We start from the raw sequence: 144,179 nt of genomic DNA on the forward strand, positions 1-144,179 counted from the left end.
TGTTTCAGTGTGGTACCACACTACTACGGGATCCAAACCAGAAAAAACCCAGGATCTGTTCAACAAGTATGTGAATTGTGCGAAAGTATGAGTCTGATGAGGTCAAATCCCAGACCAATCCCAGACTTAACTTGCGTTATCCTCTAAAATATTGATCGGAACCAGGTTTAATCGACTGTTTTAGCGTGGTACCACATTACTACGTGATACAATCCAGGAACAGCCCAGGATCTAGCCATCAAGTATGAGAAATATGCGAAAGAATGAGCCTGATGAGAGCAAATCTCAGACCTAACCTAGACCTAACATGAATTATTCTCTAAAATATTCATCGAAACCAGGTTTAATCGACTGTTTCAGTGTGGTACCACATTACTATGTGATCCAAACCAGAAAATAACCCAGGATCTGTTCAACGAGTATGTGAAGTGTGCGAAAGTATGAGTCTGATGAGGTCAAATCCCAGACCTATCCCAAACCTAACTATGCGTTATCCTCTAAAATATTGATCAAAACCACGTTTAATGGACTGTTTCAGTGTGGTACCACATTAGTACGTGATCCATACCAGAAAAAACCCAGCATCCGTTCAACAAGTATGTGAAGAATGCGAAAGTATGAGTCTGAAGGGTGAAAATCCCAGACCTAACCTAGACCTAACATGCGTTATCCTCTAAAATATTGATCCAAACCAGGTTTAATGGACTGTTTCAGTGTGGTACCACACTACTACGTGATCCAAACCAGAGAAAACCCAGGATCTGTTCAACAAGTATGTGAAAAACGCGAAAGTATGAGCCTGATGAGGGCAAATCCCAGACCTATCCCAGACCTAACTTGCGTTGTCCTCTAAGATATTGATGGAAACCAGGTTGAATCGACTGTTTCAGTGTGGCACCACACGACTACGTGATCCAAACCAGAAAAAACCCAGGATCCGTTCAACAAGTATGTGAAGAATGCGAAAGTATGAGTCTGATGAGTGAAAATCCCAGGGCTAACCTAGACCTAACATGCGTTATCCTCTAAACAATTCATCCAAACCAGGTTTAATGGACTGTTTCAGTGTGGTACCACACTACTACGTGATACAGACCAGAAAAAACCCAGGATCTGTTCAACAAGTATGTGAAAAACGCGAAAGTATGAGCCTGATGAGGGCGAATCCCAGACCTATGCCAGACCTAACTTGCGTTATCCTCTAAAATATTTATCAAGACCAGGTTTAATTGAATGTTTCAGTGTGGTACCACATTACTACCTAAACCAAACCAGAAAAAACCCAGGATCCGTTCAACAAGTATGTGAAGAATGCGAAAGTATGAGTCTCATGAGCGAAAATCCCAGACCTAACCTAGACCTAACATGCGTTATCCTCTAAAATATTGATCCAAACCAGATTTAATGGACTATTTCAGTGTGGTACCACACTACTACGTGATCCAAACCAGAAAAAACCTAGGATCTGTTCAACAAGTATGTGAAAAACGCGAAAGTATGAGCCTGATGAGGGCAAAACCAAGACCAATCCCAGACCTAACTTGCGTTGTCCTCTAAGATATTGATGGAAACCAGGTTTAATTGACTGTTTCAGTGTTGTACTTCATTACTACGTGATGCAATCCAGAAAAAGCCCAGGATCTAGCCATCAAGTATGAGAAATATGCGAAAGAACGAGCCTGATGAGAGCAAATCCCAGACCTAACCTAGACCTAACATGAATTATTCTCTAAAATATTGATCGAAACCAGGTTTAATCGACTGTTTCAGTGTGGTACCACATTACTATGTGATCCAAACCAGAAAATAACCCAGGATCTGTTCAACGAGTATGTGAAGTGTGCGAAAGTATGAGTCTGATGAGGTCAAATCCCAGACCTATCCCAAACCTAACTATGCGTCATCCTCTAAAATATTGATCAAAACCAGGTTGAATCGACTGTTTCAGTGTGGCACCACATTACTACGTGATCCAAAGCAGAAAAAACCCTCGATCAGGTCAACATGTATGTTAAAACTGCGAAAGTATGGCCCTGCTGAGGGCAAATCCCAGGCCTAACCTAGACCTAACTTGCGTTATCCTCTAAAATATTGATCGAAACCAGGTTTAATTCGCTGTTTCAGCGTGGTACCACATTACTACGTCATACAATCCAGAAACAGCCCAGGATCTAGCCATCAAGTATGAGAAATATGCGAAAGAATGAGCCTGATGAGAGCAAATCCCAGACCTAACCTAGACCTAACATGAATTATTCTCTAAAATATTGTTCGACACCAGGTTTAATCGACTGTTTCAGTGTGGTACCACATTACTACGTGATCCAAACCAGTAAAAACCCAGGATCCGTTTAATAAGTATGTGAGGAATGCGAATGAATGAGTCTGATGAGTGAAAATCCCAGGCCTAACCTAGACCTAGCATGCGTTATCCTCAAAAATATTGATCGAAACCTGGTTTAATCGACTGTTTCAGTGTGGTACCATATTACTATGTAATCCAAACCAGAAAATAACCCAGGATCTGTTCAACAAGTATGTGAAAAACGCGAAAGTATGAGCCTGATCAGGGCAAATCCCAGACCAATCCCAGACCTAACTTGCGTTGTCCTCTAAGATATTGATGGAAACCAGGTTTAATTGACTGTTTCAGTGTTGTACTTCATTACTACCTGATGCAATCCAGAAAAAGCCCAGGATCTAGCCATCAAGTATGAGAAATATGCGAAAGAATGAGCCTGATGAGAGCAAATCTCAGACCTAACCTAGACCTAACATGAATTATTCTCTAAAATATTCATCGAAACCAGGTTTAATCGACTGTTTCAGTGTGGTACCACACTACTGTGTGATACAAACCAGAAAAACCCCAGGATCTGTTCAAGAAGTATGTGAAAAACGCGAAACTGTGAGCCTGATGAGGGCAAATCTTAGACCTAACCTTGACCTAACATGCGTAATTCTCTAAAATTTTTATCCAGACCAGGTTTCATAGAATGTTTCAGTGTGGTACCACTTTACTACGTGATCCAATCCAGAAATAGCCCAGGATCTAGCCATGAAGTATGAGAAATATGCGAAAGTATGAGCCTAATGAGAGCAAATCCCAGACCCAACCTAGACCTAACATGCGTTATCCTCTAAAATATTGAGCGAAACCAGGTTTGATGGACTGTTTCAGTGTGGTACTACACTACTACGTGATCCAAACCAGAAAAAACCCAGGATCAGTTCAACAAGTATGAGAGGAATGCGAAAGTATGAGCCTGATGAGGGCGAATCCCAGACCTATGCCAGACCTAACTTGCGTTATCCTCTAAAATATTGATCGAAACCAGGTTTAATTGACTGTGTCAGCGTGGTACCACATTACTACGTGATACAATCCAGAAGCAGCCCAGGATCTAGCCATGAAGTATGAGAGATATGCGAAAGTATGAGCCTGCTGAGGGCAAATCCTAGACCTAACCCAAACCTAACAGGCGTTATCCTCTAAAATATTTATCAAGACCAGGTTTAATTGATTGTTTCAGTGTGGTCCCACACTACAACGTGATCCAAACCAGAAAAAACCCAGGATCAGTTCAACAAGTATGTGAAGAATGCGAAAGTATGAGTCTGATGAGTGAAAATCCCAGGCCTGACCTAGACCTAACATGCGTTATCCTCTAAAATATTGAGCGAAACCAGGTTTAATGGACTGTTTCAGTGTGGTACCACACTACTACGGGATCCAAACCAGAAAAAACCCAGGATCTGTTCAACAAGTACGTGAACGGTGCGAAAGTATGAGTCTGATGAGGTCAAATCCCAGACCAATCCCAGACTTAACTTGCGTTATCCTCTAAAATATTGATCGGAACCAGGTTTAATCGACTGTTTCAGCGTGGTACCACATTACTACGTGATACAATACAGAAATAGCCCAGGATCTAGCCATGATGTATGAGACAGATGCGAAAGTATGAGCATGATGAGGGCAAATTCTAGACCTGACCCAGACCTAACATGCGTTATCCTCTAAAATATTTATCAAGCCCAGGATTAATTGACTGTTTCAGTGTGGCCCCACATTACTACGTGATCCAAACCAGAAAAAACCCAGGATCCGTTCTACAAGTATGTGAAGAATGCGAAAGTATGAGTCTGATGAGTGAAAATCCCAGGCCTAACCTATACCTAACATGCGTTATCCTCAAAAATATTGATCGAAACCTGGTTTAATCGACTGTTTCAGTGTGGTACCACGTTACTATGTGATCCAAACCAGAAAGTAACCCAGGATCTGTTCAACGAGTATGTGAAGTGTGCGAAAGTATAAGTCTGATGAGGTCAAATCCCAGACCAATCCCTGACATAACTTGCGTTATCCTCTAAAATATTGATCGAAACCAGGTTTAATCGACTGTTTCAGTGTGGTACCACACTACTACGTGATCCAAACCACAAAAAACCCAGGATCTGTTCGACAAGTATGTGAAAAACGCGAAACTGTGAGCCTGATGAGGGCAAATCCTAGACCTAACCCAAACCTAACATGCGTTATCCTCTAAAATATTTATCAAGACCAGGTTTAATTGAATGTTTCAGTGTGGTACCACTTTACTACGTGATCCAAAGCAGAAAAAACCCTCGATCAGGTCAACATGTATGTTAAAACTGCGAAAGTATGGCCCTGATGAGGGCAAATCCCAGGCCTAACCTAGACCTAACTTGCGTTATCCTCTAAAATATTGATCGAAACCAGGTTTAATTCGCTGTTTCAGCGTGGTACCACATTACTACGTCATACAATCCAGAAACAGCCCAGGATCTAGCCATCAAGTATGAGAAATATGCGAAAGAATGAGCCTGATGAGAGCAAATCCCAGACCTATCCCAGACCTAACTTGCGTTATCCTCTAAAATATTGATCGAAACCAGGTTTAATCGACTGTTTCAGTGTGGAACCACATTACTACGTGATTCAAACCAGAAAAAAACCCAGGATCTTGTCAACGAGTATGTGAAGTGTGCGAAAGTATGAGCCTGACGAGGGCAAATCCTAGACCTAACCCAGGCCTAACATGCGTTATCCTCTAAAATATTTATCAAGACCAGGTATAATTGAATGTTTCAGTGTGGTACCACATTACTACGTGAACTAAACCAGAAAAAAACCCAGGATCTGATCAACGAGTATGTGAAGTGTGCGAAAGTATGAGTCTGATGAGGGCAAATCACAGACCTATCCCAGACCTAACTTGCGATATCCTCTAAAATATTGATCGAAACCAGGTTTAATTGACAGTTTTAGTGTGGTACCACTTTACTACGTGATCCAAAGCAGAAAAAACCCTCGATCAGGTCAGCATGCATGTTAAAACTGCGAAAGTATGAGCCTGATGATGGCAAATCCCACACCTATCCCAGACCTAACATGCGTTATCCTCTAAAATATTTATCAAGACCAGGTTTAATTGAATGTTTCAGTGTGGTACCACATTACTACGTGATGCAATCCAGAAAAAGCCTAGGATCTAGGCATCAAGTATAAGAAATATGCGAAAGAATGAGCCTGATGAGGGCAAATCCTAGACCTAACCCAGACCTAACATGCGTTATCCTCTAAAATATTGATCGCAACCAGGTTTAATGGACTGTTTCTGTGTGGTACCACACTACTACGTGATCCAAACCAGAAAAAACCCAGGATCTGTTCAACGAGTATGTGAAGAATGCGAAAGTATGGGTCTGATGAGTGAAAATCCCAGACCTAACCTAGACCTAACATGCGTTATCCTCTAAAATATTGATCCAAACCAGGTTTAATGGACTGTTTCAGTGTGGAACCACACTACTACGTGATCCAAACCAGAAAAAACCCAGGATCTGTTCAACAAGGATGTGAAAAACGCGAAAGTATGAGCCTGATGAGGGCAAATCCCTGACCTATCCCAGACCTAACTTGCGTTGTCCTCTAAGATACTGATGGAAACCAGGTTTAATTGACTGTTTCAGTGTTGTACTTCATTACTACGTGATGCAATCCAGAAAAAGCCCAGGATCTAGCCATCAAGTTTGAGAAATATGCGAAAGAATGAGCCTGATGAGAGCAAATCCCAGATCTAAACTAGACCTAACATGAATTATTCTCTTAAATATTGATCGAAACCAGGTGTAATTGATTGTTTCAGTGTGGTCCCACATTACTACGTGATCCAAACCAGAAAAAACCTAGGATCCGTTCAACAAGTATGTGAAGAATGCGAAAGTATGAGTCTGATGAGTGAAAATACCAGACCTAACCTAGACCTAACATGCGTTATCCTCAAAAATACTGATCGGAACCTGGTTTAATCGACTGTTTCAGTGTGGTACCACATTACTATGTGATCCAAACCAGAAAGTAACCCAGGATCTGTTCAACGAGTATGTGAAGTGTGCGAAAGTATGAGTCTGATGAGGGCAAATCCCAGACCTATACCAGACCTAACTTGCGTTATCCTCAAAAATATTGATCGAAACCTGGTTTAATCGACTGTTTCACTGTGGTCCCACATTACTACGTGATGCAATCTAGAAAAAGCCCAGGATCTAGCCATCAAGTATGAGAAATATGCGAAAGAATGAGCCTGATGACAGCAAATCCCAGACCTAACCTAGACCTAACATGCGTTATCCTCTAAAATATTGAGCGAAACCAGGTTTAATGGACTGTTTCAGTATGGTACCACATTACTACGTGATCCAAACCAGAAACAACCCAGGATCTGTTCAACAAGTATGTGAAAAACGCGAAAATGTGAGCCTGATGAGGGCAAATCTTAGACCTAACCTTGACCTAACATGCGTTATCCTCTAAACTATTTATCCAGACCAGGTTTCATTTAATGTTTCGGTGTGGTACCACTTTACTACGTGATCCAATCCAGAAATAGCCCAGGATCTAGCCATGAAGTATGAGAAATATGCGAAAGTAAGAGCCTGATGAGGGCAAATCCTAGACCTATCCCAGACCTAACTTGCGTTATCCTCTAAAATATTGATCGAAATCAGGTTTAATTGACTGTTTCAGCGTGGTACCACATTACTACGTGATACAATCCAGAAACAGCCCAGGATCTAGCCATGAAGTATGAGCAATATGCGAAAGTATGAGCCTGATGAGGGCAAATCCTAGACCTAACCCAGACCTAACATGCGTTATCCTCTAAAATATTTATCAAGACCAGGTTTAATTGATTGTTTCAGTGTGGTCCCACATTACTACATGATCCAAAACAGAAAAAACCCAGGATCTGTTCTACATGTATGAGAAATATGCGAAAGAATGAGCCTGATGAGAGCAAATCCCAGAACTAACCTAGACCTAACATGAATTATTCTCTAAACTATTGATCGAAACCAGGTTTAATTGACTGTTTCAGTGTGGTCCCACATTACTACGTGATCCAAACCAGAAAAAACCCAGGATCCGTTCAACAAGTATGTGAAGAATGCGAAAGTATGAGTCTGATGAGTGAAAATCCCAGGCCTAACCTAGACCTAACATGAATTATTCTCTAAAATATTGATCAAAACCAGATTTAATTGACTGTTTCAGTGTGGTCCCACATTACTACGTGATCCAAACCAGAAAAAACCCTCGATCAGGTCAACATGCATGTTAAAACTGCGAAAGTATGAGCCTGACGAGGGCAAATCACAGACCTAACCCAGACCTAACATGCGTTATCCTCTAAAATATTTATCAAGACCAGGTTTAATTTAATGTTTCAGTGTGATACCACATTACTACGTGATCCAAACCAGAAAAAACCCTGGATCTGTTCAACAAGTATGTGAAAAACGCGAGACTGTGAGCCTGATGAGGGCAAATCTTAGACCTAACCTTGACCTAACATGCGTTATCCTCTAAAATATTTATCCAGACCAGGTTTCATTGAATGTTTCAGTGTGGTACCACTTTACTACGTGATCCAATCCAGAAATAGCCCAGGATCTAGCCATGAAGTATGAGAAATATGCGAAAGTATGAGCCCGATGAGGGCAAATCCTAGACCTAACCCAGTCGTAACATGCGTTATTCTCTAAAATATTTATCAAGACCAGTTTTAATTGAATGTTTCAGTGTGGTACCACATTACTACGTGATCCAAACCAGGAAAAACCCAGGGTCAGTTCAACAAGAATGTGAAAAACGCGAAAGTATGAGCCTGATTAGGGCGAATCCCAGACCTATCCCAGACCTAACTTGCGTTATCCTCTAAAATATTGATCGAAACCAGGTTTAATTGACTGTTTCAGCGTGGTACCACATTACTACCTGATACAATCCAGAAACAGCCCAGGATCTAGCCATGAAGTATGAGAAATATGCGAAAGTATGAGCCTGATGAGTGCAAATCCTAGACCTAACCCAAACCTAACATGCGTTATCCTCTAAAATATTTATCAAGGCCAGGTTTAATTGAATGTTTCAGTGTGGTACCACATTACTACGTGAAACAAACCAGAAAAAAACAAGGATCAGTTCAACAAGTATGTGAAGAATGCGAAAGTATGAGTCTGATGAGTGAAAACCCCAGGGCTAACCTAGACCTAACATGAATTGTTCTCTAAAATAGTGATCGAAACCAGGTTTAATTGACTGTTTCAGTGTGGTCCCACATTACTACGTGATCCAAACCAGAAAAAACCCAGGATCCGTTCAACAAGTATGTGAAGAATGCGAAAGTATGAGTCTGATGAGGGCAAATTCTAGACATGACCCAGACCTAACATGCGTTATCCTCTAAAATATTTATCAAGACCAGGTTTAATTGAATGTTTCAGTGTGGTACCACATTACTACGTGATCCAATCCAGAAAAAGCCCAGGATCAGTTCAACAAGTACGTGAAAAACGCGAATGTATGAGCCTGATTAGGGCGAATCCCAGACCTATCCCAGACCTAACTTGCGTTATCCTCTAAAATATTGAGCGAAACCAGGTTTAATGGACTGTTTCAGTGTGGTACCACATTACTACGTGATACAATCCAGAAACAGCCCAGGATCTAGCCATGAAGTATGAGAAATATGCGAAAGGATGAGCCTGATGAGTGCAAATCCTAGACCTAACCCAAACCTAACATACGTTATCCTCTAAAATATTTATCAAGACCAGGTTTAATTGAATGTTTCAGTGTGGTACCACATTACTACGTGATCCAAACCAGAAAAAACCGAGGATCCGTACAACAGGTATGTGAAGAATGCGAAAGTATGAGTCTGATCAGTGAAAATCTCAGGCCTTACCTAGACCTAACTTGCGTTGTCTTCTAAAATATTGATGGAAACCTGGTTTCATTGACTGTTTCAGTGTGGTACCACATTACTACGTGAACCAAACCAGAAAATAACCCAGGATCTGTTCAACAAGTATGTGAAGACTGCGAAAGTATGAGTCTGATGAGGGCAAATCCCAGACATAACCCAGACCTAACATGCGTTATCCTCTAAAATATTTATCAAGACCAGGTTTAATTGAATGTTTCAGTGTGGTACCACATTACTACGTGATCCAATCCAGAAAAAGCCCAGGATCAGTTCAACAAGTACGTGAAAAACGCGAATGTATGAGCCTGATTAGGGCGAATCCCAGACCTATCCCAGACCTAACTTGCGTTATCCTCTAAAATATTGAGCGAAACCATGTTTAATGGACTGTTTCAGTGTGGTACCACATTACTACGTGATACAATCCTGAAACAGCCCAGGATCTAGCCATGAAGTATGAGAAATATGCGAAAGGATGAGCCTGATGAGTGCAAATCCTAGACCTAACCCAAACCTAACATGCGTTATCCTCTAAAATATTTATCAAGACCAGGTTTCATTGAATGTTTCAGTGTGGTACCACATTACTACGTGATCCAAACCAGAAAAAACCGAGGATCCGTACAACAGGTATGCGAAGAATGCGAAAGTATGAGTCTGAGCAGTGAAAATCTCAGGCGTTACCTAGACCTAACTTGCGTTGTCTTCTAAAATATTGATGGAAACCTGGTTTCATTGACTGTTTCAGTGTGGTACTACATTACTACATGATGCAATCTAGAAAAAGCCCAGGATCTAGCCATCAAGTATGAGAAATATGCGAAAGAATGAGCCTGATGACAGCAAATCCCAGACCTAACCTAGACCTAACATGCGTTATCCTCTAAAATATTGAGCGAAACCTGGTTTAATGGACAGTTTCAGTATGGTACCACAGTACTACGTAAACCAAACCAGAAAAAACCCAGGATCTGTTCAAAAAGTATGTGAAAAATTCGAAAATGTGAGCCTGATGAGGGCAAATCTTAGACCTAACCTTAACCTAACATGCGTTATCCTCTAAAATATTTATCCAGACCAGGTTTCATTGAATGTTTCAGTGTGGTACCACTCTACTACGTGATCCAATCCAGAAATAGCCCAGGATCTAGCCATGAAGTATGAGAAATATGCGAAAGTAAGAGCCTGATGAGGGCAAATCCTAGACCTATCCCAGACCTAACTTGCGTTATCCTCTAAAATATTGATCGAAATCAGGTTTAATTGACTGTTTCAGCGTGGTGCCACATTACTACGTGATACAATCCAGAAACAGCCCAGGATCTAGCCATGAAGTCTGAGCAATATGCGAAAGTATGAGCCTGATGAGGGCAAATCCTGGACCTAACCCAGACCTAACATGCGTTATCCTCTAAAATATTTATCAAGACCAGGTTTAATTGAATGTTTCAGTGTGGTACCGCATTACTACGTGATGCAATCCAGAAATAGCCCAGGATCTAGCCATGAAGTATGAGAAATATGCGAAAGTATGAGCCTGATGAGGGCAGATCCTAGACCTAACCCAGACCTAACATGCGTTATCCTCTAAAATATTTATCAAGACCATGTTTAATTGAATGTTTCAGTGTGGTACCACATTACTACGTGATGCAATCCAGAAAAAGCCCAGTACCAAGCCATCAAGTTTGAGAAATATGCGAAAGAATGAGCCTGATGAGGGCAAATACTAGACCTAACCCAGACCTAACATGCGTTATCCTCTAAAATATTGATCGCAACCAGGTTTAATGGACTCTCTCAGTGTGGTACCACACTACTACGTGATCCAAACCAGAAAAAACCCAGGATCTGTTCAACAAGTATGTGAAAAACGCGAAAGTATGAGTCTGATGAGGTCAAATCCCAGACCTATCCCAGACTTAACTTGTGTTATCCTCTAAAATAATGATCGAAACCAGGTTTCATTGAATGTTTCAGTGTGGTACCACTTTACTACGTGATGCAATCCAGAAAAAGCCCAGGATCTAGCCATGAAGTATGTGAAATATGCGAAAGTATGAGCCTGATGAGGGCAAATCCTAGAACTAACCCAAACCTAACATGCGTTATCCTCTAAAATATTTATCAAGACCAGGTTTAATTGAACGTTTCAGTGTGGTACCACATTACTACGAGAACCAAACCAGAAAAAACCCAGGATCCGTTCAACAAGTATGTGAAGACTGCGAAAGTATGAGTCTGATGAGGTCAAATCCCAGACCTATCCCAGACTTAACTTGCGTTATCATCTAAAATATTGATCGAAACCAGGTTTAATCGACTGTTTCAGCGTGGTACCACATTACTACGTGGTACAATCCAGAAACAGCCCAGGATCTAGCCATGAAGTATGAGAAATATGCGAAAGTATGAGCCTGATGAGGGCAAATCCTAGACCTAACCCAAACCTAACATGCGTTATCCTCTAAAATATTTATCAAGACCAGGTGTAATTGAATGATTCAGTGTGGTACCACATTACTACGTGAACCAAACCAGAAAAATCCCAGGATCCGTTCAACAAGTATGTTAAAACTGCGACAGTATGACCCTGATAAGGGCAAATCCCAGGCCTAACCTAGACCTAACATGCGTTGTCCTCTAAAATATTGATGGAAACAAGGTTTAATTGACTGTTTCAGTGTTGTACTTCATTACTACGTGATGCAATCCAGAAAAAGCCCAGGATCTAGCCATGAAGTATGAGAAATATGCGAAAGTAAGAGCCTGATGAGGGTAAATCCTAGACCTATCCCAGACCTAACTTGCGTTATCCTCTAAAATATTGATCGAAATCAGGTTTAATTGACAGTTTCAGCGTGGTACCACATTACTACGTGATACAATCCAGAAACAGCCCAGGATCTAGCCATGAAGTCTGAGCAATATGCGAAAGTATGAGCCTGATGAGGGCAAATCCTAGACCTAACCCAGACCTAACATGCGTTATCCTCTAAAATATTTATCAAGACCAGGTTTAATTGATTGTTTCAGTGTGGTCCCACATTACTACGTGATACAAAACAGAAAAAACCCAGGATCTGTTCTACATGTATGAGAAATATGTGAAAGAATGAGCCCGATGAGAGCAAATCCCAGACCTAACCTAGACCTAACATGAACTATTTTCTAAAATATTGATCGAAACCAGGTTTAATTGACTGTTTCAGTGTGGTCCCACATTGCTACGTGATCCAAACCAGAAAAAACCCAGGATCCGTTCAAAAAGTATCTGAAGAATGCGAAAGTATGTGTCTGATCAGTGAAAATCCCAGGCCTAACCTAGACCTAACATGCGTTATCCTCAAAAATATTGATCGAAACCTGGTTTAATCGACTGTTTCAGTGTGGTACCACATTACTATGTGATCCAAACCAGAAAATAACCCAGGATCTGTTCAACGAGTATGTGAAGGGTGCGAAGGTATGAGTCTGATGAGGTCAAATCCCAGACCTATCCCAGACCTAACTTGCGTTATCCTCCAAAATATTGATCGAAACGAGGTTTAATCGACTGTTTCAGTGTGGTACCACATTACTACGTGATCCAAACCAGAAAAAACCCAGGATCAGTTCAACAAGTACGTGAAAAACGCGAATGTATGAGCCTGATTAGGGCGAATCCCAGACCTATCCCAGACCTAACTTGCGTTATCCTCTAAAATATTGAGCGAAACCATGTTTAATGGACTGTTTCAGTGTGGTACCACGTTACTACGTGATACAATCCTGAAACAGCCCAGGATCTAGCCATGAAGTATGAGAAATATGCGAAAGGATGAGCCTGATGAGTGCAAATCCTAGACCTAACCCAAACCTAACATGCGTTATCCTCTAAAATATTTATCAAGACCAGGTTTAATTGAATGTTTCAGTGTGGTACCACATTACTACGTGATCCAATCCAGAAAAAGCCCAGGATCAGTTCAACAAGTACGTGAAAAACGCGAATGTATGAGCCTGATTAGGGCGAATCCCAGACCTATCCCAGACCTAACTTGCGTTATCCTCTAAAATATTGAGCGAAACCAGGTTTAATGGACTGTTTCAGTGTGGTACCACATTACTACGTGATACAATCCAGAAACAGCCCAGGATCTAGCCATGAAGTATGAGAAATATGCGAAAGGATGAGCCTGATGAGTGCAAATCCTAGACCTAACCCAAACCTAACATACGTTATCCTCTAAAATATTTATCAAGACCAGGTTTAATTGAATGTTTCAGTGTGGTACCACATTACTACGTGATCCAAACCAGAAAAAACCGAGGAGCCGTGCAACAGGTATGTGAAGAATGCGAAAGTATGAGTCTGATCAGTGAAAATCTCAGGCCTTACCTAGACCTAACTTGCGTTGTCTTCTAAAATATTGATGGAAACCTGGTTTCATTGACTGTTTCAGTGTGGTACCACATTACTACGTGAACCAAACCAGAAAATAACCCAGGATCTGTTCAACAAGTATGTGAAGACTGCGAAAGTATGAGTCTGATGAGGGCAAATCCCAGACATAACCCAGACCTAACATGCGTTATCCTCTAAAATATTTATCAAGACCAGGTTTAATTGAATGTTTCAGTGTGGCACCACATTACTACGTGATCCAATCCAGAAAAAGCCCAGGATCAGTTCAACAAGTACGTGAAAAACGCGAATGTATGAGCCTGATTAGGGCGAATCCCAGACCTATCCCAGACCTAACTTGCGTTATCCTCTAAAATATTGAGCGAAACCATGTTTAATGGACTGTTTCAGTGTGGTACCACATTACTACGTGATACAATCCTGAAACAGCCCAGGATCTAGCCATGAAGTATGAGAAATATGCGAAAGGATGAGCCTGATGAGTGCAAATCCTAGACCTAACCCAAACCTAACGTGCGTTATCCTCTAAAATATTTATCAAGACCAGGTTTAATTGTATGTTTCAGTGTGGTACCACATTACTACGTGATCCAAACCAGAAAAAACCGAGGATCCGTACAACAGGTATGCGAAGAATGCGAAAGTATGAGTCTGAGCAGTGAAAATCTCAGGCCTTACCTAGACATAACTTGCGTTGTCTCCTAAAATATTGATGGAAACCTGGTTTCATTGACTGTTTCAGTGTGGTACTACATTACTACGTGATGCAATCTAGAAAAAGCCCAGGATCTAGCCATCAAGTATGAGAAATATGCGAAAGAATGAGCCTGATGACAGCAAATCCCAGACCTAGCCTAGACCTAACATGCGTTATCCTCTAAAATATTGAGCGAAACCTGGTTTAATGGACAGTTTCAGTATGGTACCACAGTACTACGTAAACCAAACCAGAAAAAACCCAGGATCTGTTCAAAAAGTATGTGAAAAATTCGAAAATGTGAGCCTGATGAGGGCAAATCTTAGACCTAACCTTAACCTAACATGCGTTATCCTCTAAAATATTTATCCAGACCAGGTTTCATTGAATGTTTCAGTGTGGTACCACTTTACTACGTGATCCAATCCAGAAATAGCCCAGGATCTAGCCATGAAGTATGAGAAATATGCGAAAGTAAGAGCCTGATGAGGGCAAATCCTAGACCTATCCCAGACCTAACTTGCGTTATCCTCTAAAATATTGATCGAAATCAGGTTTAATTGACTGTTTCAGCGTGGTGCCACATTACTACGTGATACAATCCAGAAACAGCCCAGGATCTAGCCATGAAGTCTGAGCAATATGCGAAAGTATGAGCCTGATGAGGGCAAATCCTGGACCTAACCCAGACCTAACATGCGTTATCCTCTAAAATATTTATCAAGACCAGGTTTAATTGAATGTTTCAGTGTGGTACCGCATTACTACGTGATGCAATCCAGAAATAGCCCAGGATCTAGCCATGAAGTATGAGAAATATGCGAAAGTATGAGCCTGATGAGGGCAGATCCTAGACCTAACCCAGACCTAACATGCGTTATCCTCTAAAATATTTATCAAGACCATGTTTAATTGAATGTTTCAGTGTGGTACCACATTACTACGTGATGCAATCCAGAAAAAGCCCAGTACCAAGCCATCAAGTTTGAGAAATATGCGAAAGAATGAGCCTGATGAGGGCAAATACTAGACCTAACCCAGACCTAACATGCGTTATCCTCTAAAATATTGATCGCAACCAGGTTTAATGGACTCTCTCAGTGTGGTACCACACTACTACGTGATCCAAACCAGAAAAAACCCAGGATCTGTTCAACAAGTATGTGAAAAACGCGAAAGTATGAGTCTGATGAGGTCAAATCCCAGACCTATCCCAGACTTAACTTGTGTTATCCTCTAAAATAATGATCGAAACCAGGTTTCATTGAATGTTTCAGTGTGGTACCACTTTACTACGTGATGCAATCCAGAAAAAGCCCAGGATCTAGCCATGAAGTATGTGAAATATGCGAAAGTATGAGCCTGATGAGGGCAAATCCTAGAACTAACCCAAACCTAACATGCGTTATCCTCTAAAATATTTATCAAGACCAGGTTTAATTGAACGTTTCAGTGTGGTACCACATTACTACGAGAACCAAACCAGAAAAAACCCAGGATCCGTTCAACAAGTATGTGAAGACTGCGAAAGTATGAGTCTGATGAGGTCAAATCCCAGACCTATCCCAGACTTAACTTGCGTTATCATCTAAAATATTGATCGAAACCAGGTTTAATCGACTGTTTCAGCGTGGTACCACATTACTACGTGGTACAATCCAGAAACAGCCCAGGATCTAGCCATGAAGTATGAGAAATATGCGAAAGTATGAGCCTGATGAGGGCAAATCCTAGACCTAACCCAAACCTAACATGCGTTATCCTCTAAAATATTGATCGAAATCAGGTTTAATTGACAGTTTCAGCGTGGTACCACATTACTACGTGATACAATCCAGAAACAGCCCAGGATCTAGCCATGAAGTCTGAGCAATATGCGAAAGTATGAGCCTGATGAGGGCAAATCCTAGACCTAACCCAGACCTAACATGCGTTATCCTCTAAAATATTTATCAAGACCAGGTTTAATTGATTGTTTCAGTGTGGTCCCACATTACTACGTGATACAAAACAGAAAAAACCCAGGATCTAGCCATGAAGTCTGAGCAATATGCGAAAGTATGAGCCTGATGAGGGCAAATCCTAGACCTATCCCAGACCTAACTTGCGTTATCCTCTAAAATATTGATCGAAATCAGGTTTAATTGACAGTTTCAGCGTGGTACCACATTACTACGTGATACAATCCAGAAACAGCCCAGGATCTAGCCATGAAGTCTGAGCAATATGCGAAAGTATGAGCCTGATGAGGGCAAATCCTAGACCTAACCCAGACCTAACATGCGTTATCCTCTAAAATATTTATCAAGACCAGGTTTAATTGATTGTTTCAGTGTGGTCCCACATTACTACGTGATACAAAACAGAAAAAACCCAGGATCTGTTCTACATGTATGAGAAATATGCGAAAGAATGAGCCCGATGAGAGCAAATCCCAGACCTAACCTAGACCTAACATGAACTATTTTCTAAAATATTGATCGAAACCAGGTTTAATTGACTGTTTCAGTGTGGTCCCACATTGCTACGTGATCCAAACCAGAAAAAACCCAGGATCCGTTCAAAAAGTATGTGAAGAATGCGAAAGTATGTGTCTGATCAGTGAAAATCCCAGGCCTAACCTGTACCTAACATGCGTTATCCTCAAAAATATTGATCGAAACCTGGTTTAATCGACTGTTTCAGTGTGGTACCACATTACTATGTGATCCAAACCAGAAAATAACCCAGGATCTGTTCAACGAGTATGTGAAGGGTGCGAAGGTATGAGTCTGATGAGGTCAAATCCCAGACCTATCCCAGACCTAACTTGCGTTATCCTCCAAAATATTGATCGAAACGAGGTTTAATCGACTGTTTCAGTGTGGTACCACATTACTACGTGATCCAAACCAGAAAAAACCCAGGATCAGTTCAACAAGTACGTGAAAAACGCGAATGTATGAGCCTGATTAGGGCGAATCCCAGACCTATCCCAGACCTAACTTGCGTTATCCTCTAAAATATTGAGCGAAACCATGTTTAATGGACTGTTTCAGTGTGGTACCACATTACTACGTGATACAATCCTGAAACAGCCCAGGATCTAGCCATGAAGTATGAGAAATATGCGAAAGGATGAGCCTGATGAGTGCAAATCCTAGAACTAACCCAAACCTAACATGCGTTATCCTCTAAAATATTTATCAAGACCAGGTTTAATTGAATGTTTCAGTGTGGTACCACATTACTACGTGATCCAAACCAGAAAAAACCGAGGATCCGTACAACAGGTATGCGAAGAATGCGAAAGTATGAGTCTGAGCAGTGAAAATCTCAGGCCTTACCTAGACCTAACTTGCGTTGTCTTCTAAAATATTGATGGAAACCTGGTTTCATTGACTGTTTCAGTGTGGTACTACATTACTACGTGATGCAATCTAGAAAAAGCCCAGGATCTAGCCATCAAGTATGAGAAATATGCGAAAGAATGAGCCTGATGACAGCAAATCCCAGACCTAACCTAGACATAACATGCGTTATCCTCTAAAATATTGAGCGAAACCTGGTTTAATGGACAGTTTCAGTATGGTACCACAGTACTACGTAAACCAAACCAGAAAAAACCCAGGATCTGTTCAAAAAGTATGTGAAAAATTCGAAAATGTGAGCCTGATGAGGGCAAATCTTAGACCTAACCTTAACCTAACATGCGTTATCCTCTAAAATATTTATCCAGACCAGGTTTCATTGAATGTTTCAGTGTGGTACCACTTTACTACGTGATCCAATCCAGAAATAGCCCAGGATCTAGCCATGAAGTATGAGAAATATGCGAAAGTAAGAGCCTGATGAGGGCAAATCCTAGACCTATCCCAGACCTAACTTGCGTTATCCTCTAAAATATTGATCGAAATCAGGTTTAATTGACTGTTTCAGCGTGGTGCCACATTACTACGTGATACAATCCAGAAACAGCCCAGGATCTAGCCATGAAGTTTGAGAAATATGCGAAAGAATGAGCCTGATGAGGGCAAATACTAGACCTAACCCAGACCTAACATGCGTTATCCTCTAAAATATTTATCAAGACCAGGTGTAATTGAATGATTCAGTGTGGTACCACATTACTACGTGAACCAAACCAGAAAAATCCCAGGATCCGTTCAACAAGTATGTTAAAACTGCGACAGTATGACCCTGATAAGGGCAAATCCCAGGCCTAACCTAGACCTAACATGCGTTGTCCTCTAAAATATTGATGGAAACAAGGTTTAATTGACTGTTTCAGTGTTGTACTTCATTACTACGTGATGCAATCCAGAAAAAGCCCAGGGTCTAGCCATCAAGTATGAGAAATATGCGAAAGAATGAGCCTGATGAGAGCAAATCCCAGACCTAACCTAGATCTAACATGAATTATTCTCTAAAATATTGATCGAAACCAGTTTTAATTGACTGTTTCAGTGTTGTACTTCATTACTACGTGACGCAATCCAGAAAAAGCCCAGGATCTAGCCATGAAGTATGAGAAATATGCGAAAGTATGAGCCTGATGAGGGCAAATCCTAGACCTAACCCAGACCTAACATGCGTTATTCTGTAAAATTTTTATCAAGACCAGGTTTAATTGAATGATTCATTGTGGTACCTCATTACTGCGTGATCAAAACCAGAAAAAACCCAGGATCTAGCCATCAAGTATGAGAAATATGCGAAAGAATGAGCCTGACGAGGGCAAATCCCAGACCTAACCTAGACCTAACATGAATTATTCTCTAAAATATTGATCGAAATCAGGTTTACTTGCCTGTTTCAGTGTGGCCCCACATTACCACGTGATCCAAACCAGAGAAAAACCCGGGGTCTGTTCAACAAGTATGTGAAAAGCGCGAAAGTATGAGTCTGATGAGATCAAATCCCAGACCTATCCCAGACTTAAATTGCGTTATCCTCTAAAATATTGATCGAAACCAGGTTTAATCGACTGTTTCAGCGTGGTGCCACATTACTACGTGATACAATCCAGAAACAGCCCAGGATCTAGCCATCAAGTATGAGAAATATGCGAAAGTATGAGCCTGATGAGGGCAAATCCTAGACCTAACCCAAACCTAACATGCGTTATCCTCTAAAATATTTATCAAGACCAGGTTTAATTGAATGTTTCAGTGTGGTACCACATTACTACGTGAACCAAGCCTGAAAAAACCCAGGATCCGTTCAACAAGTATGTTAAAACTGCGACAGTATGACCCTGATGCGGGCAAATCCCAGGCCTAACCTAGACCTAACATGCGTTGTCCTCTAGAATATTGATGGAAACCAGGTTTAATTGACTGTTTCAGTGTTGTACTTCATTACTACGTGATGCAATCCGGAAAAAGCCCAGGATCTAGCCATGAAGTATGAGAAATATGCGAAAGTAAGAGCCTGATGAGGGCAAATCCTAGACCTATCCCAGACGTAACTTGCGTTATCCTCTAAAATATTGATCGAAACCAGGTTTAATTGACTGTTTCAGCGTGGTACCACATTACTACGTGGTACAATCCAGAAACAGCCCAGGATCTAGCCATGAAGTATGAGAAATATGCGAAAGTATGAGCCTGATGAGGGCAAATCCTAGACCTAACCCAAACCTAACATGCGTTATCCTCTAAAATATTTATCAAGACCAGGTGTAATTGAATGATTCAGTGTGGTACCACATTACTACGTGAACCAAACCAGAAAAATCCCAGGATCCGTTCAACAAGTATGTTAAAACTGCGAAAGTATGTGTCTGATGAGTGAAAATCCCAGGCCTAACCTAGACCTAACATGCGTTATCCTCTAAAATACTGATGGAAAGCAGGTTTAATTGACTGTTTCAGTGTTGTACTTCATTACTACGTGATGCAATCCAGAAAAAGCCCAGGATCTAGCAATCAAGTATGAGAAATATGCGAAGGAATGAGCATGATGAGAGCAAATCCCAGACCTGACCCAGACCTAACATGAATTATTCTCTAAAATATTGATCGAAACCAGGTTTAATTCGCTGTTTCAGTGTGGTCCCACATTACTACGTGATCCAAACCAGAAAAAACCCAGGATCCGTTCAACAAGTATGTGAAGAATGCGAAAGTATGAGTCTGATGAGTGAAAATCCCAGGCCTAACCTAGACCTAACATGCGTTATCCTCAAAAATATTGATCGAAACCTGGTTTAATCGTCTGTTTCAGTGTGGTGCCACATTACTATGTGATCCAAACCAGAAAATAACCCAGGATCTGTTCAACGAGTATGTGAAGTGTGCGAAAGTATGAGTCTGATGAGGTCAAATCCCAGACCAATCCCAGACTTAACATGCGTTATCCTCTAAAATATTGATCGAAACCTGGTTTAATCGACTGTTTCAGTGTGGTACCACATTACTACGTGATCCAAACCAGAAAAAACCCAGGATCTGTTCAACAAGTATGTGAAAAACGCTAAACTATGAGCCTGATGAGGGCAAATCCTAGACCTATCCCAGACCTAACTTGCGTTATCCTCTAAAATATTGATCGAAACCAGGTTTAATTGACTGTTTCAGCGTGGTACCACATTACTACGTAATACAATCCAGAAACAGCCCAGGATCTAGCCTTGAAGTATGAGAAATATGCGAAAGTATGAGCCTGATGAGGACAAATCCTAGACCTATCCCAGGCCTAACTTGCGTTATCCTCTAAAATATTGATCGAAACCTGGTTTAATAGACTGTTTTAGTGTGGTACCACTTTACTGCGTGATCCAAAGCAGAAAAAACCCCCGATCAGGTCAACATGCATGTTAAAACTGCGAAAGTATGACCCTGATGAGGGCAAATCCCAGGCCTAACCTAGACCTAACATGCGTTATCTTCTAAGATATTGAGCGAAACCAGGTTTAATGGACTGTTTCAGTGTGGTACCTCACTACTTCGTGATCCAAACCAGAGAAAACCCAGGATCTGTTCAACAAGTATGCGAAAAACGCGAAACTGTGAGCCTGAGGAGGGCAAATCTTAGACCTCACACAGACCTAAGATGCGTTATCCTCTAAAATATTTATCCAGACCAGGTTTCATTGAATGTTTCAGTGTGGTACCACATTACTACGTAATCCAATCCAGAAATAGCCCAGGATCTAGCCATGAAGTATGAGAAATATGCGAAAGTATGAGCCTGATGAGGGCAAATCCTAGACCTAACCCAGACCTAACATGCGTTATCCTCAAAAATATTTATCAAGACCAGGTTTAACTGAATGTTTCAGTATGGTACCACATTACTACGTGATCCATACCAGAAAAATCCCAGGATCTGTTCAACAAGTATGTGAAAAATGCGAAAGCATGAGTCTGATGAGGGCAAATCCCAGGCCTAACCTAGACATAACTTTCGTTATCCTCTAAAATATTGATCGAAACCAGGTTTAGAGGGCTGTTTCAGTGTGGTACCACATTACTGCGCGATCCAAACCAGAAAAAGCCAGGATCTGTTCAACAGGTATGTGAAAAATGCGATAGTATGAGCCTGATGTGGGCAAATCCTAGACCTAACCCAAACCTAACATGCGTTATCCTCAAAAATATTGATCAAGACCAGGTTTAATTGAATGTTTCAGTGTGGTACCACATTACTACGTGATCCAAACCAGAAAAAACCCAGGATCCGTTCAACAAGTATGTGAAAAACGCGAACGTATGGGTCTGATGAGGGCAAATCCCAGACCTATCCCAGACCTAACTTGCGTTGTCCTCTAAGATATTGATGGAAACCAGGTTTAATTGACTGTTTCAGTGTTGTACTTCATTACTACGTGATGCAATCCAGAAAAAGCCCAGGATCTAGCCATCAAGAATGAGAAATATGCGAAAGTATGAGCCTGACGAGAGCAAATCCTAGACCTAACCCAGACCTAACATGCGTTATCCTCTAAAATATTGTCAAGACCTGGTTTAATCGACTGTTTCAGTGTGGTACCACATTACTACGTGAACCATACCAGAAAAAACCCAGGATCCGTTCAACAAGTATCTGAAGAATGCGAAAGTATGAGTCTGATGAGTGAAAATCTCAGGGCTAACCTAGACCTAACATGCATTATCCTCTAAAATATTGATCCAAACCAGGTTTAGTGGACTGTTTCAGTGTGGTACCACATTACTATGTGATCCAAACCAGGAAATACCCAAGATCCGTTCAACAAGTATGTGAAGAATGCGAAAGTATGAGTCTGATGAGTGAAAATCCCAGGCCTAACCTAGACCTAACATGCGTTATCCTCAAAAATATTGATCGAAACCTGGTTTAATCGACTGTTTCAGTGTGGTACCACAATACTACGTGATGCAATCCAGAAAATGCCCAGGATCTAGCCATCAAGTATGAGAAATATGCGAAAGAATGAGCCAGATGAGGGCAAATCCTAGACCTATCCCAGGCCTAACTTGCGTTATCCTCTAAAATATTGATCGATGCCAGGTTTAATTGACTGTTTTAGTGTGGTACCACTTTACTGCGTGATACAAAGCAGAAAAAACCCTCGATCAGGTCAACATGCATGTTAAAACTGCGAAAGTATGACCCTGATGAGAGCAAATCCCAGGCCTAACCTAGACCTAACATGCGTTATCTTCTAAGATATTGATCGAAACCAGGTTTAATGGACTGTTTCAGTGTGGTACCTCACTACTTCGTGATCCAAACCAGAGAAAACCCAGGATCTGTTCAACAAGTATGCGAAAAACGCGAAACTGTGAGCCTGAGGAGGGCAAATCTTAGACCTAACACAGACCTAAGATGCGTAATCCTCTAAAATATTTATCCAGACCAGGTTTCATTGAATGTTTCAGTGTGGTACCACATTACTACGTGATCCATGCCAGAAAAATCCCAGGATCTGTTCAACAAGTATGTGAAAAATGCGAAAGCATGAGTCTGATGAGTGATAATCTCAGGGCTGACCTAGACCTAACATGCATTATCCTCTAAAATATTGATCCAAACCATGCTTAGTGGACTGTTTCAGTGTGGTACCACTTTACTACGTGATCCATAGCAGAAAAAACCCTCGATCAGGTCAACATGTATGTTAGAACTGCGAAAGTATGACCCTGATGAGGGCAAATCCCAGGCCTAACCTAGACCTAACATGAATTGTTCTCTAAAATATTTATCGAAACCAGGTTTAATTGACTGTTTCAGTGTTGTACTTCATTTCTACGTGATGCAATCCAGAAAAAGCCCAGGATCTAGCCATCAAGTATGAGAAATATGCGAAAGAATGAGCCTGATGAGAGCAAATCCCAGACCTAACCCAGACCTAACATGAATTACTCTCTAAAATATTGATCGAAACCAGGTTTAATTGACTGTTTCAGTGTGGTACCACATTACTACGTGATCCAAACCAGTAATAGTCCAGGATCCAGCCATGAAGTATGAGAAATATGCGAAGGAATGAGCCTGATGACGGCAAATCCTAGACCTATCCCAGGCCTAACTGGCGTTATCCTCTAAAATATTGATCGAAACCAGGTTTAATTGACTGTTTTAGTGTGGTACCACTTTACTACGTGATCCAAAGCAGAAAAAACCCTCGATCAGGTCAACATGCATGTTAAAACTGCGAAAGTATGACCCTGATGAGGGCAAATCCCAGGCCTAACCTAGACCTAACATGCGTTATCTTCTAAGATATTGAGCGAAACCAGGTTTAATGGACTGTTTCAGTGTGGTACCTCACTAATTCGTGATCCAAACCAGAGAACACCCAGGATCTGTTCAACAAGTATGTGAAGAATGCGAAAGAATGAGTCTGATGAGTGAAAATCCCAGGCCTTACCTAGACCTAACATGCGTTATCCTCAAGAATATTGACCGAAACCTGGTTTAATCGACTGTTTCAGTGTGGTACCACATTACTATGTGATCCAAACCAGAAAATAGCCCAGGATCTATCCATGAAGTATAATAAATATGCGAAAGTATGAGCCTGATGAGGGCAAATCCTAGACCTAACCCAGACCTAACATGCGTTATCCTCAAAAATATTTATCAAGACCAGGTTTAACTGAATGTTTCAGTGTGGTACCACATTACTACGTGAACCAAACCAGAAAAAACCCAGGATCTGTTAAGCGAGTCTGTGAAGTGTGCGAAAGTATGAGCCTGATGAGGGCGAATCCCAGACCTATCCCAGACCTAACTTGCGTTGTCCTCTAAGATATTGATGGAAACCAGGTTTAATTGACTGTTTCAGTGTTGTACTTCATTACTACGTGATGGAATCCAGAAAAAGCCCAGGATCTAGCCATCAAGTATGAGAAATATGCGAAAGTATGAGCCTGACGAGAGCAAATCCTAGACCTAACCCAGACCTAATATGCGTTATCCTCTAAAATATTTATCAAGACCAGGTTTAATTGATTGTTTCAGTGTGGTACCACATTACTGCGTGATCCATACCAGAAAAAACCCAGGATCCGTTCAACAGGTATGTGAAGAATGCGAAAGAATGAGTCTGATGAGTGAAAATCCCAGGCCTTACCTAGACCTAACATGCGTTATCCTCAAGAATATTGATCGAAACCTGGTTTAATCAACTGTTTCAGTGTGGTACCACATTACTATGTGATCCAAACCAGAAAATAGCCCAGGATCTATCCATGAAGTATAAGAAATATGCGAAAGTATGAGCCTGATGAGGGCAAATCCTAGACCTAACCCAGACCTAACATGCGTTATCCTGAAAAATATTTATCAAGACCAGGTTTAACTGAATGTTTCAGTGTGGTACCACATTACTGCGTGATCCATACCAGAAAAAACCCAGGATCCGTTCAACAGGTATGTGAAGAATGCGAAAGAATGAGTCTGATGAGTGAAAATCCCAGGCCTTACCTAGACCTAACATGCGTTATCCTCAAGAATATTGATCGAAACCTGGTTTAATCAACTGTTTCAGTGTGGTACCACATTACTATGTGATCCAAACCAGAAAATAGCCCAGGATCTATCCATGAAGTATAAGAAATATGCGAAAGTATGAGCCTGATGTGGGCAAATCCCAGACCTATCCCAGACCTAACTTGCATTGTCCTCTAAAATATTGATGGAAACCAGGTTTAATTGACTGTTTCAGTGTGGTACCACATTACTACGTGATCCAATCCAGAAAAAACCCAGGATCTGTTCAACAAGTATGAGAAATATGCGAAAGTATGAGCCTGACGAGAGCAAATCCTAGACCTAACCCAGACCTAACATGCGTTATCCTCTAAAATATTTATCAACACCAGGTTTAATTGATTGCTTCAGTGTGGTCCCACATTACTACGTGATCCAAACCAGAAAAAACCCAGGATCCGTTCAACAGGTATGTGAAGAATGCGAAAGAATGTGTCTGATGAGTGAAAATCTCAGGGCTGACCTAGACCTAACATGCATTATCCTCTAAAATATTGATCCAAACCAGGTTTAGTGGACTGTTCCAGTGTGGTACCACTTTACTACGTGATCCAAAGCAGAAAAAACCCTCGATCAGGTCAACATGTATGTTAGAACTGCGAAAGTATGACCCTGATGAGGGCAAATCCCAGGCCTAACCTAGACCTAACATGAATTGTTCTCTAAAATATTTATCGAAACCAGGTTTAATTGACTGTTTCAGTGTTGTACTTCATTTCTACGTGATGCAATCCAGAAAAAGCCCAGGATCTAGCCATCAAGTATGAGAAATATGCGAAAGAATGAGCCTGATGAGAGCAAATCCCAGACCTAACCCAGACCTAACATGAATTATTCTCTAAAATATTGATCGAAACCAGGTTTAATTGACTGTTTCAGTGTGGTACCACATTACTACGTGATCCAAACCAGTAATAGTCCAGGATCCAGCCATGAAGTATGAGAAATATGCGAAAGTATGAGCCTGATGAGGGCAAATCCTAGACCTAACCCAGACCTAACATGCGTTATCCTCTAAAATATTTATCAAGACCAGGTTTAATTGATTGTATCAGTGTGGTGCCACATTACTACGTGATCCACACCAGAAAAAACCCAAGATCCGTTCAACAAGTATGTGAAGAATGCGAAAGTATGAGTCTGATGAGTGAAAATCCCAGGCCTAACCTAGACCTAACATGCGTTATCCTCAAAAATATTGATCGAAACCTGGTTTAATCGACTGTTTCAGTGTGGTACCACAATACTACGTGATGCAATCCAGAAAAAGCCCAGGATCTGTTCAACAAGTATGCGAAAAACGCGAAAGTATGAGCCTGACGAGAGCAAATCCTAGACCTAACCCAGACCTAACATGCGTTATCCTCTAAAATATTTATCAAGACCAGGTTTAATTGATTGCTTCAGTGTGGTCCCACATTACTACGTGATCCAAACCAGTAATAGTCCAGGATCCAGCCATGAAGCATGAGAAATATGCGAAAGAATGAGCCTGATGAGGGCAAATCCCAGGCCTAACCTAGACCTAACATGCGTTATCTTCTAAGATATTGAGCTAAACCAGGTTTAATGGACTGTTTCAGTGTGGTACCTCACTACTTCGTGATCCAAACCAGAGAAAACCCAGGATCTGTTCAACAAGTATGCGAAAAACGCGAAACTGTGAGCCTGAGGAGGGCAAATCTTAGACCTAACACAGACCTAAGATGCGTTATCCTCTAAAATATTTATCCAGACCAGGTTTAATTGACTGTTTCAGCGTGGTACCACATTACTACGTGATACAATCCAGAAACAGCCCAGGATCTAGCCATGAAGTATGAGAAATATGCGAAAGCATGAGCCTGATGTGGGCAAATCCTAGACCTAACCCAAACCTAACATGCGTTATCCTCTAAAATATTTATCAAGACCAGGTTTATTTGAATGTTTCAGTGTGGTACCACATTACTACGTGATCCAAGCCAGAAAAAACCCAGGATCCGTTCAACTAGTATGTGAAGAATGCGAAAGTATGAGTCTGATGAGGGCAAATCCCAGACCTATCCCAGACCTAACTTGCGTTGTCCTCTAAGATATTGATGGAAACCAGGTTTAATTGACTGTTTCAGTGTTGTACTTCATTACTACGTGATGCAATCCAGAAAAAGCCCAGGATCCGTCCAACAAGTATGTGAAGAATGCGAAAGTATGAGTCTGATGAGTGAAAATCCCAGGCCTAACCTGGACCTAACATGCGTTATCCTCAAAAATATTGATCGAAACCTGGTTTAATCGACTGTTTCAGTGTGGTACCACATTACTACGTGACTCAAACCAGAAAAAACCCAGGATCTGTTCAACAAGTATGTGAAAAACGCGAAAGTATGAGCCTGATGAGGGCAAATCCCAGACCTGTCCCAGACCAAACTTGCGTTATCCTCTAAAATATTGATCGAAACCAGGTTTAATCGACTGTTTCAGTGTGGTACCACATTGCTACGTGATCCAAACCAGAAAAAACCCAGGATCAGTTCAACAAGTATGTGAAGAATGCGAAAGTATGAGCCTGATGGGGGCAAATCCCAGACCTGTCCCAGACCTAACTTGCGTTATCCTCAAAAATATTGATCGAAACCAGGTTTAATTGACTGTTTCAGCGTGGTACCACACTACTACGTGATACAATCCAGAAAAAGCCCAGGATCTAGCCATGAAGCATGAGAAATATGCGAAAGTATGACCCTGATGAGGGCAAATCCCAGGCCTAACCTAGACCTAACATGCGTTGTCCTGTAAAATATTGTTGGAAACCAGGTTTAATTGACTGTTTCAGTGTTGTACTTCATTACTACGTGATGCAATCCAGAAAAAGCCCAGGATCTAGACATCAAGTATGAGAAATATGCGAAAGAATGAGCCTGATGAGAGCAAATCCCAGACCTAACATAGACCTAACATGAATTATTCTCTAAAATATTGATCGAAACCAGGTTTAATCGACTGTTTCAGTGTGGTACCACATTGCTACGTGATCCAAACCAGAAAAAACCCAGGATCAGTTCAACAAGTATGTGAAGAATGCGAAAGTATGAGCCTGATGGGGGCAAATCCCAGACCTGTCCCAGACCTAACTTGCGTTATCCTCTAAAATATTGATCGAAACCAGGTTTAATCGACTGTTTCAGTGTGGTACCACATTGCTACGTGATCCAATCCAGAAAAAACCCAGGATCTGTTCAACAAGTATGAGAAATATGCGAAAGTATGAGCCTGACGAGAGCAAATCCTAGACCTAACCCAGACCTAACATGCGTTATCCTCTAAAATATTTATCAAGACCAGGTTTAATTGATTGCTTCAGTGTGGTCCCACATTACTACGTGATCCAAACCAGAAAAAACCCAGGATCCGTTCAACAGGTATGTGAAGAATGCGAAAGAATGAGTCTGATGAGTGAAAATCCCAGGGCTAACCTAGACCTAACATGCAGTATCCTCTAAAATATTGATCCAAACCAGGTTTGGTGGACTGTTTTAGTGTGGTACCACTTTACTACGTGATCCAAAGCAGAAAAAACCCTCGATCCGTTCAACAGGTATGTGAAGAATGCGAAAGAATGATTCTGATGAGTGAAAGTGCCAGGGCTAACCTAGCCCTAACATGCGTTATCCTCTAAAATATTTATCAAGACCAGGTTTATTTGAATGTTTCAGTGTGGTACCACATTACTACGTGACTCAAACCAGAAAAAACCCAGGATCTGTTCAACAAGTATGTGAAAAACGCGAAAGTATGAGCCTGATGAGGGCAAATCCCAGACCTATCCCAGGCCAAACTTGCGTTATCCTCTAAAATATTGATCGAAACCAGGTTTAATCGACTGTTTCAGTGTGGTGCCACATTGCTACGTGATCCAAACCAGAAAAAACCCAGGATCAGATCAACAAGTATGTGAAAAACGCGAAAGTATGAGCCTGATGAGGGCGAATCCCAGACCTATCCCAGACCTAACTTGCGTTATCCTCTAAAATATTGATCGAAACCAGGTTTAATTGACTGTTTCAGCGTGGTACCACATTACTACGTGAAACAATCCAAAAAAAGCCCAGGATCTAGCCATGAAGTATGAGAAATATGCGAAAGTATGAGCCTGATGAGGGCAAATCCCTGGCCTAACTTATACCTAACATGCGTTATCCTCTAAAATATTGATCCAAACCGGGTTTAATGGATTGCTTCAGTGTGGTACCACTTTACTACGTGATCCAAAGCGGAAAAAACCCTCGATCAGGTCAACGTGTATGTTAAAACTGCGAAAGTATGACCCTGATGAGGGCAAATCCTAGGCCTAACCTAGACCTAACATGCGTTGTCCTCTAAAATATTGATGGAAACCAGGTTTAATTGACTGTTTCAGTGTTGTACTTCATTACTACGTGATGCAATCCAGAAAAAGCCCAGGATCTAGCCATGAAGTATGAGAAATATGCGAAAGTATGAGCCTGATGAGGGCAAATCCTAGACCTAACCCAAACCTAACATGCGTTATCCTCTAAAATATTGATCCAAACCGGGTTTAATGGACTGCTTCAGTGTGGTACCACTTTACTACGTGATCCAAAGCGGAAAAAACCCTCGATCAGGTCAACATGTATGTTAAAACTGCGAAAGTATGACCCTGATGAGGGCAAATCCCAGGCCTAACCTAGACCTAACATGCGTTGTCCTGTAAAATATTGATGGAAACCAGGTTTAATTGACTGTTTCAGTGTTGTACTTCATTACTACGTGATGCGATCCAGAAAAAGCCCAGGATCTAGACATCAAGTATGAGAAATATGCGAAAGAATGAGCCAGATGAGAGCAAATCCCAGACCTAACCTAGACCTAACATGAATTACTCTCTAAAGTATTGATCGAAACCAGCTTTAATTGACTGTGTCAGTGTGGTACCACATTACTACGTGATCCAAACCAGTAAAAACCCAGGATCCGATCAACAAGTATGTGAAGAATGCGAAAGTATGAGTCTGATGAGTGAAAATCCCAGACCTAACCTAGACCTAACATGCGTTATTCTCTAAAATATTGATCCAAACCAGGTTTAATGGACTGTTTCAGTGTGGAACCACTTTACTACGTGATCCAAAGCAGAAAAAACACTCGATCAGGTCAAGAAGTATGTGAAGAATGCGAAAGTATGAGTCTGATCCCCTCAGGGGCTGCCAGCCTTTCAGCTGCAGTACGGGCTTAACGAACCCGGGGTACCCGAGTCATACACACACCGTAAGCCTCCTGTTGGTCGTCACAACGACCCATTCACAATTCCCTATTGGTTTTGTGAATGGTACGTGACGGCAGGAGGAACGGGGGTCTTGGCTTAACCGCCTGGGCCACGAGTATGGCGACTCTATAAAATCGCCCTCCAATCCTAAGCTATGGTGCGCGGCGATGGGATGCATGGTTGGGGGAGAAGGCCCAATCCCAAGCGACCACCTCCGGGAAACCTGCCGAGCCCCCGGAGTATTAGGCTTACCCGGGTAAGGCGGCTCTGCCCGGGTGGACCTTTATTTCCGACCATCTCGTGGGATTTTTATGGACACAGAAAATAAAATGGGGATGGGGCGGGTTTTGTCGGTTGGGGAGGACGGAGACGGGGTTGGGGTTAGGGTGGCGGCGCTCGCGCCTCACTCAGCGCCAGGTCCGGCTTCGTGGAGGGTGGAGGAGACGGCGTCGGTCTCGTCCTTCTCCTCCAGCACGAGCCACATAGGCTCTAAGAGGAAGAGGACGGGGCAGGCCGTCGTCGAGGTGGGCGGGGCGATGAGGCCGTCGGTGAGGCTGAGTTGCCTCAGGGACGAGGTGACCGAGGAGATATCGGAGAGGATCTCCTCGTCCCTGAGGCGGGTGGAGAAAGTCGCCGCTGCCTGCGCCTTTAAGGGGCAGAAAAGCGGTGGCGCGGAGGCCCTGAAGGCCGCGGCGGAGGAAATGAGGGAGGCGGCGCGGGAGCTCAGAGGGCGGAACGCCCGTCTGCAGCTCCTGTTGGAGGAGGAGCGACAGGGGAGGAGGAGGGCAGAGGCGCTGTGGAACAGCGCAGCCCTCCCTCCCATCCTCCCTCCTCCTCCACCGCCGCGTCCCTCGGCGGAGGTAAATAAGCGGAGTGCGGCGGCAGTGGTGCGGGGCACCGCGGGCCCCTCCACCCGCACTCCGCCCGTGAAGAAGTCCCCGTCCTCCTCAGAAGACGATCTTCTGAGGAGGATTGGGGACATGATTGATGGCAAGCTGGCCGCCTTCCGGGAGGAGCTCCTCGCCGGAAGAGCGGTCAGCAGGAAGGCGGTGCCTCCCCGACCTGTTCCGGTACAGTCGGGGAAGGCAAAGAAGGGCGGAGTGAAGGCTCCGCCCAGCGTTGCGGCACCAGGGCCCCGGGTCGCGACCCCCAAGGGGGGTGGTGTACCCGTGGTCGCGGTGTTCGCGTCCTCCACAGCACCCTCCCAAGGGGGGGGGTGGCGTGGAGTGAGGTGGTGGGGCGGAAGGCGAAGCGGGCGGCGAGGAAGGCCTCGCAACCGCGGCTTCCGCCTCCGCCGCCGGCGGCCAAGGTAAAGGCCGCGAAGGTCGGGAAGGCACGACCAGGTCGTCCCCCAAAAACGGCAGCGGTGACGCTGACCGTTGCGCAGGGGGGCGACCTGACCCTCGCGGAGGCGATGCGGCTCGCCAGGGAGAATATCTCCCTGGAAGAGCTGGGCATCGCCTCCGTGAGGGCGAAGAGGGCCGTGACCGGGGGTCTCTTGCTGGAGATCCCCGGTGCAGAAGGCGGCGCGAAGGCGGATCGTCTCGCCCAGAGGCTCCGGGAGCAGCTGGGCGAGCGAGGTGTCCGGGTCGCCCGGCCCACGAAGCGCACAGAGATGCGCGTTTGTGGGCTGGACGACTCGGTCAGCGCACAGGATGTGTCCCGTGCCCTTGCGAGGGCGGGGGACTGTCCTGTGGAGGACCTGCGGATCGGAGAGATCCGCAGGTCGCCCTCCGGGCTCGGGTCGGTGTGGGCCCGGTGCCCCCTCTCCGCCGCCCGTAAGGTGGCGGAATCCGGGAGGGTGTTGGTGGGGTGGGTTTCGGCGCGAGTGGAAATCCTCGCGCCGCGCCCGCTCCAGTGTCACCGCTGCCTCGAATTGGGGCACGTGAGGCAGTGGTGCACCTCGCCGGTGGACCGCAGCGGTCAGTGTTACCGCTGCGGTGCCAAAGAGCACCGTGCGAGCCAGTGCTCGGCGGCCCCCCACTGCCCGCTGTGTGCGGACATGGGGAGACCAGCCGATCACAGGGTGGGGAGCAAGAAGTGCTCCCCCCCCTCCCGGAAGGAGAGGAAGAGGCGGGCTGCACCGGCTCCGGTGCCGAGGGCGGTGGCATCGTCCTCCATGGAGGTGGACGGTGCTACGGGGACGGACGGCCGGGAGGAGGCTGGCGCGGCCATTAATTAATGCCGCCCCGCCTCCTCCTCCAGGCCAACCTCAACCACTGCCGCGCGGCACAGGACTTGATGTCCCAAGTCCTCGCGGAGTGGGGGGTTGGCCTGGCGGTCGCCGCCGAGCCGTACCGCGTCCCTGATCACCCTCATTGGGTGGGCGACGCGGACGGCTTGGTGGCGACGGTATGGGGAGGGGGCGACGGGTCCCCACCGTTCTCCTTGTTGGAGCGCGGTCGGGGATTCGTCGCCGTGGACTGGGGGGGAGTCGCTGTGGTGGGGTGCTACATTTCGCCCCGTAGCGGTCACGCTGCGTTCGAGCTGTACTTGGCCGAGGTCGCGGCATGCGTGCAGCGCTACGCGGCCCGGCCGGTGCTGGTCCTGGGGGATTTTAATGCCAAGTCGGTGGCTTGGGGATCCCCCAGGACCTCCGTTCGCGGCGGGATCCTGGGCGATTGGGCGGCGGGGCTCGACCTCCGGGTATTGAACCGGGGGTCGGAGCACACATGCGTACGGCGATATGGGGGGTCCATCGTGGATGTTGGATTCGCGACCCCCAACGCCGTGCGCATGGTGTCGGGTTGGCACGTGGTCGCGGGGGCAGAGACACTCTCCGATCACCGGTACATCCGGATGGAGGTCTCTGCCGCCGCGAGTGCATCCCGACACGGCCGCCTGCGTGGCACCCCACCACGCCGCTGGGCGCTTCGGCGCCTGGACAAGGACGCCCTGATGGCAGCTGCCCTCGCTGCAACTTGGCCGCAGGGAGCGGCCGAGTTGCCGAGCATAGAGGAGGAGGTCGCCCGGCTCGGAGCATTGGTCGCGGGTATTTGCGACGCGGCGATGCCTCGGGTCGGGCGGGCTTCTCCTCGCCGGGCGGTGTACTGGTGGTCGGACGCGATCGCGGAGTTGCGAGTCGCGACTGTCCGCGCCCGACGCCAGTACACCCGCGCGCGCCGTCGTCAACGTACAGGCGACGGCGTGGCGCGAGCGAGGGCAGCTGATGACCTGTATGGAGCATACCGCGTGGCGCGGGTTGCTCTGCAGGTCGCCATCAAACGGGCCAAGACCCAGGCATGGAAGGAGCTCCTCGAGACCCTTGATGACGATCCATGGGGGCGCCCATATAAGGTGGTGCTGAATAAGCTCCGCCCGTGGGCGCCCCCCGTCACCGAGGGTCTTGACCCCCGGCTGCTGGAGGACGTGGTCAATACACTCTTCCCATTTGGGGAGAGGGGACCGCGTCCTCCGGCGGCGGCGGCTGTCCCAGTGGAGTGGACGGCCGAGCTGGGGGTCACGCAGGAGGAGCTGGCAGCGGCCATCAGACGGCTCGGGGTTCGTAACACGGCCCCGGGTCCGGATGGTGTGCCCGGCCGGGTTTGGGTCTTGACCCAGGGCGTCCTTGGGGCCGACCTCAGGCGGTTGTTCGACCGCTGCCTGAGGGACGGGCGATTCCCCCCCAGTTGGAAGGTGGCGAGGATGGTCCTCCTCCGGAAGGAGGGTCGGCCCGCGGAGTCTCCCTCCGCATACCGGCCCATTTGTCTCCTCGACGAGGTGGGCAAGCTCTTCGAGCGTGTGATTGCTGCCCGCCTCGTCGAGCACCTGTCGCGGGGTGATCCCGGTCTGGCCGACTGCCAGTTCGGTTTCCGGGGGGGCCGATCGACTATCGACGCGATAGGTCGTGTGAGGGCTCTCTCGGAGGCGGCCGTCTCCCGGGGAGGGGTGGCATTGGCAATATCCAAGGATATTGCCAATGCCTTTAACACCCTCCCCTGGGAAGAGATAAGGAGGGGGCTCGAATATCATCGAGTCCCCCCTTGTCTCAGGGCGGTCGTCGGGGATTATCTCCGCGGCAGGTGGATCGAGTATCCGGGCCGGGATGGTGATATGCGGAGGGAGGTGTACTGCGGTGTTCCGCAGGGGTCGGTCCTCGGGCCACTCCTGTGGAACATCGCGTACGACTCGGTGTTGCGGGCCGGCCTCCCCGACGGCGTCAGCACGGTGTGTTATGCGGATGACACACTGGTGCTGGCCGTCGGGGCGCACTGGGGGAGGGCCATGCGTCGCGCGGAGGAGGGGTCGCAACGCGTCGTCGACCGGATCAGGGGGATGGGGATGACGGTGGCGGTCCATAAGACCGAGGTGATTGCGTTTCATTCACCTCGGCAGGATCCGCCACCCCCTCTGATTCGGGTGGGTGGGGCTGACATCGAGGTGAAGCCCCAGATCAGGTATCTGGGGCTGATCCTCGATAGCCACTGGCGTTTCGAGAAGCATTTCCGCTGCCTGGCCCCCCGGTTGGAAAGGATGGTTGCGGCTCTGGGCCGGATCCTGCCCAACCTGGGGGGCCCGGCGGGCCGAGTTCGTCGCCTCTATGTGGCAATGGTCCAGTCGGTGGCCCTATACGGGGCCCCCGTCTGGGCGGACGACCTGGCTGCCTCCCGGCGCAGCATGACTATGCTGCGTCGGGTGCAGAGGCGCATGGCGCTCAGGGTCGTCCGCGGGTATCGGACCATGTCACATGAGGCGGCGACGGTTCTAGCGGGGATGCCGCCCATGGACCTGCTCGCGCGGTCGCACGCGGTGATGTACCGGCACCGCGTCGACCGTCGCGCGGGGGTGGGGGCGGTCCCGGGCGGGCAGGAACCTGCTTGGGGCGATTTGAAGCGCCAGGCCCGGCAGTCCGTGTTGCTCGCGTGGCAGGAGCGGCTGGCTCTGCCAACCGCGGGGCACCGGACTGTCGGGGCTGTTCGGCCGCTCCTGAAGGAGTGGCTGGACAGAGGCCATGGCAGCCTCACCTACCGGCTGGCACAGGTATTTTCCGGGCATGGCAGCTTCGGAAGATACCTGTGCCGGATAGGGAAGGAGCCGACGGCGCGTTGCTGCCACTGCGACGCCGAGCAGGACACGGCGGATCATACCCTGGAGGTATGCCCCGCGTGGGAGGGGGAGCGCCGTGTCCTGGTCGGCGTTGTCAGGCGGGATGTCTCGCTGCCGGGCGTGGTGCGCGCCATGCTCGGCAGCGAGGAGAAGTGGAGGGCCGTGGCCTCCTTCTGCGAGAACGTAATGTTGCAGAAGGAGGCCGCGGGGAGGGAGCGCGAGCTTCAGCGGCGCGCTGAAGCTCGCGCTCGTGCGGTGGCCCGAGGTCGTCGCCCGGTCGCGAGGCGTCGCGGGCGGCCGCCTCGGCGTGGCGGATGACCTAGGCTGGGAGGGGGGTCCTGAGGGGACCCTCCTCCCGCCAGGCGGCGCCGGGTCGGACCGGTTGGGGGTAGGAGTGCCTCCCCCTACTGGTCCAACGCAAGGGGAGGCACCCTCGGCGGTCTGGTGCGGCCATGAACGCCCGGCCGCCGAGGGGTGGAAACGGGGTCGCGGGCGGTTGCGAGTTGGGGCTCGCAGCCGCCACTAAACGCGGCCCCGGGACGGATAGCGGCGGGATGGAGTGGCCCCGTCCCGCCGCTATGAGGCAGTGTGTCTACTGGGGGGACCGATTGTCCCCCCGGGGGATGGGCGCGAAAGCGCGGGCACGGGGAGGATACCGGAAGAATGCTTCGAGCGATTCCCGGTATCCTCCCAAAGCGAGCCGAAGGGTCACCGTGGGGTTTTTAGTGGGTATTTTGGTCCCGCGCCAGTCGTTGTACGGGCGCGGGGAATCCCACACACCCCTCCCACCTCTCCCCAAGGAGGTGGGAGGGAGTCTTTCGAAGATTTTCCCCACGACAAAAAAAAAAAAAAAAAAAAAAAAAAAAAGTATGAGTCTGATGAGGGCTAATCCCAGACCTATCCCAGACCTAACTTGCGTTATCCTCTAAAATAATGATCGAAACCAGGTTCAATTGACTGTTTTAGTTGTGGTACCACTTTACTACGTGATCCAAAGCAGAAAAAACCCTCGATGAGGTCAACATGCATGTTAAAACTGCGAAAGTATGACCCTGATGAGGGCAAATCCCAGGCCTTACCTAGACCTAACATGCGTTGTCCTCTAAAATATTGATGGAAACCAGGTTTAATGGACTGTTTCAGTGTGGTACCACTTTACTACGTGATCCAAAGCAGAAAAAACCCTCGCTCACGTCAACATGTATGTTAAAACTGCGAAAGAATGAGCCTGATGAGAGCAAACACCAGACCTAACCTAGACGTAACATGAATTATTCTCTAAAATATTGATCAAAACCAGGTTTAATCGACTGTTTCAGTGTGGTACCACACTACTACTTGACCCAAACCGGAAAAAACCCATGATCCGTTCAACAAGTATGTGATGAATGCGAAAGTATGAGTCTGATGAGGGCTAATCCCAGACCTATCCCAGACCTAACTTGCGTTATCCTCTAAAATATTTATCAAGACCAGGTTTAATTGATTGTTTCGGTGTGGTCCCACATTACTACGTGATCGAAACCAGCAAAAACCCAGGATCCGTTCAACAAGTATGTGATGAATGCGAAAGTATGAGTCTGATGACTGAAAATCCCAGACCTAACCTAGACCTAACATGCGTTATCCTCTAAAATATTGAACGAAACCAGGTTTAATTGACTGCTTCAGCGTGGTACCACATTACTACGTGGTACAATCCAGAAACAGCCCAGGATCTAGCCATGAAGTATGAGAAATATGCGAAAGTATGAGCCTGATGAGGGCAAATCCTAGACCTAACCCAAACCTAACATGCGTTATCCTCTAAAATATTTATCAAGACCACGTTTAATTGAATGTTCCAGTGTGGTACCACATTACTACGTGATCCAAACCAGTAAAAACCCAGGATCCGATCAACAAGTATGTGAAGAATGCGAAAGTATGAGTCTGATGAGTGAAAATCGCAGACCTAACCTAGACCTAACATGCGTTATTCTCTAAAATATTGATCCAAACCAGGTTTAATGGACTGTTTCAGTGTGGTACCACTTTACTACGTGATCCAAAGCAGAAAAAACACTCGATCAGGTCAAGAAGTATGTGAAGAATGCGAAAGTATGAGTCTGATGAGGGCTAATCCCAGACCTATCCCAGACCTAACTTGCGTTATCCTCTAAAATAATGATCGAAACCAGGTTCAATTGACTGTTTTAGTTGTGGTACCACTTTACTACGTGATCCAAAGCAGAAAAAACCCTCGATGAGGTCAACATGCATGTTAAAACTGCGAAAGTATGACCCTGATGAGGGCAAATCCCAGGGCTTACCTAGACCTAACATGCGTTATCCTCTAAAATGTGGATCCAAACCAGGTTTAATGGACTGTTTCAGTGTGGTACCACACTACTACTTGACCCAAACCGGACAAAACCCAGGATCCGTTCAACAAGTATGTGAAGAATGCGAAAGTATGAGTCTGATGAGGGCTAATCCCAGACCTATCCCAGACCTAACTTGCGTTATCCTCTAAAATAATGATCGAAACCAGGTTTAATTGACTGTTTTAGTTGTGGTACCACTTTACTACGTGATCCAAAGCAGAAAAAACCCTCGATGAGGTCAACATGCATGTTAAAACTGCGAAAGTATGACCCTGATGAGGTCAAATCCCAGACCTATCCCAGACCTGACATGCGTTATCCTCTAAAATATTTATCAAGACCAGATTTAATTGATTGTTTCGGTGTGGTCCCACATTACTACGTGATCCAAACCAGAAAAAACCCAGGATCCGTTCAACAAGTATGTGAAGAATGCGAAAGTATGAGACTGATGAGTGAAAATCACAGGGCTAACCTAGACCTAACATGCGTTATCCTCTAAAATATTGATCCAAACCAGGTTTAATGGCCTGTTTCAGTGTGGTACCACTTTACTACGTGATCCAAAGCAGAAACAACACTCGATCAGGTCAACATGTATGTTAGAACTGCGAAAGTATGACCCTGATGAGGGCAAATCCCAGACCTATCCCAGACCTAACTTGCGTTGTCCTCTAAGATATTGATGGAAACCAGGTTTAATTGACTGTTTCAGTGTTGTACTTCATTACTACGTGATGCAATCCAGAAAAAGCCCAGGATCTAGCCATCAAGTATGAGAAATATGCGAAAGAATGAGCCTGATGAGAGCAAATCCCAGACCTAACCTAGACCAAACATGAATTATTCTCTAAAATATTGATCGAATCCAGGTTTAATTGACTATTTCAGTGTGGTCCCACATTACTACGTGATCCAAACCAGAAAAAACCCAGGATCCGTTCAACAAGTATGTGAAGAATGCGAAAGTATGAGTCTGATGAGTGAAAATCCCAGGCCTAACCTAGACCTAACACGCGTTATCCTCAAAAATATTGATCGAAACCTGGTTTAATCTGCTGTTTCAGCGTGGTACCACATTACTATGTGATCCAAACCTGAAAATAACCCAGGATCTGTTCAACGAGTATGTGAAGTGTGCGAAAGTATGAGTCTGATGAGGTCAAATCCCAGACCTATCCCAGACTTAACTTGCGTTATCCTCTAAAATATTGATCGAAACCGGGTTTAGTCGACTGTCTCAGTGTGGTACCACATTAATACGTGATCCAATCCAGAAAAAACCCTCGATCAGGTCAACGTGTATGTTAAAACTGCGAAAGTATGACCCTGATGAGGGCAAATCCCAGGCCTAACCTAGACCTAACATGCGTTGTCCTCTAAAATATTGATGGAAACCAGGTTTAATTGACTGTTTCAGTGTTGTACTTCATTACTACGTGATGCAATCCAGAAAAAGCCCAGGATCTAGCCATGAAGTATGAGAAATATGCGAAAGTATGAGCCTGATGAGGGCAAATCCTAGACCTAACCCAAACCTAACATGCGTTATCCTCTAAAATATTGATCCAAACCGGGTTTAATGGACTGCTTCAGTGTGGTACCACTTTACTACGTGATCCAAAGCGGAAAAAAACCTCGATCAGGTCAACATGTATGTTAAAACTGCGAAAGTATGACCCTGATGAGGGCAAATCCCAGGCCTAACCTAGACCTAACATGCGTTGTCCTGTAAAATATTGATGGAAACCAGGTTTAATTGACTGTTTCAGTGTTGTACTTCATTACTACGTGATGCAATCCAGAAAAAGCCCAGGATCTAGACATCAAGTATGAGAAATATGCGAAAGAATGAGCCAGATGAGAGCAAATCCCAGACCTAACCTAGACCTAACATGAATTACTCTCTAAAGTATTGATCGAAACCAGGTTTAATTGACTGTGTCAGTGTGGTACCACATTACTACGTGATCCAAACCAGTAAAAACCCAGGATCCGATCAACAAGTATGTGAAGAATGCGAAAGTATGAGTCTGATGAGTGAAAATCGCAGACCTAACCTAGACCTAACATGCGTTATTCTCTAAAATATTGATCCAAACCAGGTTTAATGGACTGTTTCAGTGTGGTACCACTTTACTACGTGATCCAAAGCAGAAAAAACACTCGATCAGGTCAAGAAGTATGTGAAGAATGCGAAAGTATGAGTCTGATGAGGGCTAATCCCAGACCTATCCCAGACCTAACTTGCGTTATCCTCTAAAATAATGATCGAAACCAGGTTCAATTGACTGTTTTAGTTGTGGTACCACTTTACTACGTGATCCAAAGCAGAAAAAACCCTCGATGAGGTCAACATGCATGTTAAAACTGCGAAAGTATGACCCTGATGAGGGCAAATCCCAGGGCTTACCTAGACCTAACATGCGTTGTCCTCTAAAATATTGATGGAAACCAGGTTTAATGGACTGTTTCAGTGTGGTACCACTTTACTACGTGATCCAAAGCAGAAAAAACACTCGATCAGGTCAACATGTATGTTAGAACTGCGAAAGTATGACCCTGATGAGGGCAAATCCCAGACCTATCCCAGACCTAACTTGCGTTGTCCTCTAAGATATTGATGGAAACCAGGTTTAATTGACTGTTTCAGTGTTGTACTTCATTACTACGTGATGCAATCCAGAAAAAGCCCAGGATCTAGCCATCAAGTATGAGAAATATGCGAAAGAATGAGCCTCATGAGGGCAAATCCCAGGCCTATCCCAGACCTAACTTGCGTTATCCTCTAAAATATTGAACGAAACCAGGTTTAATTGACTGCTTCAGCGTGGTACCACATTACTACGTGGTACAATCCAGAAACAGCCCAGGATCTAGCCATGAAGTATGAGAAATATGCGAAAGTATGAGCCTGATGAGGGCAAATCCTAGACCTAACCCAAACCTAACATGCGATATCCTCTAAAATATTTATCAAGACCACGTTTAATTGAATGTTCCAGTGTGGTACCACATTACTACGTGAACCAAACCAGAAAAAAACCAGGATCCATTCAACAAGTATGTGAGGAATGCGAAAGTATGAGTGTGATGAGGGCTAATCCCAGACCTATCCCAGACCTAACTTGCGTTGTCCTCTAAGATATTGATGGAAACCAGGTTTAATTGACTGTTTCAGTGTTGTACTTCATTACTACGTGATGCAATCCAGAAAAAGCCCAGGATCTAGCCATCAAGTATGAGAAATATGCGAAAGAATGAGCCTGATGAGAGCAAATCCCACACCTAACCTAGACCAAACATGAATTATTCTCTAAAATATTGATCGAATCCAGGTTTAATTGACTATTTCAGTGTGGTCCCACATTACTACGTGATCCAAACCAGAAAAAACCCAGGATCCGTTCAACAAGTATGTGAAGAATGCGAAAGTATGAGTCTGATGAGTGAAAATCCCAGGCCTAACCTAGACCTAACACGCGTTATCCTCAAAAATATTGATCGAAACCTGGTTTAATCTGCTGTTTCAGTGTGGTACCACATTACTATGTGATCCAAACCTGAAAATAACCCAGGATCTGTTCAACGAGTATGTGAAGTGTGCGAAAGTATGAGTCTGTTGAGGTCAAATCCCAGACCTATCCCAGACTTAACTTGCGTTATCCTCTAAAATATTGATCGAAACCGGGTTTAATCGACTGTCTCAGTGTGGTACCACATTAATACGTGATCCAAACCAGAAAAAACCCAGGATCAGTTCAACAAGTATGTGAAAAACGCGAAAGTATGAGCCTGATGAGGGCGAATCCCAGACCTATCCCAGACCTAACTTGCGTTATCCTCTAAAATATTGATCGAAACCAGGTTTAATTGACTGTTTCAGCGTGGTACCACATTACTACGTGATACAATCCGGAAACAGCCCAGGATCTTGCCATGAAGTATGAGAAATATGCGAATGTATGAGCCTGATGAGGGCAAATCCTAGACCTAACCCAAACCTAACATGCGTTATCCTCTAAAATATTGATCCAAACCAGGTTTAATGGACTGTTCCAGGGTGGTACCACTTTACTACGTGATCCAAAGCATTAAGAACCCTCCATCAGGTCAACATGTATGTTAAAACTGCGAAAGTATGACCCTGATGAGGGCAAATCCCAGGCCTTACCTAGACCTAACATGCGTTGTCCTCTAAAATATTGATGGAAACCAGGTTTAATTGACTGTTTCAGTGTTGTACTTCATTACTACGTGATGCAATCCAGAAAAAGCCCAGGATCTAGCATTCAAGTATGAGAAATATGCGAAAGAATGAGCCTGATGAGGGCAAATCCCAGACCTAACCTAGACCTGACATGAATTATTCTCTAAAATATTGATCAAAACCAGGTTCAATTGACTGTTTCAGTGTGGTACCACATTACTACCTGATCCAATCCAGAAATAGCCCAGGATCCAGCCATGAAGTATGAGAAATATGCGAAAGTATGAGCCTGATGGGGGCAAATCCTAGACCTAACCCAGACCTAACATGCGTTATCCTCTAAAATATTTATCTAGACCAGGTTTAATTGAATGTTTCAGTGTGGTACCACATTACTATGTGATCCAAACCAGTAAAAACCCAGGATCCGTTCAACAAGTATGTGAAGAATGCGAAAGTACGAGTCTGCTGAGTGAAAATCCCCGGCCTAACCTAGACCTAACATGCGTTATCCTCAAAAATATTGATCGAAACCAGGTTTAATAGACTGTTTCAGTGTGGTACCACACTACTACGTGACCCAAACCGGAAAAACCCAGGATCTGTTGAACAAATATGTGATAAACGCGAAAGTATGAGCCTGACGAGGGCAAATCCCAGACCTATCCCAGACCTAAGTTGCGTTATCCTCAAAAATATTGATCGAAACCTGGTTTAATCGACTGTTTCAGTGTGGTACCACATTACTACGTGATCCAATCCAGAAATAGCCCAGGATCTAGCCATGACGTATTTGAAATATGCGAAAGTATGGGCCTGACGAGGGCAAATCCTAGACCTAACGAAGACCTAACATGCTTTATCCTCTAAAATATTTATCAAGACCAGGTTTATTTGATTGCTTCAGTGTGGTCCCTCATTACTACGTAATCCAAACCAGAAAAAACCCAGGATCCGTTCAACAAGTATGTGAAGAATACGAAAGTATGAGTCTGGTGAGTGAAAATCCCAGGCCTAACCTAGACCTAACATGCGTTATCCTCAAAAATATTGATCCAAACAAGGTTTAATGGACTGTTTCAGTGTGGTACCACACTACTACGTGATCCAAACTAGAAAAAACACAGGATCTGTTCAACAAGTATGTGAAAAACGCGAAAGTATGAGCCTGATGAGGGCAAATCCCAGACTTATCCCAGACCTAACTTGCGTTGTCCACTAAGATATTGATGGAAACCAGGTTTAATTGACTGCTTCAGTGTTGTACTTCATTACTGCGTGATGCAATCCAGGAAAAGCCCAGGATCTAGCCATCAAGTATGAGAAATATGCGAAGGTATGAGCCTGATGAGGGCGAATCCCAGACCTATCCCAGACCTAACTTGCGTTATCCTCTAAAATATTCATCGAAATCAGGCTTAATTGACTGTTTCAGCGTGGTACCACATTACTACGTGAGACAATCCAGAAACAGCCCAGGATCTAGCCATGAAGTATGAGAAATATGCGAAAGTATCAGCCTGATGAGGGCATATCCTAGACCTAACCCAAACCTAACATGCGTTATCCTCTAAAATATTAATCAAGACCAGGTTTAATTGAATGTTCCAGTGTGGTACCACATTACTACGTGAACCAAACCAGAAAAAACACAGGATCCGTTCAACAAGTATGTGAAGAATGCGAAAGTATGAGTCTGACGAGTGAAAATCCCTGACCTAACCTAGACCAAACTTGCGTTATCCTCTAAAATATTGATCCAAACCAGGTTTAATGGACTGTTTCAGTGTGGTCCCACATTACTACGTGATCCAAGCCAGAAAAAACCCAGGATCTGCTCAAAAAGTGTGTGATAAACGCGAAAGTATGAGCCTGATGAGGGCGAATCCCAGACCTATCCCAGACCTAACTTGCGTTATCCTCTAAAATATTGATCGAAACCAGTTTTAATTGACTGTTTCAGCGTGGTACCACATTACTACGTGATACAATCCAGAAACAGCCCAGGATCTAGCCATGAAGTATGAGAAATATGCGAAAGTATGAGCCTGATGAGGGCAAATCCTAGACCTAACCCAAACCTAACATGCGTTATCCTCTAAAATATTTATCAAGACCAGGTTTAATTGACTGTTTCAGTGTGGTACCACATTACTACGTGATCCAAACCAGAAATAGCCCAGGATCCAGCCATGAAGTATGAGAAATATGCGAAAGTATGAGCCTGATGTGGGCAAATCCTAGTCCTAACCCAGACCTAACATGCGTTATCCTCTAAAATATTTATCAAGACCAGGTTTAATGGACTGTTTCATTGTGGTACCACATTACTACGTGATCCAAACAAGAAAAAAACCCAGGATCTTGTCAACGAGTATGTAAAGTGTGCGAAAGTATGTGTCTGATGAGGGCTAATCCCAGATCTAACCTAGACCTAACATGAATTATTCTCTAAAATATTGATCGAAACCAGGTTTAATTGACTGTTTTAGTTGTGGTACCACTTTACTACGTGATCCAAAGCAGAAAAAACCCTCGATCAGGTCAACATGCATGTTAAAACTGCGAAAGCATGAGCCTGATGAGGGCTAATCCCAGACCTATCCCAGACCTAACTTGCGTTATCCTCTAAAATAGTGATCGAAACCAGGTTTCATTGACTGTTTTAGTTGTGGTACCACTTTACTACGAGATCCAAAGCAGAAAAAACACTCGATCAGGTCAACATGCATGTTAAAACTGCGAAAGTATGACCCTAATGAGGGCAAATCCCAGGCCTAACCTAGGCCTAACATGCGTTATCTTCTAAAATATTGAGCGAAACCAGGTTTAATTGACTGTTTCAGTGTGGTACCACATTACTACGTGATACAATCCAGAAATAGCCCAGGATCTAGCCATGAAGTATGAGAAAAATGCGAAAGTATGAGCCTGATGAGTGAAAATCCCAGACCTAACTTAGACCTAACATGCGTTATCCTCAAAAATATTGATCGAAACTAGGTTTAATCGACTGTTTCAGTGTGGTACCACACTACTACGTGACCCAAACAGGAAAAAACCCAGGATCTGTTCAACAAGTATGTGAAAAACGCGAAAGTATGAGCCTGATGAGGGCAAATCCCAGACCTATCCCAGACCTAACTTGCGTTATCCTCAAAAATATTGATAGAAACCTGGTTTAATCGACTGTTTCAGTGTGGTACCACATTACTACGTGATCCAATCCAGAAATAGCCCAGGATCTAGCCATGAAGTATGAGAAATATGCGAAAGTATGAGCCTGACGAGGGCAAATCCTAGACCAAACCCAGACCTAACATGCGTTATCCTCTAAAATATTTATCAAGACCAGGTTTAATTGAATGTTTCAGTGTGGTACCACATTACTACGTGATCCAAACCAGAAAAAACCCAGGATCCGTTCAACAAGTATGTGAAGAATGCGAATGTATGAGTCTGATCAGTGAAAATCTTAGACCTAACCCAGACCTAAGATGCGTTATCCTCTAAAATATTTATCCAGAACAGGTTTCATTGAATGTTTCAGTGTGGTACCACTTTACTACGTGATCCAATCCAGAAATAGCCCAGGATCTAGCCATGAAGTATGAGAAATATGCGATAGTAAGAGCCTGATGAGGGCAAATCCTAGACCTATCCCAGACCTAACTTGCGTTGTCCTCTAAAATATTGATGGAAACCAGGTTTCATTGACTGTTTCAGTATGGTACTACATTACTACGTGATGCAATCCAGATAAAGCCCAGGATCCGTTCAACAAGTATGAAGAAAGCGAAAGTATGAGTCTGATGAGGGCTAATCCCAGACCTATCCCAGACCTAACATGCGTTATCCTCAAAAATATTGATCGAAACCAGGTTTAATCGACTGTTTCAGTGTGGTACCACATTACTGCGTGATCCAAACTAGAAAAAAACCCAGGATCTCGTCAACGAGTATGTGAAGTGTGCGAAAGTATGAGCCTGATGAGGGCAAATCCTAGACCTAACCCAGACCTAACATGCGTTATTCTCTAAAATATTTATCAAGGCCAGGTTTAATTGAATGTTTCAGTGTGGTACCACATTACTACGTGTTCCAAACCAGAAAAAACTCAGGATCCGTTCAACAAGTATGTGAAGAAGGCGAAAGTATGAGTCTGATCAGTGAAAATCTCAGGCCTTAAATAGACCTAACTTGCGTTGTACTCTAAAATATTAATCGAAACCAGGTTTAATTGACTGTTTCAGTGTGGTACCACATTACTACGTGATCCAATCCAGAAATAGCCCAGGATCCAGCCATGAAGTATGAGAAATATGAGAAAGTATGAGCCTGATGAGGGCAAATCCTAGACCTGACCTAGACCTAACATGCGTTATCCTCAATAATATTGATCGAAACCAGGTTTAATCGACTGTTTCAGTGTGTTACCACATTACTACGTGATCCAAACCAGAAAAAAACCCAGGATCTGTTCAACGAGTATGTGAAGTGTGCGAAAGTATGAGTCTGATGAGGGCTAATCCCAGACCTACCCCAGACCTAACTTGCGTTATCCTCTAAAATATTTATCCAGACCAGGTTTCATTGAATGTTTCAGTGTGGTACCACATTACTACGTGATCCAATCCAGAAAAAACCCAGGATCCGTTCAACAAGTATGTGAAGAATGCGAAAGTATGAGTCTGATGAGTGAAAATCCCAGACCTGACCTAGACCTAACATGCGTTATCCTCAAAAATATTGATCGAAACCTGGTTTAATCCACTGTTCCAGTGTGGTACCACATTACTATGTGATCCAAACCAGAAAATAACACAGGATCTGTTCAACGAGTATGTGAAGAAAGCGAAAGTATGAGTCTGATGAGGGCTAATCCCAGACCTATCCCAGACCTAACTTGCGTTATCCTCTAAAATATTTATCCAGACCAGGTTTCATTGAATGTTTCAGTGTGGTACCACATTACTACGTGATCCAATCCAGAAAAAACACAGGATCCGTTCAACAAGTATGTGAAGAATGCGAAAGTATGAGTCTGATGAGTGAAAATCCCAGACCTATGCCAGACCTAACTTGCGATATCCTCTAAAATATTGATCGAAACCAGGTTTAATTGACTGCTTTATTGTGGTACCACACTACTACGGGATCCAAACCAGAAAAAACCCAGGATCTGTTCAACAAGTATGTGAAAAACGCGATAGTATGAGCCTGATGAGGGCAAATCCCAGACCTATCCCAGACCTAACTTGCGTTGTCCTCTAAAATATTGATGGAAACCAGGTTTAATTGACTGCTTCAGTGTGGTCCCACATTACTACGTGATCCAAACCAGAAAAAACCCAGGATCCGTTCAACAAGTATGTGAAAAATGCGAAAGTATGAGTCTGATGAGTGAAAATCCCAGGCCTAACCTAGACCTAACATGCGTTATCCTCTAAAATATTGATCGAAACCTGGTTTAATCGACTGTTTCAGTGTGGTACCACATTACTATGTGATCCAAACCAGAAAATAACCCTGGATCTGTTCAACGAGTATGTGAAGTGTGCGAAAGTATGAGTCTGATGAGGTCAAATCCCAGACCAATCCCAGACTTAACTTGCGTTATCCTCTAAGATATTGATCGAAACCAGGTTTAATCGTCTGTTTCAGTGTGGTACCACGTTACTACGTGATCCAAACCAGAAAAAACCCAGGATCAGTTCAACAAGTATGAGAAGAATGCGAAAGTATGAGTCTGATGAGTGGAAATCCCAGGGCTAACCTAGACCTTACATGCGTTATCCTCTAAAATATTCATCCAAACCAGCTTTAATGGACTGTTTCAGTGTGGTACCACACTACTACGTGATACAAACCAGAAAAAACCCAGGATCTGTTCAACAAGTATGTGAAAAACGCGAAAGTATGAGCCTGATGAGGGCGTATCCCAGACATATGCCAGACCTAACTTGCGTTATCCTCTAAAATATTGATCGAAACCAGGTTTAATTGACTGTTTCAGCGTGGTACCACACTACTACGTGATACAATCCAGAAACAGCCCAGGATCTAGCCATCAAGTATGAGAGATATGCGAAAGTATGAGCCTGCTGAGTGCAAATCCTAGACCTAACCCAAGCCTAACATGCGTTATCCTCTAAAATATTTATCAAGACAAGGTTTAATTGATTGTTTCAGTGTGGTCCCTCATTACAACGTGATCCAAACCAGAAAAAACCCAGGATCCGTTCAACAGGTATGTGAAGAATGCGAAAGTATGAGTCTGATGAGTGAAAATCCCAGGCCTGACCTAGACCTAACATGTGTTATCCTCTAAAATATTGAGCGAAACCAGGTTTAATGGACTGTTTCAGTGTGGTACCACACTACTACGGGATCCAAACCAGAAAAAACCCAGGATCTGTTCAACAAGTATGTGAAGTGTGCGAAAGTATGAGTCTGATGAGGTCAAATCCCAGACCAATCCCAGACTTAACTTGCGTTATCCTCTAAAATATTGATCGAAACCAGGTTTAATCGACTGTTTCAGTGTGGTACCACACTACTACGTGATACAAACCAGAAAAAACCCAGGATCTGTTCAACAAGTATGAGAAGAATGCGAAAGTATGAGTCTGATGAGTGAAAATCTCAGGGCTAACCTAGACCTAACATGCGTTATCCTCTAAACAATTGATCCAAACTAGGTTTAATGGACTGTTTCAGTGTGGTACCACTTTACTACGTGATCCAAAGCAGAAAAAACCCTCGATCAGGTCAACATGTATGTTAAAACTGCGAAAGTATGACCCTGATCAGGGCAAATCCCAGGCCTAACCTAGACCTAACATGCGTTATCCTCTAAACAATTGATCCAAACCAGGTTTAATCGACTGTTTCAGTGTGGTACCACATTACTACGTGATCCAAACCAGTAAAAACCCAGGATCAGTTCAACAAGTATAAGAAGAATGCGAAAGTATGAGTCTGATGAGTGAAAATCCCAGGGCTAACCTAGACCTAACATGCGTTATCCTCTAAAATATTGATCCAAACCAGGTTTAATGGACTGTTTCAGTGTGGTACCACATTACTACGTGATACAAGCCAGACAAAACACAGGATCCGTTCAACAAGTATGTGAGGAATGCGAAAGTATGAGTCTGATGAGGGCAAATCCCAGACCTATCCCAGACCTAACTTGCGTTATCCACTAAAATATTGATCGAAACCAGGTTTAACCGACTGTTTCAGTGTGGAACCACATTACTACGTGATCCAAACCAGAAAAAACCCAGGATCCGTTCAACAAGTATGTGAAGAATGCGAATGTATGAGTCTGATCAGTGAAAATCTCAGGCCTTACCTACACCTAACTTGCGTTGTCCTCTAAAATATTGATGGAAACCAGGTTTCATTGACTGTTTCAGTGTGGTACTACATTACTACGTGATGCAATCCAGAAAAAGCTCAGGATCTAGCCATCAAGTATGAGAAATATGCGAAAGAATGAGCCTGATGAGAGCAAATCCCAGACCTATCCCAGACCTAACTTGCGTTATCCTCCAAAATATTTATCAAGGCCAGGTTTAATTGAATGTTTCAGTGTGGTACCACATTACTACGTGATCCAAACAAGAAAAAACCAAGGATCCGTTCAACAAGTATGTGAAGAATGCGAAAGTATGAGTCTGATGAGTGAAAATCCCAGGCCTGACCTAGACCTAACATGAATTATTCTCTAAAATATTCATCGAAACCAGGTTTAATCGACTGTTTCAGTATGGTACCACATTACTATGTGATCCAAACCAGAAAATAACCCAGGATCTGTTCAACAAGTATGTGAATTGTGCGAAAGTATGAGTCTGATGAGGTCAAATCCCAGACCAATCCCAGACTTAACTTGCGTTATCCTCTAAAATATTGATCGGAACCAGGTTTAATCGACTGTTTCAGCGTGGTACCACATTACTACTTGATACAATCCAGGAACAGCCCAGGATCTAGCCATCAAGTATGAGAAATATGCGAAAGAATGAGCCTGATGAGAGCAAATCCCAGACCAAACCTAGACCTAACATGAATTATTCTCTAAAATATTCATCGAAACCAGGTTTAATCGACTGTTTCAGTGTGGTACCACATTACTATGCGATCCAAACCAGAAAAACCCCAGGATCCGTTCAACAAGTATGTGAAGAATGCGAAAGTATGAGTCTGATGAGTGAAAATCCCAGGCCTGACCTAGACCTAACATGCGTTATCCTCTAAAATATTGATCCAAACCAGGTTTAATGGACTGTTTCAGTGTGGTACCACACTACTACGTGATCCAAACCAGAAAAACCCCAGGATCCGTTCAACAAGTATGTGAAGAATGCGAAAGTATGAGTCTGATGAGTGAAAATCCCAGGCCTGACCTAGACCTAACATGCGTTATCCTCTAAAATATTGATCCAAACCAGGTTTAATGGACTGTTTCAGTGTGGTACCACACTACTACGTGATCCAAACCAGAGAAAACCCAGGATCTGTTCAACAAGTATGTGAAAAACGCGAAAGTATGAGCCTGATGAGGGCAAATCCCAGACCTATCCCAGACCTAACTTGCGTTGTCCTCTAAGATATTGATGGAAACCAGGTTTAATTGACTGTTTCAGTGTTGTACTTCATTACTACGTGATGCAATCCAGAAAAAGCCCAGGATCTAGCCATCAAGTATGAGAAATATGCGAAAGAACGAGCCTGATGAGAGCAAATCCCAGACCTAACCTAGACCTAACATGAATTATTCTCTAAAATATTGATCGAAACCAGGTTTAATCGACTGTTTCAGTGTGGTACCACATTACTATGTGATCCAAACCAGAAAATAACCCAGGATCTGTTCAACGAGTATGTGAAGTGTGCGAAAGTATGAGTCTGATGAGGTCGAATCCCAGACCTATCCCAAACCTAACTATGCGTTATCCTCTAAAATATTGATCATAACCAGGTTTGATCGACTGTTTCAGTGTGGTACCACATTACTACGTGATCCAAACCAGAGAAAACCCAGGATCAGTTCAACAAGTATGAGAAGAATGCGAAAGTATGAGTCTGATGAGTGAAAATCCCAGGGCTAACCTAGACCTAACATGCGTTATCCTCTAAACAATTGATCCAAACCAGGTTTAATGGACTGTTTCAGTGTGGTACCACACTACTACGTGTTACAAACCAGAAAAAAACCCAGGATCTGTTCAACAAGTATGAGAAGAATGCGAAAGTATGAGTCTCATGGGTGAAAATCCCAGGGCTAACCTAGACCTAACATGCGTTATCCTCTAAACAATTGATCCAAACCAGGTTTAATGGACTGTTTCAGTGTGGTACCACTTTACTACGTGATCCAAAGCAGAAAAAACCCTCGATCAGGTCAACATGTATGTTAAAACTGCGAAAGTATGACCCTGATCAGGGCAAATCCCAGGCCTAACCTAGACCTAACATGCGCTGTCCTCTAAAATATTGATGGAAACCAGGTTTAATTGACTGTTTCAGTGTTGTACTTCATTACTACGTGATCCACTCCAGAAAAAACCCAGGATCTGTTCAACGAGTATGTGAAGTGTGCGTAGGTATGAGTCTGATGAGGGCAAATCCCAGACCTATCCCAGACCTAACTTGCGTTATCCACTAAAATATTGATCGAAACCAGGTTTAGCCGACTGTTTCAGTGTGGAACCACATTACTACGTGATCCAAACCAGAAAAAACCCAGTTTCAGTTCAACAAGTATGTGAAGAATGCGAAAGTATGAGTCTGATGAGTGAAAATCCCAGGCCTAACCTAGACCTAACATGCGTTGTCCTCAAAAATAGTGATCGAAACCTGGTTTAATCGACTGTTTCAGTGTGGTACCACATTACTATGTGATCCAAACCAGAAAATAACCCAGGATCTGTTCAACGAGTATGTGAAGTGTGCGAAAGTATGAGTCTGATGAGGGCAAATCCCAGACCTATCCCAGACCTAACATGCGTTATCCTCTAAAATATTTATCAAGACCAGGTTTAATTGATTGTTTCAGTGTGGACCCACATAACTACGTGATCCAAACCAGAAAAAACCCAGGATCCGTTCAACAAGTATGTGAAGAATGCGAATGTATGAGTCTGATCAGTGAAAATCTCAGGCCTTACCTAGACCTAACTTGCGTTGTCCTCTAAAATATTGATGGAAACCAGGTTTCATTGACTGTTTCAGTGTGGTACTACATTACTACGTGATGCAATCCAGAAAAAGCTCAGGATCTAGCCATCAAGTACGAGAGATATGCGAAAGAATTAGCCTGATGAGAGCAAATCCCAGACCTATCCCAGACCTAACTTGCGTTATCCTCCAAAATATTTATCAAGGCCAGGTTTAATTGAATGTTTCAGTGTGGTACCACATTACTATGTGATCCAAACCAGAAAATAATGCAGGATCCGTTCAACAAGTATGTGAAAAACGCGAAAGTATGAGCCTGATGAGGGCAAATCCCAGACCTGTCCCAGACCTAACTTGCGTTATCCTCTAAAATATTGATCGAAACCAAGTTTAATCGACTGTATCAGTGTGGAACCACATTACTACGTCATCCAAGCCAGAAAAAAACCCAGGATCATGTCAACGAGTATGTGAAGTGTGCGAAAGTATGAGTCTGATGAGGGCTAATCCCAGACCTATCCCAGACCTAGCTTGCGTGATCCTGTAAAATATTGATCGAAACCAGGTTTAATTGACTGTTTTAGTGTGGTACCACATTACTACGAGATACAATGCAGAAACAGCCCAGGATCTAGCCATGAAGTATGAGAAATATGCGAAAGTATGAGCCTGATGAGGGAAAATCCTAGACGTAACCCAGACCTAACATGCGTTATCCTCTAAAATATTTATCAAGACCAGGTTTAATGGACTGTTTCAGTGTGGTACCACACTACTACGTGATCCAAACCAGAAAAACCCCAGGATCCGTTCAACAAGTATGTGAAGAATGCGAAAGTATGAGTCTGATGAGTGAAAATCCCAGGCCTGACCTAGACCTAACATGCGTTATCCTCTAAAATATTGATCCAAACCAGGTTTAATGGACTGTTTCAGTGTGGTACCACACTACTACGTGATCCAAACCAGAGAAAACCCAGGATCTGTTCAACAAGTATGTGAAAAACGCGAAAGTATGAGCCTGATGAGGGCAAATCCCAGACCTATCCCAGACCTAACTTGCGTTGTCCTCTAAGATATTGATGGAAACCAGGTTTAATTGACTGTTTCAGTGTTGTACTTCATTACTACGTGATGCAATCCAGAAAAAGCCCAGGATCTAGCCATCAAGTATGAGAAATATGCGAAAGAACGAGCCTGATGAGAGCAAATCCCAGACCTAACCTAGACCTAACATGAATTATTCTCTAAAATATTGATCGAAACCAGGTTTAATCGACTGTTTCAGTGTGGTACCACATTACTATGTGATCCAAACCAGAAAATAACCCAGGATCTGTTCAACGAGTATGTGAAGTGTGCGAAAGTATGAGTCTGATGAGGTCGAATCCCAGACCTATCCCAAACCTAACTATGCGTTATCCTCTAAAATATTGATCATAACCAGGTTTGATCGACTGTTTCAGTGTGGTACCACATTACTACGTGATCCAAACCAGAGAAAACCCAGGATCAGTTCAACAAGTATGAGAAGAATGCGAAAGTATGAGTCTGATGAGTGAAAATCCCAGGGCTAACCTAGACCTAACATGCGTTATCCTCTAAACAATTGATCCAAACCAGGTTTAATGGACTGTTTCAGTGTGGTACCACACTACTACGTGTTACAAACCAGAAAAAAACCCAGGATCTGTTCAACAAGTATGAGAAGAATGCGAAAGTATGAGTCTCATGGGTGAAAATCCCAGGGCTAACCTAGACCTAACATGCGTTATCCTCTAAACAATTGATCCAAACCAGGTTTAATGGACTGTTTCAGTGTGGTACCACTTTACTACGTGATCCAAAGCAGAAAAAACCCTCGATCAGGTCAACATGTATGTTAAAACTGCGAAAGTATGACCCTGATCAGGGCAAATCCCAGGCCTAACCTAGACCTAACATGCGCTGTCCTCTAAAATATTGATGGAAACCAGGTTTAATTGACTGTTTCAGTGTTGTACTTCATTACTACGTGATCCACTCCAGAAAAAACCCAGGATCTGTTCAACGAGTATGTGAAGTGTGCGTAGGTATGAGTCTGATGAGGGCAAATCCCAGACCTATCCCAGACCTAACTTGCGTTATCCACTAAAATATTGATCGAAACCAGGTTTAGCCGACTGTTTCAGTGTGGAACCACATTACTACGTGATCCAAACCAGAAAAAACCCAGTTTCAGTTCAACAAGTATGTGAAGAATGCGAAAGTATGAGTCTGATGAGTGAAAATCCCAGGCCTAACCTAGACCTAACATGCGTTGTCCTCAAAAATAGTGATCGAAACCTGGTTTAATCGACTGTTTCAGTGTGGTACCACATTACTATGTGATCCAAACCAGAAAAAGCTCAGGATCTAGCCATCAAGTACGAGAGATATGCGAAAGAATGAGCCTGATGAGAGCAAATCCCAGACCTATCCCAGACCTAACTTGCGTTATCCTCCAAAATATTTATCAAGGCCAGGTTTAATTGAATGTTTCAGTGTGGTACCACATTACTATGTGATCCAAACCAGAAAATAATGCAGGATCCGTTCAACAAGTATGTGAAAAACGCGAAAGTATGAGCCTGATGAGGGCAAATCCCAGACCTGTCCCAGACCTAACTTGCGTTATCCTCTAAAATATTGATCGAAACCAAGTTTAATCGACTGTATCAGTGTGGAACCACATTACTACGTCATCCAAGCCAGAAAAAAACCCAGGATCATGTCAACGAGTATGTGAAGTGTGCGAAAGTATGAGTCTGATGAGGGCTAATCCCAGACCTATCCCAGACCTAGCTTGCGTGATCCTGTAAAATATTGATCGAAACCAGGTTTAATTGACTGTTTTAGTGTGGTACCACATTACTACGAGATACAATGCAGAAACAGCCCAGGATCTAGCCATGAAGTATGAGAAATATGCGAAAGTATGAGCCTGATGAGGGAAAATCCTAGACGTAACCCAGACCTAACATGCGTTATCCTCTAAAATATTTATCAAGACCAGGTTTAATTGAATGTTTCAGTGTGGTACCACATTACTACGTGATCCAAACCAGAAAAAACCCAGGATCCGTTCAACAAGTATGTGAAGAATGCGAATGTATGAGTCTGATCAGTGAAAATCTCAGGCTTTACCTAGACCTAACTTGCGTTGTCCTCTAAAATATTGATGGAAACCAGGTTTCATTGACTGTTTCAGTATGGTACTACATTACTACGTGATGCAATCCAGAAAAAGCCCAGGATCCGTTCAACAAGTATGAAGAAAGCGAAAGTATGAGTCTGATGAGGGCTAATCCCAGACCTATCCCAGACCTAACATGCGTTATCCTCAAAAATATTGATCGAAACCAGGTTTAATCGACTGTTTCAGTGTGGTACCACATTACTGCGTGAGCCAAACTAGAAAAAAACCCAGGACCTCGTCAACGAGTATGTGAAGTGTGCGAAAGTATGAGTCTGATGAGGGCTAATCCCAGACCTATCCCAGACCTAACATGCGTTATCCTCTAAAATATTTATCAAGACCAGGTTTAATTGAATGTTTCAGTGTGGTACCACAATACTACGTGATCCAAACCACAAAAAACCCAGGATCTGTTCGACAAGTATGTGAAAAACGCGAAACTGTGAGCCTGATGAGGGCAAATCTTAGACCTAACCTTGACCTAACATGCGTTATCCTTTAAAATTTTTATCCAGACCAGGTTTCATTGAATGTTTCAGTGTGGTACCACTTTACTACGTGATCCAATCCAGAAATAGCCCAGGCTCTAGCCATGAAGTATGAGAAATATGCGAAAGTATGAGTCTGATGAGGGCTAATCCCAGACCTATCCCAGACCTAACTTGCGTTATCCTCTAAAATATTTATCCAGACCAGGTTTCATTGGATGTTTCAGTGTGGTACCACATTACTACGTGATCCAATCCAGAAAAAACAAAGGATCCGTTCAACAAGTATGTGAAGAATGCGAAAGTATGAGCCTGATGAGGGCAAATCCCAGACCTATCCCAGACCTAACATGCGTTATCCTCTAAAATATTGATCGAAACCTGGTTTAACCGACTGTTTCAGAGTGGTACCACATTGCTATGTGATCCAAACCAGAAAATAACCCAGGATCTGTTCAACGAGTATGTGAAGTGTGCGAAAGTATGAGTCTGATGAGGGCAAATCCCAGACCTATCCCAGACCTAACATGCGTTATCCTCGAAAATATTTATCAAGACCAGGTTTAATTGATTGTTTCAGTGTGGACCCACATTACTACGTGATCCAAACCAGAAAAAACCCAGGATCCGTTCAACAAGTATGTGAAGAATGCGAAAGTATGAGTCTGATGAGTGAAAATCCCAGGCCTAACCTAGACCTAATATGCGTTATCCTCAAAAATATTGATCGAAACCAGGTTTAACCGACTGTTTCAGTGTGGAACCACATTGCTACGTGATCCAAACCAGAAAAAAACCCAGTTTCAGTTCAACAAGTATGTGAAGAATGCGAAAGTATGAGTCTGATGAGTGAAAATCCCAGGCCTAACCTAGACCTAATATGCGTTATCCTCAAAAATATTGATCGAAACCAGGTTTAACCGACTGTTTCAGTGTGGAACCACATTGCTACGTGATCCAAACCAGAAAAAAACCCAGTTTCAGTTCAACAAGTATGTGAAGAATGCGAAAGTATGAGTCTGATGAGTGAAAATCCCAGGCCTAACCTAGACCTAACATGCGTTGTCCTCAAAAATATTGATCGAAACCTGGTTTAATCGACAGTTTCAGTGTGGTACCACATTACTATGTGATCCAAACCAGAAAATAACCCAGGATCTGTTCAACGAGTATGTGAAGTGTGCGAAAGTATGAGTCTGATGAGGGCAAATCCCAGACCTATCCCAGACCTAACATGCGTTATCCTCTAAAATATTTATCAAGACCAGGTTTAATTGATTGTTTCAGTGTGGACCCACATTACTACGTGATCCAAACCAGAAAAAACCCAGGATCCGTTCAACAAGTATGTGAAGAATGCGAAAGTATGAGTCTGATGAGTGAAAATCCCAGGCCTAACCTAGACCTAATATGCGTTATCCTCAAAAATATTGATCGAAACCTGGTTTAATCGACTGTTTCAGTGTGGTACCACATTACTATGTGATCCAAACCAGAAAATAACCCAGGATCTGTTCAACGAGTATGTGAAGTGTGCGAAAGTATGAGTCTGATGAGGGCAAATCCCAGACCTATCCCAGACCTAACACGCGTTATCCTCTAAAATATTTATCAAGACCAGGTTTAATTGATTGTTTCAGTGTGGACCCACATAACTACGTGATCCAAACCAGAAAAAACCCAGGATCCGTTCAACAAGTATGTGAAGAATGCGAATGTATGAGTCTGATCAGTGAAAATCTCAGGCCTTACCTAGACCTAACTTGCGTTGTCCTCTAAAATATTGATGGAAACCAGGTTTCATTGACTGTTTCAGTGTGGTACTACATTACTACGTGATGGAATCCAGAAAAAGCTCAGGATCTAGCCATCAAGTATGAGAAATATGCGAAAGAATGAGCCTGATGAGAGCAAATCCCAGACCTATCCCAGACCTAACTTGCGTTAACCTCCAAAATATTTATCAAGGCCAGGTTTAATTGAATGTTTCAGTGTGGTACCACATTACTATGTGATCCAAACCAGAAAATAATGCAGGATCTGTTCAACGAGTACGTGAAGTGTGCGAAAGTATGAGTCTGATGAGGGCAAATCCCAGACCTATCCCGGACCTAACATGCGTTATCCTCTAAAATATTTATCAAGACCAGGTTTAATTGATTGTTTCAGTGTGGACCCACATTACTACGTGAACCAAACCAGAAAAAAACCCAGGATCTTGTCAACGAGTATGTGAAGTGTGCGAAAGTATGGGTCTGATGAGGGCTAATCCCAGACCTATCCCAGACCTAACATGCGTTATCCTCTAAAATATTTATCAAGACCAGGTTTAATTGATTGTTTCAGTGTGGACCCACATTACTACGTGATCCAAACCAGAAAAAACCCAGGATCCGTTCAACAAGTATGTGAAGAATGCGAAAGTATGAGTCTGATGAGTGAAAATCCCAGGCCTAACCTAGACCTAATATGCGTTATCCTCAAAAATATTGATGGAAACCAGGTTTCATTGACTGTTTCAGTGTGGTACTACATTACTACGTGATGCAATCCAGAAAAAGCTCAGGATCTAGCCATCAAGTACGAGAGATATGCGAAAGAATGAGCCTGATGAGAGCAAATCCCAGACCTATCCCAGACCTAACTTGCGTTATCCTCCAAAATATTTATCAAGGCCAGGTTTAATTGAATGTTTCAGTGTGGTACCACATTACTATGTGATCCAAACCAGAAAATAATGCAGGATCCGTTCAACAAGTATGTGAAAAACGCGAAAGTATGAGCCTGATGAGGGCAAATCCCAGACCTGTCCCAGACCTAACTTGCGTTATCCTCTAAAATATTGATCGAAACCAAGTTTAATCGACTGTATCAGTGTGGAACCACATTACTACGTCATCCAAGCCAGAAAAAAACCCAGGATCATGTCAACGAGTATGTGAATTGTGCGAAAGTATGAGTCTGATGAGGGCTAATCCCAGACCTATCCCAGACCTAGCTTGCGTGATCCTGTAAAATATTGATCGAAACCAGGTTTAATTGACTGTTTTAGTGTGGTACCACATTACTACGAGATACAATGCAGAAACAGCCCAGGATCTAGCCATGAAGTATGAGAAATATGCGAAAGTATGAGCCTGATGAGGGAAAATCCTAGACGTAACCCAGACCTAACATGCGTTATCCTCTAAAATATTTATCAAGACCAGGTTTAATTGAATGTTTCAGTGTGGTACCACATTACTACGTGATCCAAACCAGAAAAAACCCAGGATCCGTTCAACAAGTATGTGAAGAATGCGAATGTATGAGTCTGATCAGTGAAAATCTCAGGCCTTACCTAGACCTAACTTGCGTTGTCCTCTAAAATATTGATGGAAACCAGGTTTCATTGACTGTTTCAGTATGGTACTACATTACTACGTGATGCAATCCAGAAAAAGCCCAGGATCCGTTCAACAAGTATGAAGAAAGCGAAAGTATGAGTCTGATGAGGGCTAATCCCAGACCTATCCCAGACCTAACTTGCGTTATCCACTAAAATATTGATCGAAACCAGGTTTAACCGACTGTTTCAGTGTGGAACCACATTGCTACGTGATCCAAACCAGAAAATAACCCAGGATCTGTTCAACGAGTATGTGAAGTGTGCGAAAGTATGAGTCTGATGAGGGCTAATCCCAGACCTATCCCAGACCTAACATGCGTTATCCTCTAAAATATTTATCAAGACCAGGTTTAATTGAATGTTTCAGTGTGGTACCACAATACTACGTGATCCACACCACAAAAAACCCAGGATCTGTTCGACAAGTATGTGAAAAACGCGAAACTGTGAGCCTGATGAGGGCAAATCTTAGACCTAACCTTGACCTAACATGCGTTATCCTTTAAAATTTTTATCCAGACCAGGTTTCATTGAATGTTTCAGTGTGGTACCACTTTACTACGTGATCCAATCCAGAAATAGCCCAGGCTCTAGCCATGAAGTATGAGAAATATGCGAAAGTATGAGTCTGATGAGGGCTAATCCCAGACCTATCCCAGACCTAACTTGCGTTATCCTCTAAAATATTTATCCAGACCAGGTTTCATTGGATGTTTCAGTGTGGTACCACATTACTACGTGATCCAATCCAGAAAAAACAAAGGATCCGTTCAACAAGTATGTGAAGAATGCGAAAGTATGAGCCTGATGAGGGCAAATCCCAGACCTATCCCAGACCTAACATGCGTTATCCTCTAAAATATTGATCGAAACCTGGTTTAACCGACTGTTTCAGAGTGGTACCACATTGCTATGTGATCCAAACCAGAAAATAACCCAGGATCTGTTCAACGAGTATGTGAAGTGTGCGAAAGTATGAGTCTGATGAGGTCAAATCCCGGACCAATCCCAGACTTAACTTGCGTTATCCTCTAAAATATTGATCGAAACCAGGTTTAATCGACTGTTTCAGTGTGGTACCACATTACTATGTGATCCAAACCAGAAAATAACCCAGGATCTGTTCAACGAGTATGTGAAGTGTGCGTAGGTATGAGTCTGATGAGGGCAAATCCCAGACCTATCCCAGACCTAACTTGCGTTATCCACTAAAATATTGATCGAAACCAGGTTTAACCGACTGTTTCAGTGTGGAACCACATTGCTACGTGATCCAAACCAGAAAAAAACCCAGTTTCAGTTCAACAAGTATGTGAAGAATGCGAAAGTATGAGTCTGATGAGTGAAAATCCCAGGCCTAACCTAGACCTAACATGCGTTGTCCTCAAAAATATTGATCGAAACCTGGTTTAATCGACAGTTTCAGTGTGGTACCACATTACTATGTGATCCAAACCAGAAAATAACCCAGGATCTGTTCAACGAGTATGTGAAGTGTGCGAAAGTATGAGTCTGATGAGGGCAAATCCCAGACCTATCCCAGACCTAACATGCGTTATCCTCGAAAATATTTATCAAGACCAGGTTTAATTGATTGTTTCAGTGTGGACCCACATTACTACGTGATCCAAACCAGAAAAAACCCAGGATCCGTTCAACAAGTATGTGAAGAATGCGAAAGTATGAGTCTGATGAGTGAAAATCCCAGGCCTAACCTAGACCTAATATGCGTTATCCTCAAAAATATTGATCGAAACCTGGTTTAATCGACTGTTTCAGTGTGGTACCACATTACTATGTGATCCAAACCAGAAAATAACCCAGGATCTGTTCAACGAGTATGTGAAGTGTGCGAAAGTATGAGTCTGATGAGGGCAAATCCCAGACCTATCCCAGACCTAACTTGCGTTATCCACTAAAATATTGATCGAAACCAGGTTTAACCGACTGTTTCAGTGTGGTACCACACTACTACGTGATCCAAACCAGAGAAAACCCAGGATCTGTTCAACAAGTATGTGAAAAACGCGAAAGTATGAGCCTGATGAGGGCAAATCCCAGACCTATCCCAGACCTAACTTGCGTTGTCCTCTAAGATATTGATGGAAACCAGGTTTAATTGACTGTTTCAGTGTTGTACTTCATTACTACGTGATGCAATTCAGAAAAAGCCCAGGATCTAGCCATCAAGTATGAGAAATATGCGAAAGAACGAGCCTGATGAGAGCAAATCCCAGACCTATCCCAGACCTAACTTGCGTTAACCTCCAAAATATTTATCAAGGCCAGGTTTAATTGAATGTTTCAGTGTGGTACCACATTACTATGTGATCCAAACCAGAAAATAATGCAGGATCTGTTCAACGAGTACGTGAAGTGTGCGAAAGTATGAGTCTGATGAGGGCAAATCCCAGACCTATCCCGGACCTAACATGCGTTATCCTCTAAAATATTTATCAAGACCAGGTTTAATTGATTGTTTCAGTGTGGACCCACATTACTACGTGAACCAAACCAGAAAAAAACCCAGGATCTTGTCAACGAGTATGTGAAGTGTGCGAAAGTATGGGTCTGATGAGGGCTAATCCCAGACCTATCCCAGACCTAGCTTGCGTGATCCTGTAAGATATTGATCGAAACCAGGTTTAATTGACTGTTTTAGTGTGGTACCACATTACTACGTGATCCAAACCAGAAAATAATGCAGGATCTGTTCAACGAGTATGTGATGTGTGCGAAAGTATGAGCCTGCTGAGGGCAAATCCTAGACCTAACCCAAACCTAACACGCGTAATCCTCTAAAATATTTATCAAGACCAGGTTTAATTGATTGTTTCATTGTGGACCCACATTACTACGTGATCCAAACCCGAAAAAACCCAGGATCCGTTCAACAAGTATGTGAAGAATGCGAAAGTATGAGTCTGATGAGTGAAAATCCCAGGCCTGACCTAGACCTAACATGCGTTATTCTCTAAAATATTGAGCGAAACCAGGTTTAATGGACTGTTTCAGTGTGGTACCACACTACTACGGGATCCAAACCAGAAAAAACCCAGGATCTGTTCAACAAGTATGTGAATTGTGCGAAAGTATGAGTCTGATGAGGTCAAATCCCAGACCAATCCCAGACTTAACTTGCGTTATCCTCTAAAATATTGATCGGAACCAGGTTTAATTGACTGTTTCAGTGTTGTACTTCATTACTACGTGATGCAATTCAGAAAAAGCCCAGGATCTAGCCATCAAGTATGAGAAATATGCGAAAGAACGAGCCTGATGAGAGCAAATCCCAGACCTGACCTAGACCTAACATGAATTATTCTCTAAAATATTGATCGAAACCAGGTTTAATCGACTGTTTCAGTGTGGTACCACATTACTATGTGATCCAAACCAGAAAATAACCCAGGATCTGTTCAACGAGTATGTGAAGTGTGCGAAAGTATGAGTCTGATGAGGTCAAATCCCAGACCTATCCCAAACCTAACTATGCGTTATCCTCTAAAATATTGATCAAAACCAGGTTGAATCGACTGTTTCAGTGTGGCACCACACTACTACGTGATCCAAACCAGAAAAAACCCAGGATCCGTTCAACAAGTATGTGAAGAATGCGAAAGTATGAGTCTGATGAGTGAAAATCCCAGGGCTAACCTAGACCTAACATGCGTTATCCTCTAAACAATTCATCCAAACCAGGTTTAATGGACTGTTTCAGTGTGGTACCACACTACTACGTGATACAGACCAGAAAACACCCAGGATCTGTTCAACAAGTATGTGAAAAACGCGAAAGTATGAGCCTGATGAGGGCGAATCCCAGACCTATGCCAGACCTAACTTGCGTTGTCCTCTAAGATATTGATGGAAACCAGGTTTAATTGACTGTTTCAGTGTTGTACTTCATTACTACGTGATGCAATCCAGAAAAAGCCCAGGATCTAGCCATCAAGTGTGAGAAATATGCGAAAGAACGAGCCTGATGAGAGCAAATCCCAGACCTAACCTAGACCTAACATGAATTATTCTCTAAAATATTGATCGAAACCAGGTTTAATCGACTGTTTCAGTGTGGTACCACATTACTATGTGATCCAAACCAGAAAATAACCCAGGATCTGTTCAACGAGTATGTGAAGTGTGCGAAAGTATGAGTCTGATGAGGGCGAATCCCAGACCTATCCCAAACCTAACTATGCGTTATCCTCTAAAATATTGATCAAAACCAGGTTGAATCGACTGTTTCAGTGTGGCACCACACTACTACGTGATCCAAACCAGAAAAAACCCAGCATCCGTTCAAGAAGTATGTGAAGAATGCGAAAGTATGAGTCTGAAGGGTGAAAATCCCAGACCTAACCTAGACCTAACATGCGTTATCCTCTAAAATATTGATCCAAACCAGGTTTAATGGACTGTTTCAGTGTGGTACCACACTACTACGTGATCCAAACCAGAGAAAACCCAGGATCTGTTCAACAAGTATGTGAAAAACGCGAAAGTATGAGCCTGATAAGGGCAAATCCCAGACCAATCCCAGACCTAACTTGCGTTGTCCTCTAAGATATTGATGGAAACCAGGTTTAATTGACTGTTTCAGTGTTGTACTTCATTACTACGTGATGCAATCCAGAAAAAGCCCAGGATCTAGCCATCAAGTATGAGAAATATGCGAAAGAACGAGCCTGATGAGAGCAAATCCCAGACCTAACCTAGACCTAACATGAATTATTCTCTAAAATATTGATCGAAACCAGGTTTAATCGACTGTTTCAGTGTGGTACCACACTACTGCGTGATACAAACCAGAAAAACCCCAGGATCTGTTCAAGAAGTATGTGAAAAACGCGAAACTGTGAGCCTGATGAGGGCAAATCTTAGACCTAACCTTGACCTAACATGCGTAATTCTCTAAAATTTTTATCCAGACCAGGATTCATAGAATGTTTCAGTGTGGTACCACTTTACTACGTGATCCAATCCAGAAATAGCCCAGGATCTAGCCATGAAGTATGAGAAATATGCGAAAGTATGAGCCTGATGAGGGCAAATCCTAGACCTAACCCTGACCTAACATGCGTTATTCTCTAAAATATTTATCAAGACCAGGTTTAATTGAATGTTTCAGTGTGGTACCACATTACTACGTGTTCCAAACCAGAAAAACCCAGGATCCGTTCAACAAGTATGTGAAGAAGGCGAAATTATGAGTCTGATCAGTGAAAATCTCAGGCCTTACCTAGTCCTAACTTACGTTGTCCTCTAAAATATTGATGGAAACCAGGTTTCATTGACAGTTTCAGTGTGGTACTACATAACTACGTGATGCAATGCAGAAAAAGCCCATGATATAGCCATCAAGTATGAGAAATATGCAAAAGAATAAGCCTAATGAGAGCAAATCCCAGACCCAACCTAGACCTAACATGCGTTATCCTCTAAAATATTGAGCGAAACCAGGTTTAATGGACTGTTTCAGTGTGGTACCACACTACTTCGTGATCCAAACCAGAAAAAACACAGGATCTGTTTAACAGGTATGTGAAAAACTCGAAACTGTGAGCCTGATGAGGGCAAATCTTAGACCTAACCTTGACCTAGCATGCGTTATCCTCTAAAATATTGAGCGAAACCAGGTTTGATGGACTGTTTCAGTGTGGTACCACACTACTACGGGATCCAAACCAGAAAAAACCCAGGATCTGTTCAACAAGTATGTGAAAAACGCGAAAGTATGAGCCTGATGAGGTCAAATCCCAGACCAATCCCAGACTTAACTTTCGTTATCCTCTAAGATATTGATCGAAACCAGGTTTAATCGTCTGTTTCAGTCTGGTACCACATTACTACGTGATCCAAACCAGAAAAAACCCAGGATCAGTTCAACAAGTATGAGAGGAATGCGAAAGTATGAGTCTGATGAGTGAAAATCCCAGGGCTAACCTAGACCTTACATGCGTTATCCTCTAAAATATTCATCCAAACCAGGTTTCATGGACTGTTTCAGTGTGGTACCGCACTACTGCGTGATACAAACCAGAAAAAACCCAGCATCTGTTCAACAAGTATGTGAAAAACGCGAAAGTATGAGCCTGATGAGGGCGAATCCCAGACCTATGCCAGACCTAACTTGCGTTATCCTCTAAAATATTGATCGAAACCAGGTTTAATTGACTGTGTCAGCGTGGTACCACATTACTACGTGATACAATCCAGAAACAGCCCAGGATCTAGCCATGAAGAATGAGAGATCTGCGAAAGTATGAGCCTGCTGAGGGCAAATCCTAGACCTAACCCAAACCTAACAGGCGTTATCCTCTAAAATATTTATCAAGACCAGGTTTAATTGATTGTTTCAGTGTGGTCCCACACTACAACGTGATCCAAACCAGAAAAAACCCAGGATCAGTTCAACAAGTATGTGAAGAATGCGAAAGTATGAGTCTGATGAGTGAAAATCCCAGGCCTAACCTAGCCCTAACATGCGTTATCCTCAAAAATATTGATCGAAACCTGGTTTAATCGACTGTTTCAGTGTGGTACCACATTACTATGCGATCCAAACCAGAAAATAACCCAGGATCTGTTCAACGAGTATGTGAAGTGTGCGAAAGTATGAGTCCGATGAGGGCAAATCCCATACCTATCCCAGACTTAACATGCGTTATCCTCTAAAATATTTATCAAGACCAGGTTTAATTGATTGTTTCAGTGTGGACCCACATTACTACGTGATCCAAACCTGAAAAATCCCAGGATCCGTTCAACAAGTATGTGAAGAATGCGAAAGTATGAGTCTGATGAGTGAAAATCCCAGGCCTGACCTAGACCTAACATGCGTTATTCTCTAAAATATTGAGCGAAACCAGGTTTAATGGACTGTTTCAGTGTGGTACCACACTACTACGGGATCCAAACCAGAAAAAACCCAGGATCTGTTCAACAAGTATGTGAATTGTGCGAAAGTATGAGTCTGATGAGGTCAAATCCCAGACCAATCCCAGACTTAACTTGCGTTATCCTCTAAAATATTGATCGGAACCAGGTTTAATCGACTGTTTCAGCGTGGTACCACATTACTACGTGATACAATCCAGGAACAGCCCAGGATCTAGCCATCAAGTATGAGAAATATGCGAAAGAATGAGCCTGATGAGAGCAAATCTCAGACCTAACCTAGACCTAACATGAATTATTCTCTAAAATATTCATCGAAACCAGGTTTAATCGTTTGTTTCAGTGTGGTACCACATTACTATGTGATCCAAACCAGAAAATAACCCAGGATCTGTTCAACGAGTATGTGAAGTGTGCGAAAGTATGAGTTTGATGAGGTCAAACCCCAGACCTATCCCAAACCTAACTATGCGTTATCCTCTAAAATATTGATCAAAACCACGTTTAATCGACTGTTTCAGTGTGGTACCACATTAGTACGTGATCCATACCAGAAAAAACCCAGGATCCGTTCAACAAGTATGTGAAGAATGCGAAAGTATGAGTCTGAAGGGTGAAAATACCAGACCTAACCTGGACCTAACATGCGTTATCCTCTAAAATATTGATCCAAACCAGGTTTAATGGACTGTTTCAGTGTGGTACCACACTACTACGTGATCCAAACCAGAGAAAACCCAGGATCTGTTCAACAAGTATGTGAAAAACGCGAAAGTATGAGCCTGATGAGGTTAAATCCCAGACCTATCCCAGACCTAACTTGCGTTGTCCTCTAAGATATTGATGGAAACCAGGTTTAATTGACTGTTTCAGTGTTGTACTTCATTACTACGTGATGCAATCCAGAAAAAGCCCAGGATCTAGCCATCAAGTATGAGAAATATGCGAAAGAACGAGCCTGATGAGAGCAAATCCCAGACCTAACCTAGACCTAACATGAATTATTCTCTAAAATATTGATCGAAACCAGGTTTAATCGACTCTTTCAGTGTGGTACCACATTACTATGTGATCCAAACCAGAAAAAACCCAGGATCCGTTCAACAAGTATGTGAAGAATGCGAAAGTATGAGTCTGATGAGTGAAAATCCCAGGGCTAACCTAGACCTAACTTGCGTTGTCCTCTAAGATATTGATGGAAACCAGGTTTAATTGACTGTTTCAGTGTTGTACTTCATTACTACGTGATACAGACCAGAAAAAACACAGGATCTGTTCAACAAGTATGTGAAAAACGCGAAAGAACGAGCCTGATGAGAGCAAATCCCAGACCTAACCTAGACCTAACATGAATTATTCTCTAAAATATTGATCGAAACCAGGTTTAATCGACTGTTTCAGTGTGGTACCACATTACTATGTGATCCAAACCAGAAAATAACCCAGGATCTGTTCAACGAGTACGTGAAGTGTGCGAAAGTATGAGTCTGATGAGGTCAAATCCCAGGCCTATCCCAAACCTAACATGCGTTATCCTCTAAAATATTGATCCAAACCAGGTTTAATGGACTGTTTCAGTGTGGTACCACACTACTACGTGATCCAAACCAGAAAAAACCCAGGATCTGTTCAACAAGTATGTGAAAAACGCGAAAGTATGAGCCTGATGAGGGCAAATCCCAGACCAATCCCAGACCTAACTTGCGTTGTCCTCTAAGATATTGATGGAAACCAGGTTTAATTGACTGTTTCAGTGTTGTACTTCATTACTACCTGATGCAATCCAGAAAAAGCCCAGGATCTAGCCATCAAGTATGAGAAATATGCGAAAGAATGAGCCTGATGAGAGCAAATCTCAGACCTAACCTAGACCTAACATGAATTATTCTCTAAAATATTTATCAAGACCAGGTTTAATTGATTGTTTCAGTGTGGACCCACATTACTACGTGATCCAAACCAGAAAAAACCCAGGATCCGTTCAACAAGAATGTGAAGAATGCGAAAGTATGAGTCTGATGAGTGAAAATCCCAGGCCTAACCTAGACCTAATATGCGTTATCCTCAAAAATATTGATCGAAACCTGGTTTAATCGACTGTTTCAGTGTGGTACCACATTACTATGTGATCCAAACCAGAAAATAACCCAGGATCTGTTCAACGAGTATGTGAAGTGTGCGAAAGTATGAGTCTGATGAGGGCAAATCCCAGACCTATCCCAGACCTAACTTGCGTTATCCACTAAAATATTGATCGAAACCAGGTTTAACCGACTGTTTCAGTGTGGAACCACATTGCTACGTGATCCAAACCAGAAAAAAACCCAGTTTCAGTTCAACAAGTATGTGAAGAATGCGAAAGTATGAGTCTGATGAATGAAAATCCCAGGCCTAACCTAGACCTAACATGCGTTGTCCTCAAAAATATTGATCGAAACCTGGTTATAATCGACTGTTTCAGTGTGGTACCACATTACTATGTGATCCAAACCAGAAAATAACCCAGGATCTGTTCAACGAGTATGTGAAGTGTGCGAAAGTATGAGTCTGATGAGGGCAAATCCCAGACCTATCCCAGACCTAACACGCGTTATCCTCTAAAATATTTATCAAGACCAGGTTTAATTGATTGTTTCAGTGTGGACCCACATAACTACGTGATCCAAACCAGAAAAAACCCAGGATCCGTTCAACAAGTATGTGAAGAATGCGAATGTATGAGTCTGATCAGTGAAAATCTCAGGCCTTACCTAGACCTAACTTGCGTTGTCCTCTAAAATATTGATGGAAACCAGGTTTCATTGACTGTTTCAGTGTGGTACTACATTACTACGTGATGCAATCCAGAAAAAGCTCAGGATCTAGCCATCAAGTATGAGAAATATGCGAAAGAATGAGCCTGATGAGAGCAAATCCCAGACCTATCCCAGACCTAACTTGCGTTAACCTACAAAATATTTATCAAGGCCAGGTTTAATTGAATGTTTCAGTGTGGTACCACACTACTACGTGATCCAAACCAGAGAAAACCCAGGATCTGTTCAACAAGTATGTGAAAAACGCGAAAGTATGAGCCTGATGAGGGCAAATCCCAGACCTATCCCAGACCTAACTTGCGTTGTCCTCTAAGATATTGATGGAAACCAGGTTTAATTGACTGTTTCAGTGTTGTACTTCACTACTACGTGATGCAATCCAGAAAAAGCCCAGGATCTAGCCATCAAGTATGAGAAATATGCGAAAGAACGAGCCTGATGAGAGCAAATCCCAGACCTAACCTAGACCTAACATGAATTATTCTCTAAAATATTGATCGAAACCAGGTTTAATGGACTGTTTCAGTGTGGTACCACATTAGTACGTGATCCATACCAGAAAAAACCCAGCATCCGTTCAACAAGTATGTGAAGAATGCGAAAGTATGAGTCTGAAGGGTGAAAATCCCAGACCTAACCTAGACCTAACATGCGTTATCCTCTAAAATATTGATCCATACCAGGTTTAATGGACTGTTTCAGTGTGGTACCACACTACTACGTGATCCAAACCAGAGAAAACCCAGGATCTGTTCAACGAGTATGTGAAGTGTGCGAAAGTATGAGTCTGATGAGGTCAAATCCCAGACCTATCCCAAACCTAACTATGCGTTATCCTCTAAAATATTGATCAAAACCAGGTTGAATCGACTGTTTCAGTGTGGCACCACACTACTACGTGATCCAAACCAGAAAAAACCCAGGATCCGTTCAACAAGTATGTGAAGAATGCGAAAGTATGAGTCTGATGAGTGAAAATCCCAGGGCTAACCTAGACCTAACATGCGTTATCCTCTAAACAATTCATCCAAACCAGGTTTAATGGACTGTTTCAGTGTGGTACCACACTACTACGTGATACAGACCAGAAAAAACCCAGGATCTGTTCAACAAGTATGTGAAAAACGCGAAAGTATGAGCCTGATGAGGGCGAATCCCAGACCTATGCCAGACCTAACTTGCGTTATACTCTAAAATATTTATCAAGACCAGGTTTAATTGAATGTTTCAGTGTGGTACCACATTACTACGTGATCCAAACCAGAAAAAACCCAGGATCCGTTCAACAAGTATGTGAAGAATGCGAAAGTATGAGTCTGATGAGTGAAAATCCCAGGGCTAACCTAGACCTAACTTGCGTTGTCCTCTAAGATATTGATGGAAACCAGGTTTAATTGACTGTTTCAGTGTTGTACTTCATTACTACGTGATACAGACCAGAAAAAACCCAGGATCTGTTCAACATGTATGTGAAAAACGCGAAAGAACGAGCCTGATGAGAGCAAATCCCAGACCTAACCTAGACCTAACATGAATTATTCTCTAAAATATTGATCAAAACCACGTTTAATGGACTGTTTCAGTGTGGTACCACATTAGTACGTGATCCATACCAGAAAAAACCCAGCATCCGTTCAACAAGTATGTGAAGAATGCGAAAGTATGAGTCTGAAGGGTGAAAATCCCAGACCTAACCTAGACCTAACATGCGTTGTCCTCTAAAATATTGATCCAAACCAGGTTTAATGGACTGTTTCAGTGTGGTACCACACTACTACGTGATCCAAACCAGAGAAAACCCAGGATCTGTTCAACAAGTATGTGAAAAACGCGAAAGTATGAGCCTGATGAGGGCAAATCCCAGACCTATCCCAGACCTAACTTGCGTTGTCCTCTAAGATATTGATGGTAACCAGGTTTAGTTGACTGTTTCAGTGTTGTACTTCATTACTACGTGATGCAATCCAGAAAAAGCCCAGGATCTAGCCATCAAGTATGAGAAATATGCGAAAGAACGAGCCTGATGAGAGCAAATCCCAGACCTAACCTAGACCTAACATGAATTATTCTCTAAAATATTGATCGAAACCAGGTTTAATCGACTTTTTCAGTGTGGCACCACACTACTACGTGATCCAAACCAGAAAAAACCCAGGATCCGTTCAACAAGTATGTGAAGAATGCGAAAGTATGAGTCTGATGAGTGAAAATCCCAGGGCTAACCTAGACCTAACATGCGTTATCCTCTAAACAATTCATCCAAACCAGGTTTAATGGACTGTTTCAGTGTGGTACCACACTACTACGTGATACAGACCAGGAAAAACCCAGGATCTGTTCAACAAGTATGTGAAAAACGCGAAAGTATGAGCCTGATGAGGGCGAATCCCAGACCTATGCCAGACCTAACTTGCGTTATCCTCTAAAATATTTATCAAGACCAGGTTTAATAGAATGTTTCAGTGTGGTACCACATTACTACCTGAACCAAACCAGAAAAAACCCAGGATCTGTTCAACGAGTATGTGAAGTGTGCGAAAGTATGAGTCTGATGAGGTCAAATCCCAGACCTATCCCATACCTAACATGCGTTATCCTCTAAAATATTGATCAAAACCAGGTTGAATCGACTGTTTCAGTGTGGCACCACATTACTACGTGATCCAAACCAGAAAAAACCCAGGATCCGTTCAACAAGTATGTGAAGAATGCGAAAGTATGAGTCTGATGAGTGAAAATCCCAGGGCTAACCTAGACCTAACTTGCGTTGTCCTCTAAGATATTGATGGAAACCAGGTTTAGTTGACTGTTTCAGTGTTGTACTTCATTACTACGTGATACAGACCAGAAAAAACCCAGGATCTGTTCAACAAGTATGTGAAAAACGCGAAAGAACGAGCTTGATGAGAGCAAATCCCAGACCTAACCTAGACCTAACATGAATTATTCTCTAAAATATTGATCGAAACAAGGTTTAATCGACTGTTTCAGTGTGGTACCACATTACTATGTGATCCAAACCAGAAAATAACCCAGGATCTGTTCAACGAGTATGTGAAGTGTGCGAAAGTATGAGCCTGATGAGGGCAAATCCAGGACCAATCCCAGACCTAACTTGCGTTTCCTCTAAGATATTGATGGAAACCAGGTTTAATTAACTGTTTCAGTGTTGTACTTCATTACTACCTGATGCAATCCAGAAAAAGCCCAGGATCTAGCCATCAAGTATGAGAAATATGCGAAAGAATGAGCCTGATGAGAGCAAATCTCAGACCTAACCTAGACCTAACATGAATTATTCTCTAAAATATTCATCGAAACCAGGTTTAATCGACTGTTTCAGTGTGGTACCACACTACTGCGTGATACAAACCAGAAAATAACCCAGGATCTGTTCAACGAGTATGTGAAGTGTGCGAAAGTATGAGTCTCATGAGGTCAAATCCCAGACCAATCCCAGACTTAACTTGCGTTATCCTCTAAAATATTGATCGAAACCAGGTTTAATCGACTGTTTCAGTGTGGTACCACATTACTACGTGATCCAAACCAGAAAAAACCCAGGATCAGTTCAACAAGTATAAGAAGAATGCGAAAGTATGAGTCTGATGAGTGAAAATCCCAGGCCTAACCTAGACCTAACATGCGTTATCCTCAAAAATATTGATCGAAACCTGGTTTAATCGACTGTTTCAGTTTGGTACCACAATACTATGTGATCCAAACCAGAAAATAACCCAGGATCTGTTCAACGAGTATGTGAAGTGTGCGTAGGTATGAGTCTGATGTGGGCAAATCCCAGACCTATCCCAGACCTAACTTGCGTTATCCACTAAAATATTGATCGAAACCAGGTTTAACCGACTGTTACAGTGTGGAACCACATTGCTACGTGATCCAAACCAGAAAAAAACCCAGTTTCAGTTCAACAAGTATGTGAAGAATGCGAAAGTATGAGTCTGATGAGTGAAAATCCCAGGCCTAACCTAGACCTAACATGCGTTGTCCTCAAAAATATTGATCGAAACCTGGTTTAATCGACAGTTTCAGTGTGGTACCACATTACAATGTGATCCAAACCAGAAAATAACCCAGGATCTGTTCAACGAGTATGTGAAGTGTGCGAAAGTATGAGTCTGATGAGGGCAAATCCCAGACCTATCCCAGACCTAACATGCGTTATCCTCTAAAATATTTATCAAGACCAGGTTTAATTGATTATTTCAGTGTGGGCCCACATTACTACGTGATCCAAACCAGAAAAAACCCAGGATCCGTTCAACAAGTATGTGAAGAATGCGAAAGTATGAGTCTGATGAGTGAAAATCCCAGGCCTAACCTAGACCTAATATGCGTTATCCTCAAAAATATTGATCGAAACCTGGTTTAATCGACTGTTTCAGTGTGGTACCACATTACTATGTGATCCAAACCAGAAAATAACCCAGGATCTGTTCAACGAGTATGTGAAGTGTGCGAAAGTATGAGTCTGATGAGGGCAAATCCCAGACCTATCCCAGACCTAACTTGCGTTATCCACTAAAATATTGATCGAAACCAGGTTTAACCGACTGTTTCAGTGTGGAACCACATTGCTACGTGATCCAAACCAGAAAAAAACCCAGTTTCAGTTCAACAAGTATGTGAAGAATGCGAAAGTATGAGTCTGATGAGTGAAAATCCCAGGCCTAACCTAGACCTAACATGCGTTGTCCTCAAAAATATTGATCGAAACCTGGTTGAATCGACAGTTTCAGTGTGGTACCACATTACTATGTGATCCAAACCAGAAAATAACCCAGGATCTGTTCAACGAGTATGTGAAGTGTGCGAAAGTATGAGTCTGATGAGGGCAAATCCCAGACCTATCCCAGACCTAACATGCGTTATCCTCTAAAATATTTATCAAGACCAGGTTTAATTGATTGTTTCAGTGTGGACCCACATTACTACGTGATCCAAACCAGAAAAAACCCAGGATCCGTTCAACAAGTATGTGAAGAATGCGAAAGTATGAGTCTGATGAGTGAAAATCCCAGGCCTAACCTAGACCTAATATGCGTTATCCTCAAAAATATTGATCGAAACCTGGTTTAATCGACTGTTTCAGTGTGGTACCACATTACTATGTGATCCAAACCAGAAAATAACCCAGGATCTGTTCAACGAGTATGTGAAGTGTGCGAAAGTATGAGTCTGATGAGGGCAAATCCCAGACCTATCCCAGACCTAATACGCGTTATCCTCTAAAATATTTATCAAGACCAGGTTTAATTGATTGTTTCAGTGTGGACCCACATAACTACGTGATCCAAACCAGAAAAAACCCAGGATCCGTTCAACAAGTATGTGAAGAATGCGAATGTATGAGTCTGATCAGTGAAAATCTCAGGCCTTACCTAGACCTAACTTGCGTTGTCCTCTAAAATATTGATGGAAACCAGGTTTCATTGACTGTTTCAGTGTGGTACTACATTACTACGTGATGCAATCCAGAAAAAGCTCAGGATCTAGCCATCAAGTATGAGAAATATGCGAAAGAATGAGCCTGATGAGAGCAAATCCCAGACCTATCCCAGACCTAACTTGCGTTAACCTCCAAAATATTTATCAAGGCCAGGTTTAATTGAATGTTTCAGTGTGGTACCACATTACTATGTGATCCAAACCAGAAAATAATGCAGGATCTGTTCAACGAGTACGTGAAGTGTGCGAAAGTATGAGTCTGATGAGGGCAAATCCCAGACCTATCCCGGACCTAACATACGTTATCCTCTAAAATATTTATCAAGACCAGGTTTAATTGATTGTTTCAGTGTGGACCCACATTACTACGTGAACCAAACCAGAAAAAAACCCAGGATCCGTTCAACAAGTATGTGAAAAACGCGAAAGTATGAGCCTGATGAGGGCAAATCCCAGACCTATCCCAGACCTAGCTTGCGTGATCCTGTAAGATATTGATCGAAACCAGGTTTAATTGACTGTTTCAGTGTGGTACCACATTACTATGTGATCCAAACCAGAAAATAACCCAGGATCTGTTCAACGAGTATGTGAAGTGTGCGAAAGTATGAGTCTGATGAGGGCAAATCCCAGACCTATCCCAGACCTAATACGCGTTATCCTCTAAAATATTTATCAAGACCAGGTTTAATTGATTGTTTCAGTGTGGACCCACATAACTACGTGATCCAAACCAGAAAAAACCCAGGATCCGTTCAACAAGTATGTGAAGAATGCGAATGTATGAGTCTGATCAGTGAAAATCTCAGGCCTTACCTAGACCTAACTTGCGTTGTCCTCTAAAATATTGATGGAAACCAGGTTTCATTGACTGTTTCAGTGTGGTACTACATTACTACGTGATGCAATCCAGAAAAAGCTCAGGATCTAGCCATCAAGTATGAGAAATATGCGAAAGAATGAGCCTGATGAGAGCAAATCCCAGACCTATCCCAGACCTAACTTGCGTTAACCTCCAAAATATTTATCAAGGCCAGGTTTAATTGAATGTTTCAGTGTGGTACCACATTACTATGTGATCCAAACCAGAAAATAATGCAGGATCTGTTCAACGAGTACGTGAAGTGTGCGAAAGTATGAGTCTGATGAGGGCAAATCCCAGACCTATCCCGGACCTAACATACGTTATCCTCTAAAATATTTATCAAGACCAGGTTTAATTGATTGTTTCAGTGTGGACCCACATTACTACGTGAACCAAACCAGAAAAAAACCCAGGATCCGTTCAACAAGTATGTGAAAAACGCGAAAGTATGAGCCTGATGAGGGCAAATCCCAGACCTGTCCCAGACCTAACTTGCGTTATCCTCTAAAATATTGATCGAAGCCAAGTTTAATCGACTGTATCAGTGTGGAACCACATTACTACGTGATCCAAGCCAGAAAAAAACCCAGGATCTTGTCAAGGAGTATATGAAGTGTGCGAAAGTATGGGTCTGATGAGGGCTAATCCCAGACCTATCCCAGACCTAGCTTGCGTGATCCTGTAAGATATTGATCGAAACCAGGTTTAATTGACTGTTTTAGTGTGGTACCACATTACTACGTGATCCAAACCAGAAAATAATGCAGGATCTGTTCAACGAGTATGTGAAGTGTGCGAAAGTATGAGCCTGCTGAGGGCAAATCCTAGACCTAACCCAAACCTAACACGCGTTATCCTCTAAAATATTTATCAAGACCAGGTTTAATTGATTGTTTCATTGTGGACCCACATTACTACGTGATCCAAACCCAAAAAAACCCAGGATCCGTTCAACAAGTATGTGAAGAATGCGAAAGTATGAGTCTGATGAGTGAAAATCCCAGGCCTGACCTAGACCTAACATGCGTTATTCTCTAAAATATTGAGCGAAACCAGGTTTAATGGACTGTTTCAGTGTGGTACCACACTACTACGGGATCCAAACCAGAAAAAACCCAGGATCTGTTCAACAAGTATGTGAATTGTGCGAAAGTATGAGTCTGATGAGGTCAAATCCCAGACCAATCCCAGACTTAACTTGCGTTATCCTCTAAAATATTGATCGGAACCAGGTTTAATCGACTGTTTTAGCGTGGTACCACATTACTACGTGATACAATCCAGGAACAGCCCAGGATCTAGCCATCAAGTATGAGAAATATGCGAAAGAATGAGCCTGATGAGAGCAAATCTCAGACCTAACCTAGACCTAACATGAATTATTCTCTAAAATATTCATCGAAACCAGGTTTAATCGACTGTTTCAGTGTGGTATCACATTACTATGTGATCCAAACCGGAAAATAACCCAGGATCTGTTCAACGAGTATGTGAAGTGTGCGAAAGTATGAGTCTGATGAGGTCAAATCCCAGACCTATCCCAAACCTAACTATGCGTTATCCTCTAAAATATTGATCAAAACCACGTTTAATGGACTGTTTCAGTGTGGTACCACATTAGTACGTGATCCATACCAGAAAAAACCCAGCATCCGTTCAACAAGTATGTGAAGAATGCGAAAGTATGAGTCTGAAGGGTGAAAATCCCAGACCTAACCTAGACCTAACATGCGTTATCCTCTAAAATATTGATCCAAACCAGGTTTAATGGACTGTTTCAGTGTGGTACCACACTACTACGTGATCCAAACCAGAGAAAACCCAGGATCTGTTCAACAAGTATGTGAAAAACGCGAAAGTATGAGCCTGATGAGGGCAAATCCCAGACCTATCCCAGACCTAACTTGCGTTGTCCTCTAAGATATTGATGGAAACCAGGTTTAATTGACTGTTTCAGTGTTGTACTTCATTACTACGTGATGCAATCCAGAAAAAGCCCAGGATCTAGCCATCAAGTATGAGAAATATGCGAAAGAACGAGCCTGATGAGAGCAAATCCCAGACCTAACCTAGACCTAACATGAATTATTCTCTAAAATATTGATCGAAACCAGGTTTAATCGACTGTTTCAGTGTGGTACCACATTACTATGTGATCCAAACCAGAAAATAACCCAGGATCTGTTCAACGAGTATGTGAAGTGTGCGAAAGTATGAGTCTGATGAGGTCAAATCCCAGACCTTTCCCAAACCTAACTATGCGTTATCCTCTAAAATATTGATCAAAACCAGGTTGAATCGACTGTTTCAGTGTGGCACCACACTACTACGTGATCCAAACCAGAAAAAACCCAGGATCCGTTCAACAAGTATGTGAAGAATGCGAAAGTATGAGTCTGATGAGTGAAAATCCCAGGGCTAACCTAGACCTAACATGCGTTATCCTCTAAACAATTCATCCAAACCAGGTTTAATGGACTGTTTCAGTGTGGTACCACACTACTACGTGATACAGACCAGAAAAAACCCAGGATCTGTTCAACAAGTATGTGAAAAACGCGAAAGTATGAGCCTGATGAGGGCAAATCCCAGACCTATGCCAGACCTAACTTGCGTTATCCTCTAAAATATTTATCAAGACCAGGTTTAATTGAATGTTTCAGTGTGGTACCACATTACTACCTAAACCAAACCAGAAAAAACCCAGGATCCGTTCAGCAAGTATGTGAAGAATGCGAAAGTATGAGTCTCATGAGCGAAAATCCCAGACCTAACCTAGACCTAACATGCGTTATCCTCTAAAATATTGATCCAAACCAGGTTTAATGGACTGTTTCAGTGTGGTACCACACTACTACGTGATCCAAACCAGAAAAAACCCAGGATCTGTTCAACAAGTATGTGAAAAACGCGAAAGTATGAGCCTGATGAGGGCAAAACCAAGACCAATCCCAGACCTAACTTGCGTTGTCCTCTAAGATATTGATGGAAACCAGGTTTAATTGACTGTTTCAGTGTTGTACTTCATTACTACGTGATGCAATCCAGAAAAAGCCCAGGATCTAGCCATCAAGTATGAGAAATATGCGAAAGAACGAGCCTGATGAGAGCAAATCCCAGACCTAACCTAGACCTAACATGAATTATTCTCTAAAATATTGATCGAAACCAGGTTTAATCGACTGTTTCAGTGTGGTACCACATTACTATGTGATCCAAACCAGAAGCAGCCCAGGATCTAGCCATGAAGTATGAGAGATATGCGAAAGTATGAGCCTGCTGAGGGCAAATCCCAGACCTATCCCAAACCTAACTATGCGTGATCCTCTAAAATATTGATCAAAACCAGGTTGAATCGACTGTTTCAGTGTGGCACCACATTACTACGTGATCCAAAGCAGAAAAAACCCTCGATCAGGTCAACATGTATGTTAAAACTGCGAAAGTATGGCCCTGATGAGGGCAAATCCCAGGCCTAACCTAGACCTAACTTGCGTTATCCTCTAAAATATTGATCGAAACCAGGTTTAATTCGCTGTTTCAGCGTGGTACCACATTACTACGTCATACAATCCAGAAACAGCCCAGGATCTAGCCATCAAGTATGAGAAATATGCGAAAGAATGAGCCTGATGAGAGCAAATCCCAGACCTAACCTAGACCTAACATGAATTATTCTCTAAAATATTGTTCGACACCAGGTTTAATCGACTGTTTCAGTGTGGTACCACATTACTACGTGATCCAAACCAGTAAAAACCCAGGATCCGTTTAATAAGTATGTGAGGAATGCGAATGAATGAGTCTGATGAGTGAAAATCCCAGGCCTAACCTAGACCTAGCATGCGTTATCCTCTAAAATATTGATCGAAACCAGGTTTAATTGACTGTGTCAGCGTGGTACCACATTACTACGTGATACAATCCAGAAGCAGCCCAGGATCTAGCCATGAAGTATGAGAGATATGCGAAAGTATGAGCCTGCTGAGGGCAAATCCTAGACCAATCCCAGACCTAGCATGCGTTATCCTCTAAAATATTGATCAAAACCAGGTTGAATCGACTGTTTCAGTGTGGCACCACATTACTACGTGATCCAAAGCAGAAAAAACCCTCGATCAGGTCAACATGTATGTTAAAACTGCGAAAGTATGGCCCTGATGAGGGCAAATCCCAGACCAATCCCAGACCTAACTTGCGTTGTCCTCTAAGATATTGATGGAAACCAGGTTTAATTGACTGTTTCAGTGTTGTACTTCATTACTACCTGATGCAATCCAGAAAAAGCCCAGGATCTAGCCATCAAGTATGAGAAATATGCGAAAGAATGAGCCTGATGAGAGCAAATCTCAGACCTAACCTAGACCTAACATGAATTATTCTCTAAAATATTCATCGAAACCAGGTTTAATCGACTGTTTCAGTGTGGTACCACACTACTGCGTGATACAAACCAGAAAAACCCCAGGATCTGTTCAAGAAGTATGTGAAAAACGCGAAACTGTGAGCCTGATGAGGGCAAATCTTAGACCTAACCTTGACCTAACATGCGTAATTCTCTAAAATTTTTATCCAGACCAGGTTTCATAGAATGTTTCAGTGTGGTACCACTTTACTACGTGATCCAATCCAGAAATAGCCCAGGATCTAGCCATGAAGTATGAGAAATATGCGAAAGTATGAGCCTAATGAGAGCAAATCCCAGACCCAACCTAGACCTAACATGCGTTATCCTCTAAAATATTGAGCGGAACCAGGTTTGATGGACTGTTTCAGTGTGGTACTACACTACTACGTGATCCAAACCAGAAAAAACCCAGGATCAGTTCAACAAGTATGAGAGGAATGCGAAAGTATGAGCCTGATGAGGGCGAATCCCAGACCTATGCCAGACCTAACTTGCGTTATCCTCTAAAATATTGATCGAAACCAGGTTTAATTGACTGTGTCAGCGTGGTACCACATTACTACGTGATACAATCCAGAAGCAGCCCAGGATCTAGCCATGAAGTATGAGAGATATGCGAAAGTATGAGCCTGCTGAGGGCAAATCCTAGACCTAACCCAAACCTAACAGGCGTTATCCTCTAAAATATTTATCAAGACCAGGTTTAATTGATTGTTTCAGTGTGGTCCCACACTACAACGTGATCCAAACCAGAAAAAACCCAGGATCCGTTCTACAAGTATGTGAAGAATGCGAAAGTATGAGTCTGATGAGTGAAAATCCCAGGCCTAACCTAGACCTAACTTGCGTTATCCTCAAAAATATTGATCGTAACCTGGTTTAATCGACTGTTTCAGTGTGGTACCACGTTACTATGTGATCCAAACCAGAAAGTAACCCAGGATCTGTTCAACGAGTATGTGAAGTGTGCGAAAGTATAAGTCTGATGAGGTCAAATCCCAGACCAATCCCTGACATAACTTGCGTTATCCTCTAAAATATTGATCGAAACCAGGTTTAATCGACTGTTTCAGTGTGGTACCACACTACTACGTGATCCAAACCACAAAAAACCCAGGATCTGTTCGACAAGTATGTGAAAAACGCGAAACTGTGAGCCTGATGAGGGCAAATCCTAGACCTAACCCAAACCTAACATGCGTTATCCCCTAAAATATTTATCAAGACCAGGTTTAATTGAATGTTTCAGTGTGGTACCACTTTACTACGTGATCCAAAGCAGAAAAAACCCTCGATCAGGTCAACATGTATGTTAAAACTGCGAAAGTATGGCCCTGATGAGGGCAAATCCCAGGCCTAACCTAGACCTAACTTGCGTTATCCTCTAAAATATTGATCGAAACCAGGTTTAATTCGCTGTTTCAGCGTGGTACCACATTACTACGTCATACAATCCAGAAACAGCCCAGGATCTAGCCATCAAGTATGAGAAATATGCGAAAGAATGAGCCTGATGAGAGCAAATCCCAGACCTAACCTAGACCTAACATGAATTATTCTCTAAAATATTGTTCGACACCAGGTTTAATCGACTGTTTCAGTGTGGTACCACATTACTACGTGATCCAAACCAGTAAAAACCCAGGATCCGTTTAATAAGTATGTGAGGAATGCGAATGAATGAGTCTGATGAGTGAAAATCCCAGGTCTAACCTAGACCTAACATGCGTTATCCTCAAAAATATTGATCGAAACCTGGTTTAATCGACTGTTTCAGTGTGGTACCATATTACTATGTAATCCAAACCAGAAAATAACCCAGGATCCGTTCAACAAGTATGTGAAGAATGCGAAAGTATGAGTCTGATGGGTGAAAATCCCAGGCCTAACCTAGACCTAACATGCGTTATCCTGAAAAATATTGATCGAAACCTGGTTCAATCGACTGTTTCAGTGTGGTACCACATTACTATGTGATCCAAACCAGAAAATAACCCAGGATCTGTTCAACGAGTATGTGAAGTGTGCGAAAGTATGAGTCTGATGAGGTCAAATCCCAGACCAATCCCTGACTTAACTTGCGTTATCCTCTAAAATATTGATCGAAACCAGGTTTAATCGACTGTTTCAGTGTGGTACCACATTACTACGTGATCCAAACCAGAAAAAACCCAGGATCAGTTCAACAAGTATCAGAAGAATGCGAAAGTATGAGTCTGATGAGTGAAAATCCCAGGGCTAACCTAGACCTAACATGCGTTATCCTCTAAAATATTGATCCAAACCAGGTTTAATGGACTGTTTCAGTGTGGTACCACACTACTACGTGATACAAACCAGAAAAAACCCAGGATCCGTTCAACAAGTATGTGAAGAATGCGAAAGTATGAGTCTGATGAGTGAAAAAACCAGGCCTGACCTAGACCTAACATGCGTTATCCTCTAAAATATTGAGCGAAACCAGGTTTAATGGACTGTTTCAGTGTGGTACCACACTACTACGGGATCCAAACCAGAAAAAACCCGGGATCTGTTCAACTAGTATGTGAAAAACGCGAAAGTATGAGCCTGATGAGGGCAAATCCCAGACCTATCCCAGACCTAACTTGCGTTATCCTCTAAAATATTGATCGAAACCAGGTTTAATCGACTGTTTCAGTGTGGAACCACATTACTACGTGATTCAAACCAGAAAAAAACCCAGGATCTTGTCAACGAGTATGTGAAGTGTGCGAAAGTATGAGCCTGACGAGGGCAAATCCTAGACCTAACCCAGGCCTAACATGCGTTATCCTCTAAAATATTTATCAAGACCAGGTATAATTGAATGTTTCAGTGTGGTACCACATTACTACGTGAACTAAACCAGAAAAAAACCCAGGATCTGATCAACGAGTATGTGAAGTGTGCGAAAGTATGAGTCTGATGAGGGCAAATCACAGACCTATCCCAGACCTAACTTGCGATATCCTCTAAAATATTGATCGAAACCAGGTTTAATTGACAGTTTTAGTGTGGTACCACTTTACTACGTGATCCAAAGCAGAAAAAACCCTCGATCAGGTCAGCATGCATGTTAAAACTGCGAAAGTATGAGCCTGATGATGGCAAATCCCACACCTATCCCAGACCTAACATGCGTTATCCTCTAAAATATTTATCAAGACCAGGTTTAATTGAATGTTTCAGTGTGGTACCACATTACTACGTGATGCAATCCAGAAAAAGCCTAGGATCTAGGCATCAAGTATAAGAAATATGCGAAAGAATGAGCCTGATGAGGGCAAATCCTAGACCTAACCCAGACCTAACATGCGTTATCCTCTAAAATATTGATCGCAACCAGGTTTAATGGACTGTTTCTGTGTGGTACCACACTACTACGTGATCCAAACCAGAAAAAACCCAGGATCTGTTCAACGAGTATGTGAAGAATGCGAAAGTATGGGTCTGATGAGTGAAAATCCCAGACCTAACCTAGACCTAACATGCGTTATCCTCTAAAATATTGATCCAAACCAGGTTTAATGGACTGTTTCTGTGTGGAACCACACTACTACGTGATCCAAACCAGAAAAAACCCAGGATCTGTTCAACAAGGATGTGAAAAACGCGAAAGTATGAGCCTGATGAGGGCAAATCCCTGACCTATCCCAGACCTAACTTGCGTTGTCCTCTAAGATACTGATGGAAACCAGGTTTAATTGACTGTTTCAGTGTTGTACTTCATTACTACGTGATGCAATCCAGAAAAAGCCCAGGATCTAGCCATCAAGTTTGAGAAATATGCGAAAGAATGAGCCTGATGAGAGCAAATCCCAGATCTAAACTAGACCTAACATGAATTATTCTCTTAAATATTGATCGAAACCAGGTGTAATTGATTGTTTCAGTGTGGTCCCACATTACTACGTGATCCAAACCAGAAAAAACCTAGGATCCGTTCAACAAGTATGTGAAGAATGCGAAAGTATGAGTCTGATGAGTGAAAATACCAGACCTAACCTAGACCTAACATGCGTTATCCTCAAAAATACTGATCGGAACCTGGTTTAATCGACTGTTTCAGTGTGGTACCACATTACTATGTGATCCAAACCAGAAAGTAACCCAGGATCTGTTCAACGAGTATGTGAAGTGTGCGAAAGTATGAGTCTGATGAGGGCAAATCCCAGACCTATCCCAGACCTAACTTGCGTTATCCTCAAAAATATTGATCGAAACCTGGTTTAATCGACTGTTTCACTGTGGTCCCACATTACTACGTGATGCAATCTAGAAAAAGCCCAGGATCTAGCCATCAAGTATGAGAAATATGCGAAAGAATGAGCCTGATGACAGCAAATCCCAGACCTAACCTAGACCTAACATGCGTTATCCTCTAAAATATTGAGCGAAACCAGGTTTAATGGACTGTTTCAGTATGGTACCACATTACTACGTGATCCAAACCAGAAACAACCCAAGATCTGTTCAACAAGTATGTGAAAAACGCGAAAATGTGAGCCTGATGAGGGCAAATCTTAGACCTAACCTTGACCTAACATGCGTTATCCTCTAAACTATTTATCCAGACCAGGTTTCATTTAATGTTTCGGTGTGGTACCACTTTACTACGTGATCCAATCCAGAAATAGCCCAGGATCTAGCCATGAAGTATGAGAAATATGCGAAAGTAAGAGCCTGATGAGGGCAAATCCTAGACCTATCCCAGACCTAACTTGCGTTATCCTCTAAAATATTGATCGAAATCAGGTTTAATTGACTGTTTCAGCGTGGTACCACATTACTACGTGATACAATCCAGAAACAGCCCAGGATCTAGCCATGAAGTATGAGCAATATGCGAAAGTATGAGCCTGATGAGGGCAAATCCTAGACCTAACCCAGACCTAACATGCGTTATCCTCTAAAATATTTATCAAGACCAGGTTTAATTGATTGTTTCAGTGTGGTCCCACATTACTACGTGATCCAAAACAGAAAAAACCCAGGATCTGTTCTACATGTATGAGAAATATGCGAAAGAATGAGCCTGATGAGAGCAAATCCCAGACCTAACCTAGACCTAACATGAATTATTCTCTAAAATATTGATCGAAACCAGGTTTAATTGACTGTTTCAGTGTGGTCCCACATTACTACGTGATCCAAACCAGAAAAAACCCAGGATCCGTTCAACAAGTATGTGAAGAATGCGAAAGTATGAGTCTGATGAGTGAAAATCCCAGGCCTAACCTAGACCTAACATGAATTATTCTCTAAAATATTGATCAAAACCAGATTTAATTGACTGTTTCAGTGTGGTCCCACATTACTACGTGATCCAAACCAGAAAAAACCCTCGATCAGGTCAACATGCATGTTAAAACTGCGAAAGTATGAGCCTGACGAGGGCAAATCACAGACCTAACCCAGACCTAACATGCGTTATCCTCTAAAATATTTATCAAGACCAGGTTTAATTTAATGTTTCAGTGTGATACCACATTACTACGTGATCCAAACCAGAAAAAACCCTGGATCTGTTCAACAAGTATGTGAAAAACGCGAGACTGTGAGCCTGATGAGGGCAAATCTTAGACCTAACCTTGACCTAACATGCGTTATCCTCTAAAATATTTATCCAGACCAGGTTTCATTGAATGTTTCAGTGTGGTACCACTTTACTACGTGATCCAATCCAGAAATAGCCCAGGATCTAGCCATGAAGTATGAGAAATATGCGAAAGTATGAGCCCGATGAGGGCAAATCCTAGACCTAACCCAGTCGTAACATGCGTTATTCTCTAAAATATTTATCAAGACCAGTTTTAATTGAATGTTTCAGTGTGGTACCACATTACTACGTGATCCAAACCAGGAAAAACCCAGGGTCAGTTCAACAAGTATGTGAAAAACGCGAAAGTATGAGCCTGATTAGGGCGAATCCCAGACCTATCCCAGACCTAACTTGCGTTATCCTCTAAAATATTGATCGAAACCAGGTTTAATTGACTGTTTCAGCGTGGTACCACATTACTACCTGATACAATCCAGAAACAGCCCAGGATCTAGCCATGAAGTATGAGAAATATGCGAAAGTATGAGCCTGATGAGGGCAAATCCTAGACCTAACCCAAACCTAACATGCGTTATCCTCTAAAATATTTATCAAGGCCAGGTTTAATTGAATGTTTCAGTGTGGTACCACATTACTACGTGAAACAAACCAGAAAAAAACAAGGATCAGTTCAACAAGTATGTGAAGAATGCGAAAGTATGAGTCTGATGAGTGAAAACCCCAGGGCTAACCTAGACCTAACATGAATTGTTCTCTAAAATAGTGATCGAAACCAGGTTTAATTGACTGTTTCAGTGTGGTCCCACATTACTACGTGATCCAAACCAGAAAAAACCCAGGATCCGTTCAACAAGTATGTGAAGAATGCGAAAGTATGAGTCTGATGAGGGCAAATTCTAGACATGACCCAGACCTAACATGCGTTATCCTCTAAAATATTTATCAAGACCAGGTTTAATTGAATGTTTCAGTGTGGTACCACATTACTACGTGAACCAAACCAGAAAATAACCCAGGATCTGTTCAACAAGTATGTGAAGACTGCGAAAGTATGAGTCTGATGAGGGCAAATCCCAGACATAACCCAGACCTAACATGCGTTATCCTCTAAAATATTTATCAAGACCAGGTTTAATTGAATGTTTCAGTGTGGTACCACATTACTACGTGATCCAATCCAGGAAAAGCCCAGGATCAGTTCAACAAGTACGTGAAAAACGCGAATGTATGAGCCTGATTAGGGCGAATCCCAGACCTATCCCAGACCTAACTTGCGTTATCCTCTAAAATATTGAGCGAAACCAGGTTTAATGGACTGTTTCAGTGTGGTACCACAATACTACGTGATACAATCCAGAAACAGCCCAGGATCTAGCCATGAAGTATGAGAAATATGCGAAAGGATGAGCCTGATGAGTGCAAATCCTAGACCTAACCCAAACCTAACATACGTTATCCTCTAAAATATTTATCAAGACCAGGTTTAATTGAATGTTTCAGTGTGGTACCACATTACTACGTGATCCAAACCAGAAAAAACCGAGGATCCGTACAACAGGTATGTGAAGAATGCGAAAGTATGAGTCTGATCAGTGAAAATCTCAGGCCTTACCTAGACCTAACTTGCGTTGTCTTCTAAAATATTGATGGAAACCTGGTTTCATTGACTGTTTCAGTGTGGTACCACATTACTACGTGAACCAAACCAGAAAATAACCCAGGATCTGTTCAACAAGTATGTGAAGACTGCGAAAGTATGAGTCTGATGAGGGCAAATCCCAGACATAACCCAGACCTAACATGCGTTATCCTCTAAAATATTTATCAAGACCAGGTTTAATTGAATGTTTCAGTGTGGTACCACATTACTACGTGGTCCAATCCAGAAAAAGCCCAGGATCAGTTCAACAAGGACGTGAAAAACGCGAATGTATGAGCCTGATTAGGGCGAATCCCAGACCTATCCCAGACCTAACTTGCGTTATCCTCTAAAATATTGAGCGAAACCATGTTTAATGGACTGTTTCAGTGTGGTACCACATTACTACGTGATACAATCCTGAAACAGCCCAGGATCTAGCCATGAAGTATGAGAAATATGCGAAAGGATGAGCCTGATGACAGCAAATCCCAGACCTAACCTAGACCTAGCATGCGTTATCCTCTAAAATATTGAGCTAAACCTGGTTTAATGGACAGTTTCAGTATGGTACCACAGTACTACGTAAACCAAACCAGAAAAAACCCAGGATCTGTTCAAAAAGTATGTGAAAAATTCGAAAATGTGAGCCTGATGAGGGCAAATCTTAGACCTAACCTTAACCTAACATGCGTTATCCTCTAAAATATTTATCCAGACCAGGTTTCATTGAATGTTTCAGTGTGGTACCACTTTACTACGTGATCCAATCCAGAAATAGCCCAGGATCTAGCCATGAAGTATGAGAAATATGCGAAAGTAAGAGCCTGATGAGGGCAAATCCTAGACCTATCCCAGACCTAACTTGCGTTATCCTCTAAAATATTGATCGAAATCAGGTTTAATTGACTGTTTCAGCGTGGTGCCACATTACTACGTGATACAATCCAGAAACAGCCCAGGATCTAGCCATGAAGTCTGAGCAATATGCGAAAGTATGAGCCTGATGAGGGCAAATCCTGGACCTAACCCAGACCTAACATGCGTTATCCTCTAAAATATTTATCAAGACCAGGTTTAATTGAATGTTTCAGTGTGGTACCGCATTACTACGTGATGCAATCCAGAAATAGCCCAGGATCTAGCCATGAAGTATGAGAAATATGCGAAAGTATGAGCCTGATGAGGGCAGATCCTAGACCTAACCCAGACCTAACATGCGTTATCCTCTAAAATATTTATCAAGACCAGGTTTCATTGAATGTTTCAGTGTGGTACCACATTACTACGTGATGCAATCCAGAAAAAGCCCATTACCAAGCCATCAAGTTTGAGAAATATGCGAAAGAATGAGCCTGATGAGGGCAAATACTAGACCTAACCCAGACCTAACATGCGTTATCCTCTAAAATATTGATCGCAACCAGGTTTAATGGACTCTCTCAGTGTGGTACCACACTACTACGTGATCCAATCCAGAAAAAACCCAGGATCTGTTCAACAAGTATGTGAAAAACGCGAAAGTATGAGTCTGATGAGGTCAAATCCCAGACCTATCCCAGACTTAACTTGTGTTATCCTCTAAAATAATGATCGAAACCAGGTTTCATTGAATGTTTCAGTGTGGTACCACTTTACTACGTGATGCAATCCAGAAAAAGCCCAGGATCTAGCCATGAAGTATGTGAAATATGCGAAAGTATGAGCCTGATGAGGGCAAATCCTAGAACTAACCCAAACCTAACATGCGTTATCCTCTAAAATATTTATCAAGACCAGGTTTAATTGAACGTTTCAGTGTGGTACCACATTACTACGAGAACCAAACCAGAAAAAACCCAGGATCCGTTCAACAAGTATGTGAAGACTGCGAAAGTATGAGTCTGATGAGGTCAAATCCCAGACCTATCCCAGACTTAACTTGCGTTATCATCTAAAATATTGATCGAAACCAGGTTTAATCGACTGTTTCAGCGTGGTACCACATTACTACGTGGTACAATCCAGAAACAGCCCAGGATCTAGCCATGAAGTATGAGAAATATGCGAAAGTATGAGCCTGATGAGGGCAAATCCTAGACCTAACCCAAACCTAACATGCGTTATCCTCTAAAATATTTATCAAGACCAGGTGTAATTGAATGATTCAGTGTGGTACCACATTACTACGTGAACCAAACCAGAAAAATCCCAGGATCCGTTCAACAAGTATGTTAAAACTGCGACAGTATGACCCTGATAAGGGCAAATCCCAGGCCTAACCTAGACCTAACATGCGTTGTCCTCTAAAATATTGATGGAAACAAGGTTTAATTGACTGTTTCAGTGTTGTACTTCATTACTACGTGATGCAATCCAGAAAAAGCCCAGGATCTAGCCATGAAGTATGAGAAATATGCGAAAGTAAGAGCCTGATGAGGGTAAATCCTAGACCTATCCCAGACCTAACTTGCGTTATCCTCTAAAATATTGATCGAAATCAGGTTTAATTGACAGTTTCAGCGTGGTACCACATTACTACGTGATACAATCCAGAAACAGCCCAGGATCTAGCCATGAAGTCTGAGCAATATGCGAAAGTATGAGCCTGATGAGGGCAAATCCTAGACCTAACCCAGACCTAACATGCGTTATCCTCTAAAATATTTATCAAGACCAGGTTTAATTGATTGTTTCAGTGTGGTCCCACATTACTACGTGATACAAAACAGAAAAAACCCAGGATCTGTTCTACATGTATGAGAAATATGCGAAAGAATGAGCCCGATGAGAGCAAATCCCAGACCTAACCTAGACCTAACATGAACTATTTTCTAAAATATTGATCGAAACCAGGTTTAATTGACTGTTTCAGTGTGGTCCCACATTGCTACGTGATCCAAACCAGAAAAAACCCAGGATCCGTTCAAAAAGTATGTGAAGAATGCGAAAGTATGTGTCTGATCAGTGAAAATCCCAGGCCTAACCTAGACCTAACATGCGTTATCCTCAAAAATATTGATCGAATCCTGGTTTAATCGACTGTTTCAGTGTGGTACCACATTACTATGTGATCCAAACCAGAAAATAACCCAGGATCTGTTCAACGAGTATGTGAAGGGTGCGAAGGTATGAGTCTGATGAGGTCAAATCCCAGACCTATCCCAGACCTAACTTGCGTTATCCTCCAAAATATTGATCGAAACGAGGTTTAATCGACTGTTTCAGTGTGGTACCACATTACTACGTGATCCAAACCAGAAAAAACCCAGGATCAGTTCAACAAGTACGTGAAAAACGCGAATGTATGAGCCTGATTAGGGCGAATCCCAGACCTATCCCAGACCTAACTTGCGTTATCCTCTAAAATATTGAGCGAAACCATGTTTAATGGACTGTTTCAGTGTGGTACCACATTACTACGTGATACAATCCTGAAACAGCCCAGGATCTAGCCATGAAGTATGAGAAATATGCGAAAGGATGAGCCTGATGAGTGCAAATCCTAGACCTAACCCAAACCTAACATGCGTTATCCTCTAAAATATTTATCAAGACCAGGTTTAATTGAATGTTTCAGTGTGGTACCACATTACTACGTGATCCAAACCAGAAAAAACCGAGGATCCGTACAACAGGTATGCGAAGAATGCGAAAGTATGAGTCTGAGCAGTGAAAATCTCAGGCCTTACCTAGACCTAACTTGCGTTGTCTTCTAAAATATTGATGGAAACCTGGTTTCATTGACTGTTTCAGTGTGGTACTACATTACTACGTGATGCAATCTAGAAAAAGCCCAGGATCTAGCCATCAAGTATGAGAAATATGCGAAAGAATGAGCCTGATGACAGCATATCCCAGACCTAACCTAGACCTAACATGCGTTATCCTCTAAAATATTGAGCGAAACCTGGTTTAATGGACAGTTTCAGTATGGTACCACAGTACTACGTAAACCAAACCAGAAAAAACCCAGGATCTGTTCAAAAAGTATGTGAAAAATTCGAAAATGTGAGCCTGATGAGGGCAAATCTTAGACCTAACCTTAACCTAACATGCGTTATCCTCTAAAATATTGATCGAAATCAGGTTTAATTGACTGTTTCAGCGTGGTGCCACATTACTACGTGATACAATCCAGAAACAGCCCAGGATCTAGCCATGAAGTCTGAGCAATATGCGAAAGTATGAGCCTGATGAGGGCAAATCCTGGACCTATCCCAGACCTAACTTGCGTTATCCTCTAAAATATTGATCGAAATCAGGTTTAATTGACTGTTTCAGCGTGGTGCCACATTACTACGTGATACAATCCAGAAACAGCCCAGGATCTAGCCATGAAGTATGAGAAATATGCGAAAGTATGAGCCTGATGAGGGCAGATCCTAGACCTAACCCAGACCTAACATGCGTTATCCTCTAAAATATTTATCAAGACCAGGTTTAATTGAATGTTTCAGTGTGGTACCACATTACTACGTGATGCAATCCAGAAAAAGCCCAGTACCAAGCCATCAAGTTTGAGAAATATGCGAAAGAATGAGCCTGATGAGGGCAAATACTAGACCTAACCCAGACCTAACATGCGTTATCCTCTAAAATATTGATCGCAACCAGGTTTAATGGACTCTCTCAGTGTGGTACCACACTACTACGTGATCCAAACCAGAAAAAACCCAGGATCTGTTCAACAAGTATGTGAAAAACGCGAAAGTATGAGTCTGATGAGGTCAAATCCCAGACCTATCCCAGACTTAACATGTGTTATCCTCTAAAATAATGATCGAAACCAGGTTTCATTGAATGTTTCAGTGTGGTACCACTTTACTACGTGATGCAATCCAGAAAAAGCCCAGGATCTAGCCATGAAGTATGTGAAATATGCGAAAGTATGAGCCTGATGAGGGCAAATCCTAGAACTAACCCAAACCTAACATGCGTTATCCTCTAAAATATTTATCAAGACCAGGTTTAATTGAACGTTTCAGTGTGGTACCACATTACTACGAGAACCAAACCAGAAAAAACCCAGGATCCGTTCAACAAGTATGTGAAGACTGCGAAAGTATGAGTCTGATGAGGTCAAATCCCAGACCTATCCCAGACTTAACTTGCGTTATCATCTAAAATATTGATCGAAATCAGGTTTAATCGACTGTTTCAGCGTGGTACCACATTACTACGTGGTACAATCCAGAAACAGCCCAGGATCTAGCCATGAAGTATGAGAAATATGCGAAAGTATGAGCCTGATGAGGGCAAATCCTAGACCTAACCCAAACCTAACATGCGTTATCCTCTAAAATATTTATCAAGACCAGGTGTAATTGAATGATTCAGTGTGGTACCACATTACTACGTGAACCAAACCAGAAAAATCCCAGGATCCGTTCAACAAGTATGTTAAAACTGCGACAGTATGACCCTGATAAGGGCAAATCCCAGGCCTAACCTAGACCTAACATGCGTTGTCCTCTAAAATATTGATGGAAACAAGGTTTAATTGACTGTTTCAGTGTTGTACTTCATTACTACGTGATGCAATCCAGAAAAAGCCCAGGATCTAGCCATCAAGTATGAGAAATATGCGAAAGAATGAGCCTGATGAGAGCAAATCCCAGACCTAACCTAGATCTAACATGAATTATTCTCTAAAATATTGATCGAAACCAGTTTTAATTGACTGTTTCAGTGTTGTACTTCATTACTACGTGACGCAATCCAGAAAAAGCCCAGGATCTAGCCATGAAGTATGAGAAATATGCGAAAGTATGAGCCTGATGAGGGCAAATCCTAGATCTAACCCAGACCTAACATGCGTTATTCTGTAAAATTTTTATCAAGACCAGGTTTAATTGAATGATTCATTGTGGTACCTCATTACTGCGTGATCAAAACCAGAAAAAACCCAGGATCCGTTCAACAAGTATGTGAAGAATGCGAAAGTATGAGCCTGATGATGGCAAATCCCACACCTATCCCAGACCTAACATGCGTTATCCTCTAAAATATTTATCAAGACCAGGTTTAATTGAATGTTTCAGTGTGGTACCACATTACTACGTGATGCAATCCAGAAAAAGCCTAGGATCTAGGCATCAAGTATAAGAAATATGCGAAAGAATGAGCCTGATGAGGGCAAATCCTAGACCTAACCCAGACCTAACATGCGTTATCCTCTAAAATATTGATCGCAACCAGGTTTAATGGACTGTTTCTGTGTGGTACCACACTACTACGTGATCCAAACCAGAAAAAACCCAGGATCTGTTCAACGAGTATGTGAAGAATGCGAAAGTATGGGTCTGATGAGTGAAAATCCCAGACCTAACCTAGACCTAACATGCGTTATCCTCTAAAATATTGATCCAAACCAGGTTTGATGGACTGTTTCAGTGTGGAACCACACTACTACGTGATCCAAACCAGAAAAAACCCAGGATCTGTTCAACAAGGATGTGAAAAACGCGAAAGTATGAGCCTGATGAGGGCAAATCCCTGACCTATCCCAGACCTAACTTGCGTTGTCCTCTAAGATACTGATGGAAACCAGGTTTAATTGACTGTTTCAGTGTTGTACTTCATTACTACGTGATGCAATCCAGAAAAAGCCCAAGATCTAGCCATCAAGTTTGAGAAATATGCGAAAGAATGAGCCTGATGAGAGCAAATCCCAGATCTAAACTAGACCTAACATGAATTATTCTCTTAAATATTGATCGAAACCAGGTGTAATTGATTGTTTCAGTGTGGTCCCACATTACTACGTGATCCAAACCAGAAAAAACCTAGGATCCGTTCAACAAGTATGTGAAGAATGCGAAAGTATGAGTCTGATGAGTGAAAATACCAGACCTAACCTAGACCTAACATGCGTTATCCTCAAAAATACTGATCGGAACCTGGTTTAATCGACTGTTTCAGTGTGGTACCACATTACTATGTGATCCAAACCAGAAAGTAACCCAGGATCTGTTCAACGAGTATGTGAAGTGTGCGAAAGTATGAGTCTGATGAGGGCAAATCCCAGACCTATCCCAGACCTAACTTGCGTTATCCTCAAAAATATTGATCGAAACCTGGTTTAATCGACTGTTTCACTGTGGTCCCACATTACTACGTGATGCAATCTAGAAAAAGCCCAGGATCTAGCCATCAAGTATGAGAAATATGCGAAAGAATGAGCCTGATGACAGCAAATCCCAGACCTAACCTAGACCTAACATGCGTTATCCTCTATAATATTGAGCGAAACCAGGTTTAATGGACTGTTTCAGTATGGTACCACATTACTACGTGATCCAAACCAGAAACAACCCAGGATCTGTTCAACAAGTATGTGAAAAACGCGAGACTGTGAGCCTGATGAGGGCAAATCTTAGACCTAACCTTGACCTAACATGCGTTATCCTCTAAAATATTTATCCAGACCAGGTTTCATTGAATGTTTCAGTGTGGTACCACTTTACTACGTGATCCAATCCAGAAATAGCCCAGGATCTAGCCATGAAGTATGAGAAATATGCGAAAGTATGAGCCCGATGAGGGCAAATCCTAGACCTAACCCAGTCGTAACATGCGTTATTCTCTAAAATATTTATCAAGACCAGTTTTAATTGAATGTTTCAGTGTGGTACCACATTACTACGTGATCCAAACCAGGAAAAACCCAGGGTCAGTTCAACAAGTATGTGAAAAACGCGAAAGTATGAGCCTGATTAGGGCGAATCCCAGACCTATCCCAGACCTAACTTGCGTTATCCTCTAAAATATTGATCGAAACCAGGTTTAATTGACTGTTTCAGCGTGGTACCACATTACTACCTGATACAATCCAGAAACAGCCCAGGATCTAGCCATGAAGTATGAGAAATATGCGAAAGTATGAGCCTGATGAGGGCAAATCCTAGACCTAACCCAAACCTAACATGCGTTATCCTCTAAAATATTTATCAAGGCCAGGTTTAATTGAATGTTTCAGTGTGGTACCACATTACTACGTGAAACAAACCAGAAAAAAACAAGGATCAGTTCAACAAGTATGTGAAGAATGCGAAAGTATGAGTCTGATGAGTGAAAACCCCAGGGCTAACCTAGACCTAACATGAATTGTTCTCTAAAATAGTGATCGAAACCAGGTTTAATTGACTGTTTCAGTGTGGTCCCACATTACTACGTGATCCAAACCAGAAAAAACCCAGGATCCGTTCAACTAGTATGTGAAGAATGCGAAAGTATGAGTCTGATGAGGGCAAATTCTAGACATGACCCAGACCTAACATGCGTTATCCTCTAAAATATTTATCAAGACCAGGTTTAATTGAATGTTTCAGTGTGGTACCACATTACTACGTGAACCAAACCAGAAAATAACCCAGGATCTGTTCAACAAGTATGTGAAGACTGCGAAAGTATGAGTCTGATGAGGGCAAATCCCAGACATAACCCAGACCTAACATGCGTTATCCTCTAAAATATTTATCAAGACCAGGTTTAATTGAATGTTTCAGTGTGGTACCACATTACTACGTGATCCAATCCAGAAAAAGCCCAGGATCAGTTCAACAAGTACGTGAAAAACGCGAATGTATGAGCCTGATTAGGGCGAATCCCAGACCTATCCCAGACCTAACTTGCGTTATCCTCTAAAATATTGAGCGAAACCATGTTTAATGGACTGTTTCAGTGTGGTGCCACATTACTACGTGATACAATCCAGAAACAGCCCAGGATCTAGCCATGAAGTCTGAGCAATATGCGAAAGTATGAGCCTGATGAGGGCAAATCCTGGACCTAACCTTAACCTAACATGCGTTATCCTCTAAAATATTTATCCAGACCAGGTTTCATTGAATGTTTCAGTGTGGTACCACTTTACTACGTGATCCAATCCAGAAATAGCCCAGGATCTAGCCATGAAGTATGAGAAATATGCGAAAGTAAGAGCCTGATGAGGGCAAATCCTAGACCTATCCCAGACCTAACTTGCGTTATCCTCTAAAATATTTATCAAGACCAGGTTTCATTGAATGTTTCAGTGTGGTACCACATTACTACGTGATGCAATCCAGAAAAAGCCCATTACCAAGCCATCAAGTTTGAGAAATATGCGAAAGAATGAGCCTGATGAGGGCAAATACTAGACCTAACCCAGACCTAACATGCGTTATCCTCTAAAATATTGATCGCAACCAGGTTTAATGGACTCTCTCAGTGTGGTACCACACTACTACGTGATCCAATCCAGAAAAAACCCAGGATCTGTTCAACAAGTATGTGAAAAACGCGAAAGTATGAGTCTGATGAGGTCAAATCCCAGACCTATCCCAGACTTAACTTGTGTTATCCTCTAAAATAATGATCGAAACCAGGTTTCATTGAATGTTTCAGTGTGGTACCACTTTACTACGTGATGCAATCCAGAAAAAGCCCAGGATCTAGCCATGAAGTATGTGAAATATGCGAAAGTATGAGCCTGATGAGGGCAAATCCTAGAACTTACCCAAACCTAACATGCGTTATCCTCTAAAATATTTATCAAGACCAGGTTTAATTGAACGTTTCAGTGTGGTACCACATTACTACGAGAACCAAACCAGAAAAAACCCAGGATCCGTTCAACAAGTATGTGAAGACTGCGAAAGTATGAGTCTGATGAGGTCAAATCCCAGACCTATCCCAGACTTAACTTGCGTTATCATCTAAAATATTGATCGATACCAGGTTTAATCGACTGTTTCAGCGTGGTACCACATTACTACGTGGTACAATCCAGAAACAGCCCAGGATCTAGCCATGAAGTATGAGAAATATGCGAAAGTATGAGCCTGATGAGGGCAAATCCTAGACCTAACCCAAACCTAACATGCGTTATCCTCTAAAATATTTATCAAGACCAGGTGTAATTGAATGATTCAGTGTGGTACCACATTACTACGTGAACCAAACCAGAAAAATCCCAGGATCCGTTCAACAAGTATGTTAAAACTGCGACAGTATGACCCTGATAAGGGCAAATCCCAGGCCTAACCTAGACCTAACATGCGTTGTCCTCTAAAATATTGATGGAAACAAGGTTTAATTGACTGTTTCAGTGTTGTACTTCATTACTACGTGATGCAATCCAGAAAAAGCCCAGGATCTAGCCATGAAGTATGAGAAATATGCGAAAGTAAGAGCCTGATGAGGGTAAATCCTAGACCTATCCCAGACCTAACTTGCGTTATCCTCTAAAATATTGATCGAAATCAGGTTTAATTGACAGTTTCAGCGTGGTACCACATTACTACGTGATACAATCCAGAAACAGCCCAGGATCTAGCCATGAAGTCTGAGCAATATGCGAAAGTATGAGCCTGATGAGGGCAAATCCTAGACCTAACCCAGACCTAACATGCGTTATCCTCTAAAATATTTATCAAGACCAGGTTTAATTGATTGTTTCAGTGTGGTCCCACATTACTACGTGATACAAAACAGAAAAAACCCAGGATCTGTTCTACATGTATGAGAAATATGCGAAAGAATGAGCCCGATGAGAGCAAATCCCAGACCTAACCTAGACCTAACATGAACTATTTTCTAAAATATTGATCGAAACCAGGTTTAATTGACTGTTTCAGTGTGGTCCCACATTGCTACGTGATCCAAACCAGAAAAAACCCAGGATCCGTTCAAAAAGTATGTGAAGAATGCGAAAGTATGTGTCTGATCAGTGAAAATCCCAGGCCTAACCTAGACCTAACATGCGTTATCCTCAAAAATATTGATCGAATCCTGGTTTAATCGACTGTTTCAGTGTGGTACCACATTACTATGTGATCCAAACCAGAAAATAACCCAGGATCTGTTCAACGAGTATGTGAAGGGTGCGAAGGTATGAGTCTGATGAGGTCAAATCCCAGACCTATCCCAGACCTAACTTGCGTTATCCTCCAAAATATTGATCGAAACGAGGTTTAATCGACTGTTTCAGTGTGGTACCACATTACTACGTGATCCAAACCAGAAAAAACCCAGGATCAGTTCAACAAGTACGTGAAAAACGCGAATGTATGAGCCTGATTAGGGCGAATCCCAGACCTATCCCAGACCTAACTTGCGTTATCCTCTAAAATATTGAGCGAAACCATGTTTAATGGACTGTTTCAGTGTGGTACCACATTACTACGTGATACAATCCTGAAACAGCCCAGGATCTAGCCATGAAGTATGAGAAATATGCGAAAGGATGAGCCTGATGAGTGCAAATCCTAGACCTAACCCAAACCTAACATGCGTTATCCTCTAAAATATTTATCAAGACCAGGTTTAATTGAATGTTTCAGTGTGGTACCACATTACTACGTGATCCAAACCAGAAAAAACCGAGGATCCGTACAACAGGTATGCGAAGAATGCGAAAGTATGAGTCTGAGCAGTGAAAATCTCAGGCCTTACCTAGACCTAACTTGCGTTGTCTTCTAAAATATTGATGGAAACCTGGTTTCATTGACTGTTTCAGTGTGGTACTACATTACTACGTGATGCAATCTAGAAAAAGCCCAGGATCTAGCCATCAAGTATGAGAAATATGCGAAAGAATGAGCCTGATGACAGCATATCCCAGACCTAACCTAGACCTAACATGCGTTATCCTCTAAAATATTGAGCGAAACCTGGTTTAATGGACAGTTTCAGTATGGTACCACAGTACTACGTAAACCAAACCAGAAAAAACCCAGGATCTGTTCAAAAAGTATGTGAAAAATTCGAAAATGTGAGCCTGATGAGGGCAAATCTTAGACCTAACCTTAACCTAACATGCGTTATCCTCTAAAATATTGATCGAAATCAGGTTTAATTGACTGTTTCAGCGTGGTGCCACATTACTACGTGATACAATCCAGAAACAGCCCAGGATCTAGCCATGAAGTCTGAGCAATATGCGAAAGTATGAGCCTGATGAGGGCAAATCCTGGACCTATCCCAGACCTAACTTGCGTTATCCTCTAAAATATTGATCGAAATCAGGTTTAATTGACTGTTTCAGCGTGGTGCCACATTACTACGTGATACAATCCAGAAACAGCCCAGGATCTAGCCATGAAGTATGAGAAATATGCGAAAGTATGAGCCTGATGAGGGCAGATCCTAGACCTAACCCAGACCTAACATGCGTTATCCTCTAAAATATTTATCAAGACCAGGTTTAATTGAATGTTTCAGTGTGGTACCACATTACTACGTGATGCAATCCAGAAAAAGCCCAGTACCAAGCCATCAAGTTTGAGAAATATGCGAAAGAATGAGCCTGATGAGGGCAAATACTAGACCTAACCCAGACCTAACATGCGTTATCCTCTAAAATATTGATCGCAACCAGGTTTAATGGACTCTCTCAGTGTGGTACCACACTACTACGTGATCCAAACCAGAAAAAACCCAGGATCTGTTCAACAAGTATGTGAAAAACGCGAAAGTATGAGTCTGATGAGGTCAAATCCCAGACCTATCCCAGACTTAACATGTGTTATCCTCTAAAATAATGATCGAAACCAGGTTTCATTGAATGTTTCAGTGTGGTACCACTTTACTACGTGATGCAATCCAGAAAAAGCCCAGGATCTAGCCATGAAGTATGTGAAATATGCGAAAGTATGAGCCTGATGAGGGCAAATCCTAGAACTAACCCAAACCTAACATGCGTTATCCTCTAAAATATTTATCAAGACCAGGTTTAATTGAACGTTTCAGTGTGGTACCACATTACTACGAGAACCAAACCAGAAAAAACCCAGGATCCGTTCAACAAGTATGTGAAGACTGCGAAAGTATGAGTCTGATGAGGTCAAATCCCAGACCTATCCCAGACTTAACATGCGTTGTCCTCTAAAATATTGATGGAAACAAGGTTTAATTGACTGTTTCAGTGTTGTACTTCATTACTACGTGATGCAATCCAGAAAAAGCCCAGGATCTAGCCATCAAGTATGAGAAATATGCGAAAGAATGAGCCTGATGAGAGCAAATCCCAGACCTAACCTAGATCTAACATGAATTATTCTCTAAAATATTGATCGAAACCAGTTTTAATTGACTGTTTCAGTGTTGTACTTCATTACTACGTGACGCAATCCAGAAAAAGCCCAGGATCTAGCCATGAAGTATGAGAAATATGCGAAAGTATGAGCCTGATGAGGGCAAATCCTAGATCTAACCCAGACCTAACATGCGTTATTCTGTAAAATTTTTATCAAGACCAGGTTTAATTGAATGATTCATTGTGGTACCTCATTACTGCGTGATCAAAACCAGAAAAAACCCAGGATCCGTTCAACAAGTATGTGAAGAATGCGAAAGTATGAGCCTGATGATGGCAAATCCCACACCTATCCCAGACCTAACATGCGTTATCCTCTAAAATATTTATCAAGACCAGGTTTAATTGAATGTTTCAGTGTGGTACCACATTACTACGTGATGCAATCCAGAAAAAGCCTAGGATCTAGGCATCAAGTATAAGAAATATGCGAAACAATGAGCCTGATGAGGGCAAATCCTAGACCTAACCCAGACCTAACATGCGTTATCCTCTAAAATATTGATCGCAACCAGGTTTAATGGACTGTTTCTGTGTGGTACCACACTACTACGTGATCCAAACCAGAAAAAACCCAGGATCTGTTCAACGAGTATGTGAAAAATGCGAAAGTATGGGTCTGATGAGTGAAAATCCCAGACCTAACCTAGACCTAACATGCGTTATCCTCTAAAATATTGATCCAAACCAGGTTTAATGGACTGTTTCAGTGTGGAACCACACTACTACGTGATCCAAACCAGAAAAAACCCAGGATCTGTTCAACAAGGATGTGAAAAACGCGAAAGTATGAGCCTGATGAGGGCAAATCCCTGACCTATCCCAGACCTAACTTGCGTTGTCCTCTAAGATACTGATGGAAACCAGGTTTAATTGACTGTTTCAGTGTTGTACTTCATTACTACGTGATGCAATCCAGAAAAAGCCCAAGATCTAGCCATCAAGTTTGAGAAATATGCGAAAGAATGAGCCTGATGAGAGCAAATCCCAGATCTAAACTAGACCTAACATGAATTATTCTCTTAAATATTGATCGAAACCAGGTGTAATTGATTGTTTCAGTGTGGTCCCACATTACTACGTGATCCAAACCAGAAAAAACCTAGGATCCGTTCAACAAGTATGTGAAGAATGCGAAAGTATGAGTCTGATGAGTGAAAATACCAGACCTAACCTAGACCTAACATGCGTTATCCTCAAAAATACTGATCGGAACCTGGTTTAATCGACTGTTTCAGTGTGGTACCACATTACTATGTGATCCAAACCAGAAAGTAACCCAGGATCTGTTCAACGAGTATGTGAAGTGTGCGAAAGTATGAGTCTGATGAGGGCAAATCCCAGACCTATCCCAGACCTAACTTGCGTTATCCTCAAAAATATTGATCGAAACCTGGTTTAATCGACTGTTTCACTGTGGTCCCACATTACTACGTGATGCAATCTAGAAAAAGCCCAGGATCTAGCCATCAAGTATGAGAAATATGCGAAAGAATGAGCCTGATGACAGCAAATCCCAGACCTAACCTAGACCTAACATGCGTTATCCTCTAAAATATTGAGCGAAACCAGGTTTAATGGACTGTTTCAGTATGGTACCACATTACTACGTGATCCAAACCAGAAACAACCCAGGATCTGTTCAACAAGTATGTGAAAAACGCGAGACTGTGAGCCTGATGAGGGCAAATCTTAGACCTAACCTTGACCTAACATGCGTTATCCTCTAAAATATTTATCCAGACCAGGTTTCATTGAATGTTTCAGTGTGGTACCACTTTACTACGTGATCCAATCCAGAAATAGCCCAGGATCTAGCCATGAAGTATGAGAAATATGCGAAAGTATGAGCCCGATGAGGGCAAATCCTAGACCTAACCCAGTCGTAACATGCGTTATTCTCTAAAATATTTATCAAGACCAGTTTTAATTGAATGTTTCAGTGTGGTACCACATTACTACGTGATCCAAACCAGGAAAAACCCAGGGTCAGTTCAACAAGTATGTGAAAAACGCGAAAGTATGAGCCTGATTAGGGCGAATCCCAGACCTATCCCAGACCTAACTTGCGTTATCCTCTAAAATATTGATCGAAACCAGGTTTAATTGACTGTTTCAGCGTGGTACCACATTACTACCTGATACAATCCAGAAACAGCCCAGGATCTAGCCATGAAGTATGAGAAATATGCGAAAGTATGAGCCTGATGAGGGCAAATCCTAGACCTAACCCAAACCTAACATGCGTTATCCTCTAAAATATTTATCAAGGCCAGGTTTAATTGAATGTTTCAGTGTGGTACCACATTACTACGTGAAACAAACCAGAAAAAAACAAGGATCAGTTCAACAAGTATGTGAAGAATGCGAAAGTATGAGTCTGATGAGTGAAAACCCCAGGGCTAACCTAGACCTAACATGAATTGTTCTCTAAAATAGTGATCGAAACCAGGTTTAATTGACTGTTTCAGTGTGGTCCCACATTACTACGTGATCCAAACCAGAAAAAACCCAGGATCCGTTCAACTAGTATGTGAAGAATGCGAAAGTATGAGTCTGATGAGGGCAAATTCTAGACATGACCCAGACCTAACATGCGTTATCCTCTAAAATATTTATCAAGACCAGGTTTAATTGAATGTTTCAGTGTGGTACCACATTACTACGTGAACCAAACCAGAAAATAACCCAGGATCTGTTCAACAAGTATGTGAAGACTGCGAAAGTATGAGTCTGATGAGGGCAAATCCCAGACATAACCCAGACCTAACATGCGTTATCCTCTAAAATATTTATCAAGACCAGGTTTAATTGAATGTTTCAGTGTGGTACCACATTACTACGTGATTCAATCCAGAAAAAGCCCAGGATCAGTTCAACAAGTACGTGAAAAACGCGAATGTATGAGCCTGATTAGGGCGAATCCCAGACCTATCCCAGACCTAACTTGCGTTATCCTCTAAAATATTGAGCGAAACCATGTTTAATGGACTGTTTCAGTGTGGTGCCACATTACTACGTGATACAATCCAGAAACAGCCCAGGATCTAGCCATGAAGTCTGAGCAATATGCGAAAGTATGAGCCTGATGAGGGCAAATCCTGGACCTAACCTTAACCTAACATGCGTTATCCTCTAAAATATTTATCCAGACCAGGTTTCATTGAATGTTTCAGTGTGGTACCACTTTACTACGTGATCCAATCCAGAAATAGCCCAGGATCTAGCCATGAAGTATGAGAAATATGCGAAAGTAAGAGCCTGATGAGGGCAAATCCTAGACCTATCCCAGACCTAACTTGCGTTATCCTCTAAAATATTGATCGAAATCAGGTTTAATTGACTGTTTCAGCGTGGTGCCACATTACTACGTGATACAATCCAGAAACAGCCCAGGATCTAGCCATGAAGTCTGAGCAATATGCGAAAGTATGAGCCTGATGAGGGCAAATCCTGGACCTAACCCAGACCTAACATGCGTTATCCTCTAAAATATTTATCAAGACCAGGTTTAATTGAATGTTTCAGTGTGGTACCGCATTACTACGTGATGCAATCCAGAAATAGCCCAGGATCTAGCCATGAAGTATGAGAAATATGCGAAAGTATGAGCCTGATGAGGGCAGATCCTAGACCTAACCCAGACCTAACATGCGTTATCCTCTAAAATATTTATCAAGACCAGGTTTAATTGAATGTTTCAGTGTGGTACCACATTACTACGTGATGCAATCCAGAAAAAGCCCATTACCAAGCCATCAAGTTTGAGAAATATGCGAAAGAATGAGCCTGATGAGGGCAAATACTAGACCTAACCCAGACCTAACATGCGTTATCCTCTAAAATATTTATCAAGACCAGGTTTAATTGAATGTTTCAGTGTGGTACCGCATTACTACGTGATGCAATCCAGAAATAGCCCAGGATCTAGCCATGAAGTATGAGAAATATGCGAAAGTATGAGCCTGATGAGGGCAGATCCTAGACCTAACCCAGACCTAACATGCGTTATCCTCTAAAATATTTATCAAGACCAGGTTTAATTGAATGTTTCAGTGTGGTACCACATTACTACGTGATGCAATCCAGAAAAAGCCCATTACCAAGCCATCAAGTTTGAGAAATATGCGAAAGAATGAGCCTGATGAGGGCAAATACTAGACCTAACCCAGACCTAACATGCGTTATCCTCTAAAATATTGATCGCAACCAGGTTTAATGGACTCTCTCAGTGTGGTACCACACTACTACGTGATCCAAACCAGAAAAAACCCAGGATCTGTTCAACAAGTATGTGAAAAACGCGAAAGTATGAGTCTGATGAGGTCAAATCCCAGACCTATCCCAGACTTAACTTGTGTTATCCTCTAAAATAATGATCGAAACCAGGTTTCATTGAATGTTTCAGTGTGGTACCACTTTACTACGTGATGCAATCCAGAAAAAGCCCAGGATCTAGCCATGAAGTATGTGAAATATGCGAAAGTATGAGCCTGATGAGGGCAAATCCTAGACCTAACCCAAACCTAACATGCGTTATCCTCTAAAATATTTATCAAGACCAGGTGTAATTGAATGATTCAGTGTGGTACCACATTACTACGAGAACCAAACCAGAAAAAACCCAGGATCCGTTCAACAAGTATGTGAAGACTGCGAAAGTATGAGTCTGATGAGGTCAAATCCCAGACCTATCCCAGACTTAACTTGCGTTATCATCTAAAATATTGATCGAAACCAGGTTTAATCGACTGTTTCAGCGTGGTACCACATTACTACGTGGTACAATCCAGAAACAGCCCAGGATCTAGCCATGAAGTATGAGAAATATGCGAAAGTATGAGCCTGATGAGGGCAAATCCTAGACCTAACCCAAACCTAACATGCGTTATCCTCTAAAATATTTATCAAGACCAGGTGTAATTGAATGATTCAGTGTGGTACCACATTACTACGTGAACCAAACCAGAAAAATCCCAGGATCCGTTCAACAAGTATGTTAAAACTGCGACAGTATGACCCTGATAAGGGCAAATCCCAGGCCTAACCTAGACCTAACATGCGTTGTCCTCTAAAATATTGATGGAAACAAGGTTTAATTGACTGTTTCAGTGTTGTACTTCATTACTACGTGATGCAATCCAGAAAAAGCCCAGGATCTAGCCATGAAGTATGAGAAATATGCGAAAGTAAGAGCCTGATGAGGGTAAATCCTAGACCTATCCCAGACCTAACTTGCGTTATCCTCTAAAATATTGATCGAAATCAGGTTTAATTGACAGTTTCAGCGTGGTACCACATTACTACGTGATACAATCCAGAAACAGCCCAGGATCTAGCCATGAAGTCTGAGCAATATGCGAAAGTATGAGCCTGATGAGGGCAAATCCTAGACCTAACCCAGACCTAACATGCGTTATCCTCTAAAATATTTATCAAGACCAGGTTTAATTGATTGTTTCAGTGTGGTCCCACATTACTACGTGATACAAAACAGAAAAAACCCAGGATCTGTTCTACATGTATGAGAAATATGCGAAAGAATGAGCCCGATGAGAGCAAATCCCAGACCTAACCTAGACCTAACATGAACTATTTTCTAAAATATTGATCGAAACCAGGTTTAATTGACTGTTTCAGTGTGGTCCCACATTGCTACGTGATCCAAACCAGAAAAAACCCAGGATCCGTTCAAAAAGTATGTGAAGAATGCGAAAGTATGTGTCTGATCAGTGAAAATCCCAGGCCTAACCTAGACCTAACATGCGTTATCCTCAAAAATATTGATCGAATCCTGGTTTAATCGACTGTTTCAGTGTGGTACCACATTACTATGTGATCCAAACCAGAAAATAACCCAGGATCTGTTCAACGAGTATGTGAAGGGTGCGAAGGTATGAGTCTGATGAGGTCAAATCCCAGACCTATCCCAGACCTAACTTGCGTTATCCTCCAAAATATTGATCGAAACGAGGTTTAATCGACTGTTTCAGTGTGGTACCACATTACTACGTGATCCAAACCAGAAAAAACCCAGGATCAGTTCAACAAGTACGTGAAAAACGCGAATGTATGAGCCTGATTAGGGCGAATCCCAGACCTATCCCAGACCTAACTTGCGTTATCCTCTAAAATATTGAGCGAAACCATGTTTAATGGACTGTTTCAGTGTGGTACCACATTACTACGTGATACAATCCTGAAACAGCCCAGGATCTAGCCATGAAGTATGAGAAATATGCGAAAGGATGAGCCTGATGAGTGCAAATCCTAGACCTAACCCAAACCTAACATGCGTTATCCTCTAAAATATTTATCAAGACCAGGTTTAATTGAATGTTTCAGTGTGGTACCACATTACTACGTGATCCAAACCAGAAAAAACCGAGGATCCGTACAACAGGTATGCGAAGAATGCGAAAGTATGAGTCTGAGCAGTGAAAATCTCAGGCCTTACCTAGACCTAACTTGCGTTGTCTTCTAAAATATTGATGGAAACCTGGTTTCATTGACTGTTTCAGTGTGGTACTACATTACTACGTGATGCAATCTAGAAGAAGCCCAGGATCTAGCCATCAAGTATGAGAAATATGCGAAAGAATGAGCCTGATGACAGCATATCCCAGACCTAACCTAGACCTAACATGCGTTATCCTCTAAAATATTGAGCGAAACCTGGTTTAATGGACAGTTTCAGTATGGTACCACAGTACTACGTAAACCAAACCAGAAAAAACCCAGGATCTGTTCAAAAAGTATGTGAAAAATTCGAAAATGTGAGCCTGATGAGGGCAAATCTTAGACCTAACCTTAACCTAACATGCGTTATCCTCTAAAATATTTATCCAGACCAGGTTTCATTGAATGTTTCAGTGTGGTACCACTTTACTACGTGATCCAATCCAGAAATAGCCCAGGATCTAGCCATGAAGTATGAGAAATATGCGAAAGTAAGAGCCTGATCAGGGCAAATCCTAGACCTATCCCAGACCTAACTTGCGTTATCCTCTAAAATATTGATCGAAATCAGGTTTAATTGACTGTTTCAGCGTGGTGCCACATTACTACGTGATACAATCCAGAAACAGCCCAGGATCTAGCCATGAAGTCTGAGCAATATGCGAAAGTATGAGCCTGATGAGGGCAAATCCTGGACCTAACCCAGACCTAACATGCGTTATCCTCTAAAATATTTATCAAGACCAGGTTTAATTGAATGTTTCAGTGTGGTACCGCATTACTACGTGATGCAATCCAGAAATAGCCCAGGATCTAGCCATGAAGTATGAGAAATATGCGAAAGTATGAGCCTGATGAGGGCAGATCCTAGACCTAACCCAGACCTAACATGCGTTATCCTCTAAAATATTTATCAAGACCAGGTTTAATTGAATGTTTCAGTGTGGTACCACATTACTACGTGATGCAATCCAGAAAAAGCCCAGTACCAAGCCATCAAGTTTGAGAAATATGCGAAAGAATGAGCCTGATGAGGGCAAATACTAGACCCAACCCAGACCTAACATGCGTTATCCTCTAAAATATTGATCGCAACCAGGTTTAATGGACTCTCTCAGTGTGGTACCACACTACTACGTGATCCAAACCAGAAAAAACCCAGGATCTGTTCAACAAGTATGTGAAAAACGCGAAAGTATGAGTCTGATGAGGTCAAATCCCAGACCTATCCCAGACTTAACTTGTGTTATCCTCTAAAATAATGATCGAAACCAGGTTTCATTGAATGTTTCAGTGTGGTACCACTTCACTACGTGATGCAATCCAGAAAAAGCCCAGGATCTAGCCATGAAGTATGTGAAATATGCGAAAGTATGAGCCTGATGAGGGCAAATCCTAGAACTAACCCAAACCTAACATGCGTTATCCTCTAAAATATTTATCAAGACCAGGTTTAATTGAACGTTTCAGTGTGGTACCACATTACTACGAGAACCAAACCAGAAAAAACCCAGGATCCGTTCAACAAGTATGTGAAGACTGCGAAAGTATGAGTCTGATGAGGTCAAATCCCAGACCTATCCCAGACTTAACTTGCGTTATCATCTAAAATATTGATCGAAATCAGGTTTAATCGACTGTTTCAGCGTGGTACCACATTACTACGTGGTACAATCCAGAAACAGCCCAGGATCTAGCCATGAAGTATGAGAAATATGCGAAAGTATGAGCCTGATGAGGGCAAATCCTAGACCTAACCCAAACCTAACATGCGTTATCCTCTAAAATATTTATCAAGACCAGGTGTAATTGAATGATTCAGTGTGGTACCACATTACTACGTGAACCAAACCAGAAAAATCCCAGGATCCGTTCAACAAGTATGTTAAAACTGCGACAGTATGACCCTGATAAGGGCAAATCCCAGGCCTAACCTAGACCTAACATGCGTTGTCCTCTAAAATATTGATGGAAACAAGGTTTAATTGACTGTTTCAGTGTTGTACTTCATTACTACGTGATGCAATCCAGAAAAAGCCCAGGATCTAGCCATCAAGTATGAGAAATATGCGAAAGAATGAGCCTGATGAGAGCAAATCCCAGACCTAACCTAGATCTAACATGAATTATTCTCTAAAATATTGATCGAAACCAGTTTTAATTGACTGTTTCAGTGTTGTACTTCATTACTACGTGACGCAATCCAGAAAAAGCCCAGGATCTAGCCATGAAGTATGAGAAATATGCGAAAGTATGAGCCTGATGAGGGCAAATCCTAGACCTAACCCAGACCTAACATGCGTTATTCTGTAAAATTTTTATCAAGACCAGGTTTAATTGAATGATTCATTGTGGTACCTCATTACTGCGTGATCAAAACCAGAAAAAACCCAGGATCCGTTCAACAAGTATGTGAAGAATGCGAAAGTATGAGTCTGATCAGTGAAAATCTCAGGACTTACCTAGACCCAACTTGCGTTGTCCTCTAAAATATTGATGGAAACCAGGTTTCATTGACTGTTTCAGTGTGGTACTACATTACTACGTGATGCAATCCAGAAAAAGCCCAGGATCTAGCCATCAAGTATGAGAAATATGCGAAAGAATGAGCCTTATGAGAGCAAATCCCAGACCTAACCTAGACCTAACATGCGTTATCCTCTAAAATATTGAGCGAAACCAGGTTTAATGGACTGTTTCAGTGAGGTACCACACTACTTCGTGATCCAAACCAGAAAAAGCCCAGGATCTGTTCAACAAGTATGTGAAAAACGCTAAACTGTGAGCCTGATGAGAGCAAATCCCAGACCTAACCTAGACCTTACATGCGTTATCCTCTAAAATATTGAGCGAAACCAGGTTTAATGGACTGTTTCAGTGTGGTCCCACATTACTACATGATCCGAACCAGAAATAACCCAGGGTCCGTTCAACAAGTATGTGAAGAATGCGAAAGTATGAGTCTGATGAGTGAAAATCCCAGACCTATCCCAGACCTAACTTGCGTTATCCTCTAAAATATTGATCGAAACCAGGTTTAATCGACTGTTTCAGTGCGGTACCACATTGCTGCGTGATCCAAACCAGAAAAACCCAGGATCTGTTCAACAAGTATGTGAAAAACGCTAAACTGTGAGCCTGATGGGGGCAAATCTTAGACCTAACCCAGACATAAGATGCGTTATCCTCTAAAATATTTATCCAGACCAGGTTTCATTGAATGTTTCAGTGTGGCACCACATTCCTACGTGATCCAATCCAGAAATAGCCCAGGATCTAGCCACGAAGTATGAGAAATATGCGAAAGTAAGAGCCTGATGAGAGCAAATCCCGGACCTAACCTAGACCTAACATGCGTTATCCTCTAAAATATTGAGCGAAACCAGGTTTAATGGACTGTTTCAGTGAGGTACCACACTACTTCGTGATCCAAACCAGAAAATGCCCAGGATCTGTTCAACAAGTATGTGAAAAACGCTAAACTGTGAGCCTGATGAGGGCAAATCTTAGACCTAACCCAGACATAAGATGCGTTATCCTCTAAAATATTTATCCAGACCAGGTTTCATTGAATGTTTCAGTGTGGCACCACTTTCCTACGTGATCCAATCCAGAAATAGCCCAGGATCTAGCCACGAAGTATGAGAAATATGCGAAAGTAAGAGCCTGATGAGGGCAAATCCTAGACCTATCCCAGACCTAACTTGCGTTATCCTCTAAAATATTGATCGAAACCAGGTTTAATCGACTGTTTCAGCGTGGTGCCACATTACTACGTGATACAATCCAGAAACAGCCCAGGATCTAGCCATGAAGTATGAGAAATATGCGAAAGTATGAGCCTGATGAGGGCAAATCCTAGACCTAACCCAAACCTAACATGCGTTATCCTCTAAAATATTTATCAAGACCAGGTTTAATAAAATGTTTCAGTGTGAAACCACATTACTACGTGAACCAAACCAGAAAAAACCCAGGATCCGTTCAACAAGTATGTTAAAACTGCGACAGTATGACCCTGATGAGGGCAAATCCCAGGCCTAACCTAGACCTAACATGCGTTGTCCTCTAGAATATTGATGGAAACCAGGTTTAATTGACTGTTTCAGTGTTGTACTTCATTACTACGTGATGCAATCCAGAAAAAGCCCAGGATCTAGCCATCAAGTATGAGAAATATGCGAAAGAATGAACCTGATGAGAGCAAATCCCAGACCTAACCTAGACCTAACATGAATTATTCTCTAAAATATTGATCGAAACCAGGTTTAATTGACTGTTTCAGTGTTGTACTTCATTACTACGTGATGCAATCCAGAAAAAGCCCAGGATCTTGCCATCAAGTATGAGAAATATGCGAAAGAATGAGCCTGATGGGAGCAAATCCCTGACCTAACCTAGACCTAACATGAATTATTCTCTAAAATATTGATCAAAACCAGGTTTACTTGACTATTTCAGTGTGGTACCACATTACTACGTGATCCAATCCAGAAACAACCCAGGATCTAGCCATGAACTATGAGAAATATGCGAAATTATGAGCCTGATGAGGGCAAATCCTAGACCTAACCCAAACCTAACATGCGTTATCCTCTAAAATATTTATCAAGACCAGGTTTAATTGAATGTTTCAGTGCGGTACCACATTACTACGTGAACCAAACCAGAAAAAACACAGGATCCGTTCAACAAGTATGTTAAAACTGCGACAGTATGACCCTGATGAGGGCAAATCCCAGGCCTAACCTAGACCTAACATGCGTTGTCCTCTAAAATATTGATGGAAACCAGGTTTAATTGACTGTTTCAGTGTTGTACTTCATTACTACGTGATGCAATCCAGAAAAAGCCCAGGATCTAGCCATGCAGTGTGAGAAATATGCGAAAGTAAGAGCCTGATGAGGGCAAATCCCAGACCTAACCTAGACCTAGCATGTATAATTCTCTAAAATATTGATCGAAACCAGGTTTAATTGACTGTTTCAGTGTTGTACTTCATTATTACGTGATGCAATCCAGAAAAAGCCCAGGATCTAGCCATCAAGTATGAGAAATATGCGAAAGAATGAGCCTGACGAGGGCAAATCCCAGACCTAACCTAGACCTAACATGAATTATTCTCTAAAATATTGATCGAAATCAGGTTTACTTGCCTGTTTCAGTGTGGCCCCACATTACTACGTGATCCAAACCAGAGAAAAACCCGGGGTCTGTTCAACAAGTATGTGAAAAGCGCGAAAGTATGAGTCTGATGAGGTCAAATCCCAGACCTATCCCAGACTTAAATTGCGTTATCCTCTAAAATATTGATCGAAACCAGGTTTAATCGACTGTTTCAGCGTGGTGCCACATTACTACGTGATACAATCCAGAAACAGCCCAGGATCTAGCCATCAAGTATGAGAAATATGCGAAAGTATGAGCCTGATGAGGGCAAATCCTAGACCTAACCCAAACCTAACATGCGTTTTCCTCTAAAATATTTATCAAGACCAGGTTTAATTGAATGTTTCAGTGTGGTACCACATTACTACGTGAACCAAGCCTGAAAAAACCCAGGATCCGTTCAACAAGTATGTTAAAACTGCGACAGTATGACCCTGATGCGGGCAAATCCCAGGCCTAACCTAGACCTAACATGCGTTGTCCTCTAGAATATTGATGGAAACCAGGTTTAATTGACTGTTTCAGTGTTGTACTTCATTACAACGTGATGCAATCCAGAAAAAGCCCAGGATCTAGCCATGAAGTATGAGAAATATGCGAAAGAATGAGCCTGATGAGAGCAAATCCCAGACCTAACCTAGACCTAACATGCGTTATCCTCCAAAATATTGATCGAAACAAGGTTTAATTGACTGTTTCAGCGTGGTACCACATTACTACGTGATACAATCCAGAAACAGCCCAGGATCTAGCCATGAAGTATGAGAAACATGCGAAAGTATGAGCCTGATGAGTGAAAATCCCAGGCCTAACCTAGACCTAACATGCGTTATCCTCTAAAATATTGATCGAAACCCGGTTTAATCGACTGTTTCAGTGTGGTACCATATAACTATGTGATCCAAACCAGAAAATAACCCAGGATCTGTTCAAGGAGTATGTGAAGTGTGCGAAAGTATGAGTCTGATGAGGTCAAATCCCAGACCAATCCCAGACTTAACTTGCGTTATCCTCTAAAATATTGATCGAAACCAGGTTTAATCGACTGTTTCAGTGTGGTACCACATTAGTACGTGATCCAAACCAGAAAAAGCCCAGGATCTAGCCATCAAGTATGAGAAATATGCGAAAGAATGAGCCTGGTGAGAGCAAATACCAGACCTAACCTAGACCTTACATGCGTTATCCTCTAAAATATTGAGCGAAACCAGGTTTAATGGACTGTTTCAGTGTGGTACCACACTACTTCGTGATCCAAACCAGAAAAATCCCAGGATCTGTTCAACAAGTATGTGAAAAACGCTAAACTGTGAGCCTGATGAGGGCAAATCTTAGACCTAACCCAGACCTAAGATGCGTTAACCTCTAAAATATTTATCAAGACCAGGTTTAATTGATTGTTTCAGTGAGGTCCCACATTACTACGTGATCCAAACCAGAAAAAACCCAGGATCTGTTCAACATGTATGAGAAATATGCGAAAGAATGAGCCTGATGAGGGCAAATCCTAGACCTAACCCAGACCTAACATGCGTTATCCTCTAAAATATTTATCAAGACCAGGTTTAATTGATTGTTTCAGTGTGGTCCCACATTACTACGTGATCCAAACCAGAAACAGCCCAGGATCTAGCCTTGAAGTATGAGAAATATGCGAAAGTATGAGCCTGATGAGGGCAAATCCTAGACCTAACCCAGACCTAACATGCGTTATCCTCTAAAATATTGATCGAAACCAGGTTTAATTGACTGTTTCAGCGTGGTACCACATTACTACGTAATACAATCCAGAAACAGCCCAGGATCTAGCCTTGAAGTATGAGAAATATGCGAAAGTATGAGCCTGATGAGGGCAAATCCTAGACCTAACCCAGACCTAACATGCGTTATCCTCTAATATATTTATCAAGACCAGGTTTAATTGATTGTTTCAGTGTGGTCCCACATTACTACGTGATCCAAACCAGAAAAAACCCAGGATCTGTTCAACATGTATGAGAAATATGCGAAAGAATGAGCCTGATGAGAGCAAATCCCAGACCTAACATAGACCTAACATGAATTATTCTCTAAAATATTGATCGAAACCAGGTTTAATTGACTGTTTCAGTGTGGTCCCACATTACTACGTGATCCAAACCAGAAATAACCCAGGATCCGTTCAACAAGTATGTGAAGAATGCGAAAGTATGAGTCTGATGAGTGAAAATCCCAGGCCTAACCTAGACCTAACATGCGTTATCCTCTAAAATATTGATCCAAACCAGGTTTAATGGACTGTTTCAGCGTGGTACCACACTACTACGTGATCCAAACCAGAAAAAACCCAGGATCTGTTCAACAAGTATGTGAAAAACGCGAAAGTATGAGCCTGATGAGGGCAAATCCCAGACATATCCCAGACCTAACTTGCGTTGTCCTCTAAGATATTGATGGAAACCAGGTTTCATTGACTGTCTCAGTGTTGTACTTCAATACTACGTGATGCGATCCAGAAAAAGCCCAGGATCTAGCCATCAAGTATGAGAAATATGCGAAAGAATGAGCCTGATGAGAGCAAATCCCAGACCTAACCTAGACCTAACATGCGCTATCCTCAAAAATATTGATCGAAACCTGGTTTAATCGACTGTTTCAGTGTGGTGCCACATTACTATGTGATCCAAACCTGAGAAAACCCAGGATCTGTTCACCAAGTATGTGAAAAACGCGAAAGTATGAGTCTGATGAGGTCAAATCCCAGACCTATCCCAGACTTAACTTGCGTTATCCTCTAAAATATTTATCAAGACCAGGTTTAATTGAATGTTTCAGTGTGGTACCACATTACTACGAGAAACAAACCAGAAAAAACCCAGGATCCGTTCAACAAGCATGTGAAGAATGCGAAAGTATGAGTCTGATCAGTGAAAATCTCAGGCCTTACCTAGACCTAACTTGCGTTGTCCTCTAAAATATTGATGGAAACCAGGTTTCATTGACTGTTTCAGTGTGGTGCTACATTACTACGTGATGTAATCCAGAAAAAGCCCAGGATCTAGCCATCAAGTATGAGAAATATGCGAAAGAATGAGCCTGATGAGAGCAAATCCCAGACCTAACCTAGACCTAACATGCGTTATCCTCTAAAATATTGAGCGAAACCAGGTTTAATGGACTGTTTCAGTGAGGTACCACACTACTTCGTGATCCAAACCAGAAAAAGCCCAGGATCTGTTCAACAAGTATGTGAAAAACGCTAAACTGTGAGCCTGATGAGGGCAAATCTTAGACCTAACCCAGACATAAGATGCGTTATCCTCTAAAATATTTATCCAGACCAGGTTTCATTGAATGTTTCAGTGTGGTACCACTTTGCTACGTGATCCAATCCAGAAATAGCCCAGGATCTAGCCATGAAGTATGAGAAATATGCGAAAGTATGAGCCTGATGTGGGCAAATCCTAGACCTAACCCAGACCTAACATGCGTTATCCTCTAAAGTATTTATCAAGATCAGGTTTAATTGATTGTTTCAGTGTGGCCCCACATTACTACGTGATCCAAACCAGAAAAAACCCAGGATCTGTTCAACATGTATGAGAAATATGCGAAAGAATGAGCCTGATGAGAGCAAATGCCAGACCTAACCTAGACCTAACATGAATTATTCTCTAAAATATTGATCGAAACCAGGTTTACTTGACTGTTTCAGTGTGGTCCCACATTACTACGTGATCCAAACCAGAAGAAACCCAGGATCTGTTCACCAAGTATGTGAAAAACGCGAAAGTATGAGTCTGATGAGGTCAAATCCCAGACCTATCCCAGACTTAGCTTGCGTTATCCTCTAAAATATTGATCGAAACCAGATTTAATCGACTGTTTCAGCGTGGTGCCACATTACTACGTGATACAATCCAGAAACAGCCCACGATCTAGCCATCAAGTATGAGAAATATGCGAAAGAATGAGCCTGATGAGAGCAAATCCCAGACCTAACATAGACCTAACATGAATTATTCTCTAAAATATTGATCGAAACCAGGTTTAATTGACTGTTTCAGTGTGGACCCACATTACTACGTGATCCAAACCAGAAATAACCCAGGATCCGTTCAACAAGTATGTGAAGAATGCGAAAGTATGAGTCTGATGAGTGAAAATCCCAGGCCTAACCTAGACCTAACATGCGTTATCCTCTAAAATATTGATCCAAACCAGGTTTAATGGACTGTTTCGGCGTGGTACCACACTACTACGTGATCCAAACCAGAAAAAACCCAGGATCTGTTCAACAAGTATGTGAAAAACGCGAAAGTATGAGCCTGATGAGGGCAAATCCCAGACATATCCCAGACCTAACTTGCGCTGTCCTCTAAGATATTGATGGAAACCAGGTTTCATTGACTGTTTCAGTGTGGTACTACATTACTACGTGATGCAATCCAGAAAAAGCCCAGGATCTAGCCATCAAGTATGAGAAATATGCGAAAGAATGAGCCTGATGACAGCAAATCCCAAACCTAACATAGACCTAACATGAATTATTCTCTAAAATATTGATCGAAACCAGGTTTAATTGACTGTTTCAGTGTGGTCCCACATTACTACGTGATCCAAACCAGAAATAACCCAGGATCCGTTCAACAAGTATGTGAAGAATGCGAAAGTATGAGTCTGATGAGTGAAAATCCCAGGCCTAACCTAGACCCAACATGCGTTATCCTCAAAAATATTGATCGAAACCTGGTTTAATCGACTGTTTCAGTGTGGTACCACATTACTATGTGATCCAAACCTGAAAATAACCCAGGATCTGTTCAACAAGTATGTGAAACACGCGAAAGTATGGGTCTGATGAGATCAAATCCCAGACCTATCCCAGACTTAACTTGTGTTATCTCTCCACATTACTACGTGATACAATCCAGAAACAGCCCAGGATCTAGCCACGAAGTATGTGAAATATGCGAAAGTATGAGCCTGATGAGGGCAGTCCTAGACCTAACCCAAACCTAACATGCGTTATCCTCTAAAATATTTATCAAGACCAGGTTTAATGGACTGTTTCAGTGTGGTACCACACTACTACGTGATACAAACCAGAAAAAGCCCAGGATCTAGCCATCAAGTATGAGAAATATGCGAAAGAATGAGCCTGATGAGAGCAAATCCCAGACCTAACCTAGACCAAACATGAATTATTCTCTAAAATATTTATCAAGACCAGGTTTAATGGACTGTTTCAGTGTGGTACCACACTACTACGTGATACAAACCAGAAAAAGCCCAGGATCTAGCCATCAAGTATGAGAAATATGCGAAAGTATGAGCCTGATGAGGGCAAATCCTAGACCTAACCCAAACCTAACATGCGTTATCCTCTAAAATATTTATCAAGACCAGTATTAATTGAATGTTTCAGTGTGGTACCACATTACTACGTGAACCAAGCCTGAAAAAACCCGGGATCCGTTCAACAAGTACGTGAAGAATGCGAAAGTATGAGTCTGATGAGTGAAAATCCCAGGCCTAACCTAGACCTAACATGCGTTATCCTCAAAAATATTGATCGAAACCTGGTTTAATCGTCTGTTTCAGTGTGGTGCCACATTACTATGTGATCCAAACCAGAAAATAACCCAGGATCTGTTCAACGAGTATGTGAAGTGTGCGAAAGTATGAGTCTGATGAGGTCAAATCCCAGACCAATCCCAGACTTAACATGCGTTATCCTCTAAAATATTGATCGAAACCTGGTTTAATCGACTGTTTCAGTGTGGTACCACATTACTACGTGATCCAAACCAGAAAAAACCCAGGATCTAGCCACCAAGAATGAGAAATATGCGAAAGAATGAGCCTGATGAGAGCAAATCCCAGACCTAACCTAGACCTTACATGCGTTATCCTCTAAAATATTGAGCGAAACCAGGTTTAATGGACAGTTTCAGTGTGATACCACACTGCTTCGTGATCCAAACCAGAAAAAACCCAGGATCTGTTCAACAAGTATGTGAAAAACGCTAAACTGTGAGCCTGATGAGGGCAAATCTTAGACCCAACCCAGACCTAAGATGCGTTATCCTCTAAAATATTTATCCAGACCAGGTTTCATTGAATGTTTCAGTGTGGTACCACTTTACTACGTGATCCAATCCAGAAAAAGCCCAGGATCTAGCCATCAAGTATGAGAAATATGCGAAAGTAGGAGCCTGATGAGGGCAAATCCTAGACCTATCCCAGACCTGACTTGCGTTATCCTCTAAAATATTGATCGAAACCAGGTTTAATTGACTGTTTCAGCGTGGTACCACATTACTACGTGATACAATCCAGAAACAGCCCAGGGTCTAGCCTTCAAGTATGAGAAATATGCGAAAGTATGAGCCTGATGAGGGCAAATCCTAGACCTAACCCAGACCTAACATGCGTTATCCTCTAAAATATTTATCAAGACCAGGTTTAATTGATTGTTTCAGTGTGGTCCCACATTACTACGTGATCCAAACCAGAAAAAACCCAGGATCTGTTCAACATGTCTGAGAAATATGCGAAAGAATGAGCCTGATGAGAGCAAATCCCAGGCCTAACCTAGACCTAACATGAATTATTCTCTAAAATATTGATCGAAACCAGGTTTAATTGACTGTTTCAGTGTGGTCCCACATTACTACATGATCCAAACCAGAAATAACCCAGGATCCGTTCAACAAGTGTGTGAAGAATGCGAAAGTATGAGTCTGATGAGTGAAAATCCCAGACCTAACCTAGACCTAACATGCGTTATCCTCTAAAATATTGATCGAAACCTGGTTTAATCGACTGTTTCAGTGTGGTACTACATTACTACGTGATGCAATCCAGAAAAAGCCCAGGATCTAGCCATCAAGTATGAGAAATATGTGAAAGAATGAGCCTGATGAGAGCAAATCCCAGACCTAACCTAGACCAAACATGCGTTATCCTCTAAAATATTGAGCGAAACCAGGTTTAATGGACTGTTTCAGTGTGGTACCACACTACTTCGTGATGCAAACCAGAAAAAACCCAGGATCTGTTCAACAAGTATGTGAAAAACGCTAAACTGTGAGCCTGATGAGGGCAAATCTTAGACCTAACCCAGACCTAAGATGCGTTATCCTCTAAAATATTTATCCAGACCAGGTTGCATTGAATGTTTCGGTGTGGTCCCACATTACTACGTGATCCAAACCAGAAAAAACCCAGGATCCGTTCAACAAGTATGTGAAGAATGCGAAAGTATGAGTCTGATGAGTGAAAATCCCAGGCCTAACCTAGACCTAACATGCGTTATCCTCAAAAATATTGATCGAAACCTGGTTTAATCGTCTGTTTCAGTGTGGTGCCACATTACTATGTGATCCAAACCAGAAAATAACCCAGGATCTGTTCAACATGTATGAGAAATATGCGAAAGAATGAGCCTGATGAGGGCAAATCCTAGACCTAACCCAGACCTAACATGCGTTATCCTCTAAAATATTGATCGAAACCAGGTTTAATTGACTGTTTCAGCGTGGTACCACATTACTACGTAATACAATCCAGAAACAGCCCAGGATCTAGCCTTGAAGTATGAGAAATATGCGAAAGTATGAGCCTGATGAGGGCAAATCCCAGACCTAACCTAGACCTAACATGAATTATCCTCTAAAATATTTATCAAGACCAGGTTTAATTGATTGTTTCAGTGTGGTCCCACATTACTACGTGATCCAAACCAGAAAAAACCCAGGATCTGTTCAACAAGTATGTGAAGAATGCGAAAGTATGAGTCTGATGAGTGAAAATCCCAGGCCTAACCTAGACCTAACATGCGTTATCCTCTAAAATATTGATCCAAACCAGGTTTAATGGACTGTTTCAGCGTGGTACCACACTACTACGTGATCCAAACCAGAAAAAACCCAGGATCTGTTCAACAAGTATGTGAAAAACGCGAAAGTATGAGCCTGATGAGGGCAAATCCCAGACATATCCCAGACCTAACTTGCGTTGTCCTCTAAGATATTGATGGAAACCAGGTTTCATTGACTGTCTCAGTGTTGTACTTCAATACTACGAGATGCGGTCCTGAAAAAGCCCAGGATCTAGCCATCAAGTATGAGAAATATGCGAAAGAATGAGCCTGATGAGAGCAAATCCCAGACCTAACCTAGACCTAACATGAATTATTCTCTAAGATATTGATCGAAACCATGTTTAATTGACTGTTTCAGTGTGGTCCCACATTACTACGTGATCCAAACCAGAAAAAAACCAGGATCCGTTCAACAAGTATGTGAAGAATGCGAAAGTATGAGTCCGATGAGTGAAAATCCCAGGCCTAACCTAGACCTAACATGCGCTATCCTCAAAAATATTGATCGAAACCTGGTTTAATCGTCTGTTTCAGTGTGGTACGACATTAGTATGTGATCCAAACCTGAAAAAACCCAGGATCTGTTCACCAAGTATGTGAAAAACGCGAAAGTATGAGTCTGATGAGGTCAAATCCCAGACCTATCCCAGACTTAACTTGCGTTATCCTCTAAAATATTTATCAAGACCAGGTTTAATTGAATGTTTCAGTGTGGTACCACATTACTACGAGAAACAAACCAGAAAAAACCCAGGATCCGTTCAACAAGCATGTGAAGAATGCGAAAGTATGAGTCTGATCAGTGAAAATCTCAGGCCTTACCTAGACCTAACTTGCGTTGTCCTCTAAAATATTGATGGAAACCAGGTTTCATTGACTGTTTCAGTGTGGTACTACATTACTACGTGATGCAATCCAGAAAAAGCCCAGGATCTAGCCATCAAGTATGAGAAATATGCGAAAGAATGAGCCTGATGAGAGCAAATCCCAGACCTAACCTAGACCTAACATGAATTATTCTCTAAAATATTGATCGAAACCAGGTTTACTTGACTGTTTCAGTGTGGTCCCACATTACTACGTGATCCAAACCAGAAGAAACCCAGGATCTGTTCACCAAGTATGTGAAAAACGCGAAAGTATGAGTCTGATGAGGTCAAATCCCAGACCTATCCCAGACTTAGCTTGCGTTATCCTCTAAAATATTGATCGAAACCAGGTTTAATCGACTGTTTCAGCGTGGTGCCACATTACTACGTGATACAATCCAGAAACAGCCCACGATCTAGCCATCAAGTATGAGAAATATGCGAAAGAATGAGCCTGATGAGAGCAAATCCCAGACCTAACATAGACCTAACATGAATTATTCTCTAAAATATTGATCGAAACCAGGTTTAATTGACTGTTTCAGTGTGGACCCACATTACTACGTGATCCAAACCAGAAATAACCCAGGATCCGTTCAACAAGTATGTGAAGAATGCGAAAGTATGAGCCTGATGAGGGCAAATCCCAGACATATCCCAGACCTAACTTGCGCTGTCCTCTAAGATATTGATGGAAACCAGGTTTCATTGACTGTTTCAGTGTGGTACTACATTACTACGTGATGCAATCCAGAAAAAGCCCAGGATCTAGCCATCAAGTATGAGAAATATGCGAAAGAATGAGCCTGATGACAGCAAATCCCAAACCTAACATAGACCTAACATGAATTATTCTCTAAAATATTGATCGAAACCAGGTTTAATTGACTGTTTCAGTGTGGTCCCACATTACTACGTGATCCAAACCAGAAATAACCCAGGATCCGTTCAACAAGTATGTGAAGAATGCGAAAGTATGAGTCTCATGAGTGAAAATCCCAGGCCTAACCTAGACCCAACATGCGTTATCCTCAAAAATATTGATCGAAACCTGGTTTAATCGACTGTTTCAGTGTGGTACCACATTACTATGTGATCCAAACCTGAAAATAACCCAGGATCTGTTCAACAAGTATGTGAAACACGCGAAAGTATGAGTCTGATGAGGTCAAATCCCAGACCTATCCCAGACTTAACTTGTGTTATCTCTCCACATTACTACGTGATACAATCCAGAAACAGCCCAGGATCTAGCCACGAAGTATGTGAAATATGCGAAAGTATGAGCCTGATGAGGGCAGTCCTAGACCTAACCCAAACCTAACATGCGTTATCCTCTAAAATATTTATCAAGACCAGGTTTAATGGACTGTTTCAGTGTGGTACCACACTACTACGTGATACAAACCAGAAAAAGCCCAGGATCAAGCCATCAAGTATGAGAAATATGCGAAAGAATGAGCCTGATGAGAGCAAATCCCAGACCTAACCTAGACCAAACATGAATTATTCTCTAAAATATTGATCAAAACCAGGTTTAATTGACTGTTTCAGTGTGGCACCACATTACTGCGTGATCCAATCCAGAAATAGCCCAGGATCCAGCCATGAAGTATGAGAAATATGCGAAAGAATGAGCCTGACGAGGGCAAATCCCAGACCTAACCTAGACCTAACATGAATTATTCTCTAAAATATTGATCGAAACCAGGTTTGCTTGACTGTTTCAGTGTGGCCCCACATTACTACGTGATCCAAACCAGAAAAAACCCAGGATCTAGCCATCAAGTATGAGAAATATGCGAAAGTATGAGCCTGATGAGGGCAAATCCTAGACCTAACCCAAACCTAACATGCGTTATCCTCTAAAATATTTATCAAGACCAGTATTAATTGAATGTTTCAGTGTGGTACCACATTACTACGTGAACCAAGCCTGAAAAAACCCGGGATCCGTTCAACAAGTATGTGAAGAATGCGAAAGTATGAGTCTGATGAGTGAATATCCCAGGCCTAACCTAGACCTAACATGCGTTATCCTCAAAAATATTGAACGAAACCTGGTTTAATCGTCTGTTTCAGTGTGGTGCCACATCACTATGTGATCCAAACCAGAAAATAACCCAGGATCTGTTCAACGAGTATGTGAAGTGTGCGAAAGTATGAGTCTGATGAGGTCAAATCCCAGACCAATCCCAGACTTAACATGCGTTATCCTCTAAAATATTGATCGAAACCTGGTTTAATCGACTGTTTCAGTGTGGTACCACATTACTACGTGATCCAAACCAGAAAAAACCCAGGATCTAGCCATCAAGAATGAGAAATATGCGAAAGAATGAGCCTGATGAGAGCAAATCCCAGACCTAACCTAGACCTTACATGCGTTATCCTCTAAAATATTGAGCGAAACCAGGTTTAATGGACTGTTTCAGTGTGATACCACACTGCTTCGTGATCCAAACCACAAAAAACCCAGGATCTGTTCAACAAGTATGTGAAAAACGCTAAACTGTGAGCCTGATGAGGGCAAATCTTAGACCCAACCCAGACCTAAGATGCGTTATCCTCTAAAATATTTATCCAGACCAGGTTTCATTGAATGTTTCAGTGTGGTACCACTTTACTACGTGATCCAATCCAGAAAAAGCCCAGGATCTAGCCATCAAGTATGAGAAATATGCGAAAGTAGGAGCCTGATGAGGGCAAATCCTAGACCTATCCCAGACCTAACTTGCGTTATCCTCTAAAATATTGATCGAAACCAGGTTTAATTGACTGTTTCAGCGTGGTACCACATTACTACGTGATACAATCCAGAAACAGCCCAGGGTCTAGCCTTGAAGTATGAGAAATATGCGAAAGTATGAGCCTGATGAGGGCAAATCCTAGACCTAACCCAGACCTAACATGCGTTATCCTCTAAAATATTTATCAAGACCAGGTTTAATTGATTGTTTCAGTGTGGTCCCACATTACTACGTGATCCAAACCAGAAAAAACCCAGGATCTGTTCAACATGTATGAGAAATATGCGAAAGAATGAGCCTGATGAGAGCAAATCCCAGGCCTAACCTAGACCTAACATGAATTATTCTCTAAAATATTGATCGAAACCAGGTTTAATTGACTGTTTCAGTGTGGTCCCACATTACTACATGATCCAAACCAGAAATAACCCAGGATCCGTTCAACAAGTGTGTGAAGAATGCGAAAGTATGAGTCTGATGAGTGAAAATCCCAGACCTAACCTAGACCTAACATGCGTTATCCTCTAAAATATTGATCGAAACCTGGTTTAATCGACTGTTTCAGTGTGGTACTACATTACTACGATATGCAATCCAGAAACAGCCCAGGATCTAGCCATCAAGTATGAGAAATATGCGAAAGAATGAGCCTGATGAGAGCAAATCCCAGACCTAACCTAGACCTAACATGCGTTATCCTCTAAAATATTGAGCGAAACCAGGTTTAATGGACTGTTTCAGTGTGGTACCACACTACATCGTGATGCAAACCAGAAAAAACCCAGGATCTGTTCAACAAGTATGTGAAAAACGCTAAACTGTGAGCCTGATGAGGGCAAATCTTAGACCTAACCCAGACCTAAGATGCGTTATCCTCTAAAATATTTATCCAGACCAGGTTGCATTGAATGTTTCGGTGTGGTCCCACATTACTACGTGATCCAAACCAGAAAAAACCCAGGATCCGTTCAACAAGTATGTGAAGAATGCGAAAGTATGAGTCTGATGAGTGAAAATCCCAGGCCTAACCTAGACCTAACATGCGTTATCCTCAAAAATATTGATCGAAACCTGGTTTAATCGTCTGTTTCAGTGTGGTGCCACATTACTATGTGATCCAAACCAGAAAATAACACAGGATCTGTTCAACGAGTATGTGAAGTGTGCGAAAGTATGAGTCTGATGAGGTCAAATCCCAGACCAATCCCAGACTTAACATGCGTTATCCTCTAAAATATTGATCGAAACCAGGTTTAATCGACTGTTTCAGTGTGGTACCACATTACTACGTGATCCAAACCAGAAAAAACCCAGGATCTAGCCATCAAGTATGAGAAATATGCGAAAGAATGAGCCTGATGAGAGCAAATCCCAGACCTAACCTAGACCTTACATGCGTTATCCTCTAAAATATTGAGCGAAACCAGGTTTAATGGACTGTTTCAGTGTGATACCACACTGCTTCGTGATCCAAACCAGAAAAAACCCAGGATCTGTTCAACAAGTATGTGAAAAACGCTAAACTGTGAGCCTGATGAGGGCAAATCTTAGACCTAACCCAGACCTAAGATGCGTTATCCTCTAAAATAATTATCCAGACCAGGTTTCATTGAATGTTTCAGTGTGGTACCACCTTACTACGTGATCCAATCCAGAAAAAGCCCAGGATCTAGCCATCAAGTATGAGAAATATGCGAAAGTAGGAGCCTGATAAGGCCAAATCCTAGACCTATCCCAGACCTAACTTGCGTTATCCTCTAAAATATTGATCGAAACCAGGTTTAATTGACTGTTTCAGCGTGGTACCACATTACTACGTGATCCAATCCAGAAAAAGCCCAGGATCTAGCCATCAAGTATGAGAAATATGCGAAAGTAGGAGCCTGATAAGGCCAAATCCTAGACCTATCCCAGAACTAACTTGCGTTATCCTCTAAAATATTGATCGAAACCAGGTTTAATTGACTGTCTCAGCGTGGTACCACATTACTACGTGATACAATCCAGAAACAGCCCAGGGTCTAGCCTTGAAGTATGAGAAATATGCGAAAGTATGAGCCTGATGAGGGCAAATCCTAGACCTAACCCAGACCTAACATGCGTTATCCTCTAAAATATTAATCGAAACCTGGTTTAATCGACTGTTTCAGTGTGGTACCACATTACTATGTGATCCAAACCAGAAAAAGCCCAGGATCTAGCCATCAAGTATGAGAAATATGCGAAAGAATGAGCCTGGTGAGAGCAAATACCAGACCTAACCTAGACCTTACATGCGTTATCCTCTAAAATATTGATCGAAACCAGGTTTAATTGACTGTCTCAGCGTGGTACCACATTACTACGTGATACAATCCAGAAACAGCCCAGGGTCTAGCCTTGAAGTATGAGAAATATGCGAAAGTAGGAGCCTGATAAGGCCAAATCCTAGACCTATCCCAGACCTAACTTGCGTTATCCTCTAAAATATTGATCGAAACCAGGTTTAATTGATTGTTTCAGTGTGGTCCCACATTACTACGTGATCCAAACCAGAAAAACCCAGGATCTGTTCAACATGTATGAGAAATATGCGAAAGAATGAGCCTGATGTGAGCAAATCCCAGACCTAACCTAGACCTAACATGCGTTATCCTCTAAAATATTGATCGAAACCTGGTTTAATCGACTGTTTCAGTGTGGTACCACATTACTATGTGATCCAAATCAGAAAATAACCCAGGATCTGTTCAAGGAGGTTGTGAAGTGTGCGAAAGTATGAGCCTGATGAGGGCAAATCCTAGACCTAACCCAGACCTAACATGCGTTATCCTCTAAAATATTAATCGAAACCTGGTTTAATCGACTGTTTCAGTGTGGTACCACATTACTATGTGATCCAAACCAGAAAAAGCCCAGGATCTAGCCATCAAGTATGAGAAATATGCGAAAGAATGAGCCTGGTGAGAGCAAATACCAGACCTAACCTAGACCTTACATGCGTTATCCTCTAAAATATTGATCGAAACCAGGTTTAATCGACTGTTTCAGTGTGGTACCACATTACTACGTGATCCAAGCCAGAAAAAACCCAGGATCTAGCCATCAAGTATGAGAAATATGCGAAAGAATGAGCCTGATGAGAGCAAATCCCAGACCTAACCTAGACCTTACATGCGTTATCCTCTAAAATATTGAGCGAAACCAGGTTTAATGGACTGTTTCAGTGTGGTACCACACTGCTTCGTGATCCAAACCAGAAAAAACCCAGGATCTGTTCAACAAGTATGTGAAGAATGCGAAAGTATGAGTCTGATGAGTGAAAATCCCAGACCCAACCTATACCTTACATGCGTTATCCTCTAAAATATTGAGCGAAACCAGGTTTAATGGACTGTTTCAGCGTGGTACCACATTACTACGTGATACAATCCAGAAACAGCCCAGGGTCTAGCCTTGAAGTATGAGAAATATGCGAAAGTATGAGCCTGATGAGGGCAAATCCTAGACCTAACCAAGACCTAACATGCGTTATCCTCTAAAATATTTATCAAGACCAGGTTTAATTGATTGTTTCAGTGTGGTCCCACATTACTACGTGATCCAAACCAGAAAAAACCCAGGATCTGTTCAACATGTATGAGAAATATGCGAAAGAATGAGCCTGATGAGAGCAAATCCCAGACCTAACCTAGACCTAACATGAATTATTCTCTAAAATATTGATCGAAACCAGGTTTAATTGACTGTTTCAGTGTGGTCCCACATTACTACATGATCCAAACCAGAAATAACCCAGGATCCGTTCAACAAGTATGTGAAGAATGCGAAAGTATGAGTCTGATGAGGGCAAATCCTAGACCTATCCCAGACCTAACTTGCGTTATCCTCTAAAATATTTATCAAGACCAGGTTTAATTGAATGTTTCAGTGTGGTACCACATTACTGCGTGATCCAAACTAGAAAAAACCCAGGATCCGTTCAACAAGTATGTGAAGAATGCGAAAGTATGAGTCTGTTCAGTGAAAATCTCAGGCCTTACCTAGACCTAACTTGCGTCGTCCTGTAAAACATTGATGGAAACCAGGTTTCATTGACTGTTTCAGTGTGGTACTACATTACTACGTGATGCAATCCAGGAAAAGCCCAGGATCTAGCCATCAAGTATGAGAAATATGCGAAAGAATGAGCCTGATGAGAGCAAATCCCAGACCTAACCTAGACCTAACATGCGTTATCCTCCAAAATATTGATCGAAACCAGGTTTAATTGACTGTTTCAGCGTGGTACCACATTACTACGTGATACAATCCAGAAACAGCCCAGGATCTAGCCATGAAGTATGAGAAACATGCGAAAGTATGAGCCTGATGAGTGAAAATCCCAGGCCTAACCTAGACCTAACATGCGTTATCCTCTAAAATATTGATCGAAACCCGGTTTAATCGACTGTTTCAGTGTGGTACCATATAACTATGTGATCCAAACCAGAAAATAACCCAGGATCTGTTCAAGGAGTATGTGAAGTGTGCGAAAGTATGAGTCAGATGAGGTCAAATCCCAGACCTATCCCAGACCTAACTTGCGTTATCCTCTAAAATATTTGTCCAGACCAGGTTTCATTGAATGTTTCAGTGTGGTCCCACATTACTACGTGATCCAAACCAGAAAAAACCCAGGATCCGTTCAACAAGTATGTGAAGAATGCGATAGTATGAGTCTGATGAGTGTAAATCCCAGGCCTAACCTAGACCTAACATGCGTTATCCTCTAAAATATTGATCGAAACCCGGTTTAATCGACTGTTTCAGTGTGTTACCACATTACTATGTGATCCAAACCAGAAAATAACCCAGGATCTGTTCAAGGGGTATGTGAAGTGTGCGAAAGTATGAGTCTGATGAGGTCAAATCCCAGACCAATCCCGGACTTAACTTGCGTTATCCTCTAAAATATTGATCGAAACCAGGTTTAATCGACTGTTTCAGTGTGGTCCCACATTACTACGTGATCCAAACCAGAAAAAAACCAGGATCCGTTCAACAAGTATGTGAAGAATGCGAAAGTATGAGTCCGATGAGTGAAAATCCCAGGCCTAACCTAGACCTAACATGCGCTATCCTCAAAAATATTGATCGAAACCTGGTTTAATCAACTGTTTCGGTGTGGTACCACATTACTATGTGATCCAAACCTGAAAAAACCCAGGATCTGTTCAACAAGTATGTGAAAAACGCTAAACTGTGAGCCTGATGAGGGCAAATCTTAGACCTAACCCAGACCTAAGATGCGTTAACCTCTAAAATATTTATCCAGACCAGGTTTCATTGAATGTTTCAGTGTGGTACCACTTTACTACGTGATCCAATCCAGAAATAGCACAGGATCTAGCCATGAAGTATGAGAAATATGCGAAACTGAGAGCCAGATGAGGGCAAATCCTAGACCTATCCCAGACCTAACTTGCGTTATCCTCTAAAATATTGATCGAAACCAGGTTTAATTGACTGTTTCAGCGTGGTACCACATTACTACGTAATACAATCCAGAAACAGCCCAGGATCTAGCCTTGAAGTATGAGAAATATGCGAAAGTATGAGCCTGATGAGGGCAAATCCTAGACCTAACCCAGACCTAACATGCGTTATCCTCTAAAATATTTATCAAGACCAGGTTTAATTGATTGTTTCAGTGTGGTCCCACATTACTACGTGATCCAAACCAGAAAACACCCAGGATCTGTTCAACGTGTATGAGAAATATGCGAAAGAATGAGCCTGATGAGAGCAAATCCCAGACCTGACATAGACCTAACATGAATTATTCTCTAAAATATTGATCGAAACCAGGTTTAATTGACTGTTTCAGTGTGGTCCCACATTACTACGTGATCCAAACCAGAAATAACCCAGGATCCGTTCAACAAGTATGTGATGAATGCGAAAGTATGAGTCTGATGAGTGAAAATCCCAGGCCTAACCTAGACCTAACATGCGTTATCCTCTAAAATATTGATCCAAACCAGGTTTAATGGACTGTTTCAGGGTGGTACCACACTACTACGTGATCCAAACCAGAAAAAACCCAGGATCTGTTCAACAAGTATGTGAAAAACGCGAAAGTATGAGCCTGATGAGGGCAAATCCCAGACATATCCCAGACCTAACTTGCGTTGTCCTCTAAGATATTGATGGAAACCAGGTTTCATTGACTGTCTCAGTGTTGTACTTCAATACTACGTGATGCGATCCAGAAAAAGCCCAGGATCTAGCCATCAAGTATGAGAAATATGCGAAAGAATGAGCCTGATGAGAGCAAATCCCAGACCTAACCTAGACCTAACATGAATTATTCTCTAAAATATTGATCGAAACCAGGTTTAATTGACTGTTTCAGTGTGGTCCCACATTACTACGTGATCCAAACCAGAAAAAAACCAGGATCCGTTCAACAAGTATGTGAAGAATGCGAAAGTATGAGTCCGATGAGTGAAAATCCCAGGCCTAACCTAGACCTAACATGCGCTATCCTCAAAAATATTGATCGAAACCTGGTTTAATCAACTGTTTCGGTGTGGTACCACATTACTATGTGATCCAAACCTGAAAAAACCCAGGATCTGTTCACCAAGTATGTGAAAAACGCGAAAGTATGAGTCTGATCAGTGAAAATCTCAGGCCTAACCCAGACATAAGATGCGTTATCCTCTAAAATATTTATCCAGACCAGGTTTCATTGAATGTTTCAGTGTGGTACCACTTTGCTACGTGATCCAATCCAGAAACAGCCCAGGATCTAGCCATGAAGTATGAGAAATATGCGAAAGTAAGTGCCTGATGAGGTCAAATCCCAGACCTATCCCAGACTTAACTTGTGTTATCCTCTAAAATATTGATCGAAACCAGGTTTAATCGACTGTTTCAGCGTGGTACCACATTTCTACGTGATCCAATCCAGAAACAGCCCAGGATCTAGCCATGAAGTATGAGAAATATGCGAAAGTAAGAGCCTGATGAGGGCAAATCCTAGACCTATCCCAGACGTAACTTGCGTTATCCTCTAAAATATTGATCGAAACCAGGTTTAATCGACTGTTTCAGCGTGGTACCACATTACTACGTGATACAATCCAGAAACAGCCCAGGATCTAGCCACGAAGTATGTGAAATATGCGAAAGTATGAGCCTGATGGGGGCAAATCCTAGACCTAACCCAAACCTAACAAGCGTTATCCTCTAAAATATTTATCAAGACCAGGTTTAATTGACTGTTTCAGTGTTGTACTTCATTACTACGTGATCCAATCCAGAAACAGCCCAGGATCTAGCCATGCAGTATGAGAAATATGCGAAAGTATGAGCCTGATGAGGGCAAATCCCAGACCTCACCTAGACCTAGCATGTATTATTCTCTAAAATATTGATCGAAACCAGGTTTAATTGACTGTTTCAGTGTTGTACTTCGCTACTACGTGATGCAATCCAGAAAAAGCCCAGGATCTGTTCAACAAGTATGTGAAAAACGCTAAACTGTGAGCCTGATGAGGGCAAATCTTAGACCTAACCAAGACATAAGATGCGTTATCCTCTAAAATATTTATCCAGACCAGGTTTCATTGAATGTTTCAGTGTGGTACCACTTTGCTACGTGATCCAATCCAGAAATAGCCCAGGATCTAGCCATGAAGTATGAGAAATATGCGAAAGTAAGAGCGTGATGAGGGCAAATCCTAGACCTATCCCAGACCTAACTTGCGTTATCCTCTAAAATATTGATCGAAACCAGGTTTAATTGACTGTTTCAGCGTGGTACCACATTACTACGTGATCCAATCCAGAAACAGCCCAGGATCTAGCCATGCAGTATGAGAAATATGCGAAAGTATGAGCCTGATGAGGGCAAATCCCAGACCTAACCTAGACCTAGCATGTATTATTCTCTAAAATATTGATCGAAACCAGGTTTAATTGACTGTTTCAGTGTTGTACTTCATTACTACGTGATGCAATCCAGAAAAAGCCCAGGATCTAGCCATCAAGTATGAGAAATATGCGAAAGAATGAGCCTGACGAGGGCAAATCCCAGACCTAACCTAGACCTAACATGAATTATTCTCTAAAATATTGATCGAAACCAGGTTTGCTTGACTGTTTCAGTGTGGCCCCACATTACTACGTGATCCAAACCAGAAAAAACCCAGGATCTGTTCAACAAGTATGTGAAAAACGCGAAAGTATGAGTCTGATGAGGTCAAATCCCAGACCTATCCCAGACTTAAATTGCGTTATCCTCTAAAATATTGATCGAAACCAGGTTTAATCGACTGTTTCAGCGTGGTGCCACATTACTACGTGATACAATCCAGAAACAGCCCAGGATCTAGCCATCAAGTATGAGAAATATGCGAAAGTATGAGCCTGATGAGGGCAAATCCTAGACCTAACCCAAACCTAACATGCGTTATCCTCTAAAATATTTATCAAGACCAGTATTAATTGAATGTTTCAGTGTGGTACCACATTACTACGTGAACCAAGCCTGAAAAAACCCGGGATCCGTTCAACAAGTATGTTAAAACTGCGACAGTATGACCCTGATGAGGGCAAATCCCAGGCCTAACCTAGACCTAACATGCGTTGTCCTCTAGAATATTGATGGAAACCAGGTTTAATTGACTGTTTCAGTGTTGTACTTCATTACTACGTGATGCAATCCAGAAAAAGCCCAGGATCTAGCCATCAAGTATGAGAAACATGCGAAAGAATGAGCCTGATGGGAGCAAATCCCAGACCTAACCTAGACCTAACATGCGTTATCCTCTAAAATATTGAGCGAAACCAGGTTTAATGGACTGTTTCAGTGTGGTACCACACTACTTCGTGATCCAAACCAGAGAAAGCCCAGGATCTGTTCAAGAAGTATGTGAAAAACGCTAAACTGTGAGACTGATGAGGGCAAATCTTAGACCTAACCCAGACCTAAGATGCGTTATCCTCTAAAATATTTATCCAGACCAGGTTTCATTGAATGTTTCTGTGTGGTACCACTTTACTACCTGATACAATCCAGAAACAGCCCAGGATCTAGCCATGAAGTATGAGATATATGCGAAAGTATGAGCCTGATGAGGGCAAATCCTAGACCTAACCCAAACCTAACATGCGTTATCCTCTAAAATATTTATCAAGAAAAGGTTTAATTGAATGTTTCAGTGTGGTACCACATTACTACGTGAACCAAACCCGAAAAAACCCAGGATCTGTTCAACATGTATGAGAAATATGCGAAAGAATGAGCCTGATGAGAGCAAATCCCAGACCTATCCTAGACATAACATGAATTATTCTCTAAAATATTGATCGAAAACAGGTTTACTTGAATGTTTCAGTGTGGTACCACATTACTACGTGATCCAAACCAGAAAAAACCCAGGATCCGTTCAACAAGTATGTGAAGAATGCGAAAGTATGAGTCTGATGGGTGAAAATCCCAGGCCTACCCTAGACCTAACATGCGTTATCCTCTAAAATATTGATCGAAACCTGGTTTAATCGACTGTTTCAGTGTGGTACCACATTACTATGTGATCCAAACCAGAAAATAACCCAGGATCCGTTCAAGGAGTATGTGAAGTGTGCGAAAGTATGAGTCTGATGAGGTCTAATCCCAGACCTATCCCAGACCTAGCTTGCGTTATCCTCTAAAATATTGATCGAAACCAGGTTTAATCGACTGTTGCAGTGTGGTACCACATTACTACGTGATCCAAACCAGAAAAAGCCCAGGATCTAGCCATCAAGTATGAGAAATATGCGAAAGAATGAGCCTGATGACAGCAAATCCCAAACCTAACATAGACCTAACATGAATTATTCTCTAAAATACTGATCGAAACCAGGTTTAATTGACTGTTTCAGTGTGGTACCACATTACTATGTGATCCAAACCAGAAAATAACCCAGGATCTGTTCAACGAGTATGTGAAGTGTGCGAAAGAATGAGTCTGATGAGGTCAAATCCCAGACCATTCCCAGACTTAACTTGCGTTATCCTCTAAAATATTGATCGAAACCAGGTTTAATCGACTGTTCCACTGTGGTACCACATTACTACGTGATCCAAACCAGAAAAAACCCAGGATCTAGCCATCAAGTATGAGAAATATGCGAAAGAATGAGCCTGATGGGAGCAAATCCCAGACCTAACCTAGACCTTACATGCGTTATCCTCTAATATATTGAGCGAAACCAGGTTTAATCGACTGTTTCAGTGTGGTACCACATTACTACGTGATCCAAACCAGAAAAAACCCAGGATCTAGCCATCAAGTATGAGAAATATGCGAAAGAATGAGCCTGATGGGAGCAAATCCCAGACCTAACCTAGACCTAACATGCGTTATCCTCTAAAATATTGATGGAAAGCAGGTTTAATTACTGTTTCAGTGTTGTACTTCATTACTACGTGATGCAATCCAAAAAACGCCCAGGATCTAGCAATCAAGTATGAGAAATATGCGAAAGAGTGAGCCTGATGAGAGCAAATCCCAGACCTGACCTAGACCTAACATGAATTATTCTCTAAAATATTGATCGAAACCAGGTTTAATTCGCTGTTTCAGTGTGGTCCCACATTACTACGTGATCCAAACCAGAAAAAACCCAGGATCTGTTCAACAAGTATGTGAACAATGCGAAAGTATGAGTCTGATGAGTGAAAATCCCAGGCCTAACCTAGACCTAACATGCGTTATCCTCAAAAATATTGATCGAAACCTGGTTTAATCGTCTGTTTCAGTGTGGTACCACATTACTGCGTGATCCAAACTAGAAAAAACCCTGGATCCGTTCAACAAGTATGTGAAGAATGCGAAAGTATGAGTCTGATCAGTGAAAATCTCAGGCCTTTCCTAGACCTAACATGCGTTATCCTCTAAAATATTGATCAAAACCAGGTTTAATTGACAGTTTCAGCGTGGTACCACATTACTACGTGATACAATCCAGAAACAGCCCAGGGTCTAGCCATGAAGTATGATAAACATGCGAAAGTATGAGCCTGATGAGGGCAAATCCCAGGCCTAACCCAGACCAAAGATGCGTTATCCTCTAAAATATTTATCCAGACCAGGTTTCATTGAATGTTTCAGTGAGGTACCACACTACTTCGTGATGCAAACCAGAAAAAACCCAGGATCTGTTCAACAAGTATGTGAAAAACGCTAAACTGTGAGCCTGATGAGGGCAAATCTTAGACCTAACCCAGACCTAAGATGCGTTATCCTCTAAAATATTTATCCAGACCAGGTTGCATTGAATGTTTCGGTGTGGTCCCACATTACTACGTGATCCAAACCAGGAAAAACCCAGGATCCGTTCAACAAGTATGTGAAGAATGCGAAATTATGAGTCTGATGAGTGAAAATCCCAGACCTAACCTAGACCTAACATGCGTTATCCTCTAAAATATTGATCGAAACCTGGTTTAATCGACTGTTTCAGTGTGGTACCACATTACTACGTGATCCAAACCAGAAAAAACCCAGGATCAGTTCAACAAGTATGTGAAGAATGCGAAAGTATGAGTCTGATGAGTGAAAATCCCAGACCTAACCTAGACCTTACATGCGTTATCCTCTAAAATATTGAGCGAAACCAGGTTTAATGGTCTGTTTCAGCGTGGTAGCACATTACTACGTGGTACAATCCAGAAACAGCCCAGGGTCTAGCCTTGAAGTATGAGAAATATGCGAAAGTATGAGCCTGATGAGAGCAAATCCCAGACCTAACCTAGACCTAACATGCGTTATCCTCTAAAATATTGATCGAAACCTGGTTTAATCGACTGTTTCAGTGTGGTACCACATTACTACGTGATCCAAACCAGAAAAAACCCAGGATCTGTTCAACAAGTATGTGAAAAACGCTAAACTGTGAGCCTGATGAGGGCAAATCTTAGACCTAACCCAGACCTAAGATGCGTTATCCTCTAAAATATTTATCCAGACCAGGTTGCATTGAATGTTTCGGTGTGGTCCCACATTACTACGTGATCCAAACCAGGAAAAACCCAGGATCCGTTCAACAAGTATGTGAAGAATGCGAAATTATGAGTCTGATGAGTGAAAATCCCAGACCTAACCTAGACCTAACATGCGTTATCCTCTAAAATATTGATCGAAACCAGGTTTAATGGACTGTTTCAGCGTGGTAGCACATTACTACGTGGTACAATCCAGAAACAGCCCAGGGTCTAGCCTTGAAGTATGAGAAATATGCGAAAGTATGAGCCTGATGAGAGCAAATCCCAGACCTAACCTAGACCTAACATGCGTTATCCTCTAAAATATTGATCGAAACCTGGTTTAATCGACTGTTTCAGTGTGGTACCACATTACTATGTGATCCAAACCAGAAAATAACCCAGGATCTGTTCAACGAGTATGTGAAGTGTGCGAAAGTATGAGTCTGATGAGGTCAAATCCCAGACCAATCCCAGACATAACATGCGTTATCCTCTAAAATATTGATCGAAACCAGGTTTAATCGACTGTTTCAGTGTGGCACCACATTACTACGTGATCCAAACCAGAAAAAACCCAGGATCTAGCCATCAAGTATGAGAAATATGCGAAAGAATGAGCCTGATGAGAGCAAATCCCAGACCTAACCTAGACCTAACATGCGTTATCCTCTAAAATATTGATCGAAACCTGGTTTAATCGACTGTTTCAGTGTGGTACCACATTACTATGTGATCCAAACCAGAAAATAACCCAGGATCTGTTCAACGAGTATGTGAAGTGTGCGAAAGTATGAGTCTGATGAGGTCAAATCCCAGACCAATCCCAGACATAACATGCGTTATCCTCTAAAATATTGATCGAAACCAGGTTTAATCGACTGTTTCAGTGTGGCACCACATTACTACGTGATCCAAACCAGAAAAAACCCAGGATCTAGCCATCAAGTATGAGAAATATGCGAAAGAATGAGCCTGATGAGAGCAAATCCCAGACCTAACCTAGACCTAACATGCGTTATCCTCTAAAATATTGATCGAAACCTGGTTTAATCGACTGTTTCAGTGTGGTACCACATTACTATGTGATCCAAACCAGAAAATAACCCAGGATCTGTTCAACGAGTATGTGAAGTGTGCGAAAGTATGAGTCTGATGAGGTCAAATCCCAGACCAATCCCAGACATAACATGCGTTATCCTCTAAAATATTGATCGAAACCAGGGTTAATCGACTGTTTCAGTGTGGTACCACATTACTACGTGATCCAAACCAGAAAAAACCCAGGATCTAGCCATCAAGTATGAGAAATATGCGAAAGAATGAGCCTGATGAGAGCAAATCCCAGACCTAACCTAGACCTTACATGCGTTATCCTCTAAAATATTGAGCGAAACCAGGTTTAATGGACTGTTTCAGTGTGGTACCACACTGCTTCGTGATCCAAACCAGAACAAACCCAGGATCTGTTCAACAAGTATGTGAAGAATGCGAAAGTATGAGTCTGATGAGTGAAAATCCCAGACCTAACCTAGACCTTACATGCGTTATCCTCTAAAATATTGAGCGAAACCAGGTTTAATTGACTGTTTCAGTGTGGTCCCACATTACAACATGATCCAAACCAGAAATAACCCAGGATCCGTTCAACAAGTATGTGAAGAATGCGAAAGTATGAGTCTGATGAGGGCAAATCCTAGACCTATCCCAGACCTAACTTGCGTTATCCTCTAAAATATTTATCAAGACCAGGTTTAATTGAATGTTTCAGTGTGGTACCACATTACTGCGTGATCCAAACTAGAAAAAACCCAGGATCCGTTCAACAAGTATGTGAAGAATGCGAAAGTATGAGTCTGATCAGTGAAAATCTCAGGCCTTACCTAGACCTAACTTGCGTCGTCCTCTAAAACATTGATGGAAACCAGGTTTCATTGACTGTTTCAGTGTGGTACTACATTACTACGTGATGCAATCCAGGAAAAGCCCAGGATCTAGCCATCAAGTATGAGAAATATGCGAAAGAATGAGCCTGATGAGAGCAAATCCCAGACCTAACCTAGACCTAACATGCGTTATCCTCTAAAATATTGATCGAAACCAGGTTTAATTGACTGTTTCAGCGTGGTACCACATTACTACGTGATACAATCCAGAAACAGCCCAGGATCTAGCCATGAAGTATGAGAAACATGCGAAAGTGTGAGCCTGATGAGGGCAAATCCCAGGCCTAACCCAGACCCAATATGCGTTATCCTCTAAAATATTTATCCAGACCAGGTTTCATTGAATGTTTCAGTGTGGTCCCACATTACTACGTGATCCAAACCAGAAAAAACCCAGGATCCGTTCAACAAGTATGTGAAGAATGCGATAGTATGAGTCTGATGAGTGAAAATCCCAGGCCTAACCTAGACCTAACATGCGTTATCCTCTAAAATATTGATCGAAACCCGGTTTAATCGACTGTTTCAGTGTGGTACCACAGTACTATGTGATCCAAACCAGAAAATAACCCAGGATCTGTTCAAGGAGTATGTGAAGTGTGCGAAAGTATGAGTCTGATGAGGTCAAATCCCAGACCTATCCCAGACCTGACTTGCGTTATCCTCTAAAATATTGATCGAAACCAGGTTTAATCGACTGTTTCAGTGCGGTACCACATTACTACGTGATCCAAACCAGAAAAAACCCAGGATCAGTTCAACAAGTATGTGAAGAATGCGAAAGTATGAGTCTGATGAGTGAGAATCCCAGGGCTAACATAGACCTAACATGCGTTATACTCTAAAATATTGATCGAAACCAGGTTTAATCGACTGTTTCAGTGTGGTACCACATTGCTAAGTGATCCAAACCAGAAAAAACCCAGGATCAGTTCAACAAGTATGTGAAGAATGCGAAAGTATGAGTCTGATGAGTGAAATTCCCAGGGCTAACCTAGACCTGACATGCGTTATCCTCTAAAATATTGATGGAAACCAGGTTTAATTGACTGTTTCAGTGTGGTACCACATTACTATGTGATCCAAACCAGAAAATAACCCAGGATCTGTTCAACGAGTATGTGAAGTGTGCGCAAGTATGAGTCTGATGAGGTCAAATCCCAGACCTATCCCAGACCTAACTTGCGTTATCCTCTAAAATATTGATCGAAACCAGGTTTAATTGACCGTTTCAGTGTGGTACCACATTACTACGTGATTCAAACCAGAAAAAACCCAGGATCAGTTCAACAAGTATGTGAAGAATGCGAATGTATGCGCCTGATGAGGGCAAATCCCAGACCTATCCCAGACCTAACTTGCGTTATCCTCTAAAATATTGATCGAAACCAGGTTTAATTGACCGTTTCAGTGTGGTGCCACATTACTACGTGATCCAAACCAGAAAAAACCCAGGATCTGTTCAACGAGTATGTGAAGTGTGCGAAAGAATGAGCCTGATGAGAGCAAATCCCAGACCTAACCTAGACCTTATATGCGTTATCCTCTAAAATATAGATGGAAACCAGGTTTCATTGACTGTTTCAGTGTGGTACCACATTGTTACGTGATCCAAACCAGAAAAAACCCAGGATCTGTTCAACAAGTATGTGAAAAACGCGAAACTGTGAGCCTGATGAGGGCAAATCTTAGACCTAACCCAGACCTAAGATGCGTTATCCTCTAAAATATTTATCCAGACCAGGTTTCATTGAATGTTTCAGTATGGTACCACTTTACTACGTGATCCAAACCAGAAATAGCCCAGGATCTAGCCATGAAGTATGAGAAATATGCGATAGTAAGAGCCTGATGAGGGCAAATCCTAGACCTATACCAGACCTTACTTGCGTCGTCCTCTAAAACATTGATGGAAACCAGGTTTCATTGACTGTTTCAGTGTGGTACTACATTACTACGTGATGCAATCCAGGAAAAGCCCAGGATCTAGCCATGAAGTATGAGAAATATGCGAAAATATGAGCCTGATGAGGGCAAATCCTAGACGTAACCCAGACCTAACATGCGTTATCCCCTAAAATATTTATGAAGACCAGGTTTAATTGAATGTTTCAGTGTGGTGCCACATTACTACGTGATACAAACCAGAAAAAACCCAGGATCCGTTCAACAAGTATGTGAAAAACGCGAAAGTATGAGCCTGATGAGGGCGAATCCCAGAAATATGCCAGACCTAACTTGCGTTGTCCTCTAAGATATTGATGGAAACCAGGTTTAATTGACTGTTTCAGTGTTGTACTTCATTACTACGTGATACAAACCAGAAAAAACCCAGGATCTGTTCAACAAATATGTGAAAAACGCGAAACTGTGAGCCTGATGAGGGCAAATCTTAGACCTAACCCAGACCAAAGATGAGTTATCCTCTAAAATATTTCTCCAGACCAGGTTTCATTGAATGATTCAGTGTGGTACCACTTTACTACGTGATCCAATCCAGAAATAGCCCAGGATCTAGCCATGAGGTATGAGAAATATGCGAAAGTATGAGCCTGATGAGGGCAAATCCTAGACCTAACCCAGACCTAACATGCGTTATCCTCTAAAATATTTATCAAGACCAGGTTTAATTGAATGTTTCAGTGTGGTACCACATTACTACGTGATCCAAACCAGAAAAAACCCAGGATCCGTTCAACAAGTATGTGAAGAATGCGAAAGTATGAGTCTGATGAGTGAAAATCCCAGGCCTGGCCTAGACCTAACATGCGTTATCATCTAAAATATTGAGCGAAACCAGGTTTAATCGACTGTTTCAGTCTGGTACCACATTACTATGTGATCCAATCCAGAAAATGCCCAGGATCTAGCCATCAAGTATGAGAAATACGCGACAGAATGAGCCTGATGAGAGCAAATCCCAGACCTAACCTAGACCTAACATGAATTATTCTCTAAAATATTGGTCGAAACCAGGTTTAATTGACTGTTTCAGTGTGGTCCCACTTTACTACGTGATCCAAACCAGAAAAAACGCAGGATCCGTTCAACAAGTATGTGAAGAATGCGAAAGTATGAGTCTGATGAGTGATAGTCCCAGGCCTAACCTAGACCAAACATGCGTTATCCTCAAAAGTATTGATCGAAACCTGGTTTAATCGACTGTTTCAGTTTGGTACCACATTACTATGTGATCCAAAGCAGAAAATAACCCAGGATCTGTTCAACGAGTATGTGAAGTGTGCGTAAGTATGAGTCTGATGAGGGCAAATCCCAGACCTATCCCATACCTAACTTGCGTTATCCTCTAAAATATTTATCAAGACCAGGTTTAATTGAATGTTTCAGCGTGGTACCACATTACTACGTGATACAATCCAGAAATAGCCCAGGATCTAGCCATGAAGTATGAGAAATATGCGAAAGTATGAGCCTGATGAGGGCAAATCCTAGACCTAACCCAGACCTAACATGCGTTATCCTCTAAAATATTTATCAAGACCAGGTTTAAATGAATGTTTCAGTGTGGTACCACATTACTACGTGATGCAATCCAGAAAAAGCCTAGGATCTAGCCATCAAGTATAAGAAATATGCGAAAGAATGAGCCTGATGAGGGCAAATCCTAGACCTAACCCAGACCTAACATGCGTTATCCTCTAAAATATTGATCGCAACCAGGTTTAATGGACTGTTTCTGTGTGGTACCACACTACTACGTGATCCAAACCAGAAAAAAACCCAGGATCTGATCAACGAGTATGTGAAGTGTGCGAAAGTATGAGTCTGATGAGGGCAAATCACAGACCTATCCCAGACCTCACTTGCGATATCCTGTAAAATATTGATCGACACCAGGTTTAATTGACTGTTTTAGTGTGGTACCACTTTACTACGTGATCCAAAGCAGAAAAAACCCTCGATCAGGTCAGCATGCATGTTAAAACTGCGAAAGTATGAGCCTGATGATGGCAAATCCCACACCTATCCCAGACCTAACATGCGTTATCCTCTAAAATATTTATCAAGACCAGGTTTAATTGAATGTTTCAGTGTGGTACCGCATTACTACGTGATGCAATCCAGAAAAAGCCTAGGATCTAGCCATCAAGTATAAGAAATATGCGAAAGAATGAGCCTGATGAGGGCAAATCCTAGACCTAACCCAGACCTAACTTGCGTTATCCTCTAAAATATTGATCGAAACCAGGTTTAATTGACTGTTTTAGTGTGGTACCACATTACTACGTGATCCAAACCAGAAAAAACCCAGGATCTGTTCAACAAGTATGTGAAAAACGCGAAACTGTGAGCCTGATGAGGGCAAATCTTAGACCTAACCCAGACCTAAGATGCGTTATCCTCTAAAATATTTATCCAGACCAGGTTTCATTGAATGTTTCAGTGTGGTACCACTTTACTACGTGATCCAATCCAGAAATAGCCCTGGATCTAGCCATGACGTATGAGAAATATGCGATAGTAAGAGCCTGATGAGGGCAAATCCTAGACCTATCCCAGACCTAACTTGCGTTATCCTCTAAAATATTGATCGAAACCAGGTTTAATTGACTGTTTCAGCGTGGTACCACATTACTACGTGATCCAATTCAGAAATAGCCCAGGATCTAGCCTTGATGTATGAGAAATATGCGAATGTATGAGCCTGATGAGGGCAAATCCTAGACGTAACCCAGACCTAACATGCGTCATCCTGTAAAATATTTATCAAGACAAGGTTTAATTGAATGTTTCAGTGTGGTACCACATTACTATGTGATCCAAACCAGAAAATAACGCAGGATCTGTTCAACGAGTATGTGAAGTGTGCGAAAGTATGAGCCTGATGAGGGCAAATCCCAGACCTATCCCAGACCTAACATGCGTTATCCTCTAAAATATTTATCAAGACCTCGTTTAATTGATTGTTTCAGTGTGGACCCACATTACTACGCGATCCAAACCAGAAAAAACCCAGGATCCGTTCAGCAAGTATGTGAAGAATGCGAAAGTATGAGTCTGATGAGTGAAAATCCCAGGCCTGACCTAGACCTAACATGCGTTATCGTCTAAAATATTGAGCGAAACCAGGGTTAATGGACTGTTTCAGTGTGGTACCACACTACTACGTGATCCAAACCAGAAAAAACCCAGGATCTGTTCAACAAGTATGTGAAAAACGCGAAAGTATGAGCCTGATGAGGGCAAATCCCAGACCTATCCCAGACCTAACTTGCGTTGCCCTCTAAAATATTGATGGAAACCAGGTTTAATTGACTGTTTCAGTGTTGCACTTCATTACTACGTGATGCAATCCAGAAAAAGCCCAGGATCTAGCCATCAAGTATGAGAAATATGCGAAAGAATGAGCCTGATGAGAGCAAATCCCAGACCTAACCTAGACCTAACATGAATTATTCTCTAAAATATTGGTCGAAACCAGGTTTAATTGACTGTTTCAGTTTGGTCCCACATTACTACGTGATCCAAACCAGAAAAAACCCAGGATCCGTTCAACAAGTATGTGAAAAACGCGAAACTGTGAGCCTGATGAGGGCAAATCTTAGACCTAACCCAGACCAAAGATGAGTTATCCTCTAAAATATTTCTCCAGACCAGGTTTCATTGAATGATTCAGTGTGGTACCACTTTACTACGTGATCCAATCCAGAAATAGCCCAGGATCTAGCCATGAGGTATGAGAAATATGCGAAAGTATGAGCCTGATGAGGGCAAATCCTAGACCTAACCCAGACCTAACATGCGTTATCCTCTAAAATATTTATCAAGACCAGGTTTAATTGAATGTTTCAGTGTGGTACCACATTACTACGTGATCCAAACCAGAAAAAACCCAGGATCCGTTCAACAAGTATGTGAAGAATGCGAAAGTATGAGTCTGATGAGTGAAAATCCCAGGCCTGGCCTAGACCTAACATGCGTTATCATCTAAAATATTGAGCGAAACCAGGTTTAATCGACTGTTTCAGTCTGGTACCACATTACTATGTGATCCAATCCAGAAAATGCCCAGGATCTAGCCATCAAGTATGAGAAATACGCGACAGAATGAGCCTGATGAGAGCAAATCCCAGACCTAACCTAGACCTAACATGAATTATCCTCTAAAATATTTATCAAGACCAGGTTTAATTGAATGTTTCAGTGTGGTACCGCATTACTACGTGATGCAATCCAGAAAAAGCCTAGGATCTAGCCATCAAGTATAAGAAATATGCGAAAGAATGAGCCTGATGAGGGCAAATCCTAGACCTAACCCAGACCTAACATGCGTTATCCTCTAAAATATTGATCGCAACCAGGTTTAATGGACTGTTTCTGTGTGGTACCACACTACTACGTGATCCAAACCAGAAAAAACCCAAGATCTGTTCAACAAGTATGTGAAAAACGCGAAAGTATGAGCCTGATGAGGGCAAATCCCAGACCTATCCCAGACCTAACTTGCGTTATCCTCCAAAATATTGATCGAAACCAGGTTTAATTGACTGTTTCAGTGTGGTCCCACATTACTACGTGATGCAAACCAGAAAAAACCCAGGATGCGTTCAACAAGTATGTGAAGAATGCGAAAGTATGAGTTTGATGAGTGAAAATCCCAGGCCTAACCTAGACCTAACATGCGTTATCCTCAAAAATATTGTTCGAAACCTGGTTTAATCGACTGTTTCAGTTTGGTACCACATTACTATGTGATCCAAACCAGAAAATAACCCAGGATCCGTTCAACGAGTATGTGAAGTGTGCGTAAGTATGAGTCTGATAAGGGCAAATCCCAGACCTATCCCAGACCTAACTTGCGTTATCCTCTAAAATATTTATCAAGACCAGGTTTAATT

The sequence above is a fragment of the Colletes latitarsis genome, unplaced genomic scaffold (genome assembly GCF_051014445.1).
Source record: "Colletes latitarsis isolate SP2378_abdomen unplaced genomic scaffold, iyColLati1 scaffold0007, whole genome shotgun sequence".
Classification (NCBI taxonomy): domain Eukaryota; kingdom Metazoa; phylum Arthropoda; class Insecta; order Hymenoptera; family Colletidae; genus Colletes; species Colletes latitarsis.